Below are 108983 nucleotides of genomic sequence, written 5' to 3' on the forward strand. Positions count from 1 at the left end.
ACATCAAACGTGCACAGTTTTCAATGTCGTTATAAAGAGTAAGCAAACATTTTAAAAATTCAACTTTAGAAATTATGATACAAATGTGAATCAAAACAATACCATTTCAACTGGCATATTTTTTAAATTGACAATTGCCAATGCTGGTGAGGTTGTGGGAAAATGAACACTGCCAATGAAACTATAATTTGGAATAACTTTCTTGGTGGGCAGTTTGAGGTATAGCAAAAGGCCCTAAAATGCACATTTCTTTTGATCCAGCAATTTCATTTCCAGTAATTTATCCTAAGGAAATAATTTAAAATGCTATCAAACCATTGGTTATAAGAGCTTTTTTAAAAAATTGGCAGCCTGAAAGTCCTAATTACCAATGATAGAAAACTTTGCAGCCATTGAAGTGGTGCAGATGAATGTTTTATGGGATTGCAATATAGATTGCAAAGTTTAAAAAAGCAAAGTACTATTTAAAAGTGATCTTTTTAAAGAAGAAACTATGTATGCATATAGGCATAGCAATAAGAACAGTATTATTGGTAGGAGGTGGCAGTCTGTGTGATTTTTCTTTCTACTGAAATAATGTATGTATTACTTTGGCGGATTTAAGATATTTTCAGTAGTCTGAGAAAGACCCTGAGCGATTATCCCTATGTTTGTTGCTGTCTATGGGTCTCAACTTTGCAAGCTGGGAGGTGGGAGTTCAGCAACAGGGCAGGAAATTCCTTTTCTCTCCTCCCATCCACCTTTCCCAACCTGAGGCAACCACTTCAAAGACAGTCCTCCCCCATCAGCTCTGAGGGTTTTGTGGGCTTTGCTATCTTTGTCCCCACCCACCACCTGCCATCAGGAGAAAGGCAACAACCCCAGGGTTGACCCCATGCTGACAAGTCTCCCTTCCCCACCATTCCTTACCTGATGGGACACGTTTCTGCCTGTTTCCAGACACAAAGACAACTTACCTGTCACTGAAATAGGCAGTCTTTCCCTTTTCTATTTTTTTTTTCTTGGTGGGGGAACAATTCCTTCTGCTTTGTGAACTTATTTCTTACCACGTCTTGCATAGCTTAAGTGTCCCCACCACCACGCTGGGCCCCTCCCATTCTTTGAAATAAGAGTTTATTATCTTAGTGAACAGTGTGCCAGTTCCCTCCCCTGAAATTAAGTTTTCCTCCACCTGAAGCTCACTGGTTAGAACAGGCTCTGAAGGCATGGAAAGCCGTGAGGGCCTTGAGAGCCAGGCAGTGTCGGATGGTGTCAGGAATGGGGTATTTAGCAGAACTCCCTGGGCTTGAGTGAAATCCCGGCTCCACCTTGGACAAGTGAATGTTCCTCTTTATGCCTCCGTTTCATTGTATGTGGCTGCAGCAGTAAGGGCACCTGCCTTGTAGTTTCTGTGTGGATTGCACACCAAGTGCGTAAGAACCGTGCCTGGTACATTGAAGTGCTTTTTAAGTATCAGCTATTATCACCATTCCTTTCAGAAGCTGCGAAAGTGCTCTTCCCTTTCATCGTCCTGGCAACGAATGGCAGGGATGTTTGTGCGGATCCTGCTGAGGCCTCGTGCTACCGAGGGTAAGACCGCGTGCGTGGTTGGCACAGATGACCTCAAAATGTTTCCCCTCCCGACACTGTCAGAGAAACACATCCGGCTGTTAGCCCCTGCCCCCAGCAAGTTTAAGCGTGGCCTGATTTTTTTACCCGAAGTACTCTGTTCACACCCTTACTGCTCCCTACTGTGAGCCTCTCCTCGGCAACCAGCTCTTCACCTGTATGGCCTTTGCTCCAGCTGCCTCCTTCCCCACAAGACCTACAATGTCTTACATGGTCGCCGCGTACAGTACGCTTTATCCCCCTAAACTCTCTCTTCCTAAGAGATGGAGACAGCGCCTCCCCACCCCTGCCCCTGCCAAATACAGAGATTACGAGCCATTCTGTTGTTTAAAACTGTTAAGGCACTTCCGGCTGCTGTTCGGCTGAAGTGAACCGCCAACCTGGCTCACGAGGGCCCCCACTACCTAGCCCTGCCCCCTCCCTCAGCCCCGCCCTGCAGCAGCGCTAGAAACCACTCCGTCTGGTTTCTCAAACTGGATGTGCTTTCTTCTGCCTTTGCCCCTTTGCCTCACTTTACTGGCCCTCCACCTTTCAGCTTACATGCCACTTTGTCCAAAAGGAGCTTTCCGACGGCCCGCGCCACCCTGTGCTTCCCGGTCACAAGCGTCCCGCACAGCGTCGCCGCTGCCTGCCTCCCCAGCACAGGAGACCCGGCGGGCCCCCAAGACGCGGTCCCGCCGACTGAGTCCCAGCTTGAGCACAGTGGTTGGCACACTGAGAGCACTTACAAGAAGAAATCAATTTGCACCTATGTTTGTGGTCTCTCTTCCTTGTCATATAGACCACCTTTGTCCCCGCTCCTCCTCTCCCAGAGCCACGTCTTCTTCCCTTTGCGAGCTCCTATGCACACACTTTTCAATCTATGGTTTCTACAAAAACTTTGTGGAAGGATCGCCATCTCTCACAAGTGCCTCATTAAGAAGGTTTTTTTTTTATTATTTAGAAATGCAGTTATATACATAGAACAATTAAAATTAAATTAAACTTTGTACAAATATTAAAATACTATCTTCACACCCACTGCAATGTACAGGATACCAAAAAAATATATATATATCAAATAAAATAAGCAAACCCAAACTGACCAAGTGACATCCTGCAGAGTCACTAATGCATACGTCGTTAGAAATCATTGTATGAGTACCATTCTGCAAGAATTCCATAGTGGTGTGGTAAGCCAGGGCAGGGGTGCTGGGGGGGGGGGCAGCCACGCAACCTGCACCCATCTCTCCTCCCTGCTTGGCAAGCCAAACGCTTTGCCCCTGCACCCCACCCCAGAGAGCTTTGCTGCTCGGTACACGGCTCAACCTTGGAGTTTTTGTTCAAAGTTCTACTAGGTTTTCAACCGGAGATTGAGTTGTTTCCCAGCAAAGCTGAGACTGCTGTCTTTCCCTCTCCAGGGAACCAGCTATTGTACTCCCCAGTACACCCATCTGCCAAGCAAAATCCTCCACGAGCCAGTCACTGGGCACCAGTAATGAGAGTCCCTATGCTGAGACCCAGGAGACCCGCAGGCCCCACCAGAGAAGCTCCCAGCCTGACCTCAGCAAGCACATCTGGAGCTCAGCTGGAAAGCCTGTATATCACTTCCCTTCTGGGTCCTTTATTCTCTTTAAGGGGGAAGAAAAGGGGCAAGGATTAAGAAATGTTTGTGGCATATTCCACTCTTGATGCAAAGATGTAACCTGGGAATAGAAGTGACATTGTTACGCGGGAAGCAAGTGGTCTGAGAGCTCAGCTGAGATGGAGGGGAAAGGCTGAGAGTGCTACTGATCCCCGTGTCACCACTTAGGAGGCAGGGAGAGCATCCCTTTATCTGGCGTGTCATCCAGCTTCTCCACAGGACGTAAAGCAGGAGCGCGGGTGGCAAGGGCAAGAGGAATAGGGAGGATAACCTTAATTCCAGTTCTGTTTGCAAATAGTTAGAACGCACACGGAAATGCCTTCCACAACCAAAAGACTCAAAGTGGCCAGGATTCAGCTCATTTCACACTTTATACTGAGTGAAATGGGAACGCGGCACAAAAAATTCAGAAATGGCAATAGAGCCTACATGCTAAACTGAGGCATTGAAAGGGATGGAAATTTTAAGTGATTTTCATCATATACTGGTCCTTGTAAGTCGCTGGAATGTGACTACAAGTTGCCAGGATATAAAACCTGTACGGACTCAGCTCACGTGTGCAAAAAAAATACCTTTCTAAAAGTCCTTTGGTGCTGACCATTCTCCTGGACAAGCCCTCTGCTGGACTCCCCTAGAGGTGAGCCCAGGAAAGCCAGGCTATGGACAGTTTTTCCACCTGCTCCAGGCTCCTCTGGCAGCCTCTTTCCTAACAGCCCGCCACCTGACACCACCTGTCTCTCAGGCAGGCCCCACCTCAAGGCAGCTGTGAAGTCCCTAATCCCTTGCAAGGAACAAAGCCCAGAAGCCCCAGAAACAGCAGCACATGGCTGATGGCTAAGAAACTGCTTGGGGGGCGGGGGAGAAAACTAACAGCTGTCAGCAGCAAGGAGGCCTGGCTCCTGCACCCACAGACTCAGGGCCTTGGGGAGGGGCTCATCAAAGCCAGTGACACGTGCAGTGGGGGAAGAGGCTCCCCTTTACCCTGACTTTTCTTTCCCACCAGCTACACAAGTCTGGGCTTGTGACCCACAGGACAGTATTCGTGGCAGGCTGGCTGGTGAGAGGGGAGAAAGCTTCAGAAGGAAGGGTTTTCAGTTTTGTGAAGGCTCAAGCTGATAACCTATGTGGCTGAATAAACCTAAAATAAAAAGTGCAGTCTCTTAGAGGAAAAATAAACCACCACCCCAGAGTAATGATATAAAAAAGGGTAAGGTCTTCTATTTTAAAAAACATTGTAGGCTAGAATTCAGGTTTTGGAAGATTGGAAATAAAAGCTGCAGGTTTAGCAGTGAGACTTTGGACCCCCCACCATCTGCTCCTGCTTTCTGTTTTGGAGGAAGACAAGGGTACCCCCGTGGGGAAGGAGAGCCCATGCAGGTGAGGCAGCTGGGGCGTTAGGGACCCACCCTCCAGATGGGCCCAGAGCCAGCGACTGCTGGCAGGCACTCTCTGGAAATGGCCTCTTCTGGGGCCAAGGACAGCTCCCTGGTACATGCCATCTCCCTTAGAGGCTTCTGTTCTAGTTCTGGCACCTCTGACAACGTTCCCATCTAACCATGCTGGCCGGGGCTCCTGGTGGGGAAGGGGAGAGGGGTGGGAGTGGCCAACAGGCATGGCAGGCATGGCCCTTACCCTGAGAGAAAGGAAGACTGCAAGTGGCGGCAAGAGACCAGGAATGAGCGGGTAGTAAAGTGCGTGAGTGGAGGCAGAAGGCTGAGAGAATGCCATCCCCTCATCTCCGAGGCCCTGCTCCTGGAGCTACCCTGTTGGTCAGGGGCTGAAAATACACTGGGCTCTTTATTACATTTAACACCCCAAACAGGCTGGGGGAGGAGCAGAGGTGCAGCACCGGGTCAGCTTTGAAGTTTCCCAGCCCCAGTGCTTCAAAAACAAGTACTACTTGATAGCACATATTCTGAAGATGGCAGCAGCCTGGCTGAGCTCTGCCAGCCCAGCCCTGTCAGCTTAGACACGACTGATGGAGAGACCCCAGCAGAAGCATGTGGAGCATGGAGCCCACTCCTTCCACACCAGAGCCCAGAGCCCGGCTGCTTTGTTTGCAGCCATTCACCCAGGGCAGGCCGGCAAGGTGGGATGTGAGGGCGGTCTCAGCCCCTCCCCCAGGTGCCAGAGAAGACCAAGAAGCCGTCTGTCAGTGAGACAGGAGGGGAGGGGATGGCGGGGGAGGCCAGAAGTAGGAAAAGCAGCAGTGCAGCAAGCAGCAGGGCGCTTCCTGGAGCAGTTACTAAGGCACGTGACTGTGGCGAGGACGGGGCTGGCGCTGCCTGCAGCTGCCTGGGGACTCAGTCTGTGCCTCTCAGGTTCCCTCCATCACCACGAACCCCGATGGGGCAACCTGCCCCAACTGCCAGGGACCAGATGGGCATTCCGTGGCATCTCAGGGATGATTCCCCTTGGGCCTCTGTGGGCAGCAAGGAAGCAGGAGCTGCCCAGGATAACACCCAGGAGGCAGCATGCAGCGTCCCTGATACTCCAGGAAAAGAGGAAAACCGAGGCCAGGAAGGTCGCTGTTGGAGGAGGAGGTGAGTCTTTGCATATTAGGAAGACAGTTCATTAGCAGCCACCTTACTGGCCTCCTTTGGGATCTTCTGGATGTTTTCTGGAAACTCAACTCAGCAGGGGCCAGAAGCGGCACCTCTGAGCTAGACAGCCAGGTGCTGGGACAGCTTTGGTAGGATTTCCCACATCCTCCACCCTCAGTCAAGGAAATGTGCCACTAGGGGCAGGCCCAGAGTCCCAAAACTCTTGCCCCATTTAGAGCCACTCTTGTCTCCACAGCCCTCTCTCCTGGATCTGCTTCTGCTAAGGGCAGCGATGCCAGCCCTCAAAGAAAACAGGCCAGCCCCAGCCCCAGCCCCTTGTGTGGCAGGGGGCAGCAGTGCAGCCACTAAGGCTTGTAGGACAGGAACAGGCCTGCGTGACAGGGAAACTGGACGGGCTTGTGGGAAGGCACAAGTAAACACAGCGGCTCTCAGGCCCATGTGGGCTGGTGGGGCTGCTGCCAAAGAGCTGGCTGGAGGGGACCCAGAGGGCTCAGGGAAAGGAAAGGTTCAATCCAGCACATTCAAATACGTCCCTGACACAGATGGGAAGGCTGGGCCAGGCAAAAAGCCAGCTCCTTCAGCTGTCCAGCAGGCAGATGGCGAATCTTCCTTGAGTTTCCAGCGAGGTGGGTCTGTAGGCCCTCAGAGATACACAGATCCACAGGTGGCAGCTCAGGTGTCCGGGTAGGGTGGCTGGAGCACAGGGTGCTGAAACCCACAGGGAGAGGGAGGAAGGGCAGAGAGGCCCATTGCAGAGGAGAGAGGCCAGTGGCAGCCCTCATGCTTCTTTCAACAGTGGGATATCTGCAGGAAGAGAAGGAAAGCACAACGGTTACCCCATGTGGGTCTCGATGGCTGATCCCAGTGCACGGGTCCTCAGGCAGCCCCTAGTTTAATGGAATAAAATGAACAGCTCATACCATTTTAGGTAGTCTAAATCCCTCGCCTCTTTTTTAGATCTTTCTTACTCATCTCTCCTCCCTATGTGATAAAATCAGAATGTTCAGCCTGGTATTCGAACCCCTTCTACTCCCACTAATTTGAACCTCTTTCCTGCCTAACTGCTGGGGTAGTTGCTACTCTTCGTCCTTAACCTCACCCTATGAGACGACAGAGCCTTGCTTAAGTCCTCCCTCCCCCTCAATGCCACCCTCCAGCTGTATGACAGTGCATAAACGATTTACCCTCTCAGGGTCTCAGTCTCCTAATACCTCAAGCTCCTGACTTCCTACGGTACTGTCAGCTCCAGATAGCTAAGGCATGGCCTACAACGAACTCAACAGCCTCCGTGTTTTGTCTTCTGAACCCCTCATTCTGACACGGACCCTACAATTCTTGATCCCATTATTTCTCGGGTATAGCCCCCCCTCTTCCCAAGTGACTGACAATCCATGCAGGCAGAGAGCATGTTTCATATTTCTATGCATTACCCCTGCAACCTAATCTGGCACCAGGCACAAGCTGGGCTCTTGAAAATGCTTGTTTGATACATGGAACAAAGCAAAATAGCAAGAAGGAGAAGAGGGAAGAGCAGGCACCATCTTGGCTCCTTAGGAAGCATAAGGGCTGAGATTTGCACTTGGACATTTGTCAGTATGTGTGGACACACAATATGTGTGCACTTAGACACATAGTATGTGTGGCTCGCTGCCCATGGGGGCAGTGGCTTCTACCTTTAAAGCTGGGTCAACTACTCAGTGGCCCTCACTAGCTCTATATCCTACCAAGAAAAAAGAAGGCATGTTACTGATAATTGGGAAACGCCATAAAATGATCTGCATTCAAGAATTTCCAGCTTCTTTACCTTCAGATATTCTAAACCTTAGACACTTACCCAGGAGTCCCTGGAAGCATAAATTTTTCTCTACGGCTCTTTTTGAGGGACTTTGTAAGTGCAGAAGTCCTCACTGTCAAAAGGGACACATCTAAGTTTTGTCTGCATCCTGAACCACACTAGGATTTCATGTAAAGATATGTTTTAAAGTGACAGAATCAATCCCCACATTCAATTCTCCAAGCTCCAACAAAAGCAGAGGTGTCAGGAGGTGTCTATTTCATTCTATGGCTGGTTTGCCACTAAGGGCCTGGAGTCATCTAGGAGGCAGCATGGCACCATGGGATTATAATCGCAGGCTTTGGAGCCAGATCTACCTGGTTTCAAATCCCAGCTCAGCCACTTCCCTATGGGCAAGTGACTTACCCTCTTGGAGCCTCAGTTTCCTCATCTGTAAAATGTGGATATAATATACTTCTCAGGATCATTGAGAGGTTTAACTGAGATAGTGCAAGAAAACCAACTAACATAGGACCTGACATTCTCCTACTTACAATGAAGTACTCGAATGCTCTGGAAAAGAAATAGGCTTCAGTTTTCTCTGTAATATGACCCCACACCTCCTCATCATTCCCGTCCTTTTGGGAACATAAAAATGATAACGAGAGGACAAACCCCCACCCCCACCTCCAACCAGCTGTCTACCCTTTGATTTAGCACAGCCATGTGGCCATGAATAATTTTGGAGACTCCAAACCATTAAAATTCACAGACAACAGTGAAAGTGTCCCTATACAGAGCCCAAAGAACTATCTGGAGCTGAGGGTGAAATCCTCTTGTGCAGGCTAATACCCCAGGTATTGTCTTTCTTCGCAGCCCCCCGCCCCCACACCACTTATTAGAGGCTCCCAGTCCTTCCTCACTCCCAGCAAGGACCCTGAGCTGCTAGTAATTCACGCTCAGCACAGACCACCTACCATCTGTGTAGTCCTCTGATGTGAGGGATAAAAGGCTTTGTATGTCACTGTTCTCTGAATCAGGGGCTTCTTTGTGCGCCAGTTGGCTGTTCCCTGAGCCGGCCACCCAGGACGAGGTGGTTGCCTGATGTACCATCACAGTCTCTGAGCCCCGGGAGCCCCAGGCTTCACACAGTCCAGACTGGCCCGGGGCCTCCTCCTCTCCACCTGCAGAGGAACAGGCGCCCTGGTCCTGCAGCTGCTGCTCCCTCGGCCCGTTCCTCCCACTGGGCGCAGACTCTTCTGACAGCACAATCTGCACTCTGGGGTCAGCGGGCGGCACACAGTGACCGGAACTGCCATACACAGCCTCCTCGTAAGACGGCAGCGCAACCTGGACTCCATCCACCATGATGGAGACCTGGTCCCCAGATACCCCCTGCTCACGCCTGTATCCGGAGGAGGAAAAGACAAAGGAAGAATTAAAACACACACACACATGAATACTGCAACACTCTAAGTACCAATCAATTTTGAGCGCTGACCATCCGCCGGACACCGCACTGAGTGCTGTATACACTTGGTCACACCGAATCCTCCCTGAGCCCTTTCACAGAGCGAGTCACCAAAAATGCAGAAGAGGCTCAGAGAAGTTCAATAACTTGCTCACAGTTACACAGCTGGTAAGGGAGGAAGCTGGAATGTGAATCCAGTTCCGGCTGCTTCTAGAGATTGTGTTCTTAACCTCTGGGCTCACAGGCACCTAGACTGTGCAAAACTAGGCACCTAGAGACCTGGGCAAAGAGCCATTCGTCTGGCACAGGCAGGCTGAGAAAGTGAGAGGACGATGGGTGCACATACCCAGGAACCCACTGAAACCATGGCCTGTGGACTCTAATCGGCCACACCGAATGACCTGTGAATTACATCTCCACACAGCAATTTTTAAAAAAGGAGAGTAGAGAGAAGCACTGTGGTCTTGAAATGGGATACTGGACTCCAACTTGGAAGAATTTAGTTCTGACTCTGCCACTTTGCGTGCCTTATTATTATTATTATTTTAACTTTCTAAAGTTAAAAAAATACTGTGTATGAATTGTAACACAAATATGGAAAATAACACACAGAAAAATGTGTACCTCAGTGACTTATCGCGAAGGTCACACTGTATAAACCATACCTCGGTCAGAAAGAGAACCTGCCGGCACCCAGACCTCCTCTCCTGCCCATCACCTCCCACGTCCTCATCACCTGAAGTAACGGGCATCCAAATGTTCGTGAAAATCACTCCTTTGCTTTTTGTTTTAATAGTTTTACTGCATATACATGAAATCCTCCAACACTATAGTCTTGCGTATTTCTGATCTTTCTATGAATGGGGTATACAGTAAATTTGTGGGTATATATGTGTATGTGTCTGGCTTCTTTTACTCAACTCAACATTATGTTTGCGGTTTATTCACATGGACACATTTCTGGGGATCACTTGTTATGTGTGTACACTTTTCTTTTAATCCAAACCATTTTGAAAGTAAGTTGAAGACATTATTGAGTACACACCTCCTAGAACTTCTCTCCTGTGTAACTACAGCATATGACACCTAGAAATTGAACATTGGTATAATACTGTAACACAAATTTCCCCAACTAGCCACAAATACATCCGTTCCAGGTGTTTGTTTTCATCCATGACCCAATTAAGGATCATGCACTGTATTTACGTAGCTGTCCTGTCTCTTTCCTCTCCTTTAATCCAGAAGAGTCCCCTACAGCTTTTCTTTCATGACAATGACTTTTTTTTATAGACTCTAGGCCAGCCGTCTCCTAGAATGTCTCACAACCTGGACTTGTCCAATTGCTTCCTTGGGATTAGATGGAGGCGAATGTTTGCCTAGAACACTGGATAGCTGCTGTGCCCTCCTCAGTGCATCACAATAGGGGACATATGGTCCATGGCTGGACCGCATTATATTGCTAGACTGTTGTTAGTTCTCAATTTCCTCATCTGTTCTTGGAGGTAAAACCTGTGCTACCCAATTCAAATGGCATACACACTGTGAGGATGACAGAAGTGGCACTCATGAAAGTGCTCAGAGGTTTCTGGAGGAAGGAAAACTTTGATGATAAGGTGGCAAGGAAAGCAGTGTGTATTCTAGCATGTGCTTAAGTAGTTATTCAAAATAATTTTTGTTGTTGTTTAAAAAGTAATACATGTACACAGTACAAAACCTAAACAGAGTCCATAACGAAAACCAAATCTATCTTCCACTCAAGAGAGGTAAAATCAGCCAGACTAACTAACTAGTTAACTACAAGGGGGAAAAGCTCCCTATTTGAATGAAATGTCAAGAAGATCAGCTTGACTTTATGTGGAAACAGCTTATTCTCTCAAGTAAATAGTCCCTTCCAAATCCTCTTTATTCTATTAATTATTTAACAACCTTAAAAGTAGCTGATACCCTCTCTCTCAAACAAAACAAAGGAAAAAGAAAAATCGCACGTAGTCCAGGAGATTAAACAGAGCCTGGTCCATATCTGTAAATTCCAAGTAGGAACATTGTATGCTGTTCCTTGGTGCCTGTGACTGACGACAGTGACTTCTGAAGGGCTGTGAATGAACAGAAACTGTTCCAGTCGGAGGGAAGGAGGAACTGCCAGGGCAATGCACTCAGGTGGTCTGGGAGGGGCCTGAAAACTTGCATTCCTCAAAGTTCCCAGGTGACGATGGTGCTGGAACCACACTCTGAAAGCCACTAATGTAGATTTTGGAGTTGGTTTGGACATGGTTTTGGACATGGTTTTGGAGTTGGACAGATAGGGTTCAGATCCCAGCTCTGTCATCATCTAGAGGGAAGACCTGAGAGAATGACTTAACCTCTCTAAGCCTCAGTTTCCTTATCTGAAATATTCCTATGAGGATTAAGATAATGTATGTAAAGCAACAACACAGTGCCCAGCACATCCAGGAGTGTAACACATGGCAGGGCCCCTTCCTTTCCCTGGGCACCCACAGACACGCACAGGCTGGCAGACATCCCAGCAACCCTCTGCCAAAGGCCAGCGCTCACCGCAATGCCCATCACCCACTGCAACTGGGCTCACCTGCTGTGATGGAAAGACTTCAGCTTTGGCTGCAGCAGCACAAACAGCACCACAAGGAGGAGAATGAGCGCCACGGAGCTGGCAGTGGAAGCCACTATGGATAGCGTGGGGACCCCGAGTGACGTATTGGTGTCTTTGTCTACAGAAACAAGCCATTATCAGAAGCGGTTTGTATCCAGACACATAAAACATGAGCCCCACAGTTGATCTTATCAAAGGCCCTTTGCATGGTTCCATGCAGAGACATGCCACAGCGAGGGCCATTTTAGGAGTAACAGTGCACAGTAGCTTATGCAAACAAGGAAAGGGGCCATTTCCCTAATCCGCTTCCTGAACCTAATATTCCCTTCACTGAGGGCCATCTGACACCTAACCTCACTCGCATGGAAAGATTATCTTTATAAACCACTTCCGATCCTGTCCCCAGTAGTCATTAAATGGACACATCATTCCACTATCTTAAGTCCACCCATCTTTTTCCTCATGTAGCAGAAAAATTTGTAAGAACTGGGCTGTAATAACCCGCTGTTCTAAGATCCTGCAGCTTTAGTTGTCATTCTCAGGCCGGTCCCCAACCTTCTCTGGGGTGTCATGGCCGTGCAGCCTGAGTGTGAAGCAGAGACAGCTGGATGATGCACACTTTCCCGCAGCCAGCTGGATGTTTCTGTCATGCATGACAGGAGGAGGTGGGGGGGGGGGGAGATCTTCTGTCCAGCTGGACTGTAGCTCCATAACAAAACAGTCCATTATCATTCAAGAAAAAAATAATATAAAAGAGACACTACAGAAGGTGTTGGCATTATGCTTATGTGTTAGCAAAACACAAAGTCCACCAGTACTTGGCTAGGTAAACGAGATTCTGAGCATCAAAGGCCTTACATAGCAGAACAGATGCCTCAGTGAGGCGACCGAGCCCATGAGCGGCTCAGCTGAACCACAGTGGGACATGCACCAAAAACCCCAAACATCTTTCACAAAGACATGAAATCACAAAAGAAGGTAGACTTCAGGGCATCAAAAGGGCTGTATTACCCCCCAGCACAGGACGCTCTGGGGAAAGCGGGCACCGTTTCCTGTAAGTTAAACAAAAGCAGAACCCCTTTTTCATCTGCCCAACTGACCCTCGTTGAGATGGCAGCTGATCTCCATGGCTGGTTTCCATTCGCCATTTTTACACGTCAGGTATTTGTAGTCACCCTTCAACATGTAGCCTTCAGCACACAGGTACTCGATGACACTGCCCGAGTTCAGGGGGTCTCTGCAGGGCCGAGGGTGGCAGACATAGCCCCCATTCTCTGGCTCTGGGGGCAGGGAACACACTGCAAAGACAAAGAGAGTGGTGAGGATTTCTAGTGGGAGTCCTCTCAGTGACACGGACGGGGCGAGTTCTGAAGCCTCAACAAGAAACACAAGAGCAGCAGAGCTGGTCCAACGGAAAGGCTGTTGGTCAAGCCCTGGAAATTCAGGTTGCCACTGAGAGAGGAAGTGCGCCGGCAACAAGGGAAGTCTGGCTGCTTGCAAAATTTTCCCTTCCTCTCCCCACTGCTCCTTAAGAGAGCTGCATCCACAATTGAATGGTAGACTCTGACCAAGTCCTGAACTCAGAGATCTAGCGCATAATATGGTTTTAACAATACCTAATGAAACACACAATGAATCAGCGAAAGGTGGTACAAAACTCTTAACCGGTGGGGGAAATGCTAGCCTTATTTCCAATATCAATACCAGAAAGGACTTCATCGCGTAATACAAATGCACCATCTTGGCGGCAGAGAAGATTTCTGATGGATTTGCGGGGATTACCTCCCATTTCCAGACTAGTTACTGGCATCGGGTGTCTCCAGCCCGTAGCAAATCCACATTTTTCATTCAGGACTGTCCAGTTTTAAAAGCCCCTTCACTTCCTATCTTACGTATTCATCTGACAGCTCCATGAGGTAGTTATCATGACTCCCCTTTGAAGATGTTAAATGACTTTTAGCTATGCGTAAGACAGAGTAAATGGCAGGCCTGGGAGCAGAGTCCAGTCTTCTGGTTTTAATATCTGTGCTCTTTCCCCAGCAGACACTGCTTCTACCCCATGAGCTAATGAAGAGTGTGTATCAAGGTTACCTTCCATTCAAACAGGCCAGTTAGGGGGATGTGGATAAGCTGCAGAAATGGTAAGTCAGAGGAGCTGGAAGGTCTGAGCAGCCCTGGGGAGGAGAGGGTGACCTCTGATTCCATGGCCTGCCCTTCTGACCCCGGACCAACACTGCAGAACTGAGTCCCCAGGCAGTGGGCTACGGGGTGTACGTAGCCAAAACAGGAGGGGCCGCAGCGTGGACACTAAGGGACCATTGTCTGGAAAGCTAAGCTGGGAGAGAAGGCGCGCTGGCAGGACGGCCAGAAACCCACTAACTTCAACTTTCCATAGCCTCACGAATGCAAGAAAGACACAAGTTTGCAAAGGACATTGGATTTGGCTGACGGCCGCCCCACCCTGGAGACCACAAGGACATCAGTATGAGAATAGGATCTGTGGGGTTTTTTTCCACTTCCTCTAACAGACCTGGAGTCACTGTCTGTCCCAGATAGGTGCTCTCCCATTCACAGGCCGACCCAGCACTCACTCAGAGGTGCCCTTCCCGCATCTCACCAAATACCACTTCCTTTCAACCTACAAACTGCTATTAGCAAGCTGACTGCTGGCCAGGCTGGGACTGGATGACGTGTCTACCAGGGGACAATGGCTCCCCGCTCTCCAGCTGCTTAGCACTAAGATAGAGAGAAAAGACTCCAATTTTTTTCTTATTGGGGAATATTGGGGGACAGTGTGTTTCTCCAGGGCCTATCAGCTCCAAGTTGTTGTCCTTCAATCTAATTGTGGAGGGTGCAGCTCAGCTCCAAGTCCAGTTGCCATTTTCAATCTTTAGTTGCAGGGGGCACAGCCCACCATCCCATGAGGGAATTGAACCAGCAACCTTGTTGAGAGCTCGCGCTCTAAGCAACTGAGCCATCCGGCCGCCCTTCCGGCAGCTCAGCGGCAGCTCATTGTCTTCAATCTAGTTGTGGAGGGCGCAGCTCACTGGCCCATGTGGGAATCGAACCGGCGACCCTATTGTTCAGAGCTCTCGCTCTCACCAACTGAGCCCCAAGTCTCCATTTTTAAAGAGCTCATTAACAAAACAAAGCTGGGGTGTATGCCACAGGGATCCGGAGAAGTCTGGGTAGCTTCTCTGAAACTAGCAGATGAGCCCAAATAAGTCTCCTCACTCCCTTCTCCAGACGGTTCCCACACCACCCACCTCGTCCAAAGTCTTGAGCAGGAGGGAGACAGAGGCAAACATGCATTCTGGAGCCTATCTAAACTTTGGCCAAGTAGTTCAAAGAGCTGGCCAGCTGAATTTCCAAAGAAACCTCAGCAAACTGTTTCACCCTTTATACTTTCCCTCTTTTGTTCAGGGCAACAAGCCTGCCACAGATCCCCTGGCTCTCCTCTTACTATGTCTAATTGGTTCATTTCCTCCGCATAATTAATGCTGAGCACCCCAGGGCAGCCCCTGGAAGCAGGCAGGACCCACACTGCCCAGTGTGCTGGGAAAGATGGTCTCAGGGGAAGAGCTGCTCCTGCGTTGCTGGGAATTTCTGCTCATAAAGCCACATCCTCACAGAATCTTCAGCAGGACCCTGAAGGTCACTAGCACTCATTTTATAAAAAGAAGTGAGGTCTACAAAGAAGTGACTTGCAATTCAATTTCAATTCAATTAATATTCATTGATTACTATGTAGGGGTCATTGTACCGTGCTCTGGAAAAGGATAGAAAGACCAACACTTCAGGTACTTGTAGCTACATAGAGATATGACAAATAAGCACACACATATTTTAAGAGTCATTTTCTTTCTGGCTCCTGAGTTTTGTGTCTTGTGTAAGGACACTTTCCCTACTCTGAGGTTATACTCCCCAGCATTCTTTTATAGCATTGTACAGATTGGATCTTTGTTATGTACATAATACTTTCATAGAAAAAAATCATAGGAAGTATAAGAGTATACATAGTATAAAATTAAAAAACTAAGAAGAATGTACAGTCAAAAGTGAGCCCTTCTCCGTGCCCTAGTCACTCAGTACCTCTCTCTAAACACCGTACCAATTTCTTCTGTATTCTTCCTAAGATATTCTACACAGATTGATTCTAAGACATGTCAAAGAATGTGATTAGTGTTATAAGAGGGAACTGAAAGCAGGAGAGATCCCATCTTGTGTGGGGGACATGAGGAAAGGCCCATGAAGGAAGCAGCATTTCAAACGGGACTTTACGTCCTCAGGACAGGAGGTGGTAGTTTGAAGCAAATGCACTGAAGTAGGAAAGTGCAGGGTAAGTCCAGAGTAGTAGCCCAGGTTAGCTGGGTTGCATAATATAATAAAGAAAAATTGCACCCTCTCCAAAAATGTAAAGAGCAATTAAACCATCTTGACTGCAACAGGGAGTGTTCACACTATATTCAAATGAAAAGGGGAGCCTCTGAAGGGTCTTGAGAAGGGCAGAATTACAAGAGAAGCTAAATTTGATGTGAGATGGACCAGAGGTAGAGAGAACCTTTACAGTATGTACAGTATAGCCACCCTAGTATAGTAAAATTAACTGTATAAAAGTTCTTCTACGTTGACCTATGAAGGTCACACAAAGGAAACAAAAGTGTATAAGGTTCAGCATCGTAAAGAGGCTGCCCCTGGTCCAAAGAAGGAAATAAGCAGGACTTAGAAGGAACAAAAAAGGCAAGGTCATTTTAAGACACCAAGAAAACAAGAAAAAAATACAGCCTTCTAACGCGGTAGAAGAGCAGAGTGGGCGAGTCTTGGCAAAGGCAGGTTTTGGCGAGGACCCTCTCAGTGACGCGCAGCGTTATTAGCAGGAAAGGAAAGATCAGGAAGAACAAATAAATCATCCAGTGGCTTCCAGAAGCCACTGTTCTGGGCAACAGGCTGACTTAATCTGAGCATCCGGCTCACTCTCTGACAACCCCAGGTCCGCAGAGGGAGTTACAAGCTCTGTTCTTAACCTCAAGAAGACAATAAACTCATCTGATTTGGCAAAGCTGCATAATTTTAAAAAGAGAGGGAGAAAACCAAAAGATAGAAATTTTACAGGGGAAAAAAATCAATTATCCTTAGTTTCCCTCTCTGCTTTCCACTGTCTCTCTCAGCCACTCTGGCTTCTGGCGAGCACAGGAAGCGGTGAGGTAATTCTTCAGGGGCCCGGCCGGTGCACAGTAGTCATTCAGGGACAGGCCATCCAACCAGCTGGTGACGGCGCAGATGGAGGAGAAGCAAACCGATCCGGTGACACTTCCACCACAGCGCCACCACAGCCTAAAACCCCCAGTAGAAACCAGTAAGAACCTTCAGTCAGCTCTTCAAATGTTCTTTGCATTTGTTGTTTGGGGGACTAGCTTTTTAGGAAGTGGCAGCAAATTAAAACAAAACAAACTTTCATAAGAGTTCATAAAAAGCAAATCAAAACAAGCTCTAGGAAAGGCCCCAGGGTCACAGCGTTCAGTTTAACGAACTGAACAAATACTCAAACCCCTTCAAAACGAGGCATGGGGAGGAGGGAATGTGAAATCAACTTGAGGAGGGGAAGCAGATGTTTAAATACCTCGCGCATTTTTAAAAGGCTCTCAACAAAAGAGGTTTCTGGTTGACGACAGTGTCAAGCACACACGACACTTCCGAACACAGTGACTGAGGCTTGAGAAACTGTCGTGTCCACTCACAGCTCTGAAATAATGTCGTTTTAGACAAAACAATCAGTGCAGCAGAACTAAACTGGATACAGAGAAACAGGTGCTTAATCAGGGTGCTGAAAAATAGGCTGGCTGAAGAAGGATTTCTGGGAATTTAGGGGAGCAGAAAGAGGCTCCCCAAGCCCAGCACCCCAGTATGGCCGTCGTAATCATCAGGACACAGTTGAGGCAGAATCGTCCATGTTCCTATTTGGTTGTGATTCCATCAATGATTAAAGCAGGTGTGGTCACCACACAAGACACCCCAGGAGGGCCATAAAACTGAATGTGACAGTGACAGGCCTGTGCCCTCAAATGCTTAGAAGCTAGGAGGACACAGCCACGCACACAGCCAACTCCAATGGAAATCAAAGAAGGTGATGTTCAAAGGTGCGCTTTTCTATTAGCCTGGGGTGTCCTTCTGGGCAGACAGGCTCATCTGAGCACTGCTGGCAGCCAGAGGAAGGTGACAGGCCCTGGCGAAGAAGAGAAACAGAGCTAAAAATAAGGAGGGAGGGATGCAAAGGATGAAAACCACATATCCAGCATGGCATCGTCCAACAGAAATACACACGGGCCATTCTAAATCTCCTGGTAGCCACATGGGTCGAGTGGCCACTGCGCTGGGCAGCACAGGTGCTCAATGCAGAACAAGTCTGTGTCTGAGAGTCAGCATGAGCCTGGGGACCAAAAAACAGTGGAAAGGGTTCAGCATCATGCCATAGGGCACGGAATATTAGGTTCAACTGCAGGTGTGGAAAGAAGACAGCATTGAGCGCTCAGGGTCCCGTCGGGTTGTTTTAAAAGCATAGCCTATGTGCTCGCTCTCAAACTCTTTTCCTGCTTTATGAAGGTCCAATTTCTACTTCTAGTCCCAAATGGTTTCTTAGGAGTACAGAGAGCGAGAGAAAAATCCAGGTGAGAACAGAGCAAAAAGGTGTTCAAATGTATAGCTTTTTCTTTTGGGGGAGGAACAGAAGACGAGAAAGATAATAATTCCTACAAACAGTGGATTACATGCGCCAGGTACGCTTCTGAGGTCTCTCTTTATATGAAACAGGTACTACATTTTCTTCCTTTTGCAGAGAACAACGAGGAGGCTTAGCGGAGTTGAGAAATTTGCCCCAAACCACACACCTGTAAATCATGCAGCTGGATTCCTGAGGCAGCCTAGCTCCTAAGCACTGAGAACACCTGGGCCTGCTGACAGGGCAGCACCCCCGCTTCCATCCTGCAGCGCCCCCTCTGAGCTTTGGGAACATGGAGCTACTCTGTATGTGAGAGGAAAGTCATTATACAGTGAGCAGGCTAGCTCAAAGGGGACGGGGTTTTCCTCAAGAAAGCCTCGCAAGACAGCTGGGATGGGTATTCCAAACAAATGCAGAGAGCGGTTAAATGGCCATTATCTGATTACAGTCAAAAGGTTCCTTCTGAGGCCCCCTTTAAATCTCAGTAATAACAGGTCATATTTATTGACCATCTACTATATGCCAAGCACTAGTTTAAGCACTTACCTCATTTAAGCTTCAAAAAACCCTGTAAAAAACATGTTACAACATGAGACAGATGAGCAAATTGAATGAGGTTAAGAAACTTGCTCACGGTCACTCAGCAGGGGGCAGGACTGCCCATGGCACTAGGCAGTAACAGGATTTCTGAGCCCAGATTCTCCTCTGGAAAGGGAGCCACACAGAGGGGAGCCCAGTGACAGACAATCTGGGTACTGTCGTGGACACTGGCCTCTCCAGGCCTGTTTCAGTACTGAGGCACTGAACTAGATGACCTCTGTAGTCTCTTCTGACGTTTGCAAATTTGTCTAAAGTTGGGTGGGTGGCTGGCCTCACCATCTATTTGAGTTTCCTTCATAAAAGTCCTGCAGCCACCATGGTTTTTGAATTGAACACAGGGTATGAGCGGCTTGAGGAGAAGCATCCTGTCTGTGCAGAAGCTACTACATCTGCTGAGGCAGGTGGGGGCAGGGAAACAGGCAGGAGTTCAGTTACTCAAGAGATACCCAAGGGCTGCTTCTGTCCATGGCTCTCCCTGGCTTTCTGCCTGCCTGGCCCTCCACTCAAATAGTGAAAAGTCTAAAGCTGGCTGCAGCAATCGGGAAGAGATGATTTCTCACGCCATGTGCAACCTTCCTCTTCTCTAAGACAACCCTTCCCAGCAGTCAGACAGGAAGCCCATTGTCCAGACAGAATCCTTTTTCTCATGAGAACTCTCCACATGTGAGGGGAGGGCCAGCCTTTCCCAGGGTGTGGCCCTGGAGTGGATGGGGGAACAGAAAGAAACCACTCATGGCTTAGGCTGCCCCCTACAGCTCCTCTGAGGGCCCCATTTCCTAAGAGAGGCCCAGCCCAAGCCCTGCGACTCATGGGTGGGTCTGGCTTCAGAGCCAGTCCATCTTGTTTTACGTGTGGGCCCCTCACTCCCTCCACCTCACAGGCGAGGGGAAACGCCAGCCAGCAGCTTCACAGCCAACAAGAAGGAACACTTTACTGAACCCTGCCCCAAACATGAAAACTCTTGTCACCTGGAAGCAGCCACCAAAGTCCTTACTCATTCCGAAAGAAGAAGTGCTGTTTCTCTCCTCAGCCTGGAAACCCTGCCATGAAAGCAAATGTGGTCAGATCAGCTACAACCCCACCCATCTTTCAAGATTCAGTTCCGAGGTCACTTTGGAATGGCCTTGCTCAGGAAACCAAAACATCCCAAAGAGAAGTTCTGGAGAGAATCAGGTAGCACAGGGCAGAGCTTACCAGCACGGGGCTAAAATGAGAGTGCCCACGTGTTGCTGCTCTGCCAGTTCCCCACCATGTGGGCGTAGGCAGGGCTTCCTCCCCCTCGGCTGTAAAATGGGGGTACGACAGGTGTCGACCTCCCAGAGCTGCTGTACAGATTCATCACAATTATGTAGGTAAAAGACCTGGTGTTGGGTCTGTCACACTCTAAGTATTCAAGAAGCAGATGCTTTATTTTTCCTGTGTTCTCATAACACCTTCATCCTCTCTGTAAACTATCACCACACTGTCTCTGCAATTGCTTTCTCAGGGGTCAGTCCTTCCTCCACCTCTCTACTAACCCCACCTACCCGCCCACCCGAACTGTACGACGAGCATTTGCTCTGCTCATTTTTGTACCCCCCAGTTCTTGGCACAGAATCTGACAGAGAGTAGATGCTTAGTAGAAAACTACTTAACTTGCAAAATTTTGCCCCCATTTCAAGGCACCGTCTTGCTTCTAACTGCAAAGGGTCATGTGGTTTCTGATTTAAGATAAGTTTCCAGAACAGACAACAGCAAAGAGCCCTAAGAGGATCAGGGCCATGGGGGGGGGGGGGTAAGAGCACGGCCTCGGGGGTCAGACAGAGCAATCTGGGTTTGACCAGGGGCCGGCTCTGCGACCCTGTCAGCTGCCTGAGCTCTCCTGAGCCTTACTCTTTAACAGCCAGCAGTCCCCTCCACGCAGTGTCTGGGAGGACCGATAAAACTATACCTGGAAGCGTCCTGCATCGTGCCTAGCACAGACCAGGCACTGATAAATTCTCTACATGTACTTTCACATAGCAAACTAAACCCTTACCTCTGGAAGGGCAAAGACTTTGGCAAAGAAAAGAAAAAGGATTGTTACAGAAATTTCTGGATATCTGGAGAGGGGACAGGCAGAGAACAGAGCAAGATGAGCACTTGGGGGAGCCTGCTTTTCTCTCCCCTTGCTCCAGTTCAGTAATACGCCAGCCCCTTTGGCCACTTCCCTTCACAGAACAGCCCGGGCAGCTCTGGACTGACGAATGGCTCCCATATGGCCTGTTACCCTTTCACCCCCTCTTGTTCTCACAGCTCAGGGACTTGGGGGAAGAGGCTGCCACCTGGGGCTGCACCCCCAGCGCCCTTACTGTCATAACTGCTGAAAGAAGGGCGGGCAGGAGGACCGCTCTCCTTCATCCTACTGCCCAGGCTGGGGCCACGCAGTGTCTACAGCCATCCACGCAGTGCAGTGACCTACAGAGCAGTCCACAGCTGTCCCCCACCATCATCCCCAGGATGCGGGATGACAGGCCATTCCATGTGCAGCGACAAACACTGCTATGTTCCCCTTGAGAGTGGTAGTTAAAGGGTGAAGAGAAAGCAGTCAGCATTTCTTTACTTCATGAGCACTCGCTACTTCCTGGTTTGTTCTCCTTCACGCTGGCATCTAACTAAGCTGCACTTGCATTTGCCATCCCCCTAGAATCCCCCACCCCCAGGAGGACGCAGGCTTCCCCAGTCAGCTGCTTAAGGCACTGTCCAACCTCAGAAGGGTAATCGGTGAGCGGGTGATAACTAATTTAGAAGACTGCCTTGGAGTTTAAATCAGGATTGGACTCTTGGAAACAAAGTTTTCACAGCTGTGGTTTCATTTCCAACTCTACAATTGAATGGTAACTCCTAATGCCACGTCCAGTGCCAAGAACACACAGTAGGCCTCCAGAAACAGAAATTTAAATTTAAAATAAATGTAAAGATGTCTACTGTCCAGCAGGGTAGAAGTGAGGCCGAGAGTTAACCTTTATTCCAGGCACGACACTGGGCTCTTCGCAGCTGTCATCCTATTTAACTGTCCTGCCCTGTGAGGAAACTGCTATAAGACTCAATTTGCTCAGCAGAAGAAACTAAGTCTTTGAAAAATTTAGTAATAGCCTGAGGTTACAGGGCTACTAAGTATTAACAGTGTAAATTCAAACTCTGGCTTGCCCTCCTCTCTGTTATAGGAAAGCTCCTAGATTATATTAATAGATGTCACTGGAAACATTTGCCCCAAGACCTACAGAAGTGTAACATGGGGGTGGGGTACTTTTGGACAAAAGCTGAAGGGAATCCTGTTCGTAGAAGAATGTGGACTGGTGAGTTTCCTTGTGCCTAGAAGACTTGGCTCACATCTCAAGTGGGGCCACATTTTTCCCCCGAGAAGTGGGGGGGGGGGGGAAGGCAAGACATCTAAGACCTTCACTAATCTCTGAGCACTACAAACAATGGAGCTATTTAAGCATTACAGATACCAAAGCTGCAAGCGGGAAAGGTATGGGAGCATTTTCAGCTGGGAATGTAAGTCTTCCAAGAAGGACATGTAAAAAGAAGACTGCCACGAAACACAGAATGGGGTGCAACCTAGACAGAGGGCTACCTTTCTGCCAGCGTCAGAATGTACAGCGTCACTGGGGCATCCCTTACAAAGCCCCAAATAAACAGCCTCTGCCATGTACCACCAGGGAGTCAAGCAGCTGCTCAACAGACCACGGCTACGCACAGGCCTACACAGCTGCAGAGGACGAAAGGAAATCATCAGAAAACGGTCTTTATGGATGGTGGCAGAAATCAGCTGAGGACGGTGGTACCTAAAACCAGCAAAACACTATAGTTGTTAGAAAAACACTCACCAGTCATTGAGGGGTAAAGGTCTGAATGGAATTTTCTGAAGAAAGAGATGACGGGGTCTCCTTGTGACCGACAAGGTGTAACTCAGACCATGAAGCTAAGACAGACACACCATAAATAGTGAAACCTGCCCATTCTGTAAGGGCTGACCTTCCCAGAGACAGGGACTAGGAAATATAAAAGGGAAAAGAAAAGGGTTTTTTCTTTTTTGGGGTGGTGGTGGTGGTAGTGGTGGTGGTGGTGGTGGTGGAATAAAGCTGCAGGACCATGGGTCTTGCACTTCTCATCTCTGAACCAACGAGGGAAAGAAACACTGACAAATGAGCATGGGTAGACGGAATCCAAAATTACCAGGCCACTGATCTAGACATTCCTCCTCGTCTTGTGGGGGATGAGGTTCTATTTCTTAAAGCACCTATCTGAAACCACTCTCTCTCGTCGCCACCACAGGAAGAGCGGCGTGTGGTGCCTTCCGGGTTTCCTCCGCACCTCCCAGCGGGGGAACTCGGCACCCTGTGCTCTCATCAGCTGATCAGGGCAGGGAGGAATGAAACCCACCCAGGGGTCTTTTCGCTCTTCCCTACTTTCGACATTGGGGTCTTTCTAAAATTCTGGACCACATGGGCCGACGGAGGTCAGTCCAGGGGCTGCAGGCCAGAGTGCTCCTCGCAGAGCCCGCTCCTCCTCCCAGGCAGCACAGAAGAGCCTCTCCGCTCCTGAGAATTCTTCCCACATCCTTTTCTCTGAGAAAGCCTGACTTAAGCCTCTAAGGAACTTGAAAAACAAGAGGAATCCACACAAATCCCTGAAGTCCAAAGCAGGGCACCTGGCCCTCAAGGTGCTTTCCCATATGCCTGGGACTGCTTGTCTTTGATTTCGCCCTGCATATGTATCAGCCTGGTGCCTTAGCAGATTGCCGACTCTCCTTGATCACTCAGCAGAGACCTCAAAACAGATTTATGAAGCTTGGGTCTGGACCTGGTCAGAGTCAGGGGGAGAGTCTCAACTGCCCTTTATTTGTCACGCTGAGGCCCATGTTCCTGTCATCTCCCCTAGCCTCCCTTGGTCTCTGGCCCCTGACTCTGTGAAGCCACTTTGACTGACCAGTCCAAGATTCCTAGTCAGAAGATGCTGCCTGTGGCGGCCTTACCCATTCTGTGTGTCAGTAGGTACCTACGTGTATGTCCAAATGTCACACCAGTGAGCAGAAAAAAACCCTTTAATCTTTTGTCTTTCAAAGAATGGGTTTAGGGCCAGCCCGGTGGCTCAGACGGTTGGAGCTCCGTGCTCCTAATGCTGAAGGCTGCCGGTTTGATTCCCACATGGGCCAGTGGGCTCTCAACTACAAGGTTGCTGGTTCGACTCCCGCAAAGGATGGTGGGCAGCGCCCCCTGCAACTAACAACAGCAACTGGACCTGGAGCTGGGCTGCGCCCTCCACAACTAAGATTGAAAGGACAACAACTTGACTTGGAAAAAGTCCTGGAAGTACACACTGTTCCCCAATAAAGTCCTGTTCCCCTTCCCCAATAAAATCTTAAAAAAAAAAAAAAGTAATGGGTTTAATAACTTTCACCCAAAAGAGAGTAAGAAACATTTACAAGTGTTAATTCTTTTTTTTTTTGGTTTTTCAAAAACTTTTATTTACTTAAGTGTGTTTTTCCAGGACGCATCAGCTCCAAGTCAAGTAGTTGTTTCAATCTAGTTGTGGAGGGCGCAGCTCACAGTGGCCCATGTGGGGGTCGAACTGGCAACCTTGTTGTTAAGAGCACCGCGCCCTAACCAACTGAGCTAACCGGCAGCCCCCATGAATGTTAATTCTTATTCTTTCTTGGTTTCACTTTCCCAATAGGAATTCGTTTATTAATTTAACAAATATCTACTGAGCCCTTGCAAATGTGCCAAGTTGGTGCTAGAAATTCAAGAGCAAATAATAATACATGGTTCTGTCCCTGAGGAGACTTCATACTCTTTGGGGATATAGATAAGGAGCCCCAACCAGGTTATAAGAACAGTAATATCTACTCTGTTTACTTCCTAGAGTTCATGCAAGGGTTACACTTCTCCATTCATTATTAAACAAGCTTTTACTAAGTACCAAAACACTGGCAGGCAATGGGGGAAGGAGCGTAGGAAGATGAATAAGATAGAGGCCCTAGTCTCTGAGAGCTTAGTGTCCAATAAGTAACCATTATAGAAACACGTTACAAGTCAAGATGGGCTACGACAGAAGGTTGTGCAGAAGGACTAATCCAATGAGGAAGAGATCAGAAGGAGGGAAGAAATGGTATCAGGACTGACTGTAAGGGAAGTAAGATTGTGGCCATGGGATAAAAGACTGTGATTATGGGATTGTGACTGGAATAAAGGAGAGTGAGAAGAACACATGAGGATATAGGGATACAAGCAAAGGCAGAGAAGCAAGAAGAGGTGGTATGAGTACGGAAACCAGCAAATGATTCCAGGTTTAACAGAAGAGGGCTGGAAATTAAGAAAATCAGGCTGGCGCCCAAACAAGGAGGGCCCTGAATACAAAGATAAGGAATGAAAAATCTTGGATTTTTCTTCTATAAAATGAGATTTTAAGGAAGCTTCCAGTCCTAAAATGCAAAGCCATGTTATTAATAATAAAATGCAAGTCTGCCCTCTAGTACTAACCCAGCTGAAGAAACCAGCAAAGTCTGCTGCCTACTCTGGAAAAGCTTTGTCCATGGAGCTGGGTACGCTGATGTGGTGGAGTGGGGATAAGGGAAAGACAAGAGGGGAAAAGCACATGAGTTTTCGAGTGTAGATTCCTCATGCTTCTCAAGTGTCCCTAGGTGAGGGGGGCAGGGAAAGATCCAGAGGGACTGGAGCAGAGGGAAGGAATACAAAGATACCTTGTCATCAATTCCTTTCCCAGGGCTCTCTCACGTGGCAGCAGATGGCCTATCCCTGGAGGACTGGATCTCAGCAAGCAGCTGCTCCCAGGTCCTGGTTCTAACAGCTGGGGTCACAGGACCTTACTGCACAAGCGGAACAGCAGAAATCAATGGGTTCCATTGTGTCTGCATGCAGAAGCTCTCCTGGCCAGGCCCATACCCATGCCTGGCTGGAGCAGAGGACTGGGAAAAAGAACACTACACATTTTAAGACTGCACTTGCAAATTAATGGAAAGACACAGTAGTATAAAGCCCAATTTTATTTAAATTACCTTGACTTTGCTAAGAAATTGAGATGCTAATTATTTAAGAGATAAAGGACTTGCCCCTAGAAGGCAACGTGAGGGAGGCCTCTGGGCAGATCATAAGCAGAGGAAAGTCACTGTCTCTGTTCCTTCTCTTCTTCCTGCACGGAGGAGTCTGGCTCCACCCTACCAGCCCAAAAGCGGGCTATGTGTTTCATGTACTAGAAAAGGGGATAAAACTCCATAAAACGATGTGTGTGTACACAGAGGAGTATAAGTGTATGATTACATAATTAGGCACATTGAAGTATTTATACTGCTGAGACTAAAAGCCCCTACTCAAAGGAATTCCACCAAAGTTGAAAGGGGAAAAAGAAAATAGAAAATAAAGCATCTAATTGCAATCTTCCACAAAGCCAGACATCCCCAGCTGGTGCCACAGCTGAATTCTCTTAATTAACATGTTGCAATGGCAAGTATGAAAGACACTGTATGCTTATCAACTCCATGCCGTGGCCGGCCGGCCCTGGGAACAGGCTGCAACACTGCTATAATTAAAGAGGCTTTTTCCTCTTTCTATTATAATGGTGCCCTTGTGTGGGACACTGGTTATTTTCTCCTTAAAAACTTAGTTGCTTAAAGCACGCACATGCAACGACTCTATACCCACAAAGTCAGGGATCGAGACTGAAAAACACGAAAAGTTAACAGTTATTTGTTGGTGGTTGTTTTTCTCTTATCTCCCCACACTTAGAGCTTTACCAGATAGAGCAAGCTAGCAATATTTCAGTAGCTCAGCCATTTAAATAGAAGCCCATCCGACAGCTTAAAATCCTAGGTTAAATCTATCTAAATGGAAAAAAAAGTGACAGAAATTACAATATACGAGGTGTGATCAAACAATACAGTGAATGTTTAAATTTTAAAAAAATGTATTACAATAAAAGACACATTGCCATTAATCCCCTTAAAATACTCCCCCTCACTTTGAACACACTTATCCCATTGTTCTTACCACTTTCTGAAGCAGTTCTGGAAGTTCTCTTTCATACCATGTTTCCCAGAAAATAAGACCTAGCCAGACAATCAACTCTAATGCATCTTTTGGAGCAAAAATTAATATAAGACCCGGCATTATATTATATTATATTATATTATACCCAGTCTTATATTACATTATATTATATAAGACCCAATCTTATATTATAGAAAATAAGGCTGGGTCTTATATTAATTTTTGCTCCAAAAGATGCATTAGAGCTGATTGTCTGGCTGGGTCTTATTTTCAGGGAAACACGGTATCTTTAGCTGCGTTGTCATGGCTGCCTCGATGTCCAGAATTGATTCAAAGCATTTACCTTTCATGGTCATTTTGACTTTGGGGAAGAGTCAGAAGTCATACGGTGCCAGATCCGGTGAATAAGTGGATGAGGACACATCGTAATGTTTTTATTTGACAGAAACTGACATATACCAGAAGTGATGTGTGACACGGAGTTCTGTCATGATGGAGGATGAAACCATTTGCCCATTTCATATTAATATGTTGTTTGTGATCAATGATTTACCGCACACTTTAACACACACCTTGTCAACCGTAGCTCACATCCAACTGACTGCACTGAACAAGTTGAAACTTGTCACACAGTTACTATATATAGTTCAACACGCCACTTCCCATATTGAAGATCCCTGCCTTTCCATTGGATGGCACTCGGCAGCAGTATTCACCGTATTGCTTTCTTTTTTAAATTTTATTGGGGAATATTGGGGGACAGTGTGTTTCTCCAGGGCCCATCAGCTCCAAGTCACTGTCCTTCAATCTGATTGTGGAGGGCGCAGCTCAGCTCCAAGTCCAGTCGCCGTTTTCAGTCTTTAGTTGCAGGGGGTGCAGCCCACCATCCCATGCGGGAATTGAACTGGCAGCCTTGTTGAGAGCTCGCGCTCTAACCAACTGAGCCATTTGGCTGCCCCTTCACCATATTTCTTGATCACAACGGAAAGGCTCCATGTGACACATCCCTTCTGGTACATGGAAATTTCTGTCAAATAAAAACATTACGGTGTATCCTCATCCACCTTATTCACCAAATCTGGCACCATGCGACTTCTGGCTCTTCCCCAAAGTCAAAATGATTCAGGACATTAAGGCAGCCACGACAGTGCAATTAAAGACACTCATGAAAGAGAACTTCCAGAACTGCTTCAGAAAGTGGCAAGAATGATGGGATACGTGTGTTCGAAGTGAGGGAGATTATTTTGGGGGGATTAATGCAATGTGTCTTATACTGTAAAAATTTTTTTTTAAATTTAAACATTCACCAATATTGTTTGATCATACCTCATAAATGAGTACAATGCAGGGGAAAAGGCATTAATCCATTAAGAGAATAGATCAGCATGGAATATATTCCAAAAGATAAACTCTCACAGTTTTGGAAGGGCCCTGCACACTTACAAAAAGGGTTTTGTTTTTGCACAACTCTTAATCACACCAGAACCTGGTTAGAGGTAGTCCCCCATTTCCCTGAAAAGAGCCCCCAAAGTCAAACAGTAGATTTATACTATATTATAAGAAGTCATGTTCTCAGAAGTCCAAACAAGGTCGTAAAATGCCTAATTACACTCTGCTTTTAGAGACAATCTTAGACAATACAATTTGGGTATTTTATACATTATTCTTTAACTATTATTTTTTCATTCTTCACAACTGAGCAGGGCTATTTAGTTATAGTCAGCAAGTGTTCAACTGACACTAATAATTCCCTACTACTGACACACTCATTTAATTTCAAAATCTTTTCCTCAATTATATCAATTTTAGAAGAGCTACCCTTTTTATAAGTACCATCAGCAGTGTAATTTTTCCATGTTCAACTCATCCTCACAAAATATGAGGACAAACATTCCGGTGACTGCTCCAGCAGACACGCCGCACAGACGAAGCCGGCCACACTGCTTGGAGCGCTGGGGGCTGGCAGGAAGCCACACCTCACCACTGCTGAGAGCTTTTCTCAGCTGCTGCACAAAAGTCCAAATTCATTACACAAAGGCGACTGGAGTGTCGACTTACAACGTACCAGAGGACAGGTTGTTCCTAAGACAAATGTTTAAAAGCTGACTGCTCAGAGCATTGCTTCAGAACTGCCTCGCGAGGTAGCAAGTTTGGATTTCTTGCCCCCTCACTCCCCTACTCCAAAGGCCCAGTCATTTTGGTGAATCCAGAGAAAATGTACTGAGCTAGGCCCAGACACAAATGAGGACTGTGCCCAGGACCAAGGATCTTTGGCACTCAGCAACACACACACCTGCATTTTACAAAGAAGCCAGGATTGCATCCAGGGCCCGGAGGTTTACCGCATGGAGGGGAGTCCAGCCAGGCAGCACGTGCCACAGGCCTGTTACTCAGGCTGACAGCTCTTCCTGGGTTTCCCCAGTCTCCAAGCCTTGTTCATGGAAAAAGGCTCATCACACATGCAATCAGGGATCCTCAGGGTCCTTGCAGATGCCTCCAGTCAGACCTTGCAGTAGAATAATGTTAGTTGAACATTAATTCCTTCCCCAAATGGGAGCCAATAGGCCTAGGGGAAACAGAATCAACGTGCCTCACATACTCTGTGCCAGTGGGGAATGTCCTCTAGAGCTAATGCCCTATACCCCAAAACAGCACAGAAGTTGTAGAGTAATTGATTCTGAACTCTGGCCTGCTGCTTTCTCCCCCACCCAAGCCCTCAACCTTCTCAGGTAGCTTCACCTCTCAGAGGCACAGAGGAAAACAACACAGACCATGGCGCTTTCTGCAAATGTAGGCAGGTCACTGAAAGCCAGGCCCTGGTTAGGGAGGGTCTTGTTACTCAGCTGTAACAAACTGGTTACTCAGAATGGTTTGAACAGTTTATCTACCAGCCATCCAGAACAGAATATCTGGGGCCTGGCAACTTCCATGGAAAGGGGGAGAAAGCGCTGGTCTTTAAAGGCAGTAGTAACATAAGATGAAAGCTAAAGACTGAAAGCTCCACGCTAAATGTTCCTCCCTAGCAGCTCTCCTGCCCAAGGGCCCCGAACCCCTCAGCAGAGAGCCACGGCTGGCAGCGGAGCCTCTGCCTGGCCTACACCCTGGCCTGGCAACAGGCTGGGATGATCCTCAAAGAACCGCTTGCTTCCCAGGGCTGCAACATGAAGTTTCGCACTGGCCATGCCGTGGGTCTGTGCCGGGAGCCTGGGGTGGGGCAGCTGGGAGTGGCAGGTGTGGCCCAGGCAGGTAGCAGGTATTGAAACTGACATCCATTGTCCGATGTAAGAGATCTAAGGAGTACTTCCCATGGCAATCATTTACTTTTCTCTCATTCTACTGGAAATTAATAGATCTTGTGATAAGCATAACATGTATGCTTGTTCGTCCTCCTTGATATGCTCTCTAAACAAAAACTTTTTTCCCCAATTTCCATTTTTTACCAAGAGCAACTACTAGATTAGATACTCTTATTAAGAGCCCTTTTGATTGGTCCTCTTTGATTTTAGTAATAATCCAAAGTTACCCAAATTCCTTATTTAAAATTGTTAAGGGGGGTACAGGGGCACAGGGGAAGGTGACGTGACAGCATTGGCAACATCCGGAAACAGCGCTCTTTCACTGCTGATTAGGCATAAGGTGACTAGTGTCACCCGTCCCTAAACAATTAATTCCTGGCCAATCACATTCTAAAATGACCAGCTGGAGGCTTGGAACCTGCACATTATGCTGGGGCCCCCAGCCCACCAGGGGACATCACCTCCACACTGAGTGGGCCTGATCAAAGCTGTGCTCAGGATGGCACCCATAGCTGGTCCTACTCAGCCAGCCACCTCATGGCCTGAGTTGCTGTGCCCAGCCAGGGGGAGCTGCAGATGGCCAGAGGCCACAGGTACTGAGGGACCATGCTCACGTAAGACAGCAGAAGCCTCTGCCAGGCCGTTCCTTCCCCACTACCTAACATCACAACTTCCTTCCAAGAACTACGGATGGAGTTGGGGCTCCCTCCTACTGCCCACCTGGAGGCAAACTCCAATTTACCCTGGGAGGCTAATCTTCCCCCAAGTACATTTTCCCTAATAATGCCTTCTTGTCAGAATATTCAAAAGGCTGCCCATTTCTTTCTACAAGTCTAAACGTTTCTGCTGGATGTGCACGGCTCTCCATGATTTGGCTGGTCCCATTTTTCCAATGTCAAGTCCCACTAGGCTACCGTACTGCCTCACTCACCCACGGTCACGGCCTCAGATCAATCTTCTAACTCTTCTCAACTCTTCCTCCTTCCCCTCTTCTCAACAGCCTCCACTGTTTCCTCTGTCAATTCAAACCCGACCCATAGGCAAGGCCGGATCTTAATGCCTTCTGCTATAGGAGTCCCCTTCCTCTGCCCTAAAGCAGCCATGGCTACAACCTAGCACACAGTCACATGCCATTCTGCCCACTGTTGCTACACGGGAGTGGGTCCGGTCTCCCCAGGGTACCATGAGCGTCTCACAAGGGCAGGGAGCCCCCCTTTACCAGCCTGTGCACATTTAAGGCACTGGACAAACACCCGCTGGAGCCTGTGTCCAAAGGGCTGATACAACATGGACTAGATGCTTAAAAACACCCTGCCTCTTGCATCCCAGAAGTGATCCCTCCCTCCACCCCACTCCTGGACCCAGGCCTGACAATCTCGGAGAGACACTGCCCACGGACAGCCAGCATTCCAGCTCGAATCAAAGCATGGAACAAAGGATTTCATAACATCCCCACCCCTCCCTCAGGCTCCAAAGCTCTTCAAGGGCACCCTGTCTAAACAAGAGGTGCAGTATATTTTTCGGAAATGATGAAGCAACTTCCCATAAGAGGCAAGAAAAAAATTCCCCAAGTGCAAAAAGGTTTCTTGGAAAACAAACAGAACAGCTTCCCTGTCAGGAGAGAGAAAGACTTTGACATCCAGGTCCCTCGTCCTCGGCAAAGGAGCCTGTTGTGCAGTGGACAGGGCAGGGAACAGGAGAGACTGAAAGCTGCGGGGAGAAAACAGGAGGCAAACGCTTATGAGCAGACAGAGAACTCAGCGTAGTTTTCAGAGTCGGAGGCCCGATCTAATGCTTCATTTGATTCAGCTCAAGGTGCTACTGGGAACTCCCCCGCCTCCTTCTCGTACACATCACATCTTAAACAGCAGATGTGATCCTAAAAAGTTGGGTGCAAATGCAATCCTATTGTACATGCATGGGAACAACTGCACAATAACTCCTTTGACGGATGATAAAATCCTTTTTTAATAAAAATGCTTTAAAAAATTTTGATGGGGAAGGATAATTTTGTATTCCATACATGTGGTTTAAGGATTGTTTCTCACATATTCCAGAGTGTCTGGGTTTCAGGGGAGGGGGCATGGACAAACTTGGGTAGATCATTTTGCTTGATCTGAAAAGTTTTTCTAACTACTCCTCATGTTTCTCTTTTAAGACTACTACTAATCAAACATTACAGCAACATTAGCAGAACTCTTCAAGCTAGAAGAAGAGCATCAGCCACAAAGGGAAGTTCTCAGGGCCATGTCTGCATGAAGGCCTGATGTGTCCACAGCTAGTAGGACAGCACCTGTGTGTTCACACCTCACTTCTTTGGCATAAGTCCTTTCTTCTGAAACTGAGACTTCATACCCGTCTGGCCTATTTACGTGGCAGTGTGCAACAGATCAAATCCTAGCTTTGCCCTCAGCAGCAACATAAGCCAGGGAGTAACTCTTCCCCTTTTGCTGTCTTATCTTCCCCACCTACCTAGTGACTATTCTCCAGAACAAATGAAAGGACCATAAACAAGCTGCCAAAAAAGTCATTGTTTTCAGATGCAGTAATGATGTGAAGAAGGCTCCTGCAATCGTACAGTCTCTGACTTGATTTCCCCTGCAGAGACCTCGCCTTCTTAGTTCCCCACCTCAGCCCTCAGGCCAGCAGCCTTTCAAGCAGGAGTCCCTTTTCGCCATACCTGTGTGAATTCCTGCTATAAAGCTCATTCAGAAAATAAAAGAGTTAATCTACTTGATTTCCATCTCTAACAGATTTCTATCTTTTAGGCTGCTAAGGGGCGGCAGGAGGAGGGGCGTGGCTAAATGGGAAAACAGCACCTTCTAGAACGCTCACCCTGAGCTGGACCTTCCTGCTGGCAGCACTAACACTTACATGCAACTCATGTACCACTTTTTAAGTATGCCAGTTAATTTAAAGTAAATGTCAATTTATAATTTTTCAAAATGAGCAGTCACCGAATTCATGGTGGGGAAAGTAAGGGACTAGGTGTTTCCATCCATCTGTTCAGTACTTTCCTTCCCTGCAGGCAAGATATGCTTGAAGACAATTTATTAGGATGTCCATATCAGCTCTTTAACCACAGAAAATAAATCCCCTTCTCTTGAAGCTACTAAAAGAACTCGGCTACAAAACGACAGGGGCAAATCCTATAAATAGAATTTATAGGGAAGGAACTTGTGGAAAGGGACCGAGATGTAGCAGCTGTACCCTAACAAAGCAACAAGCGAAACTAATGGAAACTAACTCCGAGTCTTCATTTTATTTGGAAAGGCTGAGTCAGTGGGGAGACTAAGATGAAAAAAGGAATTATCCTCAGAATTCATACTTGTTGAGTGACGTCTAACAGTCAAACAGGCTCTCCTCCAACAGACAAATGGGGAACAACATTTCAGATGGAGGGCACAGCATAAGCGTGGCACTGAAGCACATTCCACAGTATATTATGAGAATGATAAAATTCCTGGGGAGCTTTGAGGACAGAACACAAGACAGGGAAGTGGCTGGAGAGCAAGGGGAAAGCATGGGGGCTGTGTTGCTAAAGAGTATGGACCTTAATATAAGCCTTACAGTGAGCCCTGAGTTTGTTTTCCTTTAAATAGAGACGTATTATGCTTAGTCTGAAATTTGGAGTTACTCTGGCAGCAGGGTGGAAGACAGATTTGAGGGGAGGGAGGCGGGAAAGACATTGGAGACAGAAACAATAAGAGTCTGGTGAGAGCTGATGAGACCGTGGAGGTCGGCAGTGTGATTTTTTTCTTGGAGAGGCCATCATTCATACCCTTACCTGCAATTAACCTGCTCGCTGCCTGCCAGCCCACTGCCCCCGCCTACCCACCCAGCACAGACACAGTAAGGAAGAAGAGTTCTGGTATTTGCATGCTAACGAAACTCACGTGTCCAGAGGAAACGGGGGCTTTAGAGAGGGGATCTGCTTCCAGAATCCCTGTCACTGGCAAGTTCTGATCCAGAGGGACAGGAAGCTGCAATGAACTAATGAACCCAAGGATCCAAAATGAAAGTTAAACCTTTTTAAGGAGCGGCTGCTTTATTCTGCAAAATGCTAGGAGACTCTCTTGAACGAAAGGGGTCTAGAGAAGGTGACTAAATCTCTGCTTATTTTTCCCTCATCCCTTCACACCCCCCCCCAAAGAAAAAGAAAAACTCAAAAAATATATATTAGGATAGATGTAGAAAATATTCTATTCAGGCTACATAAATATTTTTGAGAAGGTGAAAAATTAAAAAACTCTTCCTAGTGGCTGAAGGGCCTGGGAAATGGCAGCTGCCACCCACAAAAAATACATTCCAAAACTTGTAAGAAAATATAAGAGCCCATCTTTATGAAATCTGGAAAGAAGTTCTTAAACAAGTCAAAGAAAACACATTCCAGAAAGGAACAAATATAAATAAAGTCGATGCTGTAAAGCAGCAGTGGCTCTCAAACTCTTCGTTCACAGGTCCCTTTACACTATTAAAACTTATTGAAGCCCTCCAAAGAGGTGCCTGTGTGTTACATCAATCAATATGTACCACAGTGAAAAATAAAACTAAAAATATTTATTTGTAAACTCAGTTAAAAAATAAGAACAGTAAATATCAGAGCAATCGTGTCAACACACGCCATGTATCCTCTGGAAACTCTGACTACACATCTGTGAAAGAATGAGTGCAAAAAGGGCATATAGCGTCTTAGCATTAATATGAAAATAGTTTCAATCATGCCAGTCTCCTGAAAGGATCTCAGGGACCCTGGGGAACCACTGCCATAGAGAAAGTTAAAATAATCTACAAATTGGAAGAAGATAACCAAGGAACTACAAAATTAAAGCCACATGGGAATTCCATTTTATGTACATCAGATTAGCAAAAATTAGTATCTAACACCACCAGCTGTTACAAAGCATGTGGAGAACTAAGAATTTTCTTATACATCACTACTGGTACAAACTGACAGAACTAGTTTGGAGAGCTATTGGGCAATATGTAGAGAGTTGAAGTTGTGCACTTCTAATAATCCAGCGACTCTACTGCTACATGTATACGCCAGAGGAACCTTGTGTACATGCTTAGGACACATGTACAAGAATGTTCCTTGCAGTATTGTTCTAACAGCGAAAAACTAAAGTCACTTATATATCCATCAATGAGAGAATGGTTCCAAATGTTTTGGTATATTAACACAATGAAATGTTACACTGCAGGTAAAACAAAGCTATCGACATGGCTAAATTAAAAACCAATGTTGAGTGAAAAGAGGGAGGCTATGGAAGATTACATACAAAACATATAAAACAATACTCTATATTGCTCAGGACACACATCCACTAAGAACACACACACAAAAAAACAAAAACTCAAACAATCCCATAAAAAAATGGGCAGAGGACCTGAATGAACAGACATTTCTCCCAAGAGGACATACAGGTGGCCACATCCATATGAAAAGATGCTCAACACCACTAATCACCAGGGAAAGGCAAATTAAAACCACGCTGGGATATCACCTCCCACCTGTCAGAATGGCTGTCATGAATAAATCAACAAATTGTAAGTGCTGGCGAGGCTGTGGAGAAAAGGGAACACTCGTACCTGGTGGAATTGTAAATTAGTGCAGCCACTATGGAACACAGCATGGAGGTTCCTCAAAAACTTAAAAATAGAGCTGCCATACAATCCATCAATTCCACTTCTGGGTATTTACTCAACAAAAACAAAAGCACTAATTCAAAAAGACATATGCATCCTGTGTTCATTGCAGCATTAGCAGTAATAGCCACGCTATGGAAACCACCTGGACGTCTATCGACAGAGGAATGGATAAAAAAGATGTGCTATGCACATATACACAATATGTACATATACACAATGGAATATTATTCGGCAATAAAAAAGAATGAAATGTTGCCATTTGTGACGACATGAATGGACTTAGAGGGTATTATGCTAAGTGAAATAAGTCAGACAGAGAAAGACAAGTACCGTATGATTTCACTTATATGTGGAATCTAAGAAACAAAATAAACAAAATGAAACAGAAACAGACCCATAGATATAGAGAACAGCTCCAAAGGGGAGGGGGGGAATGAGGGAAAATATTAAAATAACGCGTGGATATAAACAAACTCATTGAGAATTCAAGAAAACAAATAAAGTGGCTATTACCTAGAACATATTGCACACTTAAATGTTAATTCTTGTCACTATACTACAGGTATTTTACCCCAAACTAAGGCATGTCATTTTTTAACAGGGGATTTGGTAACTTTTCTAATCTTCACAACCACCCTAGGTCCCATTTGGTCCCAAAATATAGATAGAAATCATGCGATTCACCAAGACTGCCAAATCCTATGGGAGACGGGGGTTACTTTTTCTAGGGCTCTCAATGTACACAACACTGAATTCCAGACGTTTTTACCCACCCACTGGCTGACCCCTGACCACTGCCCCTCGCCCCCCAAAACACATCACACTCAACTGAAAGCTAAGCTACCAGACAGCATCTGTAAAAAGGCTATTCTCAGCAGTCGGAGCGTGCAGTAACTCGGAGCACGGACTTTGTCTGAAGACCTCGGCCCCACCGCGGTCTTCAAGCCAAGGTAGCAGCCAGACTGGCTCCCTGCTGTCAGCGTCGACTTCACTTACATCGTTTCATCTCCACTGCTCCCATTCCTCCTGAGTTTGTCTTAAACACAGTCCTCAGAAGTGGGTCCTCTATGACGTCAAAACCCAGGTCCCCAATCCCTAATGCTTTCTGCAAGATGGAGGGCACCAGCACTCCTTTAGGGTACAGTGTTTCTTAAAGTGGGGGCCACCCTCACCACGTGCAACAAGACCATGGGGGCAGTTGGTTAAACAGCTTGTCTCTGGAAGGGAACAAATGAAACCTGTACCCTTGGTTTCCTCTCTTCAGTGGGGAGAACTGAAGGGCTGTAGACTCTTCCACGTTAAAAAACTTGTAAAGAATGCAGATTGCTGGGCTGTAACCCAGACCAAGTGAATGGTTCTTTGTGGGCACAGTGTATGAGAACAAAATGTTAAAAGCACAGTAAAGCTGGACAAGCATCATCCCAGAGGATGTTGGTTCTTCTAAGTCTCATGAAGGAACCAAACCTCACCACGTTCTCCATATTCCAGAGTCTCAGGCAGCCAAATACCAACCAAACTCCCTTTCTCACCTCTCCCCTGGTTTGGATTCTGCCTTCCCACCCAGGGTAAGTCTCAGCTCTTCTGGAAGCCTTCCTGGATGATGGCAGGGTTAATTCTCTTCTTTCTAACAGCACTCAGCACCTGAGCCACTTACAGAGAACAAAGATGGACTCTGTCTTATCTTTTCCCCCAATATGACCGTGAGGCCCTCAGTTGAAGCAAGAGGGCCCAGTGCATATGTAATAGCTTCTCAACACTTAAGTGGTTGAAATAATGATAAAGACAACAGCATGGGGAAGTCATTGTTAAAAGCGGGCACGCATGCGCGTGCACACACACACACACACACACACACACACACACAATGTAGTACAAAAAATATTTGATTTGCCATGAGAGGACCTGGGTTCAAATTTCAGCTTTATCCTTCACTGGCTGGGATAGGTTTATTGTGAGGATACCAATATGACATGATATACAAGAAAGCGCTTTACATCTTGTCAACTGCCAATAGTGCTAAGCCGTTATAGCTACTGCTACCAGTTATTTCTGCGAGCTCAAGAGGGAGTTCATATTATTTATTCCCCGTTAGAGCCAAGAGAGGGAAAGCACAGAAATAGGCACTGCAACCATAAAAACACGAGAAAGGAAGCCTCCGAGACTACAGTTCCCAAGGTCTGCGCGTAGCCACCGTCCTGCTGGAACCTCCCCTACTTAGGCCTGTGGGCTTCCACCAGCGCAGGGAGGACGTGCCCGGGAGACACTCAGTAAGGAGAACAGTGCCTGGCACACCCCAGGAGGTCTAGAAATGTGGAGTGATGAAAAGCTTGTATATACTGCCTGGGACAAGAGATCACTCATGGGGACCCTTTCCACCCGCATACCAAGAACTAAGTAAACAGCTTTATAGGAGCAAAGTGAGCAAGACTGAGCCCCCAAGTGAGTGTGAACTTAAACACAGCAACGGTCTTAACATCTGGAAGTACTGTCACAGCCAGTCATTAAGATCATTTTCAGGGGCTGGACGGGTGGCTCAGTTGGTTAGAGCGCGAGCTCTGGGCAATGGGGCTGCCAGTTTGATTCTCACATGGGCCAGCAAGCTGCTCCCTCCGCAACTAGAATGAAGTCAATGAGCTGCCGCTGAGCTCCCGGATGGCTCAGTTGGTTGGAGCGCGGGCTCTCAACCACAAGGTTGCTGGTTCGACTCCTCGAGTCCTGCAAGGGATGGGGGGCTGCGCCCCCTGCAACTAACAATGGGAGCCAGGCTGCACCCTCCACAACTAAGATTGAAAGGACAACAACTTGACTTGGAAAAGGCCCGGAAGTACACACTGTTCCCCAATAAAATCTTAAAAAAAAAAAAAAAATCATCTTCAAACTGCTCTTCCACTAAATGAAAACAGAGTGCAGTATCCAGCTGCCTCAGATTAAAGCAGGGTAGTGTGGGGGGGAATGAGAAACAGAGTCAGGATTTCCCATCACTGCTAAAAGGAGGGTGTTCAGAAGGGAGGAAATTAATGGAATCATCAAAAGGCTGGTGATTTCACTTAAAATGAATTAAATTTGATCTTTCCGTTTCAACGAAGCCCTCAGGTGAGGCACTGCTTGAGCTGCCTGAAAGGCGCCCAGGCAGGATCAGGGGTCAGCCATTAACCACGGCTGAGGACTCTTCCTTGTGCCCCGTCAGACAGAGGCTGGACAGACAGGGCCAGACAGTGGTTCTAAGGCAGGACGTGCCGGGCCTTTAGCCTGCCAGTACTGACAGCAGGAAATAAAGGCTGAAAACAGGGTCAAATTCAATCTGAAGAACAGCAAACTCCCCTGGGAGGGTAAAAACACTGTAACTCATAGCTAGCCTACATGAAGTAGGCAGAAGAGAGAAGGGAAAGGAAACAGAGTGGCGCGTTCTGGGTGTGCCCTTTACACAGATGACTTACGTAGGGCCTTTTGCGATCTTCTCGGGCATACCCTAACCCCTAACGCACTCAGCATGTGAACGCTGATGGCCAGCTCTGCCAAGGCCCAGAGGAGTTCAAGTAAAACAGTGGAAGGAGAGGGAGGAAGGATGGAAGAAAGGGGAGATGGAGGGTAAAAAAGGACAATTATACCAAGTTAAGAAGACAGGAGGGAGAAACTAAAGGAAAGGAAAAGAGGTACATGGATACAGCCCGCTATTCCATCCACCCAGCAAATATTGACCCGGGCATCCCATGAGCACCATGCCAGGCACTGGAGAATGTGGAATGACAATCCCCAGCACCCTGGAAACTAGCACTGATCAGACTGCCTGTGAAACCTTCCAGTCGAGGGTGATGATATGAGAAAGCGATCAGGACCCAAACAAGATGCTAAGTCCTTTGTCTCTGGACAGGTTTTATGGAAGCTGCATGATTGCAGAGGCCAGAGACTCTCTAAAATGAAGAGTTACTCCAATACCAAACTACTTTCACTTTTAGTAAGCCAGTCTCTGTAAGAGATTCTGATTCAGTACTGCTTATGAACAGAAGTTCTCACACAGAGATAAAACAAAAAATTAAAATAAAATAAAAACAAGTAATAAGCAAGCAGAGTTCCCGACCCTGGGGGAGGAAGCGGTCAGGGGAGGCATTTAACGAATCCAGGGTATCAGAGCTCAAAGGGCTATGAGGGTTCATCCAAGCCTCACCTCACCCTTGAGCAAAGTGAGGGACCTTCAGTTACTGCTCATCAGAGGCAGAGCTGGGGCTGATGCCGGGACCCCCAGCTCAGGGTCCTGTTCCTCATACCACAGACCCCGAGCGATGGAAAGACTTCCTAAAATGCACACTTTAAGAGCTCACTGCTGCCTAAGAGGACAGAGTAAGAAGTAGAGGGAGGAGATGCCCAAGATGCCCCGGCCAAGGGCTCACCAGTCTGGTTCCTCTCTCTGTAGGAGAGCTGGCAAGGACCAGAGCCAGCTCACAGCAGGTAAGAAATAGACCTGCCAGCATCCTCCCTCAATCACTTACCCTGTTCCCAGTTTTCAGATGAGGTGGGTCCATCTGCAGCACCCTCCTTCTGAACCACCTCTCTCCCCAGTGGGTTCAAGGCCTCCATCTCTCTACCCCCCACCTCACCAAAATTTGCTCTGAGATGGGTCAGATGGGCTTGCTCACTCCAAGTGTAAATTGCTGATTCTCAAAGTGTGGTTCCCAGATCACCAGCAGCAGCACATAAAAACTTAGTAGAAACACAAGTTCTCAGTCCTCATCCCAGAACTGCTGAATGAGAAACTGTGGAGGTGGGGGTCCACCAGGGGTTGTGACACGCGCTCAAATCTGAGACCCAACGGCGCATATAACTTAAAGGATTCGGCCTGCTGGTTCTCTCACAAGTTTGTGACTACTGACTGGCAGACCTCTAGAATTTAAAGCCCAGGCGTCCACAGAGCTGCTGCTAGAGGAAGGAGGAGCTTCCTAACTCAGTACATCCTCCTGCTCCCAGGGCTCAAGACCTTGTGTAAGAAAGTGCACTAATTGTCACTTTCTTAAGTCTCGAGCAGAGGCAGGTAAGCAGACCTGGGCTTGGGGAGAAAGGTCCTGATGACCTTGAAGGGCTTCACCTAGTCATGTGAACAACACGAACCTCTCTTTGCCAGCTCTAGACTCTTCACCAGACCTCAGAAGGAACAAAGGTGGACCAATGGGCCTAGGTTTCCCTGAATAAGCACCTTCTGTGGGACACATCCGAGTGGCAGGGGGGTTTCCACTGGTGTGTAGCAGGAAGTAGACACTGGTGCAGAATCTGACACCTCAAGCCACCAACCACAACCTAAACAGAACGGAATTAAGAACGCTGCCAGCTCCCTTTCTGCTTCCCTGTTCTTTGCCCCAAACTTCCTCTGATTATTGGCTTTCTGCTTCTCCAGTTTATACCAGATCCTCATTGCAAAGATGGACTCTGTGGCTTCTCAGAGAAAAATGGATGTTAGATTTCCAGGTCTCTGAAAATCCTGACTATGACACCCTTGTCTGACATGACCAGTTGTCTGGGGAGGGGGGGGAGGGAGGGAAATAATTAATGATCCTTCCCTTTCTCATACTTTTTTATTCCCAGGAACGAGGCATTATCATATTCAGAGGTCCAAGCTTTAGATTTAGACTCCACAGATTTGGGCTTCAAACTCAAGATTCGGGGCTCTGTTGGAGATTTTAGTTTGATATTGTATACAAAGGGGGCTATTAAACGCCAGCCTCTGGCCCAGGAATGGATGAAGGATTAACCAGGTAATGTTAAGTAAGTGCTTTGAGCAATTCAGAAAAGAGATGCTGACTGAAAAGCATTGTAATAATCCCTTCCATTGGGATAGACTTTTATTGTTGACCCAGCACTTTTACATATATAATCTCAATTAATCCTGTTACTCACATTCTTAATTATTCCAGAGTCAGTCATTACTGGCAACAGAATTTCTGGATGCCAGGGAGAGGGCCTGCAAAGCCTCTCAACTGCCTAACAAGGTACTGAGAACAACAGCACAGGGAACAAGTTCCTTTGCTGAAAGTCACTCTAAAGAATGCCAAGTCACACCTCTGCTGGAAGCCACACCAGTTCTCTGCACCCTCCCCCACCCCAACACATCAAATCACAGGGGTCCTCCCGCAGCCCAACCTCTGCGATCACCTGGGCCTGCTCCAAGATGCTGAGCTCTGGACTACATCTGCAAGCCCCAAACGCCGGCTGCTCCTCCACTCTTCTCTTCCCAATCAGTTAAGAACCTCCCACACCCTCCAGCCTCCCTGTGGAATTCCTGACTGGAGCTGAGACCCACACAGGATCCTGTGTGGTGCATCCTTGCCAGACACGCCTCCCACGGGCTGGCTGGGCTGAGGCAGAGGATGAGACGGCTGTCCTGAGTGGGCCCTCCTTAGGCAGGCTGCAAGGGCGGCCTTCATCAGTTACTTCCTGTTCTCATGTGCAAACAGGAGCCCGACCACCATTCTGCTCATCTGCAATCTTCTCCACAACTTGTACCAAAATCAACACCCGCCTCCAGCCTTCTTTATTTCCCTGTTTAGACTTATTCAGCCCTTACTGCATTAACTGGTGTTTGTTTCTTCTTTAACCCTGTGATTCTGAGGATACTCTAGCTTCTTCCTCCTCCTCCCCTTCCTTCCTCCTCCTCCCTCCCCCACAATGCAGACAACTCAGTTAGGAAAGGCACCTCACCCCTCCGGTGCTTCCCCCAATCTGTGCTTTTGGTTGATGTTCAGCACAAATCTCTGAACTCGCAGGCTAAAGCCAGACTTCCTTTCTCTTTTTTGAAATGCCAGGTTCCAAACTTACTTCACCAAAGTAGAGGAGACCACTCATTCACCCACCAGGGCAAGAAGCAAACCAGTTTAGGGGACAGAGTATATTGGACTTCCAAAGTTTCAATAGAAGAGACATGGAAAGTTCCAAAGGACAGGAATGTCAAGGTGAGCAGAGCAGGCACTGTACAACCCTCTCCTTCCCTTCCCTCAGATGGCCCCCCACATGCTGGCTGTACCTGCCACTGGCGAGGTGCCACATGCCATGTTTCCCCGAAAATAAGACCCAGTCAGACCATCAGCTCTAATGCGTCTTTGTGAACAAAAATTAATGTAAGACCCGGACTTATTTTACTATATTATAAGACCGGGTCTTATATAATATAATATAATGTAATGTAATATAATGTAATACAATATAATATAATACCGTGTATAACATAATATAATATAATACAATACAATATAATAACCGGTCTTATTTTACTATAAGACCCGATCTTATATAACGTAATAATAATATAATATAATATAAGACCGGTCCTATATTAATTTTTGCTCCAAAAGACGCATTAGAGCTGATGGTCCGGCTAGGTCTTATTTTCAGGGACACACGGTAGTTAACAATGATGATAACCCCATAACCCTAGATAGTAAGTATGTTATCACCCCATTTTCACACATATGAAAATCAAGGGACATCACCTTTGAGAGACTGGCTAAAAATGACACAACCTGTTAGTGGCAGAACTAGGTTTCTAAGCAGCCTGTCCGGCCCAGGAGACTGCATTCCTCGCCTTACTTGTCCGTCCTACTTGCTAGGTCTCAGTGCAGACTTCTCTCCCTCAGAGGAACCTCCATGACCATCCCAATCTGAGCCAGGAGCCCCTCTGTGTACCCCAGTGCAGTGCAACACTTCCCCGGTTACAGCACGTATCACACAGAATGGTGGCCGGCCTAGTCTTGGCACTCAGGAGCAGTTCAACAAGTAAGTGACTAAACCAGAGGCGAAGCCATCAGCTCTGTGTTCTTCCCGGTGTGGAGCACGGTGCCCGGCTCAGCCGCCCTCCTCTCACAGGCTGCCCGCGAAGACCAAGCTACAGGTGATCCAGTCCAGGACTTGGTCCCACTACGCATGTCCTGCTGTCCTCCCTGCCCACCTTATGTCAACACATACTTGCCAAACGAGTTAATACTGTTTATGAAACACCAAGCCCAGTCTGTCCCACAGCACGCCTAGCAGACCTTGGTGCTCATTAGGGAAAGTCTATAGGGTTTGTGTATCATGGTCTGCAGAACGAAGGGCTCCAGTTCCCCAAAGCTGCAGTCCCCAGAAGTCTTAACGAGCTGTCCAATCCCTTCAAATCAAAGATAGTCAAGATTCTTGGAAACAGAATCGTTTTCATACGAAACCTCTCTGACATTTTCCCAAAAGAAAGGACTGAGATTAGCAGCTCCTGCTAATTCCATTCAATAAATACACACAAAGCCTATTCTCCTTCCTTCAGACCCTCTTGATTCTAGGGCTAAGGTGATGGCTGGTGTCTCACCGAGGAGGTGACTTTGAACTGGATCTTAAAGGATGCCAAGAAGTATGGGAGGGAAGGGACAAGGCAGCATTCCAGCCACAGGAAGACCAGGGTATGTATAGGCTTGAAAGTACTTATGTTCAGGGAAAGGAGAAAAAGGAGAAAAAGGAGCTTGACGTTAGGGACAGAGGTAGAGGAAGCAATGGGTGAGGAAGGGAAGCCACATCCATCCAAGCTGTTCTTCCCTGGGTCCCCTCTCCCATCAGGGAATGTTTCAGGGCCAGCATGGTTTTCCTATGCATTCCTCCACAGGACCTTCACTCCCTGCGGGTCATGAGGCCTCCTTTTCCTCCCTGCTCATCACCTAAGGGGACCCACACTGGGTTCAAAGAGCCTTACCCAGTCTCAAAGCTAGCAGACTCCGTGATAAACGCTTCTGGCAGCCTGCCCAGCCCCACTCCTCTCCCCCCAGAAGAGCACCACCTGTACCCGCTGAGGCAGGACCATACTGGAGCCATACATCAGCTGGTCCTCACATACAGGCCAGACCATGATTCTGTGACCCCCCCCCAGCCCCGCCCACAGCACTGTCTCCAGGGTGAACTTTTGAGCCCACCTGGAACGATCACTGGCCTGGTTACAGCGAAGTGGAAAGGACTCTGTCCCTACCTCCAAGGAGCTTATGTGCAAAGACAAAACCAAGAACATAAACAGAACCAAGACTGAAAGACAAGTGTATATAAGAAGACCTCAAAGACTGAATGGTCTACCGTCTGAGGGGTATAAAGTAGAGACCCACGCAGCCTACTGAAGCCACTGGCTCCATTATGGACATTAATCCACAGTTCTGAGCAGCCACGCACGGTTACCAGGCAGCTTAGCAGGGCTGCCCTGGTTCAACAGCACAGGTCCCTGCATTCTGGCCTCCCGAGTAATGAGAGGAACTGGGAAGCAGAACAGCCATTTCCCCGCACCGCCCTGTGCCTAGACCAGTGCTCAGTCAACACCAACAGGCGGCTCCTCACGCCCACTCAGCCCCTGCCTGGTGTGTGACAATCCCGGCGACATTCACAGCCAGAATCAACAAGGCCAAACTGTCAGAACTCAAGCCAGTGACAATAAACACACAGGTCCTGCCCTTTCCCAAGGACACATGTGCCTACTACATGTGAAGAATTGGCCATCAGGCCCTTTGTAGTTCATAAAATGTCATTTGTTACTCAGAATAACATAGGCTACAGCAGAATTATTGTTTAACCCTATTTAAACTTGGCCATAACTTCCTGAAACATATTTCTCCTCCTGAGTTGAAACGCCTTAAATACTTTCGTGAATTTAAAAAGAAAACAAAACTTTGCAAAGAAGAAATCTTAAAGAGAATCTGTTTACCTTCTCGGCACTACTTCCTAGAATTCTGAAAGATTAAACAGTTGTACTTTAAAAGATTTGGCTACTGGCAAAGCTAACAAGTCAAAGGAGTTACACAGGGCGAAGTCTCCATCTCTTGGGAAGCAAATGACTCTCGGTAGGAAAAGACTCTTACCAGAAGAAATGCTGTCAAATGTAGCTAAGAAAAGGAGGCAAGAACTACCAAACGGAGGGAAGACCAGAGAGTTCTCATTCTTTTATCCTAGTGCTGTATCCTCCCAGATGTGTTTAGGAATCTTTTGAAATGTAACCCTTCAATCACATCTCAGTGCTGATGAAATAAAATATTGTCTTTAAAAGAACAGACCCTTAGGGCTCTAAAATTTTGGGAAGTTTCAAAACTGACTCCCAAAGTTCCTAACAAATAGCAACTTTGAAGAACCCAGGCTCTAAAATGCCAATAGGACGCTGAAGGGAATGGCTTACTGAGAGGTTCCCTAGCTGACTCCCCAGCACCAGCACTGCAAAGGGGCAGTGAGTGCTCGTCTCAACTTGTCTTCATGTGTGGGATGCCAACACGTGGCGCTTGAGAATTAGAAACTTACAAATTATGAATAACTCATGCAATACGTATCTAATTCTATACAGGAAGACCATCTGAGACATACAGAAGAAACCAGGAGCAGTTTCCAACCCCGCATCTGTCTGAACTAATTCGCTGTGGCATCAGAAGTACAGGATGTATCAGTTAGTTCTAGAATCTGAGCTTCCAACCTGGGAATTACTTCTGTGTATGCCAGGCACTGTCCTAGGTGCTTTACATATACTCTTACTCGATCCTCCCAACAATCTTACGAAGTAGGCATTAATATCATTCCTATTCTAGGGAAATATCGACAGTGAAGTCAGGAAAATTATCCAAGGTAACAGAAGCAGCTAGGAGCAGAGGCAGTATTCAAACCCAGGCAATCTGGCTGCAGAGTCCATGCTTTTAATTAGACTACACTGCCTCTCTGAGACACAAGCGGCGGGGGTGGAGCATAACGACAGCTATAGATATTATACTGAGCTGTCCCAGTGACCCCCGTGGCTCCACGGGAGCTGCAGGCGGCATCTGCCATTTTAAGACATTTACAAACTGAATCCTATTCCACCTACCAAGAGACAGCTATGTGAAGAAACCCTAGGGACAATCCCTCTTCAACAGTTACAATCTCATCTTCTAGTGAATTCAATTGCATGCTTTCGGTTGGCTGCAGGTAAGGCAGTGAACAAAGCGGAGAGAAATCAGTAGCCAGCCCCCACCCTTCTCATTCGCACCGAAAACAGACAGGTTGTCTCTAATGCTGCTGTCCCTCTTGACCCCGAAGCTAGACACGAGGTAGGCCACTCCTGCTCTGGGCACAGGCCAGGCAGCCATCCATCCAGCACACGCCACCTAGAACGGGAGGGCTACTCACATCCTCTGCAGGCTCCGGCTCCTAAGTGACGCGGAGGAAAGGACTCTCCCAGTGGCTAGTGAAGAAAAGAGTTCTACAAACATGTCTAGAGTAAACATTGAGTGCTAACCCTAGTTTGTTTTTTATTAGCACCCTGTGACCCCCTTTTTCAGAAAGATTTGAGCAGGTAAGGCTAACCTCCAAGCTCTAAAGTTAGCCCAGGTTAGTGGGGCACCTTTGCTTGGCAAATGAAATCTGCGTTTGAGGGCTTTAACGAAACTTAGGTGTTCAGTCTGGTGGACTCCTGGTTTCTTTTGTTCAAAAGTTATAGTGCAAGGCTTGTACCATGTGTTTGCAATGTTCTAAACATGGCACAACAATTAGCCTGCAGAGGGTAATTTCTCAATGTCTTTTTATGACGCCAGGGTGTAACAAGCCCTATAATGACCCATCCAACCTCCTACCACAATCCTCAAGTCTTTTTATAGTCACAGGTAATTACACCGTGGCGAGATTACATCACTTAGTCAGCAGGGCTTGCAGCTGACAGGAAGATGCTCTGAGGACGTTTGGGGAACTACAGCCTCATTTAGCAAACAATTTGCTCTGGTCCCTATTGTTCCTTCCCAAGAATAGAACTGCCTTGGCAAACCTTGTGCCTACATTGCGAACCAAACAACCAAGGGCCGTTGTAGATGAGAACAGAAACCACCACAGAAGGAATCATGGTAACCCAGAGATGACTCCTGCATCCCTTATCCAGGGGAGAAAACAGATGGTGTCTTTCTTCCTTTAGCAAAATCATCCTGTGACGGTTGAGCTGAGTCCTCCAGTAGAGCAACACGAGACACGGCTCTCAGAGAGGCCTGCATCTCGACACAGGTCGTGTGGTTCCCAGCAGACCATGGCGGCAGAGTCAGACAGGCTGGGCACAAGTCCCCGCCACCACCTACCATTGCCTGTCTCTGAGCAAGTCATCTAACCTCTCTCTGCCTTAGTTTCTCATTTGTAAAATGGGTGCGTGACTACCTAGCTCAAACACGTCCCAAGAGCTTTAAATGGGGTAACACAGAGCCTGACAAATAAACTACGCTCTACACGTATATGCATCACTTGCCTCCGTGTGCTCTCCTTTCGGTTCAGTGCACATTATCTGACTCTAGGTCTCTCACAAAGGGTGAGGTGAGCCAGGACCACCTGCCAACATCACTTTGCCATAGCAACGTTAAGGGCCAAAGCCACATCATCCCCTGAGAGCCTGGTTCTCAATATTTTCCATCTTCAATGAACATTAAGTGCTTGGCTTTCTCACTCTGCCACGAAGAAATGCAGATGGCTGCTTTCCCTGCTATTTTAAATTTGCTTTAGGTGCTTGTGTGATGTTTAACATGGTCTGAAGTGTCATGGCAGCATTTTAAGGGGAAAAAAAATCAGAAACAAAAAAATTACTGAGTTTTCTCAGTAAATATGCTCAGGAAAGGGAGAGAAAGAAAATCAAAAGCTTTTTATGAGTCAGCAAGCCATTTGGGTTGAGACTACCAAACTATGCAAACTTGGAAGACAAAAGGAGATCCTGAAGTACTTAATCCTTCCTCAACTAGTCATTTGACACCTTATCCCCATCCCAAAAAGTGACTATGTATCTTCAGTTCCCCCTGCTTCCCCCCTCCCCCAACTCCAGTTCAAGCTGTTGTTTCTCAGTCTAGTTGTATAGGACACAGCTCCCTGGCCCATGCTGGTGTTATGAGCCTTGCGCTCCCCCCTGCTGAGGCAGTCGGTCATTGGTTGTCCGTTGGCTGCTCACAGCAGCTCACGGCTGCCGGTCACTCATGCTGGCCACCGGCCGCTCCTGGCAGCACACGGTAGCCCAGCTCCAGGGAGAGCCGTTGTTCACAATCTTCGCTGTAGAGGGCACAGCTCACTGGCCCATGTGGGAATCGAACCAGCAACCTCGGTGTTAGGAGCACGGACCTCCAACCACCTGAACCACCGGGCCGGTCCCAGTTTTGTTTTTTTAAAGACAGTAGATGATGTCATCTGCATAGTCTCCTGCCCAGCATGACTCAACGGTAGGCCACATAACATCTGTTATTATTTGAGAATTACACCGCACATTTTATATGTCAAGTGCCTTCCAATCATTTTTATTAGTCTCTGCAACACCAAGCTAACATCCTTAAGGATCTTGTTTCTGTTTGATGGAGGACACAGAGGTAAAGTGATCTGCCTAAGGTTTCTTAAGATCACAAGTAAAGGGAAGGGGTTGTGAGCCCTGAGAGAGGCTGCTACATAATTGGGATCCCATTAGGTTGGTGCAAAAGTAACTGCGATTTAAAAGGTTAAAAATAATTGCAAAAACTGCAATTACTTTTGCACCAACCTAATAATTTCTTTCTAGTCCCTGCAAAAGGCAAGTTGGGTAGTATGAGCATAGGTTTTATTTTTTTTAATAAATTTTATTGGGGAATATTGGGGAACGTGTGTTTCTCCAGGGCCCATCAGCTCCAAGTCATTGTCTTTCAATCTAGTTGTGGAGGGCGCAGCTCAGCTCCAAGTCCAGTTGCCCGTTTTTTCAATCTTTAGTTGCAGGGGGTGCAGCCCACATCCTATGTGGGAATTGAACTGGCAGCCTTGTTGAGATCTCATGCTCTAAACAACTGAGCCATCCAGATGCCCTACATAGATTTTATTTTTAATTCTAGTCTTCGCCTGCATGGTGTGACCTGGTGTGAATGAGATATGCTTCCTTTTGCCACGCCTAAGTAGGCAACTTTCAATAATTTCCTCCATCTCTTCTAAAGGAATGACCAAAGGGGAAGGTAGACCCAATGCCTCTCTAACAACTTCTCTGTTAATAACAAATCCCGAGCTGTAGGTAAGAGAAAACAGGTTGGAAAACTGAACCCTGAACATGACATAACTTTATTCTAGAACTCTCAAGTGCCTCTTCATACATGATTCTTTTCTTCTAACCTGAGCAATTATGAGCAAGAGTAGGGGTGACTGTGGTATTTATGACCAGAGACCAGGCAGACAAACTGCCCCCCAGAATATGCCCACTTACCTATGTCCAGTGGGGTTCTCACAGTCATGAATGTGCACATATGTACACAAACATATTCAGGGTCTACTAGAGCCCACTAGAAAACAAGGCTCTGTATTTTACAAGCACCTCATTTTAAAATGCCTCTGGAATGGGTGTTCAGGGCAGCTATGGGTAAGAATTGCAGAAAAAGGAAGAGGGGACCTTTCCTGAACTGAATTGCCTTTCCTTGACTTCAGAGTATCTCAGAATCTTGGTGTGTGTGTTTTTTTGGCAAGCTTGCTTGGCATGCCGCTCATGGCAGGCACAGCCATACAGGTGTGTTCTGGGTTTCAGGCCAAGGAGTCGGTGCCTCCTTCCCTTAGACGCCACTCCAGAGAGAGGGAAAAAGATTGGCAGCAACTTGGTGCGCTGGATCTAAGTAATGATGAAACCCCTTCCCTGCCTGCATCCTGCTCTGTGCAAGTACACGTTTTATGAGTAGAAAGACTTGGAGGGTGAGGTTGCAGGGGAGGGAGGATTCTTTGCAGGTGGAGGAGGGAAAGAAAACAAGAGCCAACTTTCCCATCCTGGGCTGAGCCCACACTATAGACATATTATTTTTCCACATTGTAGAATAATAATCCCTTCATGCAGCCAGTCTGGAACCATCAGTCCCTGATAATTGATTTCAGACTTTGGATGGAAACTTGGGAAGGTATGGGTAGTTGAGAAATGGGAGAGGGCAGAGGTGAAGTCCACAGAAAGGAGGGTGGGGTAGAGGGATGACTTAATAAAGTTAAGGAGTCTAAAGACTTCAGACACAGAAGGCAGACCCTAATACTGTCAGATAAGAAGCCAGGGCAGCTTCCCCAGTGGAGTCTTGGAAGGACGGCCACGGTAGTGCACAGGCACCGGGCCAGGTTCTAGTCCTTGCCCCAAGACCCTGAGCAAGTGTATGACCTCGTAAGTCCATCCTAGCTCTAATTGGTCCTTCCTTCCTGCTCTGACGCAGTTATTCCTTTGATGCACATACTTACTAAGCACCATTTGTCCTAGGCTGGGGTAGGGTGGCTAACCTCTTCTATGAAGGGCAAAATACTTTATAAAATCTAAATATTTTAGGCTTTGGGGCCACATGCTCTATGTCACACTACTCAGCTCTGCCACTGGAAAACAAAAGCAGCCATAGATAATATATACACGAATGAACCATTGCTATGTTCCAATAAAACTTTATTTATGGATACTAAAATGTGAGTTTCATGTAATTTTTACATAATATGAAATATTATTCCTTTGATTTTTTCCCCAACTATTTAAAAATATAAAAATCATTTTTAGATTGCAGGCCATACAAAAGCAGACAGCGGTAGGATTTGGCCCGTGAACCATAGTTTGCCAACTTCTGCTCTAGCGATACAGTGGTAAACAAGAGAGGGCCTCCACATTCTGTGGTTCTGACACCACCACCTCCAAAGGCCTCCTCTGGCTTTGGAGCGGCCCTATGAATATAGGCTCTACTTCATTTTGCTGCACATTGGTGGAGGCTGGCCAGGTTTTTCTTTCCAACCTCATATAACCATGATGCCCCACTGTAGGGTCCCAACCATTAGCAGCCCCCTTGGTTGTGCCGGGGACTCCTTCCAGCCAAGGAAATCTCAGGTTTATGGGAAAGGTTTGGGTTAAGTGTCAGAATGAGGTGAATGAGAGGCAAAAGATGAAATCTGTATGTGTGTGGTGAGGAAGAATATGATGGAACAAAAAAACCAGTAATATTGTTTCTCCCAACCATTCAAAAAAAAAAAGATTAAATGAAATTGCACCATAACCTATCTGTATGTGTTAAGTGGTGGGAGTTGACAGAAAGGGAATGAAAGAGATAAAACTGATCTAGAGATTCTTAGAGCTACACCTGTATCACCCGGCCTCCCTCCAAGCTCTGTCAGAATCTAGCTGAGACCCCTCCCCAGAGACTCTGGTAGAGGTAAGGCCTCCACTGGTACTTACAGATACAGAGGCAGGTCCTGCAGCATCACCCGAGGCCGATGGTACACACCCAAATATGCCCTTTCTAAAAAGGAGCCCAGGTGTAAAGGACCCCAGGAAGAAAACCTAGGTGTCTTCAGAGCATTGTGGAAAGCAACAAAGACCATACAAAGCAAAGACCAGGGCTCACTACTGCATTTGTAGCCCCGCCCGGGGCGCTTCCAGACCTAGATTTTCAACCAGAAAGTCCTCAGAATCATTCACATACAGACTAAGGGAGTAGATGAGACCTTAAAGGTTATCCAGGTCAACCCCTTCATTTGACAGATGCAGAAACTGATTCACAGATGGTTCAGTGGCTTGTCCAAGATCACAAAGTTTGTAGTGTCAAACTGCTTCACTGAATTATTGGGTTGGTGCAAAAGTAACTGCGGTTTAAAATGTTAAAAATTGCAAAAATCACAATTCCTTTTGCACCAACCTAATACAATACCTCAACTCTATACTCATTCTGAAAAAAAGAACAGAAAGACAAGAAACAAACAATAAAGAGCTAACAATCATAAGTACTTAGTGTGTCATCTCAATCTTCACAACCACCCTATGAGGTAGATACTATTATTTTCCCATTCTGCAGCTGAAGAAACAGGCTTACAGAAGCAAAGAGACTTGCTCAGGGTCACAGAGCCAGCAAGTAGCACCGTGTTTCCCCGAAAATAAGACCGGGTCTTATATTAATTTTTGCTCCAAAAGACGCATTAGGGCTTTTGTTCAGGGGATGTCATCCTGAAAAATCACGCTAGGGTTTATTTTCCGGTGAGGTCTTATTTTTGGGGACACAAGGCAGGACTGGGCTCTGAGGTCTGACAGGCAGTCTGATTCTAAAGCCTGCACCCTTAGCTGCACCTCACGCTCTGACTGTCACACCCCGTCCTGCCTGATGGCTACGGCTGGGAGGAGAGGGGGGATAATGTCACCACCCACAGGTTCCCATCCACCCATTTTCTGTCTGGCTGGCTCATTAGGCCTCTTGCTGCTGCACTACAGCACGAAAGTCCCAACCCTGCTCTCCGGTAACTGCCTGACAGATGGAGAATCCCCCATTGCAGTTCTGAGGAGAAAAGAAACCATGGTATTGAGTCTTTTCCCTCCTACAGACAGAAGGCAAGCCGAGACTCACCTGAGGCAAGTCCGTCTCCAAGGAGGGAGCTGAGGATCACCAGCGGAAGGAGTACTCCATGTCCCACGGAGGCCACGGCAGACGCTGAGGTGCTCTTTGGTGCTATCCTGCCATGGCACATCTTTTATCCGTCCAAGTTATTTTAAAAAGGAAAAAATTAAAAACCAGAAAAATTCTAAGGTCAGCCAGGGGCAGATTCACCTATAGAAAATAAACAGAAAACAAAGACATAAGTAAAGTGGAAACTTTATCCATATGTTAGTTACAAGTAGTCACTTTGGTAAGGAAGCCATAATCAGGAATTTTAGCAACTGAATTCCTGCTGCCAGGAGAAGAGACAGCACACAAGTGGCTTTTTTTCCTCACCGGGGAAATGCCAAGGCCGGCAGCAAGCTTCCATCAGTGTCAGCGTCCAGGAGCCAGATCCTTGCGACAGGACAAGGAGACAAACCTGGCTCACCTGGAGATCTGCTGGGCACGGCAAAGCTTTCCGAAACTGCCCCAGCTCTGCCTGGCTCCCTGCCTCAGAGGCTCCAGCGGAGAGCAGAGAGGCATCTGTTGACACAGAGCTGCTACACCAGGGTCAGGCTGTGCTTTTGCCACTTGGACTCAGAGCAAATCCAAATAACCAAAAAAAAAAAAAAAAGAGAGAGAGAACATGTGTCGAAAGGGAGCACTACACCGCCTACAGAAGGAATGCAGCAGTGGGAGCCAAGGGTCCGGGCTCGGCCTGCTCAACCGCCCGAGGCTGGATGAGCCCCTGAGGATCTGACGCTGACTCCACAGCCATGAATTTCAAAAATGGACTAATTAATCAAGGCTCGCCTGACACACCTGTGACTCCAGAGGCCATGCCTGTTGGCTGTACCTGGCAATGATTGGGGGAAGGATGGTTATAGTTATTAATTAGCCCCATCACCCATTCCAGTTGGAAAAAAAAAAAACTTCAGAAGAGTATCTTAAAAAAAAAAATCAGGAGTCAAGACTTTTTAAAGATTTTTTTCTACATGCCTTCAGGGAAGCAGTTGGATTGATGATACATTATGATATAGGCCTATTATATTTTACTTAACTCATTTGACTTCATTTATCCTAGTTTATAATAGTTTATCCTAGTTTATGATCATTTATCCTAGTTTATAATAGGTATTCCAAATAATACGATTACATTTCCTTTTTAATTTGAATTCCATACACAACTCTTTCTCCATTAATAAGCCCTTATGGAGACAGACAGCAGAGCCTGCCATCTTCAACCCTAAGGAAAGACGCCGCTGCAACTGTCAGGGGTGCTATCCAAACCTGACTGCAATCGGCCTCTAAAGCCATGACTCGGTCTATGGTCCTCTTCTAAAGAGAGTTACTGCATGGGGTGGCCTGTTAGCTCAGTTGGTTAGAGCGTGGTGCTGGTAGCACCAAGGTTGCCGGTTCAATTCTCCACATGGGCCACTGTGAGCTGCGCCCTCCTTAAAATAAATAAATAAATAAATATAAAGTAAATAAAAAGTAAATAAGTAAATAAAGAGTTACTGCAAAGAGCAATACGAGTTGTCTTAGTCCAAAGGAAAAGCAACTATGAGGGTCTTCAATGAGCCAGGGGTTTAAGAACAGAGGCTGCCACTGGGTCCTTATCCACTATCCCCAAATAGTTGTGACTGTGTCAGTCTTCTGATCCCAGCTCCCCAGCTCCTCTCCAGACTCCATCGTGAGCCTTTACTGCTGTAGAACAGGGATGGTTCATGGAGAAGTCGAGGGATGAAGCCTATGCGTGACACAAAACAATACATACAACTGTGTATGTAAATGTATGCAATGTGTACACATTTATGTGGCTAAGAATTATGTGGCTAAGGAGGGTAAAGTCAGAATACCAAAAATTAAACATGTCTTCTACTATGGCCAATTTACTCTCCCAACCTCAGTTTTCTCATCTGTAAAATGGAGGCAGTAACCATACTGTCTTCATGGACTAATAGACAATGTAAGAATTAGAATCAAACAAAGCACTTGACACAGTGCCTGGAACTTGCAAGCCTTCAGTAAACAGCAGCTGCTATTGCTGTTGTAATTATTAGTAAGACCTGAGCTGTGGAGACCTTGGAGGTCATCAGACTTCACCTCCTCATTTGACAGATGCCAAAACCAAGGTGTGACGAGGTGGAAGGATATGCCCAGGGCCATCAGTCAGCTAGCAATGGCCCTTTGGTCCTGTTATTTTACATGCAGCCACAGCAGGTGACCCAAGGCAACAACCAACGCATCATCAAATGACACCTGCTTGGGCACAGCACATGCACAACAAATACTTCTGTAGTGACTGGATAAAGCTGGATGAGAGTGGTGCTTAGGTGTTTGTTCTGTGCACGAGTGGAGGTCACCAGGAAAGACTACCCAGAAGAGGTGATGCTAAGCTGACCGCTAAAGGATGTATCTCGTGAGAAAGGAGGAAAAGAAGATACCACATACAAATGGATCAGAGCAATGGGAGTACAGCACTCCTGGCAGAGGCTAGAGGCAGACGCTAGGCTCAGGAGTTTAAACCGTACCCTGAAAACCACATGGAGCTTACAAGGATTAGAAACAGGGAAGTTACAACACCAAATTCATTAAGGAAGCTCACTCTGGCAGGGATTTCAGGGGGTTGGGGAAGGAAGGGGGAGGAGCCAAGTGGTAAAGAATCTTAAATTTAGTATTTTATAATTAATGAGATCTTTGGAGGGCAACCCGACAGCATCTGCCAAAAAATGCACATATTCTCTGACCTACCAATTCTACTTGAGTCTGTCCTCAGAAATGACATGTGCAATGACATATATGCAGGATATTCACGCATTATTTGTACTGGCAAAAGATGGAAGGGGGATTAGTTAAATAAGTTGCCATGCTCCCATATAATGGAATATTATGCAGTGGTTTAAAAAGAAGTGGGCAGTTCAGTCCTTACTGATATGGAATGACTTCCAAAATTAGTACATGAAGCAAACCAATTGTGTGTATATGTGTATCTTTAAGGACACACACACAGACACACACGTGTGCACTGAAACAATGCACAAGAAACTGGGAGCTAACAATTGCCTTCAGGGAGGGGAACTGAATGGTTAACAAGAAAAGATACTTATTTTTCCTTTACTGTATTCCCTTGTTGTGCCCCATGTGTGCATTACCTATTCAAACAGGTAAATATAAACGTACCAAGGCGTTCCTGTCGACCACTGTCTCCTCCCTCAGCAAACTCCCACTCCAATAATCCTGACTGTGTCCTCTGCCAGGAATACGATCCCTTCCAGGGCTCAGCACAGGGCCATGTCCTGGAGGAATTCTTCCTGACACTTTACACCATGCCCACCTCCAGTAGAACCCCCTTTTTACTTCCAAAGTGCACCTGCTGTGACTGCACCTCTAACAGGTTATTACATCTATTTGTTTACCTGTCTCACCTGACTAGACTCAAAGTTCCTTGAAGGCGGGGACTGCGAATTACTCAAGTTGGAATCCAGAAGCCAGCACAGCGCCTGGCACCTGACACGCAGGCAGCAAATGTTTGCCAAAGGCAAAGTCATGACTGCCATGGGGAGGAGCAGTATGAACTGGGGAGAAGACGCACACATATGAGTTCCTGTTTTGTTTTGTTTTAAAGAAACAGCTGCCTCCTCCTTTACTGCTCAAGCAACTACCTGGGCCAAGGGACCAATTCCACCATGAAGCCTAAGAACTGATCAAGTGCAGAACAGATGGGTTGATGGAAATGGGGGTTTTGCGAAGAATAAATACAGAGGGCAGCCAATGGGGTGTTTACACACGAGGCTGGGCCAAGGGTCAGTGCTTCAGAAATAATATAGCGAAAAGCAATCCCTACAACCCCAGGGTATCGCCCAGAACAGGAGAACCCAGCTACTGTGGAGGATCACACTATACATCTCATTTTAAGAAAGGATCTGCTTTGAATACGGGAGGGAGGGTCGGGGGGAGGGACTGTTCTTGGATTGTGGTTTTAGACCAAGTCAAAAGAAAAACACTTTAGAACAAATCAAGCCTGGGTATTCCCTAGAGAAACACATAGGCAAAAACCTAAAAAAAAGAATACATTTCATTTCAGTATTCCTTTAGTATGTTAGTGACCACTTCCCCTAATTAAAAAACATTATGATTAAGTAGAGACAAGAGTAGAATGGTGTTGTCAGGAGAGGAATGGGAAGTTATATTGTTTGATGGGTACAGAGTTTCAGTTTTGCAAGATGAAAAGAGTTAGGAGATGGGTGGTGGTGATGGTCGCACAACATTATGAATACATTTAATATCAGTGAACTGTACACTTAAAAATGGTTAAGATGGTCAATTTAATTTTATCACAATAAAAAAGATGGGAAAAATTATGATTAAAGAGGAATCTGGAACTAAGCTTCATTTTCAAAGCCTGTACTCACCCATCCTTACAAGGCACATAACATCTAAACTTAGAGGTGAAACGAGAGGAGAGAGACGGGCTACAGTTAGTCCCACCTCTGCCACCAACAAGCTGGCTGGTCATGAAGACCCTTTGGCTTACGTTTCCACATCTAATAACCTCTCTCTCTCTCTCTCTCCCTCTCTCTCTCTGTCTCTCTCTGCCACAGAATTCTCTATGGCATTCAAGCTCCTCTTCATAGAAGCCGTCTCTTCCTCCAGCAGCCAGCTTGCCCCTCCAAAACACAGGTGAGCAGTCAGGGAAAATCTACATTCGCCCTTCATATTTTCTTTCTTGGGACTAGGGCTGCGGCCCCGATAGAATGTGGTAAAAGGAGACCCCCTGCGCTAGACTGTCAGCCCCTTGCGGGCAGGGTCTGACCTCTTCCACCTGTGTGAACCCAGAACACCAAAAGCTGGGCAACTGTGCTTTGCGCATGTAACATGCGCATGAACACTCATTTCCTGTACACAATGACCCTCCGAGAGGAAGAACACTACCCTTCCGCCGGCTCTGATCTCGGGGAAGCCACTAACCTCATCGCAGCCTGTGTTTCCTCATCTGGAAATTGGGGCTGCTGCTTGCTTTGAATGTCTCCTTAGTCTCTGGTGAGACTCAAAGAGACACAATTTGAGGGACTGCTCTGCAAACTGGACTTAGATCCTTCTACGTATAGTCTTAGCCCAGAAACCAAGACAGCACAGAGCTACCTGAGAAACTGCTCATCATAAAAACAACGATGACAAGCACAGTGATAAGGAGAACCTGGAACCCAGGCCTAAAGGTCACGTGATGTGCTGGCTTGTTGTTGCCATAGATGCTTCCAGGTTAACCAAAGAGCCTGCTAAGATTAAAGGTGCCCTGGGAGTCATCTTCAAAAACGGCTCCCAGCCCGGGGAGGCAGCAGTAGGTGGGGCCACCCTGTCCTAGCACCCTGGGGCCCAGATCTCCTCAGGGATCTGGCTGCATTGGGGTCTACACTGCGGAGAATGTCACAGTCCTGCTGGGGGCAGGACTGAGTCACACTGTCCTGAGCTCTCTTCTGGGGAAGCTTGGCTCGCACATGCTCGGTGTGTTTCTCACCGTTTTTTTGAGATCAGCCTAGTTTACATGCAGTTTTCAGGATAAATTATTTCCTAAACCATGGCCCACTTCTCCATTAGTTAGGAGAGGGAACTGGATAGGTAAAACCCATATAAATTATGTTCTTGCTTCAAACTAGTCCAGAAAGGGGACTAGAACAAGCAAGTGTATTCCTTAGAGTAACCATCTTCACTAACGCTGATACTGCCCTGTGATGGGGGAAGACAAAGAACAGTCCGTGAAGTGTGAACAGAATTAACCAGTGAATACCTTTCAGAGCAAGATGATAAGAAGTCCTAACTCTGTGAAATCCGAAGCTCCCCAGAGGGGCGTGACAGGAGAAGCGACTGACACGCTTTCTAGCCGCTGCTTCTCTTCCCTTCAGCGTCTCCCCTCCTCACTTCCACTCACCCTGAAACGGCAGGGCCACCGCTGCACTCGATATCTAACTGCTGATCAGATCTTAATACCTCCAACTCTTCCCCCCCAAAATGATGAAGTTAAATTGCTTCTGGATGTCGTTAGTTTATTTTTCCCCGTGTGGCTAGATGGCTCCTTCAAATCTTGCTAACCTCGGTGTCTTCCCTTTCTTTTGTGCCACTAACATCTGGGTGCTTCAACAGGCACAGAGGTTTCTAGTGGACTTTACATCATTGAGAGCCAAAATGTTACCCTATCCATTTCCTCTTAATCTCTAGTTCCAAAGCCAAGACACAAACATCAAACTCACTAAAATTCACCTCCTATAAATCACAAAAATAACCCTCATAAGCCCTCATAAGCCACCTAAACTATGGCAGGCAGCTTAGACGTTGTTTTGAATTGCTCTGCTATTCCTTGTATCCTTGTCTTGCTTCCCAAGACTGCTCACCCATCCTCTGGTTGTCACACGTCCCCACGGCCCTATTCCTCAGGCTTCAGACAGCAGAAACACCAGCAGACACGCTACCACCCCATCCCCGAGGCCTTCTCTTTAACAGTCGCCAACATCTCTCTTCTAGAATCTATCAGCAGCAGGACTGCAGCATGGACCTGAACGCGGGAGGGAGCCAGCCCCACCAATCCACGTGGAGCAGCCTCAAGCCTCCATCACGCTGCCTGGTCCTCAAGGGTGTGCCTGGATGATCCCCAAGTGCCCTTTCAGTTCTGAGAATCTGGAATGTCTTCTAGGGAATAGGAGGGGCCAGACGTATTTCCTCTGAAAACACCAGTTAATAAACGTCCTGACTGGAAGGGAGAAATGTGAAATCCAGTCTCTTTGTTCTGCACGAGCAGTCCTTTCTCCCCTACCTCTCCCAGGACCTGTGCTAGCACCTACCTCCCTCTGCACTGCAGCAAATTCAGGAGGCTCCACTTTCCTGTTTAGAGCTTATCAATCCATCAGCACATTTGTATAAGCTATCTGTACACAGTGTTCTTAACGTGCTTTCCAAAAATAACACACGTCTAACAAAAAGAACAAAAAAAAAAAAAAACACCCCAAAACCCAGTGTGCGCGCGCGCACACGCACACACACACACACACCACTGCAGAGCTGTAGTGGCCAAGAGAAAAAGAAGCAACAGAGAAGGACAAAAGAAAACAAAGAACAAAACAAGACAGGCCAGAAATGGGCGAGAGAAGGCAGCGTGCCTGTGAGCAGGCACCGGCTCAGGCTGTAAATGTCCGCCTCTGAAAGCAGGACACCACTCCTCTAGTCCCAGCTTCATCAACGACTGATAGGATGAACTAGGATAAATCACTTTGCCTCCCTGTGCCTGTTTCCTCCTCAGTAACATGAAACAGTGCAACTAAGTATCTCTCAGGGAGGCTGGAATCGTGAAAAGATGCTGCAGGCTGGGCCAGACTCTCTGGTCTGCTTGGATATTATTAAGGGGTCCAGGGCAAGTTATTTTCAATTCCCATCTATGAACTGGACAAACAATCCCCACCTCACCGAGTTCTTGTGAGGTGGAAGGAGATAAATGTGAAGGATGCAAGACAGTGTCTGGAACAGTGGGCACTCACATTAGTGTTGGCTAAGGCCCCTTCCTGCCCTAACAGGCTGTGCTGAGCCCCCACTGGACTTCCAAAGGGCACTGTTTCAGCTGGGCTGGAAATACACGCCCTGAGACTAGGCTCAAAACACAATTTAGATGACAGAACAGCCAACAGTGAAACAAATGAACTGCCAAGGTTCTCTCCCATGAAGTTCTAAAAATATTTTTAAGGAACTTAGCGATCACTCCCCCCAAGTTAAATAATCATATATGTGACTATACTAATGTTTGTGCCTAGGGGAGCCTAGGAGGTCTTCTAGCCTGTTGTAGGAAAGGATGAGGGCAGGGAGCTTAAATGTGTGACGCGCACACACACACACACACACACACACACACACACAAAACCTCACTGAATACCTGTCATTACCCCCGGTTTATAGATAAGTGGAATCCAAGGGGCCTGGAAATTTTTCCTCCTCCTGCTTTCCTACTGCAAAGGGCTCCCTGCTCTTTTTCTTTTTCAATACAAGGTCAAGCTTAGTTGCCTCTCTTCTGGGAAAACTTACCAATTCAGCCCACAAGCATAGAAGACTTTTCTGTACCTTTACCATCACTGTCTGGACCACAAATGGGACAACCAATCATATCCTTCCCCAGGGTCCCTCACAGTTAGTTACTTAACTGTGGTAATCTTCATTTACTACAGGCAGTAAATTCCTTCAAAGACCACTAATCCTGCCTCTTTCTGTGCCCCAAGCTGCTCAACATTTACTTGTTCAGTAAAGGGGAAAAAAGATAACTCCAAAAGACATAATTTGTGTAAGCAATACAAGATGGCAAAGTAGCAGCAGATATAAAACAGGAGGGTAAAAGGTATAAATCCTGAAGTTTTCACCAGGTAGCAAAACAAATGCTTGGTAGCAGCAGCTATAATTGGTCGGTAGACCCTAGAGATACATCTATGTGTCATCACACGCCTCTGTTTGGTTCCCATCAGAACTGAGTGGAGCAGGCTTCAATACCCACTTGGCAAATAAAGTCTGGGAAGGTGATTTGCTAAATCTGACTTCTTAGGGCTCTGTGTTTGCAGTGACTATACTGCAATTCAGCAAATATTTACTGGCTGTCTTCAGTGCGAGGCGTGGGTGATTACAGAGATGAAGGGGAGCCCAGTTCTTACTCTGAAGGAATCACAATTGACGTGAGCGGTATTGTATGTTTATCAGTATAACACTCTGAAATTGTTACTAGGACCCAATAAAAAGGTTTTATAAAAAAGGAGCTGTGAGAACGTAAACTAGATAGGAACAAAGACTTTGGATTGGGAGTAGAGGGGAGGTGAAGAGAGAGCTTTGAGCTGGACCTTGGAGATCACGCACATATTTAGTGAGCTCTCAGGACAGTTTTGCACGCATAGGGTGCTAATTACAAAGAAAGAAAAGGAAATGGAAGAACAATTCACCAAAAGGATGGCAGAGAGAGAGAGAGAAAAGTGACAGTTTTGTCTGCCAAAACCCACTGAATGCTGTTGTCTGGTAACAAGAAATAAATATCTGTCTGTCTCTCTATATATGTTTACTCAAGGGGATGTTTAACGGCCAGATTTGGGTTTTCAAAGTACTCATGGCTCTGCAGGAAACACCTCCTCCAGGTCAAAAATAGTGAGCCCAAGAGAACTGGCTGATGCAGTTATGTTTACTTTTTATCATCTCTGTGGATTGCTTTCCAAAGGTCTCCAAGTGGGATGGTATAAACAGGTCTGTGTCACTTCCTGGTTCTCAGGCCTTCTGCTACATTCCCAGTCAGTCTGGGAAGGCTGCCTATTTAAAAATAAACTTTAAAACCTCACCAAAAACCCCAATTCCAAACCGCCTTTTCCTCTACTTCATTCAATTTCACTGAAATTAAAAAGGGTTGAGCAAGAAATTAGACAAAAATGACCATAGAGAATGAATTCTCATGTCAAAACAAAAATACATGCTCATTGAGTTCAAGGTCAGGAGAACTGGATTCTGCGCATGTTCTGCCTCTAACTGGAAAACAACCTTGGGCAAGCAAGATGCTTCATCTTTCTGCATAATAGCTACTTCAGCATACTCCTAACCCAAAGCAGTTAGCCAGTCTTTCTGGACCGCTTTCCTTCTAAGACAGCACTAATAACAGGTACCTCATAGGGCTATTGTAAATATTATATGGGGAAATGCATGTAAAGCACTTAGCATAGTGAGTCGTCAAAAATGGTAGGTATTATAGCCATCACCATCTGTTATTATCATCGCCATCGTCTAAAAATGTAAAGGTTGAGCTAGATGACTGCTACTTGAAGAACTTCTCTGGCTCCAAAATCCTATGATTCTTTAAGTCACTTTCTCCTTTTCTTTCTTTTTTTTTTTTTTTTATATTACAGGGGCTTGATGGAAAGCAAAGGAGATAAACTTGAAAAGCATGACAGTTACAAACACATCGTCTGTGTTCGTTAGAGATACTAGGATGTAATTAGGAAATCCACCAGTGAGTAAAAGGCGGCACAGTACCCTCTCCAGTGGAAAGGTCTTACCATGTTCCTTGAATGAAACTCAAAGCATGTGGCAAGTTCACGCACAACACACTGCGTCTACTCCCACGCACACCAGGGGCAGACAACGCCTCCTGGGCCAGCACAAGCTGACTTCACCCACCTCATCTTTAACTGTCAGCAGCTCCTTCAAGCAGCCCTAAAAGATAGCACAGTGGCCAAAGCACCCATTTCTAATAATAACTAATCCTTCCACAAAGTATTCCTGTTTTAAACAAAAAAGTGCCCTCTCCTTAATATAATTTAAATGTGGCCCCAAATCAAATGCCCTTCCCCAAAGTTAGAGTAATCAGAGGTGTTCAGTTTTACCAAGGCCAAAGTGCTAACCGGTAATTAAATTCAGATGAAATCAAGAAACTTTTATTTATTCATTCAGTGCCCATGATGTGCCCAATTCTGCAGAAAATGCCCAAAACTAACAGGACAGGACGAGTGAGAACAATAAAGGATGCTGCCCAGGATTCTGGCCTCAGTGGCTGGGTGAATGGTAGAAGCCACCACAGGAGAAAAAGAACAAAGGTGGACAAGCAGATTTTGCTGAAGAATGTAATGAATTTAGCTCAGGTTATTCTTGGAGATGTTGAATTGTAGGTACTTGAAGGATATCCAGGTAGAAAGGTTAGCAGGCAAATCAGAAATGAGTATGAAACTGCCGAGCACTCTGAGCTTCGGATAGAGCCCTGGAGTTATAAGCCTGTAAGTGATGGTTGAAGCCATGCAGAATAGATGAAGAAGAGAGTTGAGTGAGAGGAGAGTCAAGGACAAAATCCTGAGGAGAATACTAACTTTATAAAGAGGCATATTGGGGAACGAGAGCCCAGGAGTGACATTCCAAAAAGTACAAGGAAACCAGGAGCTTGTGTATCAAAGATGTCAAAGGAGGGACACAGAGACTCAAGAAGGATGTGAGGGGGAGCTGACAGATAGAGCAAAGGTCCAGTAAGATAAAGAACAATTTCATTAGAATGGTAAGGGTAGATTGAATTCAAAGTGAGAAAATGGACACAAGGGGAAAACTAATTGGCTTGGGAAGGGATTTAGAAAAGAAAGGAAAAGAAAGACTGGATGATGGCTGGAGGGAATTTGTATCTTGTAAGTTGTACCTTCTCAGTTGACCCCATGATTTCAGTTAAGGCTTCCTAAACTGTCCGGATAGCGCCGAGACGCCACATGGAGTCCCTCTGGACTGACACTCCCACAGGTTATGGTTGGCCAAAGCTAGGGAGAAGCTGGGGTGATGACTATTACAGAGCTGCTTGCTTCCTCAGTGTTCAATAAAAAAGGTTCTCCACTCTGGCACTCCTCCCCCAAAACTTGTACCTCTAATGTAGACTTCATGAGTAAGAAGAAACAGTCAACCTAGTGGCAGGGCTAGAGAAATGACCTTTCCTGGTGTCTCTCAGGCCTTAAGATTCACCAAAAACATGGTGCCCATTTCTGGCATTTTCCTCCTTTCTACTCAAATGTCACGTGAGTATTTTCTTCTGAGGTTCAGCTTCAGGATTTTAGGATCATGTTCTTTACCTCTATATACTGAAGAGTAATAGCCCCAGTGAGGTATGCACTTAAGCTAAACAGGATACTGTCTTTTGGCTCCGAATGTTCTCCATCTTGTGTAAATTCCAAGAGTTCTCCTAATTTACAACTAAACCATGACTCTTCCTGTCCTCTTCCTCACAAATTACCCAAACTTCCTGCAAGCTGTCAAGGTTGGACTGTGAGGCCTCAAGCAAAGACGAGAAGCCGGAACCTGCCCACCTTTCCTTCCCCTTTGATTAGCCCTAGGCCCCTGCCCCCACCTCTGCCCTCACACAGCCCTCTGATTCTATAGTCCCTCTTCCAAGGCCTACCTGCTCCAGTTCTAACTTTAATCATACTTCCAGTTCTCTCCATGTGGGGCTCTAAATCAGGACCCTAGAAGAAAGAAATCTGATTAATTCACAACAAAGGATAGTCCCTTAATTCTCCAAACAGAGATTCCAAAAGTAATCTCAAATTAGTCAAAGCTCAGGCAGAGGCACCAAATGAAGAACTTCATAAAGTCTAGGTAATGTCCTGGAAGATGTTAAGAGGGACAGAGGAGGTTCAAACTGTACGTGTATGTGCATGTTCATGCCGGGATAACAGCTGGAAATACACCCAACCTCCTTCTAAAAGTGAAGCATTAGAATACAGGTAAAGTTACCTACCATGTACAGCATGATACTGAACCATACTATTCTTTTGGACACAGCAGGTATTCAATAAATGTTAGGTAAATTGACATGACCTGAACCTGGCAGAATTATCAGTAAAATCTGTCACAGTGGAGCCACTTTCACGGGAGGAAAAAGACATCCAAGGTTAAAAATTGGTCTGAGGTGATGGTTTGAGAGACTTTTTTCTCTAGTCATGATGGAATAACAGGGAAATGAGAGAATTGACTATCTTTCCTTAAGCAACTATGAAGCCAGATATAATACATGTAAAGTATGTTTTTCAGACATTCAACAATAAACAGGGCAGTGATCCTAAGAAAAGGGAAAGAAATGCAGTGAGCCCTACTAGTGCCCAGCTAACTCCCTAAACAGTTTCCAGGCCAACAGAGGAGGGAGAAGAAACCTGAAAGACTTTAACAAGCTCGATGAGTTGAAGAGAGAGTTGGGAATTTAGGGAGGCCAAGGTGGCTAGAATTTGCAGGGCAAAGTAATTGAAAGGAAAAAGCTGCAAAGAGAAAAAGCGCCAGATTTGCAGAGGGATCCTCTTGAGTCTTTAGTTGAGTACTGATATGTGCATGTGTGAGAAAACTAGCAAGGTGGGGAAATAATCAATAGAAAGAAGTAGGTAGCATAACCCCCAGGGCTCACAGAGAGTCAGAAACAGTTTACGTTCCCACCGGCCAAAGTGGAAGAAATCTCCTTATGGGGCACTGATGGAATCTTCCAAAGGGTTTACCCTCAGTAGTGGAACCAACCTAGCCTTAGATTAAAGGCTGTTGTGAATCTAATCTAATAAAACTGAAACGCAAGCTTTGAAAGTATCAAACCATTTCCAAGAAACTGAATTGCTTCTAAGAACAAAGTCCAAAAGTAATGAAAGGAATACAAAAGTTCCAGCACCAGCAACATAAAACTCACCGTCTAGCTTCAAATAAAAAATTAATAGGCATGTAAATAGGCAGAAAAATATGACCATAATAATTAGGTAAATAAACAATAGAAACAGACCTAAAAATGACACAAATGATAAAGTTAGTGGACATGGATATTAAAATCTATTACAATATATTCCATGTGTTCAAGAAAGAAGAAAGCATGAGTACGATGAGGAAAGAAATGGAAGACACGAAGAAGACCCAAACTGAACTTCTAGAGGGCAAGACACAAATATCTGAAATGAAAACTATATGGGATGGGATTAACAGATTAGACACTACTGCAGAAAAAGTTAATGAACTTGAAAACACAGCAATAGAAAATATCCAAAATGACATACATGGAACATCATCAGTCAGCAGTGGTACAATATCAAGCAACATGTCATATGTATAGTGGGCAAGCGCGGTGGGGGTGGGGGGTGGGGGCGGGGAACGTGAATAGGCACAAAACATATTTTAAGAAATAATGGCTGAAAATTTTCCAACTTTGATGAAAACTATAAATGCACAGATCCAAGAAGCTCATCAAACCCCAAGAAAAAGAAGCACAAAAAGAAAACAAGGCACATCATAATCAAAATGCTGAAAATTAGTAATAAAGAGATAATCTTAAAATCAGCCATGGAGGGTTAGGGGGAAGAGAGACACACTGTATTTGGAAGAACAAAATAATTATAGCAGGTTTATTGTCAGAAACAATGCAGGAGGCAATAGAGCATGTTTAAAGTATTGAAAACAATTCAGTTTGGCGAAGTCGACAGGAACTATGAAGCTCCCATCACTCATCCTTTGTTGTGCCCTGAGTACGATTCTTCAGGGAAGCCTGTGCTGAGCACAAGACGGGGTCTCAGTGCCCTTAAATACAGTTTTAAGTACAACAGTCTACAAAGAGTGAAAAGGGTATAAAGACACTTTCTGAGGCTCACAAGAGGGGCATTTACCCATGTTCTATACTTATGTACTCAAAACATTACAAACTGTAGCTCTTACATCGTCTTATGGCAACACTGCTTAACACACTAGGAAAGAGACAAGAAAGGTCTACTGCAGGATTCATCCCAAAGCAGAAGAAAATCAAGTTAGAAATAAGAAGTGAATCTCCTTAAGGAATGAGTTAGCGGTACCAGCATCAGGCATGAGTAGGCCGCCTTCCCTCCCACTGTACGTTTCTATTGGTTCATAGGCGTCTGACTGACCTTTACAGATTCAGATAAAATGTTTCCAAATGGAAATATGCTCCTTGAGAAAAGTGGGTAAGAATAACTCAAGATGTGAATGAGAGGTACTCAGTTCTTAGCTATAGCATCCAGCCCCGGGCAGCAAAATCTCCTCAAGTACCCTGGGCTACACCCCATTCTTCAGAGTCCAGCTTGGTGCTCCACATCCTGGGGGGGTCATTAAGACAGCAATTTGTCTGTTCCATGCATTGGTTACTCTGGTCACCCCACTACATCACAAACTAAACTATATGGTACCAGGAAAACTGGGGCTCCATCCGTTATACACTTTTCTTTGTAACCCTGAGACCAACACACACTCAAAATTTAACTCCAGTGTAAGTGCCTAAGAGGGACCCTTCTCCCCAAATTACTTATTGCCTAACTAGTGGTTCTCAAATGGGGGCAATTTTATACCCCTTCCAAGATACCTGGCAACATCCGGGGGCATTTTTTATTGTTATAACTTGTGGGGAGGGTGCTCCTGACATTGGGTGGGTAGAAGCCGGGGATGCTGCTAAACATCCCACATACAAGACAAGCCCCCACAACAAAGGATTATTTGGCCCCAGACTTCCACAGTGTTCTGGTGGAGAAGCCTGGCCTCCGTGAATTAACGCTGCACGAAGCAGCAGACGCCCGCAGACCTATGTGATTGGCGCATGCAGTACAGAATCCCCTCCCACCACCAGAAGGCCTCTCATCCTACCTCCTGTCATGAAAACATTTGCATTTTCCCATCACCCCGACCTTGGGTTTACAGTCCCTCAGAGAAGAGAGCAGCTGAGGAGTTCAGACATCTGGCTTTTAATCCCAGCTCTGCCACTAGCTGTTTGATTCTAGACATGTCACAAAACTTTTCTGGGCCCATTTCCTCTTCAGTAAAATAAAATGGTCAGAAAAGATGATTTAAGAATTCTTCTGGCTCTAAAATTCTGTTTGAAATGCTGGGTTTGGCCTTATCTATTTACAATGAGTCAAAGAGAAAGGGGGAAGGATCCAGTTTCTGTGCACATCCACCCTCTGAAGGGCAGAAGTTCTTATATTGGGCCAACAAAATGGGGCCAAGGAAAGCTCCAGAAAAGCCAGCAGTTCAGGCATGAGGGACCCAGGAAAGGGTTCTGTAAATACTGGCTTTTCAGCCTAGGCCCTCAGATTTAAAATATGAAAGTCCTTACTTCCGAAGTTCCCACCTGCCTTCCCGCAGGCCCACCTTTGTGACTGGTATGAAGAGGAGGACGAGGTGAGCTAGGGCCTTGTTATTCAACATACGGACTATGAACAGCAGCACTGGCGGCAGCTGGGAGCTTCTTAGAAATGCTGCCTCTTACCCATATCCCTGATCTACTGAATCAGAATCTGCATTTTAGTACAGTTGCCCAGGTGATTCACCCGCTTGTTGAAGTCTGAGAAGTTTGGTTTAGGGCATGCTGCCCTTCTATTTCCTGCTTTGTCACTGCTTCGCTTGGTAAAGATGACTTTTAAGACTCTGTTCACATTCTCCCCCATCCCACCCTGCAGTTGTTTGTACACACACACACACACACACACACACACACACACACCAGTTAAGAGCCTCCAAAGCCAGAGTCACCAAGAGTGATGGGGTAGGTTCCTCTCTCCTCACCTCCTTCCATGTCCACACAAGGCCGGAAAGAGGTGAGGCTTGAAGCACAAGCAAAATTAAGAGTTTTTCCAGTGACTGATTTGGCCCGCCCTGTGGTTCAGAGGTTCCCCAGAAGGAGGGTGGAAAAAGGGGTGGTGAACCCAAAGGTACCAACTCTGATGGGAAGAGACGCATCATTTGCATCTGAACAGAGACCAACAGGAGGCCAAAGTTACATTTCTAAAGATTTTTGCTGCTGCTGCTGCCGCCGCCGCCGCCTTATGTTATATAAAGATTCCTGGGGGCAAGGGCTAAAGGGCAAAGCGCACGCAGAGCAAACAAAACATGCAGCCAGGGTCCCCCAGCGCAGTGGGGGGGGCAGCAGCTGGAACAAAAGCAAGACCTCAATGAAGAGCTGCGTAACAGAGCCCTGTACAGAGGACAGAATGTGGGGAGAAGGGGGGCTGGGCCCCACCCGAGTAGTCAGAGCAGTGAAGGAGATGAGGCTGCTGAGCACCCCTCACCCCACCCGCGGTGGAAAGCAGCAGATGGCCCAGCCACGGGCAGCTGGCAGGGACAGCAATTTGTGTGCCTGTCTGCTCCTCCACCCAGGGCTGGCAATGGGGAGGAGCAGGGCAAAGTCCGGGGCCCATCTCAGGTGGGAGCAACACCTTGAAAGAGGACGTAGGGCAAGGTGACATCACCACCAAATGCTCTGCCACCATGAGAAGACCCTCCAAATCAACTCTCAGCATTACGCAAGGTTCCCCAGCACCTCTGCGCAGCTCACCAGAAAGGTGGGGTTGGGGGAGGCCCCGTGCAGCTTGCAGAGGGCTGAGGCGTGCTGGCGCAGGAGGGCCATTTCAGCATCCACACTCACTGCACACACCGCATTCCGGGCCACAGCAGCCACGTGGGAATGTGGTGCTCACAGCAGGCGGTCTCTGCCCTCTGGGAGCTCACCACCGGGTCCAGAAGAATAAGGCGACAGTCATTCAGGGCTGAGCGCAAAGCAGAGGGCAATGCGGAAGACAGAGGAGGGCACTCCGACCCGAGTGGGCAAGCAGCAGTCTAATTGGACACGGCCTTCAGGAAGGTGTTAGCAGACAGCGCAAGAGGTGGGAAAAGGGAGCGGGAAGAGCACAGGCAGACGCCTGGAGGCAAAAGAAAACCGGGAAATGCAGGTTGTTCTGTTCCAGCCTGTGCTTTAGCTCAACAGCAGCGTCCTCAGGCGTCTGTCCTGGGATCCTGACATGTTACTGCCTCAAGGAACTTGGGATCATCCTGTAAAGTCCAATCTTTCCATTTTAAGGGGGAAACTGAAGCGTAGAAACGGACCATGACCTGCCCAGGGACACACGGTTAGTGGCTAAACAAGAACTCAGTTCTAATTCTCACTAAGCCAAGTTCAGTTGAATATCTCCCGGTCAGACTGTGAGCCCTGGGCCCCCTCAGACAGCGCAGCCCCGCACTGTTCTCACCGCTCTCTCCTCTAAGCACCCAGGGAGCGGCTCCCGTCCAGGCCCCGCCAGGTGACACCGTCCAGCAGCATCGTCCCCAGGAACTCCCGCGTGGCAGGAGCAGTCCATGAAAAGGCAAGACTGGCTACCTGCCTCTTCTGGAAAGGAGTCAGAAGGCACAAACAGCAATACTCAAGGTAGGTTGCAGCTTGGGGCAGGGGGTGGGTATTTATGTGTGTGCTTTAGCAAAAATGGGTTCCCCTTGGGAATGAAGAGGGTTGTTCTGAGAGCTGAAGGGAACTATCAGCCAACATGGTAAAAGGAGATGAGCCTGAGATCGTCCAAACCAGGCGGGTGTAATTAAGACTCCCCCACACTCTTCCCCAGGAAGCCCACCCCTCCCTATGGCTGGTCACACTAAGCCAGCTGGGAGAAGTAGTCATTTCAGGGAAGCTGAAAGCCTCCCTGTTGGCTCAGCTGTGGGGGGTGGGCCACCAGCAAGGGGGCAAACCACTGGAGCATCAGGGTACAGCTGCCCTTCCTGTCACCTCAATATCTGCCTTCAATAGCCCTCGCCTCCAGCCTGCTGCCCACTCTGAATCAGAGCGTGTGCAGAGTGGAAGACAGTGCTCGTTAGCTTTGCGAGTGTAACCCTTTAGAGAATCTGAACAGAAGGCACAGTCACTCAACTCCAAAGCAGAATGCCTCCTCTTCTCAGAAAACAAAAATGTATGGTTAAAACTGTGCAGAAAGAGGCTAAGGGGCTTTTGGGTAAAGCCCATTTACTAACCTCATTTGGATGCCTGGCGAACCCAAGCTCCAAGGCCTTGAAGCACTGGTAGGATGCAAACATCCTAATGATCAGAAATGTTTTCTGTTCCAAATGCTCTCAGATGCTCTGACCCTACCCTCAAATGCAATCACCATAGGCTGGTCCTGGCTTTCAGGGCCAACACCAGCCCAGGGAGACCCAGGACAAGAAAGACGCCCACCAGAAAAACTGACTTACTCGGGCTGAAAAGCAATGTTCGGTCCAGTACAACAAAGGGGCCATAACGGGCATCCTGTGTCCTAAACTCTTTCACATCTGTCACAAAGAACGTGTGTGTGTGTGTGTGTGTGTGTGTGTGTGTGTGTGTGTGTGTGTAGAGGGAGAGCTGCACTGGGGGGGGAGGGGAGTGTTACTGTAGCCAGACTTCCTTCTCTCCCATCCAAACAACCCTTTAAAACTCGCCTCCTGAAAGGAAAATGCAGTTCTGATTTCCAAACCTCACTGTTTGAGAGAACTTCTTGTTTTCTCTCTGCTTTTTAAGACAGATGAATGCTCTCCTAGGGGAAAAGCAGCTGTAAATACAGGACAGGGTAAAAAAAGAATCCTGTTGTGAGTTCCAGAGGAACCATTATATGTAATACTATAGTAAAAAGCCTTCTCAAGAGAAGCAACAACACCCCATTCCAAATGGAAAACATACAACTTCATTCAAAGTACTTCTCTAAAGTATAACCTTTGAGCAGATGATTTCTCTATACTCCATGGCTGTTTTCCGCTACTTAACAGTAATACCTTCATACGTATAGTGAGTTTCTTCCTAGGAGACTTAGAAAGAACTAGTTCACAACTCAATTAGAGTACCTGCCACTGAGTGTCTGTTATTACTGTGAGTGAAAAGTGGGCTATGCAATAAACCTGACAAGCTCGGGGGGCACATGGCAGCCCTGACAAACTCAGAGGCTGAAAGAAACCACAACACAGGACGGTCTGATCACAAAGTCCTAACTGGACAGGTCATGGCGGACAGTCCCATCGCAGGCTTATAGCTTCCTTAGCAAAGGTCAATCTTTACCTTAAGTGAGCTCCGTCCATTGTTGTTGTTGTTTTTTTAATTTGACTGTTATTTTTTTAATTGGGGAATATTGGGAACAGCGTGCTTCTCCAGGGCCCCTATGCTCGAAGTCATTGTCCTTCAATCTAGTTGTGGAGGGCGCAGCTCAGCTCCAAGTCCAGTCGCCGTTTTCAATCTTTAGTTGCGGGTGACACTGCCCACCATCCCATGCGGGAATTGAACCAGCAATCTTGTTGCTGAGAGCTCGCGCTCTAACCAACTGAGCCACTCGGCTGTCCATCTGTCCATTGTTCTTATGCATCTAGGATAACGTACCTTTGAAATATCAGAAAAATTTTCTTTTCTAGATCCCTCATTGGAACAAGCCCCCAGCACGAGAGCCCAAGACCCCCAGAGCAGGAGACCGCAGAACCCCTCATTGTCATCTTGTTCCCCGCATACCATCTCTATGTGCTGTAAATGTTAAAATTATTAACTAGCCTGTACTCACCAATGTAAAAGTGTTTCTCCATTTTGCCTTTTATCCAATTCTAGAGATTTCTCCGCTTTGCTTTCTCTCTCCTCCTTAATCCATCACCAATGTGTGTCATGGACCCCGCCTTACGTCTCCTCCTTTGATTCTAATGTATAAAATAAGCTGTAAAACTGTCATTCGCTGGAGCATTTTCTCAATCTGTTGAGATTTTGCTTGCCGGAATATGTCACCAGTTTGACTCAAATGAACTTATAAAAATCCTCCACAGGTTTGGACTTTTCTTCCATCGACATTATCATCATCATTATTAAAGGGCTAAAATAAACTTCATTGCCAAACTGCTGCAGACATTTAAACACAGCTAAGCCATCATGTTTTTAGGTAGACTGAGGCCACAATATTTAGTAATGGAGAATAGAATGGGAAGAGGGTATAAATCTGAGTGAGATAGACAGCCTGGCTTCTGCACTTAATACTTTACAAAAGGAATAACATTTTTCAAAGGCTCAGGATTCTAGGAAATCACCCACTGGCTTATTATACCCCTCCATCACAACAGTCATGAGGCTGCCTCCCCAATACCTAGTATTTGCCAAAAATAAAAGATCTAAAGAGGTATTTCAGAGAAAGTTTATGAGAAGAAAATTCAAGCTGGTTTTATTTCATACAAGCTACAATAAATGGCTTTGCCTTTGCAACCACAGTTCCTACCTAGAATTCCAGTAAGTTTTGATGTGCCCCATAGATTTAAACTGGATTACAAGGAATTTAGCTGGCTGAAATTGGCCCCAGCCCATAGTTGTTACTAACCTGTTTCACAGTTCTAGGTGAGTCTAAGAAATAAAAGGGAGATGGGGGGAAAAGTCAGCATAACGCTTAAAAATCTGCCCAAGTCAAAAGAGGAAGACACAGCTTTTAATTTCATGGGAGAACCTATTATTCAAATGAAAAATGCAACATAAGTCTGTAAGTCCCATCATTGACAAAGGAAACAAAGAAAGTGTTTGTATTTGCAGAATACATTCAAATCTCCAAACTTCCAAGATGAAATCAATACAAATGTGATGAATACAAATAAATCAAATCCTCAGTTCAACAGGTCTGCCACTTAATTGTTCCCTTAAACGATAAGCTTCCCCACATCAGGGACCTTTCACATCCTCCTTTTGGGAGGATTTACCACACAGGCATCTGGCCTCACCACAATTCCTCAAGAACCCTGGTCAACTTCTAGGAGGAACACATTTTCCCACCGAGGTTTCATGAGAATCTCAGAATGAATTTTTGGAGATAAGCCTGACCCTTCCTGTCCATTCCATTTTCTCTCAGGTCTTGGTTTGCAGAGTCCTAAAACTCCTGGATGGTCTTCTGACCTCCAACCCCTGCTCTGCTCCAGGCCATCCAAAATCCTGCTAGGAACCACACTCCCAAAGGACTGTCAAATCACCCTTCATCTCCACAGGTTCTACCCCTTGCATCTACCTCTGTCAACCCCACATATCACCCTTTCCTGACCGTCCTCTGTAGATAGCTTGCAAAATGCACAGAAGGCACAGGCCCCAGCCCACCAGGAACTTGAATGCAGTTGGGGGGGCTGCATACCCAGACAGCAAACAAGGCGTGCAATAAGGCAAGAGTATCTATTTCAGTATCCCAGGTAGGTCCAGTAAAATGCTAAATCATGAGGTGTAATTAGAAAACAAGGAAGAACAAGCAGCCACTTGTGAGTTATGACAAAAAAAAAAAAAAGGAAGAAGACAGGGATCTGAACCAAGACAAAAGGGTCTTAAAAAAGGAAGAAAGGGAGATCTGACCTGATAGCTTTGAGGGCTGAATAAGTACGGAGAAGGAAGGAGGGAATTTCTGGGGCTGGAGGCTGAAGTAAGCATGATAAATTGGGGGCTTCGGGGGTTGGGAAGCGGATGGGGACAGGGGGAGGCGGGGAAGGCCAAGAATAAGGGAAGAACAGAAAATAAATTCCATTTGAGATCCTTCAGGACAATTTCTATAGTTTTCCTAGTACCTATCACATAGCAGTGCTGGTGATTCCACAAAGTACTAAGCATTCAACTGAATACTTACAGTAAGGCCCATTTGTGCAGCCACGAAAATAGGCAGAACAATCCAGCCTTGGATCAGTCAGCAGTGGGGAGCCAAGGGAAGTTCCTGAGCAGGAATCTTAACCTAATCCAATTCAACATGCGTTTTACTGAAGGCCTCCTAGGTAAGAGGCACCAAAATTCAGGTCCTTGCCCTCAAGAAGCCTGCCACCAAGGGAAGGGCTGGTAATGCTCCCTCCCACACACACAGCGCTTCCTTCTCTTACGTAGTCTCACTTGAGACAAGAATGCTGTTCACGGGAGAGGAACATGGCAACAGAGACTAAAGCAGCCTGGGAGGCCAAACAGGATGATGAGGTCTGGCCAGGGTGCTGGTGACAGAAACCTACAGAAGAAAGAACTGGCAGGGGCTGGTTAATGACTGGAAAGGAGGGACTCAGAAGGGAGTGATGATGACACAGAAGTCAGAGAGCAGGTAAGACTCAGGTTTCAGGTCCCAGATGGAGACTTTATCTTCAGGCCATGCTTTGGTTCCCTGACCACTAAATGCTAAGGTAGATCAGCTTGGCCACTCTGCCTGTTTCTGGGAATGGGGGTTACATATTCCATCTGCCCAAGGTTTTTTGTGCTAGTTGTGATTTCCTGTAATTCCCGTTTGCAACGGGGTGAAGGGAATCAATACCGAAGAGGTGAGGATTCCGCTGTCCATCACCACAGTGATAAACACATCTCAATAGTCCTGCACTGAAGTTTTACTGGCAGGTCTCATCCTGGGAAGAAGAGAAAAGGGGGAGGAAACGTGACATCTAAAAAGACCCTACCCAATGAGTTTTCCTCCTGGGCAGAGCCCTCCCAGGTGCATTTAGTGAGAAAGAAGGGATGAGATGGGACACTATCAACCCTGAGAGCCTGTACCAGTTCCTATAGCGAAAAGAGGCCCAAGATTCCTTATGATCTGCCTACATGAAAAATGAGCACAAAACCAGGAGAGCAGAATCTACGTGAACCAGGCCAAACACGCTGGAGTATGCAGCAGGACTGGAAACAAGCAGTGGGCCTTCCATACTACCTGCTCTGAAGGGGAGGGGACGCTTGGGGACACGGTGTTGCTGAGTGCTTATCCCCAAGGAGCGCTGCCCAATGTAAGGCCATGAGCCACAGGAGGGTGAGCGTGGCATCCAGAAATGCGGCTGTTGCTTCTAACACCCTGTGGGCCACTCTGCCATCCCTGACCATCCTAGACAAAGGTAGCAAAATAACAGGTGAACAGTGGTGATCTCTAGAAGGGAAATCACATGTCTGCAAGTAACCTCTACTTCCTAATCTTTCTTTAAGAAACAAGCACAGCTTGTGATTGCTTAAATTAAAAAAAAAACCAGTAAGTTAATGGGGGAAACGAATTTGAGATGTGTACCTTTACAAAGGAAAAGTGCAATGAGCCCTCTTTCCTAACCATTAAACAAAAATAACAGGGGGAAAAAGTGCAGATTGAATGAAGAACAAACAGTTGGTTAAAACAACATGGTGGATTCTCTGACATTTTCTAAACAAGTACTTCTCTCCCACCTGTGGCAGCTTCTGACTGCCTGAGAACAGTCATGCTATACCCTTCACACAGGGTCCTCAGAGAACTAAAACTAGAATGTGACCCGAGATTACCTGTTATCACAAAGCATTTTCCCAGTGCTCTGTTAAGGCTTCCTGTGGATGGCTAAAGGTCTTTTTTATAAGCCTGTGGTCTGGCTGTGTCAATGGGAATGGGATGTTTTGTCGTTCTGCAGGGCTCGATTCTGTAACTGGGGTGGTCACACTCTCAGTAACATGAAACCTCAGGATAATAGTAATACTATCATTAACTGGCCCTTCACTGCTTAATCATTGTGCGTGGATTTAAGCATCTTCCATCTAATATCTGATTTAATCCAAACAACAACCTTTAATCCTCACAACAGCCTTAAAATCTTCATTTTTAGGCAAAGCAGAGAAGTTAAATAACTTGCCCAAGGTCACACAGATAACAATTCATGCAACCAAGATTACAACTTTAAGCAGCCTGGCCTGAAGGCACGCAATCTTGGTAGAGGTTCAAATTTATTCCATGTTAAATAATGTAATTGATTTTATATTAAAATTATCCTGGATAAGTGTATTATGGGACAGGAGGCAAAATTCCCATTTATTATAAAAAGAAAACAGGAAGCTTTGAAGATTGTTCACACTGCTGCTTGCCGCTCTCTGATGGGCTTGGACTTGGCTTTCTAGCTCTACTTCGGAACCAGTGCAGAGGGAAATGTGTTTACTATTCGGATGCCAGGACCCACCCACAAGGCAAGTGATTCCCAAGGCACTGGGTGGGTCAGGTAATTCTAAAGCACACTTTGAGAAACACTGCTTTGGGGTATTCCGAAGAAACTTCTGAAGCCACTGCAAGATTTGGGAACTAGGTCATTAGATGGTGATGGCTAAGCCTCTGAACTGCTCATGAGACAGATAATCACTTCCAGTAACAGGCACCACAAGCTAATAATGCTGTTGACAGAATGGAGTGGAGTGAAACAGGAATTCAGAGACATTTACTCCCAGAGCTCTCATGCATCGGATGAAGAGACTGCCTTCTCCATGACCTGCATGAATGTTTGCCGCCAATCTTCCACATCAGAAATATTACCTGGCTAGAAGCTGCCTCAAAAAATGAACCTGATTTCTCTGGAAAATGACTGCCAAAGATGGATATATTGCATATTAATAATCGAATGCAGATATCCTTAATAGAAACTTCAAGAGCAATAGGCTGAGAGGGGAAGTTATGTTTTCTTTCATGTGTGTTCTTTAAAAGTCCCAGCACAAAGCACATTGCCTGGATCTTTGCACTGGTTTGTAAATTGAAGAAAGCTGCATTCGCTGTAAAGTTCTGCCTGTTTCAGTCTGTCAGTAAATATCCAACAACATACGTGAGCTCACCAATCTGTCCTTCCTCCTTGTCTTCAGTTGTCTTGTATTTCAACGGCATTAGTGTCCAAGAAACATGGCTTCAGGTTCGGAACTGCTTGCAATAACTGAATTAAGTTATGCAGAAATGCTAACACTTTCGTGAGCACCGGCCTGACCTTTCCCTGCTCCTTTTGGTCTCTCAGGGTAAGTCCTGGCTGCTGCCACCCTTGAGGTGGGACTCCTTCAGGGTCTTTACATGGGCCACATGGTGTGGCCAAGGGTTCAGACTGCCTGGCTCTGCTCCTTACCAGCTGTGCATCCTCGAAAGGTGTTTTCAATCCTCTTTTGGCATCAGTTTTCACAACTGTAAAATGGGTATAATGTAAGCAATCTACTTCAAAGTTGCTGTGAAGATTAAACAAGATAATACATATAAAGCACTCAGAACAGTGCCCGGCACATAAAAAGCACTTAATACATGTAAAAAATAGCACTTTTATTATGAGTCTGCCTTGTAATATTAAGAAAGTTTTGCGTAAATCTAGAGCTTTATACTTTTCGAAGCAGTTTCAATTCATTATTACAAAATCAGTCCTCACAATAACCATTTAAGTTAGACAACACTGGAAGTTTATGAACACTTCCTGCTATACGAAAAAGGAACTAGCCTGACCGTTGGACCTGTTTACTCATCATTCCCTCATTAGGTCAGAGACCTGTCTCAATCATCTTTGTATACCATCCTCCCACACACACTAGCACGTATCAATAACTCAATGTTGAATTGGACTGAATGTAGGGTTGGCCATACTGTAAATAGCAACCCCAGACTTGTGGCAAGGAACTGGGAACAAGTCAGAATCATCCTTCTCGGGAATTCCTGGCTACCTTAAACACAGAGACTAGAGGGCTCCCTTTCCCACTCCTGACTCCATCTCATCCCTGAGAGGAAAAGGAGCATCTGCAGGAGGGGGGGCAGCTAGGGGTCACTTAGTGGTACTAGTCTTTGCACAATCTCTGAGGCAGCAGGGAGTCACAATAATGTAACAGGGCATTACTTAGCCTCTCCCACTGGGCCAAATGGGGATCTATAAATGCAGTGTTTCAAAGGCAGATAATGCTGCCTTCGCTAACTGAAATGGGAGCTGCCTTTCAGTAGAGTATGGGCCAGTCTATAAATACCAGGGATTAAAAGGCTTCCTGCAGGGCCCAACTGCCACCTGCCTAAATACAGCAGCTATCTGGTCCTCCAGGCCCAAAAACAAACCCCACACAGCTTCCTTCAGGGAAGAGCTGCCATTATACCAATGGTACACACCCTTCCAAGTTATACCCCAACTTGTTTTTCCTTTTCGTCTACTTTGGTTTATTTTTCTCACCAACCTCTCCTTTCCATACCCTCCACCCAGGACCACCCACTCCCAAGCACCCTTCCCCTGAGGCTCCTACCTGGCCTGGTCCTCCTTTCTCCAGGCATTTGTCCTCTGTCTCCCTCACCACCCCATCCTCCACCCCAACTTCCTAATCCATATATTTTATGAAAAAATGAAAAAAACACAGGCTTTGGAATCACTTCAACCTTGGTTCTGGCTCCAGCCCAGTAAATTCTAGTACTTAACTTTTGAAGCTTGGTTTTCTTATCTCTACAGTGAAAATAAGCCCCCTCGGTACAGCACCCAGCACAGGGCCTGGCACAGAGCATGCGCGCAATGCTTCCTGCCTTGCCCCACTCCCCACAGTTTGCTTTTCTTTTCTGGGCCCTGTGACCTTGATATAGCCACTCTGTCTAGGTATCACACCTGCTACATCCAAATATCTTAATCCACAGGAATAACTCGAATGATGAACATTTTCATTACCACGGTATCTGTGCAGCAGCACGTTCTGGGCACATCGTCCCATCAGCGACCTTCAAATTACACTGAAGAGAGGACTGGTCCGCCACTTCTCCACCACAAACGACTCATTTGTGACGAAAGTCACCAGAGAGGATGGGAAGACAGAGTTGAGAGTCACTTCTGGCCAAAAGCAAGGGATAAACCCCAAAAGGAAGATTCCCATAATTCCATATTTACATGTAAAACATTTTAAATTAATTCTGACAGTAAGAACAGCTGCCAGTTTTACTGGAAACACCACCTGGCTCATTTCTGTTAAGGCCCAGGCACGACTCACATAGGCCTGGGACTGCCTACAATATGGTCCCCAAAAGGTGGCCTCCTAGATGACAGCTCCAAGGCAGTGTGCCATCCTCTCTCCCCAGTGCCCTAACACTGCTCCTGCAAGTTCATGATTAGGCCTGAAATAAACCCAGAGCTTGGTTCTTTCATAAGTATCTCCTCTAAAACTTCTAGGCATCACCCTTATAACCAGATTTAATTTAAGCACATCTATCTTCAAAAATCAGATGAATACTACAGAAACATGATAAACAGCCTGAACAACTTGCGTTTTAGAGGGACTTTCGTAAAGCAGAGGGGAGGGTAACTTTTCCACTGAACAGTCTAATTGTGCGATTAGCTAAGTGTAAAGGGTCCTTTCCATGAGCTCTTTAAGGTCATCTGAGAATCTTTCTTTTGCCAAGCCAACAGGAAGCACTTTGATGCCATAAAAAAACCAGGATGGGAAAGAAAGCAGGCTGGGAATCAGAGCAGATTTGTCTAGAGGTGCAGTGACTTGGTTGGTATTAAGGAATGAAAAGTGAGGGCCTTGGGAGCAGGTCCCTCGGACTCTTCAGCTCCTGAGAAGCAATTATAAAACGCGAACCCAATACCTACCGCGAGGATATGGTCCAAAGAAAAATGGACTAAGGTTTGCCAGCCACCACTAAATGTAAATTTGGGAAAAGGTGTATCTAAAAGACACAAAAACAATGTAAAAACTATCAAGTGCAAAAGTCCGTACAAATATGCACACACCTTCATCCCCTCCACTGAGCAAACTTAGACTGGTAAACATTTGACATTGTAGTTCCTGTATTTTTCATCAGCTGGTTAAGTATTTCATGACGCGTGAAGGCAGCAATGCAAATGAGGTAAAGTCTGATAAAGAGAGAACCGAAAGGGCAAGGGTGAGAAGTACACTGTACAAACCCAAGGTGAGAAACTGAAAGTGCGATCAGCTCTGGCCCCCACAATGAGTCGGGGGACGAGAATCACTCTCTGGAAACAAGACTGGGCAGAAATCACTCAGGAGTTTTTCCTCTCAAAATGTGAATATACAGAACAGGAGTCGATAGCAAAGCTCAAAATCTATTTCCTACCAAGCCTGGCTTCAACTCAACCATCCAGTCCCACACACAGGCAGGTAGTTACGGAGAGGTGGGAAGTCACAGGCAGGACCAAAGTGGTGTGGAGAGACGCCTCTCCCTAGACACTGAGCCCATCCTCGTGCAGGCCTTTGGGGTGAGAGAGCGAGATGAGCAGACTCAGCGCTGTGAGCCTGTCACGTAGATGCCAGCAGCAGGGCAGGTTCACAGAGAAGGCCAGGCCTGAAAGAGTTGAGAGACCTGACCCTGCGAGGGCAGTGGTAAGGAGTCTAGGAGGATGTGGAAGAAAAGAGAGAGGAAATCAGCCCCTCCCTTTTGTCATTCTGCCCGTCCATGTGCCTTGGAAAGGGGAGAAAGGACCTGCTCCTGAGCTGGCCTCTCCGCCATGCTCAGCCCCTCTCTGCCCAGACTGGGGGAGCCTCTTACCTGCACCGCCCTGGCCAGTGCTGATAACAGTTCATGTTTACTGAGCAATTCTATGCGCCAAACACCAGGCTGATTGCATTACATGTCCCCTCCAAACCCTCCACATGTAAGATACTATGCTTAACCCCCATTTCAGTGGGAAAAGATGGGGCTTAACAAAGAAACTTACCCAAAGCCACACAAACTAGACACAAAATCTAACACTGTAAGAGCAAGGGTTGACTACTAATATCACTTCTTCCCCCAAAAAGCTGCCATTTGAGTATCTTTGGTTGTCAGGTACTGTATCTAGTGTTTTAAATATCCTATTTTATTTGATTTTCATAATAATCTCATGAGGAAATACTTTTAAACATAATTTTAATTAAGTCAGATACATACCAGCAGAAAACTCAAGTGACACAACAAAGTTTAAGAAGTTAGTTTCCTGTTACCCGTCCTTAGCCCAGGATTCCTGGCCCCAGGTAATCATTAATACCTTGGCAGCTATCCCGCTAGAGACAGGCAGTGTGCCGTTATCATCTCCATTTCACAAATGATGAAGCTGAGGATCAGAGGGGTTACATGTGCTCAAAGTCAGACGCCGGGCAGTGGCTGAGCTGGGAGTGAGAGCAGGGCCCGTCTGATTCAAGGCCTGCTATCCTCCACTGCCTCCCATTCAGTAGCCACTGCCTAAAACAATCGTCCATTTCCATTCACCATAGGAAAGGGGGGAACTATGCCGGGCCCAGAGCCAATCTTACTCCTCCACTTTCCCAACTAAATGGAAAAACCAGCCAGGACTGGCCAAGGACACCCTGTGCCAGTCACATCAGCACTGCTTTATGTTTCCTCACATGGAAGCTGTCCTGGGTGAGGCAGGACCTTCTCCTTTACATCCTCGCTGCCCACACAGGCTCGTCTTTCAGAGGCTCATCTGCCTCTGAAAACAAGGGCAGGATAATGGGGAAGACGAGGTCACGCCTCACCGACAGGAGACCATGGGTCCCTGGGGCAGCAAAAAGAAAGGAAGGACACTCCTTCAGGACCCTCATGAATTCTGAGGCCAAGACAGTACCCCTTTGGAAACAATCTGAGGGGCATCTCGGGGAGGCCCTGGGCTCACCCTTGCTGCCTGGAGTCAGAATACATGTGCAGAAAGACAGAATTAAAATTGCAGCAATGCCTGATACAGATATGTTTGCAGGGCCACTCAAAATCCCCATCACAGAGCCCTTGGAACCCAAGGAACTCTGAACTCCTGCTCTGGCAGAGCCCCAACTGGGCTCTCTAATAACCCAAAACTGCATGGATTTCTAGATACCAGGGTTTTCTCTCGACGGCCTCCCTGCTCCTCCAAAAAATAAAAGCCCCGTGGGCTACATGGGAATGCTTTTTCCTCAGATGAAAGTTGCCTTTTTAAATTAGGTACATTTTCACATTTCTGTCCCATCACTACACAAAAATATACTGACATCGTGACCTTGAGAGAATCTATGTGGAGATGGGGGTGGGGGAACAGGAAAGAGTTGTTACTGCTTTTCCTGAGCAAGTTAAAATTTAGCCAGTCTGCAATCCAGGAGGTTTCCCATTCCCCTGCATGGGATACCAATGTTTGATTCCGCCTGAGCCCAGCTGACTCAGCAGAGTATTTACGTGTACAGTGCCTGCTCAATGTCCACTTGTGATCAAAGGCCTGGCTTTCCCATTTGTAAAATGGGACTAAAACCTTTCTCAGAGCATTACATGATATCTGCTGTGGAAAGCATTTTGCAAAATGAAGAAATCTTTATTGCTACTAATACGGATACCCAGCCTGCAGAGAAAACAGAGGAAAATTAAACCAGCACTTTCCATCCTTAAAGGCTTGACATCTATGAGGGTAAAAGAGACCAACCCGAACACTGGAGAACAATTCAAAAAATTTGTTAGCCTGTGCTGCAAAAAATCCCTGTGGGGAGATGATGATATGGGAAAGCACATTCGATAAATATTTCTTCAATTAATAAATGCGTTCAGATGCATTGCTTGAAAAATATCTACTTTGTGTCTATTCATAGTTTTATCAACACCAAAGGCTCTGAAATCTGTTCATTCTACGGTTGCTTACATATATCCCAAGAAAAGCAGTCAGTATTTATAGAGAGCAGCCCTTCTTTGAAAGATGTGATTTTTCAAAAGCGTACACAGACCCTCAAAGGAGATGACCCATATAATTATATTTTATAATTCCAGAACCACCCCCAAAAGAGCTCAATTCTGGAGAACAAAGAAACAAGCCATCCTATGTTAACCACTTTGTTGCCTGCAACCAGATTCACAGTGGATGCTAAAACAAACAAACAAACACAAAAACAACATTCTGGACAACCGCTAACACCCTCTTTCCTTCACCTCCTCCCATCTCCATGGTTCCTGAACTATCTTCTTTTCCTGGCACCAGCCACAGTGAACTTGGTGAATGTTAACAGCATTTTATCACCTGGTTTATATTTGTTTTCACTCAAACCAGGCCTCCCTCCAAATGTCTTTTTAGAATGTCATTCCTTGTCATCAAGGCTCATGACCTCAAAATCACCCTGCCCTCTCCCTCTTTTTATTTTAATTCTCTATACTTTGTCAATTACTTATCAACCAACAAATTAATCCAGGAGCTGAGTACAAAGGAGTGGACAAGACAGTCACTGACCTCAGGGGACTTCCGATGTCAGCCTGGAACCTGGGCCTACACAGAAATGGCTACCCTTAGAGGTAAAATATATGGGGATGTGCATTTATTGGGAGCTTTATTTTTGCCAGTATTGTATTAGGTCCTTTACTGCCCTCAGTAAGTTATACAGTCACAGATATATGAGAAAAAGGGACCACAAATCAACATTTAGATCTAAAACTGAGGTTCAAGAGAGATGGAAGAAAGATTCCCTAAGGAATTCACACCACTGATCCTGTCTATTTCCCAACTTCTTACTGTTGAATACACACCTGCTTTTCTCTCTTAGCTTAAAAAAAAAAAGGTATTTCAGAGTCAGAAAATGTTCCCACATTAAAAATTGATTGGTTAAGTAAAAGCCAAAAACCAGGAATCCTCACACCAAACCCAATTCCTAGACCTAGCTCACTCTATAGGGAAAGGCAACTTGCTTCCTTGCTTGGGAGGCCAGGACAGACTCTCCAAGGATATTTTTAAAAACCTCCTCCATTCCAGGGGGATTATTGGTTTTAGGCACAGATGTCACTGAAAGTCAGAGCAACTCCTTCAGAGCAGTCAAGCTGAAAGTCGACTTTAAACAACAGATTCCTCTATTACTACTTTCAAATGAAATAATCCATGGTTATTCCCCCAGAATGTTAACTCTATGAGCACAAGTACTGTGTCCATTTTGTTCCTTATTCACAACTGTATTCTACCGTAGCCACAGGTACTCACCAATACTTGCCAAACAAATCACTAGATCTACTTGCTTCCAGTTTCTGCAGCAACCATCTACCCATCTCCCACCAGCCTGAAGTCACATCCCAACCAGATTTATCAGTTCATAAATCATTATGACTTGAAAGTGCACGTAAAGGGAAAGAAACATGGACCAATGCACTCTGATGAAACCCGGAGCCTGTTTTCCTTGCCATACTGCTACGTAACAAGCAAATTCACACAGGACTGAAACAAGGAGATAGATGGCCTTTCCGTGACAGAGTTTCTACCTGGAGGCGGACTGGAATCAAGGACTGATAAAGGTGTGACCAGCCAACATACTATTTGTTAATTCTCTATAAATGTCTTGAGCATGCCAACGGAAAGAGCAGCACCCAGTGAACACAAAACTGCTCAACGGCTTTCAGGATGGGAAAAGGCAGCATGTACGACCTCAGCCCAGGCAGCTTATTTCCTTTCTGGCTGTTTAGAGACATGTATCCCACTGCATTTGGATGGGTGGCTGATCGCATATGACATAAACCTGAGGAAATCAGAACCACAGTTGTGAAGGGTTCTGGTCTGCTGGTGGAGTAGGAGGGAGGGAATGTCAGCACCCCCCGACATGTTCCCAATTACTGGGCAGTTCTACTACACCTAGAATGTTACCAGTTCCTGTCACTGTCCCACCTGGGCAAAGAGAACCCCAAGAAAGGGGGAAATGACTCAGAGAACACATCCCACTGGCCTGGAGTCAGGTGGTATTTTTGAACTGCAAAGCAGCATAGTACAGAGATAAAACAGTTAAGCAGGCCCAACCTAAGAATAACAGTGCTTGTTTTAAGAACAGTTCTACCCTTAAAGACTCATTCCCCTTTGTAATTTCACTATTAGACTCAAAACCACAATCACAAAAGGGGCATGAATTTGTTCCTAACAATATGAATCACACACCCTGATGGGCTTCCAAACCCCTTGCCGGGACAGGCCCAGAGGAGAAGAGAAATCGAATACACTGGGGTAGAGAAAGCACTAGACTAGTAATCAGGGCCCTGGCTTCTCCCCTGGCCCTGTCACCACTCAGGTAAGTCAGCTCTGAACACCCAGTTCCTGTTTCTCCTTTCTATAAAGTGAGGAGGTATGAGATGATCCCCCAAGTTCCATCCTTCCAATTCTAGCATCTCATGAGCCTACAGAGTCTCGGCACATATGCAGTTTGCTGTGCAAGGAGTTTTGTGGTAACATCTGGATAATATAGTCAAGAATTTGAATCTTCAGATAAGTGTCGTCTCACCTCATTCCATCTTTTGAGATTCCTAGGACTTGGGAATAGAATTTGCATTAACAGATAGAGCCTATTCCAAATCCAAAACTTTTGGCAGTGAATTGTGGCAGGGAAGTTATGGCTGCATTCACATACACACAGAAACTTTTGGAAGGACTGATCCTGGGGCTTGGCTCCAGGTACAGAAACCTAATACAGGATTAGGAGAAAATAATTCAAGGTCCTGGTTTTTGTCTGGCTTGTTGGACAAAAGGTATGTGCCCTGTGTGCCACATGCTTCTCTGGGGTGGAGCCATATTGACCCTCTGATAAAGAAATTAGGTAGCCTACACATACCATGCTTTCAAAAGCTTTTGGTAGGGATCTAGGAGCAGAGAAAGCAAGACCAGCTACTGCATCATTTCAGTAACAGGCTGGTATGATGTGAAACTACACAGGGGTAAGTCCTGTAGAGGAAATGACACTCCCAGTGGCACCATCTGTTCCTCTTTGTGTCTGGCATGATCTATATTTTTAACCTCGGGTGCAAGTAAGGCCCACCAGTAGGAGCCCTCCCCTTCCCTCGCCGACTGGCTCTCTATTCCGTGAGCATTCCACTCGCCAGCCTAGCAGAAGCCTCTCAGCAGGTGCACACGCTGGCATGGAGTTTGTCATAGGAAATGCTTCTAAGATCTATAAATTACATTTGATAAGGAAGCCTCTGTGGGGTTCATGGTAAAGTTCTCTCCATAAAACGCAATGATGCGATTTAGAACTGAGGCCTAAAGATGCTGAAAATCCTCTTTAAAAAAAACAAAAGTAGCAGTCAGTACATACGCACTGAATTTGGGCAGTACTGTATCTGTCAACTCACATTACCGTTCCAAGTTCTACACCAAAGATTTAGAAACAATGCTGTTGGAGAGTTCAAACTTCATAAACACATGATTGTGTGTTGGTGTGTGTGTACACACGTGCATACATGTAACATCTTTTCTTAAATCAGGGCAATATCCTCAACACCTTAAGACCAACAGATTTTGCTGTAACACTGTTCTTCCCCAAACTGTATAACCCAGTAGAATGGTAACTCCAAAGAAAATGAATGCAGCTTTTAAAATATCTCCCTGAAAAATGAAATATATGTTCACACAAAACCTGATACATAGATGTTCATAGCAACATCATTCCTAATAACCAAAAAGCAAACGTAAATGTTTATCCATTCATCTATTACATGATGAATAAACAAAAGGTGGTATATCTATACAACAGATTATTTAGCAATAAAGTGGAATGAAGTACTGCCACATGCTACAACATTAATGAACCTCAACAACACTATGCTAAGTGAAGGAAGTCAATTACTAAAGACCACATATTGTATGATTCTGTTTATATGAAATATCCAAATAGATAAACTAGAGAGTAGATTAGTTAGTTGTGGCTGGGGGCATTGCAGAGGGGACTACTAATGGAGCTTCTTTTTGGGGGTGATGGAAATGTTCTAAAATTAGATTATGGTGATGGTTATACAACTCTGTAACTATACTAAAATGAACTGAATTGTATACTTTAAATGGCTAAATATAAATTATGTCTCCATAAAGCTGTTTTTTAAAATACACATAATAAGACAACATAAAATAACCCCTCTGAAAAAAGTCTCCTTGAGCAAACTTAGAAATAATCTAGATGTATAAGAGAGGATATTTAAACCACAAATGATCCATGATGGAATATTATAAAGCCATTAAAATAATTACAAAAGGCTATGCGCCATGATAAGGAAAATGTTTACGGGAGAACGCTATGTGAAAAAAACAAAACATACAATTGAATGTACTGAGATTACCAACTAAAAGAAAAAAATAGAATACATGGAAATGATGTTTTTATTAAGATAGTAGAATCATGGTGAATTTTTTTCTCCTTTGTTTCCCAAGCTTTCTATAATATTGGCTCAGTGTATTGTTGATTAAAAACAAAAACAAAAACAAAAAAACAGTGTTCCTGCAGTTTACCTAGCTACAATTTAAAATACAAAATAAGCAAAACCACCTTGTTCTCTTTTTCAAGGTCCCTTTTTTAAACTTCCACTCACTTAGTTCACTGAGATCAACTAAGAATAGCCCAAATAAGACAGATTGGAATAAACACTCCTATCCCATTCTCAGAAGCCAGTTTCATTTTACTGGCTTTATCAGAAGCCAAAGCCTAGTCCAGCCAAAATTTCAGCAATTGCTCCTACACACAAAGTAATTCCACGCTCTGATCTTAAACTTCTGTGGGTGAAGGCAAGTTACTGCTGGTGGGTGACTGGACTTGGAAAGATTGGATGTTTCCCCGCCTTAAGAAAGGGGGGGGAACGGGGAAAAAGCCCTTATTTGTGTCTCTTCTCATGAGGCTTTGTGTCCTATCTCCAATTACAGGAGAAAAGGAACCTGAATCATTTTATTTTTTACCACAAAAGATCCTCTTCTGAGTAATAAAGAATTGTCAGTCACCAAATGCAGTCTGCAAACCCACTTAGAACCTATTACTGTCATCAGGAATCCGAGATTAATTTTCTCCAAATTTTTGGCAGGGGCCCTGCCAAAAAAAAACCAAACACCCCAAAACAGTATAACACTTGTATATGTATGGGGGAGGTGGTAGTACATTTAAGGGCACAGAGCTACCAGATAATTTTAAGGATCTACTAATATTGGACACAGTATCAGGAGCTGTATCTATTTCTGCCTCAGAAAAATGCTTCAATAATATTCTCTGATTTTTGGCATGCAGCCTTCAGATGTTTCAAGGGTGGCTACTTTCCTTTTTTGAGATGTAAAAACCAGGGAGGGAGAATATATCACAGGCAACACCAGAGTCTGTGAAACCCATTTAGTTCTCACTATAGTTGCATTTTCTGCTGTTGCTATACCAGTGCCTTCACAGGGACTCAACTGTTCCCCAGCCCTGACAAGAGCACAGGTGGCCTTTCATGGCTGAAGTGACCCAGATTGGTGGCACTGCAAGGTCTACCAGCAGAGAAGAGACTTCCACACTCTGGTAAGAAGCAGAAGATGAGAGAACAGATAGAAGGAGCCCTGCTGGTTTCTAGGACACAGGACTACAAGGGAAAGAAAACGGACACCTTCACTGAAACATGGGAGCACATACACAGGTGCCTGACAGTCTCTGCCACTAACATCGAAGCCTGTAAGAGGTAAGGCTTTCTGCAGCACCTCCAACTTTTCAAATAAAGCTTTTTACACAGAGACACTCACGAACTTACAATCAATCATCCTAGGGAATAGTGGCTATTGCCTTGAATCCAAGCCAGGGAGGGAGTGAACAGGTATCTTGATGCTCAAGGATGGTCACCCCAATGCTGTCCTGAAATTGCTTCACTGGTGTCAGATCCACAGCTGTTAGCAGCTTCAAATACTCATCACAAAATCCCCAGCCCCGACCTCAAGCTGCATCCTTCACGCCCACCAATATGGAAATAGCCCTCCCACATGACAGGATCAGGCAGTGTTTCTCACTGCTCTAGTTTTCACATTCCCTGCAATGTGGCAACATAATTTAAGAATATTAATTTCTTTAAAATTCCATTAAATGAAATCTCACTACCATGGGATACAGGAGTGACCCCTAGACTGAAGCCATCTTGAGGAGAAAGCAGGGGAAAGAGTATCTATTATCACACATGCACTTGTTCCAATGCTCATTTATCTTTAACCCAAGTGTCTTAATCCACAACACCTAAGTCTGCACAGGAGCAATATTTGCTTTCAAAGTTTGGGGAGGAAAAAAAGGCACTGGGCTTCTTCCTCTGTTTGTTGCTTCTCATCTTTCTCGTACTGCCTGAGGGAATGCCCCCTAAACAAGACATCCCTACTGCCCAAGCAGATAGAAGAGGGAAAATTAATACTGCTTGTTAGCTTCAACTAGGAGATTGCGTGTCAGTTCAGGAGCTCAGTAAAACGCTTCATGCATGGCAATTCCACAATCAGGCCCAGTGGATCTGCTAACATTCAGGTCTCCAAGCAGGCATTTCAGACCTGCAAAAAGGCATTAGAGCCCTGCTGCTGCCTTTCAGTGAGTTGTCACTTGGTAACTGGGGAACTACAGGGAAAAAACAAACACAGGTGCTCTCTGCCCTTCCTTCTCTGCCTGCAAGAGGCTCTGCTAAAGACATTCTCCACACTTCACTTGTCTGGGTAAGGAAATGAGTAAAACTATGTGACTCACTAAGTTTTTTAAAGATATTGTAATTCTCTGAGCCACAAACAGATACCAGTAGTTACCTGGCTGTCCAAAGAGCTAAGGATATGGAAAAAGAGCACAAGGAAAAATTTAAAACATAAGATAAGTTTTTATCTGGGGATGGAAAAGCATTGAGGGAGTGAAACAATGCTTAGAAGCCATAAACCTGAAATAACTACTTTTAATAAGCCAATTGAATTACTACCTTTGGAGGGTATACAGGTGTGTGTGTACACAGGGAGAAGGTAGCTGTAGGAATTGCTGCCCCAGCGACAGGACAGGAGGAAATCCCCTGCCAGGAGATGCACCATTACATAAGAGCACACGTTCAATCACCACGAGATGGAGACCTGCCAGGAAACCAGACAAAGTGCTGAGGTCTCTTCATCTGCCAGCCTGCATCTGTAACACTTATTTTACCTAACTTCCTCTTCTATCTGCCCAAATTCTGTGCTTTGAAAAGGCAGGCCCCAGCAAATAAGCTGAACACTGCCATTTGACAATGGGTTTGGCTCAGGGTTTAAACACTGCAGGGCAAAGGCAGGGGCAGGCCCTACTCTGAGCACCCAGAGACCTGTCCCAGTCAAGCTGTAGGTGAGCATTTGTTTCATATGCCATTTCTACTGTGTGCATCATTCATACAAATATTTTAAACCACAGTAATGAAAAGAACAAAAAGTCATTCTGTGGACAGGAAGTTCTATATCCAAAAAGTCATTCTGTTGACAGGAAGTCCTATCTATCAAGCTTCACACTAGTATTGTCCTCTATTTAACTCATTGGGCAGAAGTTCCTTAAGCAGCAAATGGCAATGAGAATTAACCAATGAGAATTAACAACATAAACCAAAATAAATTGACTTAAAGACTGTGAACTCTATGAGGGCACTGGCTGGGTTCTGTCTTATTCATTGCAGGATCCCTAATACCTAGCACAGTACCTGGCATACATTCCGCATCGCAAAAATACTTGAGTACTGAATGAAAGAATGAATGAACAAATGAATGTTATGCAAACATACCATAAATGTGTATGTATGTTGAAGAGTTATGGGTACTCAGGATCTGAGTAGTGCTTTGAAAAGGTTCTAGAAAAACTCCAGTTTTACCAAAAGGTAAGCAAACTAGAAATTAACAGTATAATCTAGTAATTAACAGGGTTCCATCACAAACTATCTTTGTGCCTTGTGCAAATTATTTGTTTGGCTTTGGTCTCAACTGAAAAAAATGCGAATAACAACAATATTTACCAAAAAAGTTTGTTGTTTATGAAATGAGATCAAGAAAGTAAAGTTCTTGGCACAAAGTTTTGTATACAGTAAGTCCCTAAACACTTTTCCCTATTACTACTATTACTGTTGCTTTATTAAATACGTACCTCCTTTACTCAGAGGGAAGTAGGCACACGCACACCCAACTCTGAAAATTTTTCATTTCTCGTTGAAAATACATCCAGCTAAAACTGCAAAGACCAGAAATGCAGAGCTTAACACCAAGCACATGTCTCTGCTAGCCTCTACTAGATGGTGACAATTTGGGTGTGGAATTCCCAAAACAGAAAAGGTGTGTGTGTGTGTGTGTGTGTGTGTGTCCTTCATACACACGAGTATATTTTAAAACAGAATAATGAAAAGAGCAGAAATGAATTATGAATTAAGCACTATGAAAAGCTGAAAGAAACACTTCCAACCCTGAAGATCTAGAAAGAGTAAATACCTAAGTTTAAATGAACTGGGTAGTTTTATTGCCCCTCTGTATAGAACACACACAAAGTCCATTACCAGGAGCAACAAAGACCAGGGAGTCGCCTGCCACGGAGAGAACATTCTGTGGGAACAGCAGCATTAGGCCTCTTGGCCAAGATGTGAACTTCCCTCAAACCAGCCAAAGATCTGATTTTGACGCCTCTTTTCTTCTGGATTTTACGGTCCCCTAAACCACCTCCCCCTCCTCATCTCCTTACAGGTAACTTTTTCCAGTTAGTTCAGCAGCCCCACAGCCACAAGCCTGCAGGAGAGTCAGACGTACACTAATATCAGGAGTCTCCGAAAAGCAGGAGTGAAACAGAAAGTCTACATATATAAACAGGAAGTGGTTTCGGTGAGTCTCAGTCCGGATAATAAGACAAGTTTTTGAGATTAAAGACCCGACAGGGCGCGGGGGCTGCAGAAAGCTACGGTGCTCACACACACGGACTGCAAGGTTTGCTCAGGAAATCCACCGTCGCTAAGCCAACCCTGCCCCCACGCGCGACCCGCAGCTTTGATCGGCAGGCGGGGTACATAACAGCAGTAATAAGAAAGAGGACCCCTGCTTACCTCCTCTCCAGCGACCCGCCAACTGTGGTCTCCACCCTGAACTCCCGGACAGCGACCGCGACCCCGAACGCCCCGCGAGGCTAGAGCAGCGCGCCCCGATCCCGGTCACTAAGCTCCCGGCCTCACACCCGCCGTCTGATCCTCCTCCCGGCCTCAGCACAGCCTCCCCTGGCTGCCCTCCCGGCACGGTGCCCGGCTGACCCACCCCAGCGCGGGGCTCGCGGCCGGGTGACAGCCGGACTGGCAGATAGCAGCCGACGCCGGGCGGCCGGCGGGGCTCCCCAGCGTCCCTCACAGGCGGTGCGCGTCGGCCCCGCGTCCCTGACAGCTGGCCGGGAGCGCCAGTGACACAATGCCCGACCCCGCCGCCCCCCGGCCCCGGTGACAACTTACCCGGGGAACGGTGCGGCGACCTCCGGGATGGGGGCGCTCGCAGCTTCTGTGGCGCTGGGATCCCCTCCGTCGCCTGCGCGCTCCCGCAGGTTTCTCGGGACTAGGCGAGGCCGCGCGTGCCGCGCTTGCCCTAGTCTGGATGGCGCGGGCCGGCACTCCGGGAAGAGGAGGCGGGAGGCAGGGAGCGAGACTGTCGCCGGCTGAGGAGAACAGAACGCGGCAGCGGTGGCGAAGGCAGCAGCTCCCGCGTCAGTGGCCCAGCTGTACCGCGCGGGCGGGGGAGGCCCACGGAGGGGGGAGAGGAAGGGGCGGAGCCAGGCGCGCACGCAACAAGCGCCGGCGTCGCGTCGCCGCGACCGCCCCGCTGGGAGGCCCCGGCGATCCACGGCTGCCAACACGCACGCGCCGCCGCCGAGCTGCAAGCCCTACGGGAGGTGAGCCTGGGTGGGGGTGGGGGTGTCTTAAAGAGACAGTTACGTCGACTGTGAGGGAGTGGACTGGGAGGTGGTACTGGCTCGGACTGTGCCGCGTTTGCAGTGCATCCTCCAGTTATTTTACTATTATTATTATTTAGATTTTTAAGATATTATTTGGATTATTGGATTAATATAATTTTCAAAGAATTGGTTTGCACTCAGGTTCACAAGGTGCTTTAACGCATGTTGGCTTATTAGCTTTTGAATCGTTCGCTAGACCTATCCCTGAGGCAGGTCATTATCTCCCCGTTAAGCAGTGCTTCCTAAACCTTGGTGGTAGCCTGCCAATGTCAAAATTGCTCAGAGGGGTGGGGTGGGTGTAATTGGGGTCTTACCTTAAGCCCTTCTGAGCCAATAAAACTAGGGTCAGACGCAGGGATCTATTTTCATGAGCATTCCCAAGTGATTCCTCAGCACGCTAAAAGCACGACGGATCTCAACGTTAAGAAAACTGAAGTTCAGGGCTAGGACTGGCAGAGTCGGGGCTAGAAGTTCGCCACACTCCTAAATTCATTTCCCATCTCAGCCTTGCCTCCTGTGGCTGTTTATATATGAGTAGTTTGTGCACTGTGGCTACATCATTTACTGGTGATCACACTGCAGTACTAGGAGGTAAGTCCTCCACTGGTGTGTTTACAGGGCTTGTGGCCCCTTGATGATGGTGACTTTTTATCTTTGTACCCCAGGGCCTTGTACAGTGCCTGTCTCAGAGGTGCTTAATAAAAGTTGGGGCACTCCTACTTGAGGATCTGCCAGAGTCTGCACTTGGACCCACAGACTTTTCGCCTTTGCTGCCGCTTGTAGAATCATCAATCATCCCAGTTTGCCTGCGGCTAAGGGAGTTGCAGGGACGGGGACTTCCAATGCTAAAACTAGGACAGTCCATGGCAAATGGGGAAAGAGTTGGTTCTCCTGTGGTATGACTCAGAGGACAGGGTATACCTTCCCCCTCTCCCAGGAATATAACTATGCAGGAGCTTGTACCTGTACCACTTTGAGAGCAGGAAAAAGAAGCTTGGCTCCCTGAAAGTGAAGGACAGAAAAGGTTCAGAATTAGTAGTTGTGTCTTTGTTGGTATCATTATTACTTATAACAGGAGTGACAGCCACTGTTTATTGAGCACCTACTGTTTGCCAGGTACTGGGTAGAGACTTTTATACATGTAACCACTGTCAAACTTGAAGAGTCTGGAGGCTTTGGCTAGAAATAAATAATAAAGATTTATTCAAGGATGTTAGGGTTTGTAAACCGGAAACACAGCTAGGCCATACCCAGAGTGTTCCAAGGAAGAAAGAAAAGCTACGAGTTCTTATAGTGAAAAGTACATCTTGAGAAGAATCCGTTCTGCATTCTTAGACTCTGGATTGGTCCTAGATGGTAATCCTCTAGACGACCAGTGGTCTGGATAATGGATGTCGGGTGGTTTGGGTATGTGAACCTTCTTTCCTTAGTCCTTCAAGGGGTGGTCAGAGGGTTATCTGGAGGTTTGATGTATATCCAGGCATTTATGCAGTGTTTAAAAAGTTCAAAAGTTTAAGTTCTCAGGCTAGTTAAAACAAGAATAGAATCATTTCCTCATGATTCAACTTACTTGATTTTGTAATTTAGCAGCTTGACTATAGTGACTCCATCTTATTTCTTCACTATTCTTCACCACTAATTTTGAGAACAATCCTCCAAGTTAAGTATCGTTAACACCATTTGACACATGAAGAAACAGGCTCAGAGAGATTTTTATGACATCAAAAACTACTTCGCATATATGTTGTTGCAAAACCAGAATTCATTCTTGCTTGTTCCAAAAGTCACACTTTTTCAAATAAGTCATACAGCCCCTCAGACCCCCAATAAAAATATCAAATAATGACCCAAATTGACATTACATATTTCTTGATCTTTTAAAAAGTGATTTCTTGCACATTAGCTCATTTGATGTGCACAACATCCCCATAAAATGAGACATTTCTTGGTTTTATCTATAAGGAAGTTGAGGCACCAAGCAGATGACTGGCTTGTCTGACCTCAGACAAGAATTAGCATGGGGTTTCTTGTTTTGATTCAAGATTACTTGGGCAGGCTTCAAGCCCCAAGGAAGTAAACAAGTAAACCTGCTGGACTCCAGGTGAGGTGCAAGTATTCAAGCCATGTCATCACAAAAAGTCAGAGTCCAAGATGGGTGGATTCTTAGGGTTGGGCCAGCACAGCTGAGGGGTGGTTCCCACTCTTGAAGAACATCCTGAACTCAGGTGCTTGTGTGAATACCAGGACCTGAGCCATCACCTGGGGCACTCCTCCTCTGACATGTCAGGAACCTATGAGAGCCAGGCTTAGAGGCCCAGTCCCTGTTGGCCACTGGTCCGAGAGGCCTTTGCAGAAGTCACAGCTGAGAGTAGGGCTGCCCAGAGCAGCCACTACGATTCCCTGCACACCCCATTCCTGAGCCCAGCTCTGTGCATCTGAGGCAATGTGCACCTGACGCTGCCCACTCAGCAGGTTTATGTAAGAAGGTGATCCAGACCCTCCTGCTTTTTCTGAAGCACTGACAAGTCTTTGACAACATTTTTTATCTCTGACACAGACCGGATAAGCTGGCAAAAAGTATTAGCCCCACTTTACACTCAAAGAAGAGTCAAAGTAGCAAAGAGAGCGTCTAACTGCTGTGTCTTCATAACTGCCCAGGCTCTCTCCCTCCAGCCTGATTACCTGCTTCTCCTCCCTGCCCTTTGCCCATGGAGGCAGCCAGCAGAAAAGGAGGAAGGTGCTGAGGGCAGTAATGGATGGCCTGAGCCTCTTTCAGACACAACCAGTCACAAACCCCACCCACATTGGTCATTTGACACCGCTTTCCTCTAGTGACTTCTGTCCTCTAGGCTACCCTGATGGTTCATTTTCACGTGACTTAATGGTGGGAAGGCAGGGTTGTATGATTGGCTTTGCTAGCTGTGGGCTGCAGGTAGATCGAGGAATGGAGTGCTCCCCTCCTTCAGTCTGTCCAGAGAGGCAGAGGCAGGGCTGTGGAGCTCTGGCAGCCATTGCCTACTTACTAAGTCCGTCATACTGTCTGCCAGGCATTGTGCTAATGGCTTTACATATATGAACTCATTGAATCCTTGCAGTAGCCTATAAAATAGGGATTAATACGATTGCCTGCATTTTACAGCTGAGGAAACTGTGGTACAGAGAAGTTAAAGATAAGGCCAAGTCCATAGTTACTAAGTAGCAGGGCCAGGCCTGCCTACCTCTTAGGGAATAAAACTGCAATTTGCAATTGTGAGATTATGAATTATGAGAAATATATATTTGGTCATACAGATGACCAAAAAACACATATATTTTTCATATATATTTGGTCTTTGTCCATAATTCCTGGCTCACAACTTCCAAAACCCTTGAAATTTCCCAAGTATTGAGAATGATAAAGGTATATTCATGATTGGAGGGCTGGAACTTTCAGTCCCATCCTGACCTCCCAGGAGGGGAGAGGGGCTGGAGGTTGAATCAACCACCAATGGCCAATGATTTAATCAATCACGCCTATGTAAGAATGCTTCCATAGAAACCCAAGAGGACTGGGTTCAGCATGGAAATTTGGGGAGAGTGGTGTGTCTAGCGAGGGTTTAGAAACTCCTTTTCCCATACCTCGCCCTATGCATCTCTTCCATCAGACTGTTCCCTTTTACAATAAACCAATGATCTAGTAAGTAACATGTTTCTCTGAGCTCTGTGAGCTGTTCTAGCAAATTAATCAAACCCAAGGAGGGGGTTGTAGAAATCTCTGATGTACTGTCAGTCATACAGAAGTACACGTAACAAACTGGACTTGCGATTGGCATTCTGAGTTGGAGGGGGTCATTGGAACCTCCAATCTGTAGTAGCCAGTTGGTCAGAAGCACAGAAAGCTTGGGCTTTCAACTGTTTGGCATCTGAAATATGTGTGTGTGTGTGTGTGTTTCTGGGGGAGGGGTGGGAGGGCAGTCTCACCCATGGAATCTGATGCTATCTCTGGGTAGATACTATCAGAATTGAATTGAATTCTCAGACACCTTGGTTTTGGTGTTTTTTGGTGTGGCAGAACCCCACCCACAGTAGAACTGGGTCCAGGAGCCCAAGTTAGCACTGCAAAAGACAAATGTGATTTTTAAAGGGGACCAGAGACAGTTAACTGCAGTACTGGAAACTGCTAGTATGTACCATCTCTCAAGAACCAACTGAAATTTCCAAGATTTTTGTGAGCCAGCCTTTATTAAAAATTAAATTACATATGAAAAATTAAATTGTAATTTTTAAAGTCATAAATACCCAAAACTTACCACTTCCCAATTATTTTACTACATTGTATTCTTATCTATGTTTTCAAGATTATTTACATCTATTATATAAGTATGGTGGAAATACTATATAATATTATACTACTGAGTTTTCCCGAAAAGAAGACCTAGCCGGACAATCAGCTCTAATGCGTCTTTTGGAGCAAAAATTAATATAAGACCTGGTCTTATTTTAATATATAAGACCGGGTTTTATATAAGACTGCATGTAATGTAATGTAATAATATAATATAATATAATATAATATAATATAATATAATATAATATAATATAATATAATATAATATAATATAATAAAGGTCTTATATTAATTTTTGATCCAAAAGACGCATGAGAGCTAATGGTCCAGCTAGGTCTTATTTTTGGGGAAACACGGTATTTAGCATCTATTCCCAAATCCACATTCAATGACATCACATCAATAGCTTGAAATCAGACGCGGTGGAAATATTTACACCATGGAAATTAGCAAAAGCTACAAATCAGCCCCCTACTCCCAGAACAAGTTGTTAAACATTTACCAACACGTGCGTCTGCAGAAGCCACCAGGTAGCTGTGGTGGCCCAGTGCTAGATAAACTCACCAATGAAGCCATTAGGGTGAGTGAGGGTAGGGAGCACATGGTGTACCCCTAGGAGACAGACCCCAGAGATTCTCCATTTAACAGGGAAGGTGGGTGATGTCCAAAAAGTGTGTCAGTTCCATCTGCCTCCACTGAGGTGCACTATGAAGAATTCTTTTTTAAAAATGTCCCCCTGTTGGAGTTGGATTGCCAGGTAACCAGAGAGAAGAAGGGGCAGGAACCTGAGAGGAAGCCTGCCTGGAAGAAGGGGCAGCTGGTCCCCAGACCCTAATGAATGCCTGACCTCTAGTGGTGGGAGTGAGAATGCAGGCTTCTGCCCTCTAGCCTTCTGGCAAGATTCTCACATCTCTCCTTCCGTGGAGCACACAGCCATACCACTTCCCAGCACAGAGCACAGGATGGCAGGGACAATCCTTGTGGAACTAATGGACCATGGATAGAAGCACTTGCTTCAAACCAGAGGGTTTCAATTACTCCCTCAGAACCTATGCTTTCTTTGGCGACCAAGTATTTTATAACACTCCCTTACTCCCATGAAATGAAAGTCACAGATAACAATCTGCCTACACACGTATTGCAAAAATTAAAGAAATGCATTCATATGTTCACCAAAAGTCATCAACAAGAATGTTCACGGCATCATTATTCACAATAGCCCCAAACTGGAAACAACCCAAAAGTCCACCTACAGCAGAATGGATAAACACAATGAGGTACGTCCATACAATGGAATACTATGCAGTACCGAGAATGAACAAACCGATGAGTCACACAACACGGATGAATCTCACAATATGATTTGACTGAAAGAGTTTATATGAAATTCAAAGACATAGGCAAAGTGAACGTAAGGTGTTAGAAGTGGTAGAAAAAAATGGTAGTTACCTTTTGGGGGAATTGTGACTAGAAGGGACCTCCAGGGTGTTAAAAATGTTCTATTTCTTGGGCCAGCCTGGTGGCTCAGGTTGTTGGAGCGCCGTGCTCCTAACGCTGATACGATCACCACATGGGCCATGAGCTGTGCCCTCTACAGCTAAGATTGTGAACAACAGCTCTCCCTGGAGCTGGGCTGTCCTGAGCAGCCGGAGGTTTCGTGGGCTGCTGTGCTGCCAGTGGCCAGCGTGAGTGGCCATAGGATGCTGTGTGCTGCCGTGGGCTGCCATGGGCTGCCAGGAGTGGCCGGCAGCCATTGTGAGCGGCTGACAGCCGACGAGAGCTGCCGTGAGCTGCTGTGAGAGGCCAACCAATGATGGGCAACCGACTGCCTCAGCGGGAGGAGCTCAAGGCTCATAATACCAGCCTGGGCCAGGGAGCTGTGTCCTACATAACAACTAGACTGAGAAACAGAGGCTTGAATCGGAGTGGGGGTGGGAGGCGGAACAAAAGGGGGGGAAATGTTACACAGATGTGTTCACTTTGCAAAAGTTCATAGAGGTTTATACTTATGATTTGTTCACTTTTTTGAAGTATGTAGTTACTTCAATAAACTTTGAAGTATGTAGTTACTCAATAAACAGTTTGCTTAAAAAAAAAATCAATCGATCCAGTGCCAGCACCTAGAACCACCATGACTTTGGCAGCTATAAGTGCAGATGGATGTAGGTGTGTGGTTTTAGTGACTCAAATGCCTTGAGCAATGTTGCTGCCTGTTGTTTGATTTTTCTGAAACAGAGAGCTCCTGGTAAAGTGCTGAAAAATAAAGCACACTCTTCCTGCAATTTACATGAAAATTTCTAATCATTATGAACACTTTTTTGTTTTTTTCCTACATAAACATCCAGTGGGGCATACAAGAATCTGTGGAAGAGAGGAATGGTTTCCTTCTGGGTTGGGCTGTCCTATCTGTTGCAGACCAACTAGCCCCTCCCCACAACACCCAGAAATGGGGATGATGGCATGTAGTGTCTACCGCTGAAATGGGGATGATGGTATGTAGTACCTACCTTATAAGGCTATTGTAAAGAGTAAATGCGTTCATTTCAATTAAGTGTTTGGAACACAGCCTGGCACACAATGAGCACAAAATAGGTGCTTGATATTATTTTTATCACCCTGACCCCCATCCTCTAAATGCAAAAGGTGCTGTCAATTGTAACAACCAAAAACACCCCCACACATGCCCAAACAACCCCTGGGGGGTGACACTGCCCATTACAAACCCACTGGATGGCCAGAGCTTCTAAGTAGCAGCATCATTCATTCATTCACTCATTTATTCATTCATTCATGTGCTAAGGACTGCTGTGTTCTAGACCCCACACTCAAGTTGCCACCGGGCTGGGCGGGAAGACAAAGATATCCACAAATAATGACAACACAACCTAAGTGTTTACCCAGACCAACAGCAGCATACTGTCTCTCTGAGGTCCTAGCCTCCTGCAGAGGGGTCTGCCTTGTGGTTAGTTTGTTTGAATTTTTTATTTAGTTGCAAGTATTTGAAAATCAGAAGATTTCACATAAAAAAACCCAGACTTTCTGCTTCTCTTAAAAACTCCAAAGCTTTGTAAACACTAGGCTTGCATTTGTTTATAGGGTCAGGAGCCCTACATTTGCCACAACCCCCACCTGACCTTCATTGAGTTTCCCTCCCATGAAGACCCTGGCGTTTGGGGCCACTGTCACAGATCTGTCTATTGTGGGTGTGGGGACCCTGAGGAAAATTGAAAGCTTCCAGGAGGGAGACAAGTGAGTCCTGAAGGCTCAGCCAGAGGCAGTTAAAGTGGGAAACGTCATTGTGAAGGAAACAGAAGGAAACAGCGTGCTCAAAGGCTGTGCTCTGAAGACAGTGGCGTGCTGGAGGCCCAGTCCCTAGTACGCGGACGCACTTCACAGAGCACTCAGGCCCACTGCAGCAGAGGGAGGCCTGGGACGAGCTGGGAGCCGGGCCAGAGCTTTGACAGGCCCAGGTCTGAGACCAGTCTACTGTCTCTTCTCTGCATACTTGCTTGACAGAGGTACAAGGTCAGAACAGAGAGTGCCAGAACTGAAGTGCTATCCGACAGACACCACCCACAGGTCCTTGCACCTGGGCCTGCCTGTCACATGCCTGGGGGCCGGGGGACCTTGGGAGATGAGGAAGAAGCATGAAGACAGTGGCAGAACAGCACGGTCCCTGGGGTCCCTGCAAGGCTGGCATGACTGAAGGGGCAAGAAGGGCTCCCTCCCGCATGTCTGAAATATACCATTAGAGATTCACATCCCCTAGCTCAGTGCTTCTCAAACTTTTATGTGCTCACCAGTCACCTGGGGATCTTGTAAAACGCAGATTCTTATTTAGAGGGTCTGGGTTGGAACCTGAGAGTCTGCACTTCAAACAACCCACCAGGACGCTGTTGTGCTAGCCCAAATCCACACTTGGAGACTCTAGTTCAGGGTTTCTCAACTGCAGCCCTATTACTATCTCAGACCGGATAACTCCTTCTTGTGGGGGCCATCCCGCACATTGTAGGGTGTTTAGCAGCGTCCCTGGCCTCTACCTACTAGATGCTGGTAGCAGCCCCCGGTTGTGACAACCAAAAATGTCTCCAGATATTGCCACACATCCCCTGGGGTAGGGACAAAATTGCCTTGGTTGAGAACCATTGTTCTGGAGTCCAGAGGAACTCTTAAAGCATAAGAGTTTATCTGCCTATGGGCTTTGCTAGAATCTAGAGAGCTTTCAAGGCACTGAGGCAGGGCAGACCTCATAATTTGTGGGGTCCAATGCAGAATAAAAATGCCTTGTTCAAAGAGTAGGAAAAAAGTGCTGTTCAAGGTACTAGAATATAAAGCTTTTGCCTTTAGAAATATTTTGTTACTTATAAAAGATAATAGGGGCAATAGTGATACATGAGTAACAATGTAAACTCACAGTTGTAAAAAAGTATTTTTGGTGGCATATTTTATGTAATGTAATATATAATAATACTTCAATAATGTTAGATCTTGATTGATCGTAAGAATTTTCTGGCTTGGTTTTCTGCAAATTCATTTATGAGGTCATCAAAATTTATAATTTTAGCAACTTTATTTTCAGACACCATAATTGAGAATGATGTTAGTTGCTCTTGGTAAATGCAAGATTGCAAGTAATGCTCAATAATTTTTAATTTTGAGAAGGAGTTCTCTGCTGATACAACTGTTACTGAAGCTGTTAAGAGTATTTTATGGGCTGTGACAACATTGGAATACATTTCTGATAAGTTATTCCAACATATAAATTTAAGTGCATTTAGAGCTGATGATTCTCATGGAACAATCTTTCTAAGCAGATTTAATTCTTCATATCAGTTTCACGCAGGTCTGAATTTGATTTTAAAGGTTAGTTTACACAATGGCTTTTTAATGTTTTTTTCTGATGTTTCCTATACCTTGTGGAGGTTGTATAAGAAACTGAAAGTGGCTTCATCTTCTGAATATAATTTAAAGCACCTATTTATGCATTCTCTCGTATCTTTAATTATAAGAAAAATTAATATTGAAATTGTATTGCTTGTTAATAATTGTTTATTATTGGTTTATCCAAAGCTTCATATGAATATAGTGTTCTTTTCCATTGAGTGCAATGATCTAATTTCTCTAAGGCTATGAATATTTTCTTTGCAATTTTGCAGCAGTTTTAAAAACTGAAGATTCTAAATGCCTTAAAGAATTCTAATAATTCCCTGTTTTGCTCTATTGCAATGTCTATACATATGCTTTTATTTCATAATAATTTACTGCCAAAATTTACTGCCTAGAGGCCAGCAATTCCAGCCTGGGAGCTCAGGCCCAAGAGTTATTATCTGTACAGACACTGCAAGGATGGACCCCAGAGGCACAAGTGGGCCTCCCATTGGCTGTCCCAGTGCTACCTTCCTGTAGAGCCCCTCCATTCTCCTGTGGCTGCTGCTGCTGCTGCTGCCACCACTGTCACTGCCACCAATCTGGCCTCAGATCTGGCCCAGCCGCATTAGGATCCAGTGGAACCCCAGACTGTCCCAGGTATGTGTGTGCATGCGGGGCCACCAGGTCCATTGCTCTGTGTTCCTGCTGCCTGCCCTGCCATGTGCTGTCACCAGGCATCTTAGATCATGCATGATCGATTGATCCATTGGATTTCACTTACAAAACACTCTTCTATTTCAAAAATTACAATTATTAAGAATTTCCAAATGATGACAGAACAAGAGCATTAAACCAAGGCTGTGTCCTGAACACAGGACCTGTACAACTACACAGGTGGCCACCCAGGAAGCCGGCCCCACGCTGGGTGGGGATAGGCAGTGCATGAGTTGGGCCTTAGTAAAGAATCCGTGGGCCTCAGAGGCAGCGGGAGGGCATAGGGAACGGGCAATCATGGCGTTGATTTTCAAATCTACACAGAGGCATCCCCTGCACAGGTCGATGTGGGCAGGCCGCTCTGCATCCCTGTGGGGACAGGAGTCCCTGGGAGAAAGCAGCTCCATGAGGACGGCCGGTTCCTACCGTTACTTAGGGAGTGACCCTCCAATTGCCAGGCCCCCTTCCTATCACCTCTAACTCCCTGCACTGTCTCTATTTGCTGCTCTCACACCAGTTCTTGTTCCTGACTTGACTCCAGCTTTTTCTCTCCTCTTCCTTCTCTGTCCCACCCACCTTTGCAAGTTTGTTTGGGGATAGGCCCAGATCTTCCTTGGTGGTAAGGAATAGTTCCAGAGAAAGATTAATTTCAGGGGAGCTAGACAGATGAAAATCTTCTCCCAAAGGCCAAGAATCATTGGGGGGAAGAAACATGACAAAGGGAAACTGGCCTCAAAATGCAAATGCTTTTTGAAGCCTTCAGTGAAATCCAAGCCTCCAGCCTCTCAACAGCTCGCAGGGCATGCCGCCACAACTTCTGGAGTAACTGCCCTAGAACAAGCCAGGGGCTTGAGCTGAGATGAACGCTGACAGCAGAGAGAATCTGCTTGCTAATGGAACACTCCAGCACCGGCAGGGATGACCCTGCGGCCACAGATTCTAATAAACTACTGTGTGTGCAAAGTCTCAGTACAAGAGCATGTTCACATTCATAGCAGCCCTGCGAGACAGGAATCATTAGCCTGCTTTAACGATGGGAAATGGGGGCTCAGAAAAATCAAGTAACCAACTCAAAGTCACCCAGCAAGTAAGTGTCACAGCCAGGATTCAAACCCTGGTCTGCCTGACTCCAAATCCAATATTCGTTTCAACACCGTGGGGTAATGTGTCTTTGTCCCAAAGCTGTGCTTAAACAGATCCCTGCAGTCAGCAAAACGTATCTTTCGTCACATCTTTTTAGGCCTCCTGGCTTCCTCTTTTTTGCTCTCTCCTTTTCTGCCCTCACTCAGTCACCCAATGCTTTCAACTGGCCATTGTGAATTTCAGGGATCGTAACATGCCCGTGGAGAGATGTCCGTCAGCTGGCATACCTCTTTGTTCCTCAAATCACCTACTCCGAAAAGCAGTAAGATCAGCTATGAGCTGCTGGACTTTGTGTGCAAAAATATGGGTTGTGGATATGGTGCCGACATTATTTCTACAGTTTCTCAAAGTCTGACTCCTTTGCAAATTTCAGTCATTAAGTTGTTCCTGTTTTCAAAATAGGGAGGCTGAGTTTATGTAAAGATGGAAGAGAGGGGAATATCCACTGAGTACTGTGTGGGTGAGGTGTCAGGGAAGTGATCACAGGGACACTTGTTCTGGGCCCTTTCTTTCCGGCTGAAATGACTCACTGCAATTCCAGTCTCGTGGGCACTGAGCGGGCTCCCCCAGGGACCCTGACAGCCTCTACATCAGCATGGTGTCTGCAGGTCTTTGTTCACCAGTTTTGAGAGCCACCCAAACCCCAGTCCACGCCTGCTGCCTGCCCAGCTCTCCGAATACTGGCAATCCACAGGCAACATCTGCTCCAGAGGCTTAATCCAGCATTTGGAAGGTTTCCCTTCCAATATCACTGGCCTGGCACCACTCCCAGCCCCCGTCAGCAAAGAGCTGCTGTGTTTATGTGGCTTTTCCAGCAATGGCTTTGTATGGTCTAGGGAGCGGCTTTGATCTCCATGGAGCTGGGAAGGGCTGGGGATGGGGGAACAAGGCACAAAGAGGAGAAGAAAGGAAGGCGTGCACACACGTGTTCAGGCTCCACACCTTCCACCCAGCACCTGAAGGCTCTGTATAACCCTGAGGAGTTGACAGATGTGACACATTTAAAATTCAACTTTGATACCAACCCTCAGGCAGAAACAGTTATCAGTTCAAGCAGTATATATACTGTGGAATTTGGAATTAAGAGGGGTGTCTCTAAATGTACTTTTCATCTAGTGATGGGGCACACGAATATTCTGTGACCATATTAACAAAGACACTCTTTCTACAATGCTGTTGTCCGGGTTGCCAGCTTCACAGATTATTCGAAAATATTGCTCTATTATGTGTCCGCTATAAGAGGACAAGCCTTTTGTGACAAGTGATAACATAGATAGATGTTCAAAAACAGCTAGTAATTTGACAGAGGTCACAGCAATTTTGCAGAGAAAATGACATAATTAACAATCCAATGACTTTCAACAAATAATGAACTCAGGGGCCCAGGATCCCCAGGGTCTCTCTGGCCTGCGAGACCTATAGCCAGGCCTCCAGACCCTCTCCCCAGACCCAGCCCCCAAGAACCCTCCTGCTGTCTCCCAGTGAGTCCCTCTGTGGCCTTTCTAGAAGCACCGAGTGTTCGCTTTGGGAAACCATCCTAGGACCTCTCAGGTTTCCCCCACCAGGCACTGTCTCATAGCCTGCCTTGGGCTCAGCCCTCTAACTCTAGCCCTCCAGATTTCCATTCAAGCCCAGGGCCCCTCAGAGCCAAGGCTCTCAGCAACCCAGCTCCCCACCCCTGGGTTCAGGGATGGGATTAGGTGAAAGCCCCTCGCCACTGACTGGTGGTTTCCTGCATATCCTTCAGGGGGCCAAGGGCTCTCTTGGGCTCTTATACCTACACCCTAGAGGCTTCATCCTTCTTTCCCTGAGACTGGCATCATTGGTTGGAAAGCTGAGTGCTTCTTTCCTATGGCAAGGACTCGTGCTCTAATGGAAGCTGAGGGATCGCCCATTCACTCCTGCCTGTTGGGCACGTCTTAAGCATCATCAGGATATCTCCAGGAGCACCACATCTCCTTTCGTGTGCTCTTAGGGACTTTTGTGAGACTTAGAAGTCTTCAGGCAATTTAGTAGGCCATTGCTTGAGTTAACATTACCTTTAACAAGAGAGGTAACTACTGTGATGTAAACATACTCAAGATAGCTGCCATAGCCCCAGCCATCACATCCCCATTCCGGCAGTAGGAAAAAGAAAATGGGGTGCTTTCCTGGAAGCCCCACCTAACCATTTCCTGTTACATCTTATTGGCCACTTTGATTTACAAGGAGGGTTAGGAAGTGGAATATTTTAGCTGGGCACATTTCTAGTCCTAATAAAATGAATCAGGGTTCTGTATTAAGCAAGATGATAAGAACGGATATTGGGTAAGCAGTTAGCAATCTCTGTCTTACTACTTTTTATACCTTGTATTTTTTGTCGTTTGGGGCTACATGTGTTTTTGGAAGTCAGAATTCCTTGGATTTTATAATGGCGCTATGGAGTTTATACTGCATATTATATGACACTCCCCACTGGGGTGTGGCACAGCACTAGGTAGCCCGCATTTTCACTTTTCTGTAGTGAAATGTTTGAACAGTCACATTAAGTGCGATAAATAAAAGTATAAATGACTCCAGATTAGTTCAGGTCAGGTTTCGTCACCTAACCAGTTTTTATGCCAAACTTAGGGGAAAAAACTCAGTTTTTCGAACTTCTGGGATTTCACAGTTATGAATAAGGAATTGTGACCCCCGTATCCTTATTTTACTTAGGAAGAAAGCAAGGCTCTTTTTCCTCGGAGAAGTTAACGTGACTCAAAGTCATATAGCTATAAGTGGTAGAGCCAAAATTGAAATATGGTTTTTCTGACTCCAAAGCGAGTGCAAAGGAAAAGAGGCCTGTCTGAGTCCAACTTTCTATGACAACTCTCAGAGTCACATCGAAACAACACAGGAGTGCCTGCTTAGATTGAGGTCTGCTTCAGGGAGGTGTTTAAAGCCAAGTGTTATAAATACATTTTAAATGCACACAGATAAGCTTAAATTGTAAAGAAACTATATGTTATATATTCTGAACAGTCCAAATGATTAGACCCATTTCTTTTACAGCCCAAAGAGCCTACTCTTTTACCACTATTTATATACTTTTTACATTACATGTACATTTTATAAAATTCAAAATGTACCAATGCGAGAAGTAAAACCAGTCTCCCACCAATTCTTCCCAGAGACAACTGCAATGACGTTTTTGTGTATCTTGCCAGAGATAGCTCTTAACTTAGAAATAACCAAATGGTATCAGTGGTTGTCTCTAGATAATGGGATTAAAAGTGATTTCTTTTCCTTATTTATACTTTTTTTTCTACTGTAGGAAATGTCTGTACATACTCATTTTATCAACAAAGAAATCTGATTTCTTAAAACTCCTTCCCACTGATCCTAGATTTTTCTGGAACAGCTTTCATGCCTCCCTAAATCTTCGCTACCTGGGAAAATGGTTTTCCTGACCCACCCTGCTCACCACCCTGGTACAGCACCTCTAGGATTGCATGAGCATGCGTGGATCTCCAGGTGGTGCCTGACCTGCTCAGAGAGGAGAGGTCATCCTCTGCTCCACTCCAGGCCTTACTTTTATCAGAGCAAGTCAAAGTTATGTGAACTCTGCCAGATCAACTGAAACTCCAGCTTCTCTCTCTCCAGCTTCTTCTCTTGACTAAAGCCCTGTTTAGTCAAGTCTATGATGTCCTGTGTTTAGGCAGTTGCTGTTCTGAGCCCAAGTACAAGACTGTACATTTATTCCATTGAAGTTCTTGGGACTCAGTCTAGAATCACAGCTCACTCAGAACCCATGAAAGTCCCGTACTGTTTCTCAAAGGTGCCAAACCCACTTCTGCTGAAGGGCCTTCCCCTAGATTCTCCCCACTGTGACTCCTTTTTATGCAGATGTCATTTACTCACAAACACCTTCCCTGACCTTTCCGTCTAAAGTGGTCCTATCCTATTATCCCACTTTATTTTTTATAGCACTCCTGTGAAATTGTCGTATTTGGTTTCTTCTCTGTTCCCATTCTCTTCACTAGGATGCAAGCTCCATGAGAGCAGGATCTTGTGTGCCGTACCTCAAACACTCCCTGGCACATGGA

At 46.1% G+C, this 108983-nt stretch overlaps 1 protein-coding gene and 1 long non-coding RNA gene across 9 annotated transcripts; one reads left to right on the plus strand and one right to left on the minus strand.

The window, feature by feature from the left end:
- Positions 1-2519: 2519 nt before the first annotated feature.
- On the minus strand, positions 2520-93737 carry SUSD6 (sushi domain containing 6). Of its 6 annotated transcripts, none has more exons than XM_019733412.2 (6): positions 93370-93728; positions 53240-53440; positions 12750-12947; positions 11629-11767; positions 8548-8975; positions 2520-6600 (listed from the first exon to the last, which is right to left on the minus strand). In XM_019733412.2, exons 2-6 carry the CDS (start codon positions 53358-53360, stop codon positions 6575-6577), a joined length of 912 nt encoding a protein of 303 aa, XP_019588971.1. In that variant the 5' UTR covers positions 53361-53440; positions 93370-93728; the 3' UTR covers positions 2520-6574. The 6 variants fall into 6 exon arrangements, with proteins under 6 accessions (XP_019588971.1, XP_019588972.1, XP_074183397.1 ...); XM_019733413.2 differs by lacking the exon at positions 93370-93728 and adding an exon at positions 53606-53736; XM_074327296.1 differs by lacking the exon at positions 2520-6600 and having other exon boundaries at positions 8501-8975; positions 93370-93737.
- Positions 70252-73143, plus strand: LOC141570536 (uncharacterized). Of its 3 annotated transcripts, XR_012494623.1 has the most exons (4): positions 70252-70401; positions 70596-70644; positions 70781-70940; positions 72935-73143. It is a non-coding gene; the product is annotated as an uncharacterized LOC141570536 (long non-coding RNA). The 3 variants fall into 3 exon arrangements; XR_012494622.1 differs by lacking the exon at positions 70252-70401 and having other exon boundaries at positions 70505-70644; XR_012494624.1 differs by lacking the exon at positions 70252-70401 and having other exon boundaries at positions 70521-70644; positions 70788-70940.
- Positions 93738-108983: the final 15246 nt, after the last annotated feature.

Source organism: Rhinolophus sinicus, linkage group LG03 (genome assembly GCF_036562045.2).
Source record: "Rhinolophus sinicus isolate RSC01 linkage group LG03, ASM3656204v1, whole genome shotgun sequence".
NCBI classification, from domain to species: Eukaryota; Metazoa; Chordata; class Mammalia; order Chiroptera; family Rhinolophidae; genus Rhinolophus; species Rhinolophus sinicus.

Coding starts and splice junctions, on each gene's coding strand:
- SUSD6 (XM_074327296.1), bottom strand. CDS start 53,360: ATGTGCCATGGCAGGATAGCACCAAAGAGCACCTCAGCGTCTGCCGTG. Junction 12,948..53,239: donor TGGAGACGGACTTGCCTCAG/GTGAGTCTCGGC, acceptor TTGTCTTTGCAG/TGTGTTCCCTGCCCCCAGAG. Junction 11,768..12,749: donor CAGCTGCCATCTCAACGAGG/GTCAGTTGGGCA, acceptor TTGTTTCTGTAG/ACAAAGACACCAATACGTCA.